At 35.6% G+C, this 144,179-nt stretch overlaps 1 protein-coding gene across 1 annotated transcript; it reads left to right on the forward strand.

Annotated features, from left to right (window-relative positions):
• Nucleotides 1–27,256: 27,256 nt before the first annotated feature.
• LOC131166216 (lysine-specific demethylase JMJ27) lies at nt 27,257–98,847 on the forward strand. Its single transcript, XM_058124562.1, has 13 exons — nt 27,257–27,955; nt 29,207–29,337; nt 50,843–50,942; nt 51,169–51,301; nt 51,387–51,450; nt 52,699–53,470; nt 55,498–55,827; nt 89,838–90,701; nt 90,787–90,859; nt 90,944–91,029; nt 91,390–91,509; nt 97,739–97,809; nt 98,458–98,847. Exons 1-13 carry the CDS (start codon nt 27,515–27,517, stop codon nt 98,462–98,464), a joined length of 3,192 nt encoding a protein of 1,063 aa, XP_057980545.1. The 5' UTR covers nt 27,257–27,514; the 3' UTR covers nt 98,465–98,847.
• Nucleotides 98,848–144,179: the final 45,332 nt, after the last annotated feature.

A 144,179-nucleotide genomic window follows, 5' to 3' on the forward strand; every position in this document is an offset into this window, starting at 1 on the left:
TGTAATTGTAATTCATACGTCATAATGCTGAGAACTATATAATCATAACACTGATAACTACATAATCATAGTACTGAAATTCGTATAATCATGGTACTGAAATTCATAAAATCATGATACTGAAATTCATAAAACATATCTCCATACTATAATTATATTCTCAAGTCACACCATACTTTAATACATAATTTTCATAATTTAATAAACTGTATAATATTTCAAAATTTCCTAATATAGCATATTTCCCTTACTTGACTACTGGAAAGCCCCTATGGTTTACTGGCCTAACACCCGCAGGGCTTCCTATACATCACCCTGAAAACAACATTTTCCAGAACAAAATATAAATATTTCTTTACCTACATCATTTCTTATAATTGTCATAAGGCCAAAAATGGGCTAAAAGACCTTGCCCTGAATTAGGGATGAAATTCAACTTCGTTTCACCAACGACCCGCTCCGGTAGACTTGCAGAGAACTTCGCCAGGAGCGTCGTGGTGGCTTCAGATCATTGATCCGACCACTGGAGGGGCTGAAATCGAAGAGAGAAGGGAGAGAGTTCGTAGGAGAGAGAGAGGAGCGCTGAAAGTGAATAAAAATCTGATTTTTCACTACTTATAGGGTCAGATTCGTCAACGAGACACCTCACCTCGTCGACGAGTCCTTCAGTAAATTCGTTGACGAACCCCTGTATTCATCGATGAAATTCAGAGCAGCCCAAAACCTTTGCTCGGTACTTTCTCGTCGACGAATTTCCTTATGCGCTCATCGACGAACCCTTGTATTCGTCGACAAGTTTCTTTATGTGCTCGTCGATGAACCTTTGTATTCGTCGATGAGTCCTGGCATTTCCTTGAAATTATTATTATTATCTCCAAAATGCGATGTCATTGACGAAGTCTACTACCTCCTTCTATTCCTATTTCCATTTTCCGCCCTCTTTATTATTATAATACTATTATTCTTCGGGTCACTACATATCAGTTATAGCAGATGATTTTATAATAACTAAAATTCAGTCTGATTTAACATGATCATGATTATGTATGTTTTATCTAGTAATATATCACCAGATTTTATCCAGACATGTGTTATGTATTGTTTATCTATTATAGTACGAATATACTCATACCGCCACACAACTGATATTAGTTAATTTCCCTTAATGAGAGGTGTCTCACCCCATCTTACAAAACATTTCAGGGAATCCAGATAGATAGGTGGACTGAACTTCACATTGGTAGAGGCAATTCATACTACCCCGATAGGAGGGTAAGTTAGTGAGCTAGGGTCAGATGGTGTTTGTATTATGATCCTAATTTTTCCCTTTTGGTCTTTTGGAGGATTGTGTATTTATATTTATAGAAATGTTATGGATTGTAGTGAAACTCTAGTACTATTTGTTATGAATGTAATCTATGTTTTTCGCTACTTAGGTGTCCGCTGTGTATATTAGGTACATCCCTGGCACCCACGGGTTCGAGTTGATTTTGCTATATTGGTATCAGGGTCATTATTAAGAATGATATTTATGTATGTGAGGAAAAAATATATAATTTTGGTAAAATAGGTAGGTCATTACAGTTTGATATCAGAGCCTAGGTTGTTAGGTTCTGTAAACTCTAAAATGCAATGGAAACAATACCAGAGTATAGGACAAAGGAATTTGAGGTTTTTTTTGAGTCTGGATGCAGGATTTTCGTGATGGTTTAGATGTCTTTCTTGGGGTGACGATTTTAGGAAAGTCATAGCAAACTATTGTCGGGTTGGGAGTCTAAGCTGCAGAATTGAACCTTGAATTAAGAATAGAGATGATAAATTAATTAAGGATATGATATACTAGTTAGATGAAATGTGTTGGACATGTTATGGTAATACGGTCCTGAAATTAGGAATAGCTTCCCAAGAGGGGGGGTAAATTGGCTTTTTAAAACTTTCTTCTTAATTCCTTTTAAAGTCCTTAACTTCTTTTAATATTTAACCAATTCTTGACTTGTTTGTTTAATTCTTTAATCAATCAAGAACTTAGTTCTTTTGTCCAATCAATAACACAATTAAACAACAAATCAATTAAACACAATCTTCAAGCCAAACAATCAATTTATTTTCCAAGTACAAGTTAAACAGAAAACAACCAAACTAAGATATAAAGTATTTAGCACTTTAGTAATATAAGATCTTGAGATAGTTTGTTTGTTTATATAAGCCCTGTGGTTATGAATTTGAAAACCTTGTAAAGAATGTAATCTAATATTCAACAATCTTTTCACAAACACAATAAAGTTTTTTGTTGTCAGCCCTAGATATAAATTTGAATCAAGCCCTCTATATATGGATTTGCTTAATATAATGTTCAATACAACATTCAATCACTCTTTCCAAATATTCAAAACTCAAATAAACTTTCAATTAATTAATCTTTGAGTGTTTAACCAAGAAACATACTCCTATATAGTTTCCGTAAGATATAGTTTAACCAACGTACTTCCTTTCAGTTTCTGCAACCCAAATCAAAATTAAACTTTAAGTTTACTGGATTTCCAAATATGCGTAGTATATTTGATTTTCAATTTAAACCATCCACGCAATTTAAATATGTACTGAAAATAAAGAATAGGAAAAGATAGTGTGAGACGGAGATTTTTACAAGGTTTGGCTTATACCCAACCTACGTTCTCGCCTTTGGCAAACCACCAAATGATTCACTAAACATGTTCCTTTAACAGGCGGAACAAACCTTTACAACACTCCTTGGTTAAGGTTAGAGCCCACCTTCTCCAAACGATATCCTCTCGTCCGGTCACTCCTTAACTAGGCTAGAGCTTGCCTCTCTAAACAATATCCCCTTACTTAGCCAGCGATCCAAACAAACCTTGGAATCGTCAATCTACAAGAGAAAGATCAAATAGATGTGTAAAAAGAACTTGCTCCTCAAAGAGCTGGTTAGTACAACAATTACAACACAACTAATATACTTCAAAGTAAATCACAATATGGAATATAACTTGAAGCTCAAGGAAGTATATCACCGATTAATTCTTTCAATGATTGAAAGATTTATAATTTGTAGTACAATTCCGGTGGAAGAAGATCAGCAACAACTCAGTTGCATTCGTGCACAATATGTGAGCTTGAGAGCAAGATAGAGCCTTGAGAATTTGAGAGCAATTTGAGAGAGACTTCAAATTTTTTTCAGAATTTGAATTCTTGGTGCCTTGATTCAATGATATTTGAGGCTTATTTATAGACTTTAAAAAGTGTATAACTTGATCCCCAAGTGACTTGAAGTATTCCCCAAGTTTCCATAAGTTTTGAGCCCTAAGCAACCTCTTTTAAAAATTTGACCGTTATGAAAAAAAATCAAAACAGCCGTGTGGTAGATGACTGTCCATTTTGGGCAGTTGTTTGTCCAGTTAAAACAAAGGGGCAGTAGGGTGTCAGTCTTCTGGTCAAACATGCATAGACGCCTCAAAGTGCACTGGGAGTCGACTGTCCAGTTCTTGACAGTCGTCTGTCATGTTGTCAGATTCGAGCACCTTTTAGTATTTTGGTCATAACTTTTTCTGTATAACTCCAAATTTGATGATCTTGGTGTCACATGAAAGCTAGGATAAAATCCTAAAACTCTTATGTTGAACATATTTTAAAATAAGGATTTGGTGATGGAGAAAATGTATATCAATGCAGATGTAGAAAATTGATAGCATTTGAGAAATCCTCTTTTTGGTTCTTTTCATTCCAAAAATGATTCTAACCTTTTTAAAACAATTTTTAACCTTATAAAAATATTTTCCAAGTATGTTCAAAGGTATCTAGCTCCAATAAATTTACCTAAGAGCTTTATGCATTCATATTGAAATTCTTTGAAGTACTTACATGAAATTTCGTGGACTCTTTCAAATTTCCAATCCTTGAATTCCTTGAGGCCTTTATACTTATTTCATCTTTCTTTGAGCTTTCCATGTTGATCACTTAGGCTTTCATTCTTTGAAGCTATTTCTTTAATATCAATGCTCTTATGATTTTCGGGCTTTAAAACTCTAAATCCATGCTTCAAACTTGATATAATCATCCTTATCTGAGGTACAAGCTCTCATGAACTCTTTAACCTTGCATTCTTCATTTAGTCCCGAAAATACATCACTTAACATAGCATGTTAAGATCCACTTGTTTGTTAGCATCAAAATAAGATATTAAGCCTTGTAAGGCCAACAATCTCCCCCTTTTTTATGACGACAAACAAGAAGCAAAAATTGGAGTGAACCTCAAAAAGACACCTCCTTTCAATAAGCATCATCTTAACAATATTTGCAAGATCAATATTAATCTCAAAAACTCTTTTATAATCATGCTCATCACTTCATTTTACAATCATGCTCATCACTTTATTCAAGTTCAAGTTTATCAATCAATAACAAATACTTCTCCTCCTTTTGATATATATATATATATATATATATATATATATATATATATTATGTTAATGCTCAATTTTTGCAATCCTATGCTCAATTTTTACTTAAACTTCTCCCCCTTTTGACATCAATCAAAAAGAGCAAAAAAATGATTAAGTTCAAGTAATATCACGTTTTGAGCATATGATTAAACATGCATATCAAACATATGCACACACTCAATTTATTTTTCAATATAGCATGTGCAGTGTGTTTTAATAGTCATATCTTTACTAACATCTTTTTCTTTCTTTGACATTATTGTTGATTTTATGATACCAATTTAAAATTGAATTCATGATATCTATTTAAAATTCATGATACCAATTGAAAATTCTCTAAATTGATTAATAGGGAAACAATCATAATATATGACATAACACTCCCCCCTGAATTCAATACATTCAATTTTGTTATCAATTTTGCTTTCATCATCCCATGTTTCAAAACATTGATTCACATCATGTATCAAATATCAATATCATGCTAATATCACCAATGTCATACTATGCTTATAAATATAATCATTCTTGTCATGCTTAAAAAACCAATTGATCTTTTAGATTGTGATACCAAATGAGCTTTTTTTTTAAAAGAAAAATTGTGATACCAATTAAAAATTTTTTAAATGTGATACTAAAAATATTCATGGATACCAAATACTTTATAGATACCAAAGTCATTATCATACTATACACAGCTCATGGATACCAATATAACCATTATATCTCTCATAGCTCATGGATATCAATATTAAAAAGCAATAAGTCTATCCATGTAATTCATTAATAACATGCATGGTCTCATATCAAAATTCATGATTTTGCTCAATAATCTCATGCTCAAATTTTCAACATAGTGAACCATAAATTTTCAATATAAGTCAAGTATATCATGTAGCATAGGCATGTAAGCATGTAGCATATAGCATATCATATAGGCAAGTAAGCATGTAGCATATAGCATTTCATTCTCAAATATCTTTAAAAAAAAATATGCAGTCGTCTATCAACAGGGGGCAGTCGTCTGTCACTAAACAATCAGGTTTTTAAAAATGAACAAAAGGGTGACAGTCATCTGTCCATATGGTGACAATCGTCTGTCCATTAACAAATCAGTTTTTCAATATACATAGAAGGTTGACAGTCGTATGGCAGAACACTCACAGACGGCTCACTGGTCACTGGCAGTCACCTGTCCATTACTTGATAGTCGTCTATCAGTCTTCTGACTTGTGTTAAAAACACTTCAAAAACATGCCAATCATCTGTCACTAGACAGACAGTCGTCTGTCAACTGGATTTTACTCATTCCAACATATTTTTGAGTTCTCTCTTCTTTGCTCAATTAATCTTAGAAAATGAACTTGTTTAACTTTGAAAAACTTGTTCCAAGTTTTATATTAAGGTCTCTAAGTCTCTAATGAGCTTAAAAAAATTCATTCTTGAATAAACTTGAAGTACTTATGTAATAAGCTCAATTTGATATTTTCTTAATATTTTCTTAAGTTAAGCTTTGTAAAAATCATCTTATGATTTGACCAACAATGTCATTTTGAATTTGTTATAATAAGCTTTTAACTCATTTGTTAAGTTTTTCTATTTCAACTAGTTTGTTTGTTGATCATGAATTAAGTTACTTTCTCAATTTTTAAAGGGGAATGACTTAATCCATGGAGTTTTCAATTTATAAACTAGTCTTTCACCTTGGTACCTATACTTTCTTGGGTCCGGTTGGCTTAACAAAGGATGTTTCTTTAACTCTCCATATTTGTTTAGTTTTCACACCTTTCCTCTTAAATGGACATTCAAACTTTATATGTCCCTTTTTCTTACATTGATAGCATATGGTGTTAGTGTAAGCATTGAAGGAAGTGCTTGCATTATCTTTGGAGGCTTTTGAGAAATATCCCATGTAAAGATTTTTTTTTCTTTGTATTTTCAACCCCGTTAAACCCAATGCCTTCTTTATTTAAAGTCATCCTTTGTGAGCCTATCATTTTGTCAAAGTTTGTTTTTCCTTTTGTAAAATTATAGATGATCTTTTCTTTATCTTCAATTTTACTTTTGAGATCATTTAACTCTATCTCTTTATTGTTATCAACCTTCTTTTGAGATATCTCTAACTCTAGAGATAATTTTCTTATTTTATTCTCTAATTCAGAAACATATATATCTTTCTTATATTCTATAGAGGATAGGGATTGAAGGTCTTCTATCATATTTTCATTCTTGCTTTCTAATTCTTTAATTTTCAAGTCTTTTTCATTTTCAGCAAGATTTTTAGATTCTATCTCCTTTGTTATAACTTCATTGTTACTTTCTATTTTCTTGATTCTTGAATCCTTTTCTCTTTCAAATTTTCTAAGTGATTCTAACTCTTTCATCATTCCTTCATTCTTATTTTTCAATGATGAGTTTTGTTTGGTTACTTTAATTAACATCTTATGCACCTTGAATAAGTCATTTTGAAGTTCTTCATAAGATGACATGCTTTCATCATTGGATTCATCACTACAAGACTTATTTGAAGATTTAGATAAGGAGCTTTCCTTATCATCTCAAGCCATAAAGCACGTATAAGCAACCTCTTGGTCACTTGATTCATTTTCCGAACTACTTGTACTTATCATGTCCCAAGTAGTGGCTTTCATGACCTTTTTCTTTTTCTTCTTAGACTCTTTCTTAAGTAGAGGACATTCTGGTTTTAAATGTCCAGCTTTGTTGCAATTATAGCATGTAGGAGTTTTACTTTTAGATTTCTTTTTGCTGATTTCTTCTCCTTCTTCATCTGATTCGGAGTCTTGGTTTCTTCTTTTAAATTTGTTTCTCCTTCTTAGTATCCTTGCTAGCTTTTTAGATATGAAGGCTTCTTCATCTTCATCCATTTCACTACTTGAGTTTTCTTTTAAGACTTTAGAGGCTATTGATTCTTGGACTTTGGTTTTTCCACTCTTTTCATTCATTGCCATTTCATATGTAAGGAGAGAACCTATAAGTTCATCTAAGGAAGTGTTTTTCAAATTTCTTCCTTCGGTTATGGCAGTGGCTTTTGGTTCCCATATGGTTGGTAGCCCTCTAAGAATTTTCCTTATCATTTCATAAGTAGTGTAGGTTTTTCCTAGTGCATTTAGGGAATTTATTATGTGAGTGAACCTTGTAAACATATTAGTTATGAATTCATCTGGGTCCATCCTAAAAGCTTCATATTCACTTGTAAGCATATCAATCATATTATCCCTAACATCTATAGTGCCTTCGTAGGTGACTTCTAGCTTGTCCCAAATTTCCTTAGCTGATTTGCAAGTCATTACTCTATTAAATTCATTGGCATTAAAAGCACAATATAGAGCATTCATAGCACTAGATTTTATTTGCAGCATCTTATAGTCTAAGTCTTTCATATCAATTTTCTCCTTAGGGACTTATTTTCCATCAACTATATTAGTGGGAATTTGGTCACCTTCCATGACAACCTCCCAAGTTTTCCAATTCATAGTTTGAAGATATATTTGCATTCTCTTTTTCCAGAAGATATAGTTCAAACCACAAAAGATTGGTGGCCTAGTTGAAGATTGTCCCTCTTCAAAGGGAGCCACGCCTAAGTTAGTCATTTGGATCTTTTTATAGCTACTAATTAAGATTTGCTATTAATTCTTTAATCAATCAAGAACTTAGTTCTTTTATCCAATCAATAATACAATTAAACAACCAATCAATTAAACACAATTTTCAAGCCAAACAATCAATTTATTTGCCAAGTACAAGTTAGACAACAAACAACCAAACCAAGATATAAAGTATTCAGCACTTTGGTAATATAAGATCTTGAGATAGTTTGTTTGTTAATATAAGTCTTGTGGTTATGAATTTGAAAACCTTGTAAAGAATATAATCTAATATTCAATAATCCTTTCACAAACACAATAAAGCTTTTTGTTGTCGGCCCAAGATATAAATTTGAATCAAGCCCTCTATATATGGATTTTCTTAATATGATGTTCAATACAACATTCAATCACTCTTTCCAAATATTCAAAACTCAAATAAACTTTCAGTTAATTTATCTTTGAGTGTTTAACCAAGAAACGTACTCTCGTATGGTTTCCACAAGATATGGTTTAACCAACGTACTCCCTTTCGATTTTCGCAACCCAAATCAAAATTAAACTTTAAGTTTACTTGATTTCCAAATATGCGTAGTATATTTGATTTTCAATTTAAATCATCTACGCAATTTAAATATGTCATGAAAATAAAGAATAGGGAAAGAGAGAGTGAGACAGAGATTTTTATGAGGTTCGGCTTATACCCAGCCTACGTCCTCGCCTTTGGCAAACCACCAAAGGATTCACTAAACATGTTCCTTTGACGGGCGGAACAAACCCTTACAACACACCTTGGTTAAGGTTAGAGCCTACCTTCTCCAAACGATATCCCCTCGTTCGGTCACCCCTTAACTAGGCTAGAGCCTGCCTCTCTAAACAATATCCCCTTACTTAGCCAAAGATCCAAAAAACCTTTGGAATCGTCAATCTACAAGATAAATATCAAATAGATGTATACAAAGAACTTGCTCCTCAAAGAGCTGGTTAGTACAACAATCACAGCACAACTAATATACTTCAAAGTAAATCACAATATGGAATATAACTTGAAGCTCAAGGAAGTATATCACCGATTAATTTTTTCAATGATTGAAATATTTAGAATTTGTAGCACAATTTCGGTGGAAGAAGATCAGCAACAACTTAGTTGAATTCATGCACAATATGTGAGCTTGAGAGCAAGAGAAAGCCTTGATAATTTGAGAGCAATTTGAGAGAGACTTCGAATTTTTTCAGAATTTGAATTCTTGGTGCCTTGATTTAATGATATTTGAGGCTTATTTATAGACTTTAAAAGTGTATAACTTGATCGCCAAGTGGCTTGAAGTATTCCCTAAGTTTCCATAAGTTTTGAGCCCCAAGCAACCTCTTTTAAAAATTTGACTGTTATGAAAAAATCTCAAAACAGCCGCGTGGCAGATGACTGTCCATTTTGGGCAGTCATCTTTCCAATTAAAACAAAGGGGTAGTAGGGTGTCAGTCGTCTGTCCAAACATGCATAGATGCCTCAAAGTGCACTGGCAGTCGACTTTCTAGTTCTTAACAGTCGTCTGTCATGTTGTCAGATTCGAGCACCTTTTAGTATTTTGGTCATAACTTTTTTCTGTATAACTTCAAATTTGATGATCTTGATGTCAAATTAATTCTAAGAAAAATCCTAAAACTCTTATGTTGAACACATTTTAAAATAAGGATTTGGTGATGGAGAAAAATGTATATCAATGTAGATGTAGAAAAGTTGACAGCATTTGAGAAATCCTCTTTTTGGTACTTTTCATTCCAAAAAGATTGTACAGTGTTTTATAGAGTTGATTATACAGTGTTTTCATTACCATGATTATATGGAAATATACAAAACCATGATTATACAGAATTTTATAGAACCACGATATACAGAATATAGAACCGTGATATACAGAAATACAGATTATGTAGAATATAGAGTCATGACATACATAATACAGAATTACTATTATAAAGATACAAAATATACAGATATTACAGCATCATGGCTATACAGTTGATACAGAATCATGGTTATTACAGAAATACAAAATCATGGTAAAACAGTTAGATTTATATAGAAATATTATTATATAGTATTAGACCCCGATGGAATACATCAATTTACAAAGCAAAGTACCGTTGCGATACAGTACATACAGTGCAACCATATGTCTCAAACAGAGTATGGTACAACCGATTGTGCCCTCAGGTAGAGTTGTGAGCTCCCTGGCGTCTAGACCAGGTGGAGCGGGTCTTTCATGCTATAGTTATCTAGATATGCATATAGTTAGGCCAACACTGGTGGGCCAACCAGTGTTTAGCCCTGCCTACAGGCCGCACAACCCAGTCATGAGGGGGTAAGTCATAACCTATAGCCATCCAGGGGGAAGTTTACAGATATATGGTTATGTATATTAAACACAAAAAGCAAAGATTATGTATTATAGATAGAAGTACTTTTGAATAGATAACTTAAAAATTTTCATCTATATGATATAAGCATGTGTTACTATACAGATATTTTTATTGATGTATATCGTATACAGTATTAATTAAATGATATGTTGTCAATTAACTTATATGCCACACACTGGTAATAACATGTTTCTCCTTACTGAGAGGTGTCTCACCCCAGCATTATTAAACATTTTAGGTAATCTATAGAGGCGAGTAAGGCCGGCTTAGAGGTAGAGGTGGTGTTGAGTTGGCGTAGTTTTGGGGTGAGTTTTGGGCTGGTCTGTGGAGCCCACAGTATTTTGGGACTTTTGGGAAATGTTATGTATATATGTGTATGGATACAACTTGGTTTATAGTATTATGGTATTGTATTTTGGAATATGATGTATATTTATGTACTTCTGCTGCTTAGATGTTATATGAAATGCATAGGATACCACGGTCCCACTCTGGGTTGTGATGATGATAGCTATGCTCATGCAAGGTATTAGGGATTATATTAATATAGAGAGAGAAAAAAAATAGATGAAAATTTCAGGTCGTTACAGTATATCTACAAACCGTTGATAGTTTGACTCAGGAATCTAGCGTAGATTTTTAAATTTTGAATAGAGATGTTAAGTTGGTTGGGGTTTGGAGGCAAAGCCTTGACGAACTTTATTTATGTATTTGTATGGTTGTTCGTGTCTTTGACAAAAGATAGTAAGAAAAATTGTTGATTGTTCTGTGGATATAGGCATTGCCAAACCATGTAATTCGTTATGTCTTTACTATTGCTTTCATACAGTTATTGTGAATTTTAGTTTTTTATATTTTACCATTGACTGTTTGCATTTGGTTGATCCTATATTCCATTGTGCAATTCAATTTCTACAACACATCTTAAGATATCAGTTATGTGCTTCATCTTAATTTTTTATTTTTTTTTTGGATTTTAGTCTAGGGTTGCACATCTTTTACTTGATTATTACTTTTTTTAAATTAGAGAGATGGCTTAATCCATACCCCTTTTTATATTTTAAATTTTAAAATTTTAATTATTCATTTTTTAGTTTAAAAATGCTTTAAAATAAAAAAAATACCAAAAAATAGTAAATAAACAAAATTTATCTATAATTATAATTATTTCCTATTTTCTTTGTTTTTTATTTCATTGAATATACTATAAATGTTTTAGAAACTCCAAAAAGAAAATGCAATAGAAATCCCAAAAACCTAAAGAAAAATCTTTTTTTTGGGGGGGGGGGGGGGAATAACTCTATAGATGAACAAAAAATGCCTAAAAAATAAAAAATAAAAATCCTTTTAGGAGCTTGTTAGATTTTTTTTTTTTTCATAACAGCCAATAATAATACCCTTAGTTCTTTTCCAAAAGCTCTACCATCTTTCAAATTCACATTTTTATATATGTCAGTTTGATATTTTCAAAAGTTTCATCTTTTTAGGCATTGAACTTCAAGTTCAATTTCTTTCCAAATCCATCATTTCTTTTTAAAAAAAAAAAAATCAATAAATGACTTTCCTACTCCGTCATTTCAAAATTTGAAAATAGGGATTCTAAGCCCCTTTTTTTTCCTTCTTTTATTTTTTAAAAATTATTTTATTTTAAAATCTATATGACTTAGCAATAAAGGTCTGATGGGCTATCCATTCCGTCTTGAAACCACACCATTATTGGTATTTCATTTGGGCATGCGAGGAAAAAACCACACCATTATTGGTGTTTCATTTGGGCTTACAAGGGAAATATTTCCTCTCTCTCTCTCTCTCTCTCTCTCTCTTCCTTTATATTTCTTTCTTTTAATAGCCACAAGGCTTTACAATAATGGTTCCTAGGCCATCCTTTCTGTCCCAAAATCATACCATCATTAGTGTTTGATTTGGGCGCATAAGGGAAACATTCATTCTTTCCCTTCCCTTTGTTTTTTTTTTTTTTAAATACAAAACATCCAACCAATGATGGCAACTCGGGTATACAAGGTCCAAATCGAGTGAGGTCAATTCCGACTCATCAAACTTAGTTATTTAAAATTGTATCATTTTTTGTTGAACTATGTTCATTCATTTTTCTATCAAATCATTTTTACATATAGTGCGTACATATATATATATATATATATATATTCAAAAATCGTATACTAATTTTTTGAATAATTATTACTTTGTAGGGTTTGCGGATTGTCACAACAACATCGGGATGATGTCAAACACTACAGTTGGATGCATCTTTTTACTTTTTCTGTATTTTTTGTTATTTGAACAGAATAGAGTTTAGTATTTGAATTTGTATTTGTATTTGAATTTTGAATGATTTATGAATTTTGAACAATTTGTATTTGAAATTTGAACAATTTATAAATTTTTTAGTAATTCTGGTTCAATATTATGTATGCTGAAATGTAATTACAGGTTTTTATAGAAATTAATAAATGATTTAAAAAAATATATATTATTTTAAAGTATTAGTGACGGTTTTTAAATGATCACTAATAGTACTACTAGTAAATATTAGTGACAGTTTTCATAATTAGACTTTTAGTGACGATTTTTAGCCGAGAAAATATAGAATTTATAGTGACGTTCTTAGGCTTTTAGTGATAGAATAAAATCGTCACTAATACTCTATTATTAGTGACGATTTTAAAATTCGTCACTAATAAGTAGTTGTCAATGCCATTTTAGTGACGAATTTGAAATCGTCACTAATAACCTTATTTTTTGTAGTGTATTCACATAATGGATGACAATAGGTGTCTAAAAAACCCACCTCTCTTTCGTAGATCATCATTAAGGTTTCTTGTTTTTCTCCTTCCTCCCAAAGGATCAAGTGATGACTCCCCTTTATCTTATTCTCAATCCCCATCCTTAATTGCGACATTGCACTTGCATGACAATCAATGTTGAGAGAGCAAGTTGAGCTGAACAAAGTTAAGCATACTAGGATGAGTAGATCAATAGAAAAATACTAGGCCAAATCGAACATACCTCAATCTTAAATCCTGAGCAGAGCTAAACAATTGGATCTAAGTAGAGTCTAACTATCAAACTTGAGCAAAACTTAACAGTTTATTTTGAGCAAAGCTTAGTTATCGATTTTGAGTAGTGCTTAACAATTTATTTAAAGTTAACCTTAGTTGTTTATTCTTAACATAGGTCAATTGTTTATTTTCTGTAAAGCTCACTATTGAATTAAAGTAGAGCTTAGTTGTTGAATCTAATCAAAGCTCAGTTGTTGATTCTAAATATAGCTCAAGTGTTGATCCTATGTAGAGCTTAACTATTTATCCAAAGTAGAGCTCAAATATTGAACTTGAGAAAAGCTTGGCTGCTGAATCTAAGCAGAACTTAAATATTTATTTTGGGTAGAGCTTAGTTGTTTATTTTGAGAAAAGCTCATCTATTGAATTTGAGCATAGTTGAGCTATTTAATCTAAGTAAATATTAGTTGAATAAAATTAAAGCTCAGCTATTGAATTTGTGTAAATATTAGTTGTTTATACTAAGTAGAGCTTAGTTATCAAACAGGGCTAGAGTTTAATCCTTCTTGCCTTTAGATGTTGGCCTTTTATATAGACCCAAGTTGGCCCTTTTATGCAGACTTGGAGCTCAATTCTTTTTGTGCCCACCCATAGGTCAATTGACTTTTTTGTGCCTACCTAAAGGCCAATTTTTTTGCAAATCATAACTTTTGTGGAAGGCATAAATAAACTTCAATTGTTCATCCATTTCTTAGAGAATATTTCAAATACAATCATTATAACAACTAAAGTTTCCCGCATATAACGATTTTTTTGTTGCCACGTTTTTATATCTTATCTTTATCTTTCATCACTCCCTTTAGTGTTTTTTTTTTTTCTCTGGTGTATTTCATGGTTTCGGGCCCCCCCCCCCCCCCCGGCACCAAAATGACAAGAATTTCTCTTGTAATTGTTTCCTTCTCATGTGCGACTGTCAAAGTCTTCTTTCTGAGATATTTCCCTTTCTTCCTTAAGAATTCGAAGAGATGGACTTGTTAGTATCATGTCCTTAATCTCATTTGTAGGTATCACATTTATTTATGATGACTCTCTTCTCAATCAGGTGACATTGTTCTTCCCTTTATATCAACATTAAAATGCGAGTATGAGTAGTATTTTAAGGGTGTAATGTTGATGCCTAGGTTGAGGTACTACTTCATAAGTTGTGCTAGGATGCTTTGAGATGTTCCTCCTCTTTTCATAAATTCGTGAAAGTTTAATAGGATATGTTCTTTTTAGTTTAATCATGAGTATTCATATATCATTTCATCCATATTAATCTAATTTTTTGTGCTTGAGCCATTACCTCCCCCATATCCATTGATGGCTTTTTCCTAAGGACATAAGGAACTCCTTTTGGCACAAGATTGTTGTCAAAGTTGTTAGGGCCACTAGGTGATCCAAATTCTTGACAGCTACAGTGACATAAGTAAATCACTGTATGAACTTTTTTTTATGATTCCTTCTCTTGTTGAACTAAGATCATTAGATGGGCATAAGTTTTTACTATTTTGTAGCTACTAACAAAATGCCATTCCAACTGCTTTTCTAGCTCCTATAGGAACCAATGGATCATGGCTTCGATGCTCAATACCAACATTATGCTAGTCCTCTAAAATTTGCTACAAAGGCTCTGCAAATAATCATATCAATTGTCTCTTTGAAGCTACATCAAGGTCTTAAACGAATCTAGATGATCTATAATGTCGAAGGTACCATTATATTTGTCAAAGATCAGTATTTGGAAAATTTTCCAATAAAGAAACCTGAGGGGAATGGTGTATTCCCAAGTGGGGGGTGAACTGGGTTTTAAAAACTTTTGCAGATTAATTTAACTGATTCACCGAAACATATCCCAATCAAAATATAATATATGTAAAATGATTATAACCATAAATGCAAAAATACACTTGCGAAAAATATAAACAAGTTAAGAGAGAGAGAGAGAGAGAGAGAGAGAGAGAGAGAGAGAGAGAGAGAGAGAGAGAGAGAATAAAACCATGATTTTTAACGAGGTTCAGCCAATTCTGCCTATGTCCTCACCTTGGGCAAACCCCTCAAGGATTTCACTAAACCTACTCACTTAACTGGGTGGAGTAGAAACCGTTTACACTCCTTACAGGGTCGATTCCCCTACATACACTCCTTACAGGATGAAGCCCTTCTCTTTAGACAATACCCCACGTCTAGCACACTCCTTCAAATGGGGTGGAGCCCCCCTTTTCTGAATGATGTACCCTCACTTAGTCCACTCCTTCAATAAGGTAGAGCCACCCTCTCCAAGTGATATACCCTCACTTGGCCCACAGTTCACAACATAAACCGAGAAGGGGTGTTTTGAAAAATAATTTTGTACAATTTAAAGTGCTTCTCATAATAACCAAATTTGTACACTATGAAAATCTAAATGCACTCTCTTATGATTTATAAATTGAAGCTCAATAGAGTATATAAAATCCTCTCAAATATTTTTCAAGTAAAACAATGAGAGTTTGGAAAATAATTTTTTCTTTGAAAATAACCTTTTAAAATTCAAATTAAATAAGGCTTTCAAGCAAAGTATATGAGTGTAAATCAATGCTCTACCCTTTCTCAAGAAACTTTTCAAGCCAATATATATTTATGAATATATGCTCAAAGCTAACTTGTAAAACTCAAAATATTTTCTCCAAAGGATTTTTCGAAATAAAGAATAGGAAAAAAATATTCTTTCAAGATTGACCTTTGGAATAAGAATGAGAAGCCTCTCAAGCAAGTATATATCGATGAATATATGCTCAAGGCCCTCTTAACCAACTTACAAAATTTCTCCAAAAAAAATTTTCAAAATGAAAGAAAAGAAATTTTGATTTTTGAAATCTCACAAGGATAAGGAAGCTTTCAAACAATATATATATATATATATATATGAATTAAATATATGCTCAAGCCTTCCAAGAAACCCTTAAAAAGTTTTTTTCCCAAAAATATTTTTCCAAATAAAGAAGTATGGGAGAAATTCGATCTTTGAGAAACATGAGAATAAAAAGAACAAGGTCTTCAAGCAATATGTATATGAATTAAATATAAGCTTGAACCTTTTCAAATAAAACCCAAAAAATTTTTTCTCCAAAGTGATTTTCAAGAGGAGTAGAAGAAAATAAACATTTAATGCTCAAAATGGGTATTTAAAATAGGGGAGAATCACAAAGATATTAAAATAAGCTTGCAAGATGATTCTTTAACCTTCTCTAAGTGTAATAGGTTCATATTTATAGGCAAAAATAATTTTTGACCGTTATGTGACCGTTGGGCAATATAATATTATTTTATTTTGAATTTTCTAGCCATTATATGCCTAGAAATTTGAAATCTCAAGAGGTCCAGTCGACTAGTTGTCAAGAGATTTCCAATTTCGGCAGAAACGGTCTACCAGGCTGAAGATCTGGTCGACTGGGCCATGAAGGGCGGTTGACTGGGCTTCATACATTTTTAAAAGTGTCGGTCGGCTGGGCTTTTAAAATCTGGCCATTATGTACCCTCCAGTCGACTACCCAATATTGCTTATGGGAGGTCGGTCGATTGGGCCTTTTGTAAATTGCCCATGTGCACACGCTGGTCGACAGGGTCGGTGAGGCCAGTCAACTGGGCCCTTATGAAAAATGTGTTTTGCCTTCTTTTTAAGTTCAAAAATCCTTTGAAAACCTTTTGTAAGTTAGACATTTTAAATAAAAAGGTTTTTTATGAAAACTTGGAGTGCCCTAAGGTCAATCTAGGTCATTGTTTGAGCTTCAGTTAAACCATATGAAATGCATGCACATTCAACCCTAATTACAATTGCCATTGAAAAAAATAAATAAAATCTTCTTGTTTTGCTCTTTTGCAATCCCATGGAATAAGCTGAGGTGTGATCGATTAGGCGCTTTCATGGCTTCCGTATTGCATCATCATATGTGCCTTCTACATCATGAATCTGTTCAAAGACTAAACGCACAAATGAGATGTTGTGGTTTGTCATATTCAAAACATATATCGGACTCAAAAAGTCAACAATCTCCCCCTTTTGATGATGATAAATACAAGAGCAAAATTAGGTTAGCCTAACAAGGCTCCCCATACAATATGCATAAATTAAAGGATATTCAACACAGTTCATATTCAAACATGAAGACTTCAGATTTTTCAAGTTGAGAAATTAAGTACAGTTTGGTTTAATGTGCTTTTTATGTTGAAGCTTACTTTAAAAAAATATATATTCAATTAAAAACACAATCACATGATACACATAGACAATTCAAATTTTACAAACAGTATCATGTTTATCACTTTCCATTTGTGAATAACAAAAGATCAAGAGAACACAAGTTATGTGAAAAATGTTGCTCTCAGATACTTCTCCCCCTTTTGTCATCAGAAAAATGGCAAAAAAAAAAAATCTCTCCTTTGTCAAGAAGATCATGTAAACATCAAAGCCCTTAAGATTTTATGCACTTCATGACAAAAAATGAATTATAGATACTAAAGAGTGCATGTCATGGATACTTTTACACTTACAAGCAATAAACAAGATATGTCTTATATAAGTTCACATTTTGCCATCAATTTTCATTAAAAGAAAATCCCCCTTTGATATTATAATTAATTGCAAAGGACTGATGCCAAAGCTTGCTGAAAAAAAAAAATACTTTAACATAAAGGATCAAGCAAGCCTTAAAAATTTTCTAGTGAAACATTTAAGAACATTCCAAAGATTAACCAGAAAAAGTAACCATATAGATCTAAAAATGTGAAGATTAAAATAAGATCATTTGGCAAAATTTTGGAGCAATGGTTCCACCTAATAGTACTATGGGAAAAATATTTTTAAACATATGTATAAATAGAAAGAGTAAAAATCTTGGTGGGAACTTGCAGGAAGGATGGGCTTAAAGAAGTGAGGATTGGTAGAAAGGATTCTTGAACATGCCACTTCTGAAAGCTTTTAAAAGAAGTCTAAGCTAAAGGATGGGTGAGCGTAAAAATATAATTTTAAGTTCAAAATCTCTCCTAATGAATTTGAATACAAGCTTAGATGCTATGAATTTAAGATTTAATGTGGGCAGAAATAAATTCATTATACTAAACATATGGGCCACAGTAACATTCTAACCTAAGCCTAGAGTACAGCAGTATGCGGCGAGGTACATTGAATTATCTCGCTTCTCCCCGTACATCATATCAGATGAAGCAAAGAAGGTATGACAATTTGAGAAATATCTAAGGAGAGAAATATATAAGCAGGTGTCGATACTGAAGTTGCAAGATTTTGTTGAGGTAGTTGATAGGGCCACTATAGCAGAGGTTGGGGAGCGATTGGAGGTTGATGAGCAGAGGCAGAAGAAAAGATCCACACCTTCTGGTTCCTAGTAGGGAGTTGGCCATGGTTCATCGAAAAGAGGTGGCTACTACAGAGATTGGAGGCAAGAGACCGGGAATCGCATTTTTCAGGATATGCAGTCATCTCCAGCTTGCCCGTCTTGCGGGAAAAGACACCTAGGGGAGTGTCGTGCCAGGTGAGGTGTCTGCTACCGATGTGGGGAGTCAAGGCATGTGATGAGGGATTGTCAAGCTCAGATTGGTGCTGCTCCTGCTCCTAGACCTACTCAAGGAGGCTATCAGGCACCATGTGGAGGCCAGCAGCGGACTATGGCCCCAGCTAGTGTTTTTGCTCTGACGTCGGGTGATGTTAAGATAGTCGGCAACGTGGTGACAAGTACGGTTAATATGTTTTCATTTAAAGGTATTGCACTTTTTGCGTGGAGGCCAGTAGCGGAATATGGCCCCAGCCAGGGTTTTTGTTCTGATGCCGGGTGATGCTGAGACAGTCGGTGACGTGGTGACAGGTACGGTTAATATGTTTTCATTTAAAGTTATTGCACTTTTTGACTCAGGGGCCACACACTTGTTTGTATCTTTAGGGTTCGTTAAATTATGTGGGGCTGAAACATAGACATTAGATGTTGAATTCTTAGTGGCTACACTAACTGGATCAGTAATGAGGTATAGTAGGATGCTTCGTGGTTGTCCAGTTGATGTTCAAGGTAGAATTTTATTTGCTGATTTGGTAGTGCTAGACATGCATGAGTTTGATATTATTTTCGGTATGGATTGGCTAGTAACTAATTTTGCCAGTATAGACTGCCATGCGAGAGAAGTAATTTTTAGACCGCCAGGAAGATCAGAATTCAAATTTACAGGGTCACAAGTACAATCTTTACCTCAGATGATTTCAGCTATTCGGGCAAAGAGATTGCTTCAGAGTGGCTATTAGGGATTCATGGCTTTTGTGAAAGAAATGTCAGAGAATAAAAGGAAGCTTGTTAACATGCCAGTAGTGAAAGAATTTACAGATGTGTTTCCAAATGAATTACCAGGTCTGCCACTTAATCGTGAGGTAGATTTTTCCATTGATCTACTTCCAGGTATAGCACCGATCTCTAAAGCACCATATCAAATGGTGCTAGCAGAGTTAGCAGAACTGAAAGATCAGATTCAGGATTTACTTGATAAGGGTTTCATATGACCTAGTGTATCCCCATGAGGAACTCCAGTATTATTTGTGAAGAAGAAGGACAAGTCTATGAGGATGTGCTTAGATTATAGGGAGATTAATAAAGTGACCATCAAGAACAAGTATCCTCTACCCCGTATCGATGACTTGTTCGATCAGCTCCAAGGTACACGGGTATATTCTAAGATCGATCTTAGGTCAGACTACCATCAGGTAAAGGTAAGGGTAGAAGATGTATCGAAGACGGATTTTAGGACTAGATATGGGCATTATGATTTCCTTGTTATGTCATTCAGTCTGACGAATGCTCCTGCAATATTTATGGATTTGATGAATAGGATCTTTCATCCATATTTAGATCAATTTTTTGTTATTTTTATTGATGACGTACTGATCTATTTGAGCAACTATGAGGAGCATGAGATACATTTAAGGAAGGTTTTGCAAATGTTCGGGGAAAAAAAGTTGCATGCTAAATTCAGTAAATGTGATTTCTAGCTCGAGAAAGTTGTGTTTATGGGGCATGTTATCTCAGGAGATGGAATTTTTGTGGATCCCCCAGTAAAATTGAGGCGGTAGTGAATTGGGCTAGGCCGAGGAACGTCTAGGAGATTAGGAGTTTCTTGGGGTTAGCTGATTATTACCGTCATTTCCTTTAGGGATTCTCAACTTTATCAAGGCCTCTGACACGACTGACTAGGAAGAATGCCAGATTTGAATGGGATGATAGCCGTGAGCAGAGTTTTCAGGAGCTGAAGTAGAGTCTAGTCATAACACTTATACTGATCATTTCGTCAGGGGGTGAGGGTTATGCTATCTACAGTGATGCATCCTCGAAGGGACTTGGCTGTGTATTGATGCAGCATGACAAGGTAGTGGCATATGTGTTCAGACAGTTGAAAGAATACAAAAAGAACTATCCTGCCCACGATTTTGAATTGGCTGCAGTGGTACACGCATTGAAAATTTGGAGGCATTACTTGTATGGCGAGCAGTGTGAGATTTTCTCCGACAACAAGAGTTTAAAGTATTTGTTCACCCAGAAGGAATTGAATATGAGGCAGAGAAGGTGGTTAGAGTTAATTAAAGATTTTGATTGTACTATCAGTTACCACCCAGGGAAAGCAAATGTGGTAGCTGATGCACTGAGTAGGAAGTCTAGAGAATCAGTGTTGGTGGTTATGGAGATCCAGCGTCCGATTATGATGGATCTGGAGAGACTCGACATAGAGTTGGTAGGAAGTGATCCTCCTCCATGTATCGCCAGTTTAATAGTGCAGCCTATTCTGCAGGAAAGAATTAAAGTCACTTAGAAAGAAGACCCAGAATTAGCAGAGGTGATAGATAGAGTGTAGACTAGTCAGGGTGAGGAATTCTGCATTTCCGATGACGGAGCTTTATGGTTCTGTTTCAGACTGTGTGTTCTTACTGATGCTGACATTAGGAAGACTATTTTGGAGGAGGCTCACAGATCTTTGTATACAGTTCATCCCGAAAGTACGAAGATGTATAGGGATTTGTGAGAGTCGTATTGGTGGAGTGGTGTGAAGTGAGAGATTGCCAAGTATGTAGCCTAGTGCTTGACGTTCCAGTAGGTAAAAGCTGAGCACTAGAGGCTGGCGGGTCAGTCGCAGCCGCTATTTATCCCAGAGTGGAAGTGGGATCATATATCCATGGATTTTGTTTTAGGGCTGCCGTTGACATCGCATGGCCAAAATGTGATTTGGGTGATTGTAGATCGGTTGACTAAGACCACCCATTTTCTCCCTATCAAGATCAGCTATTCCCTCAGCCGTTTGGCAGAAATTTACATTCAGGAGATAGTTCGTTCTCACGGAGTGCCTGTACCTATAATGTCAGATCGGGACCCGCATTTCACGTCATGTTTCTCGAGAAGCTTACATGAAGCTTTAGGGTCTTAGTTATCTTTTAGCACAGCATTCCATCCTCAATCAAATGGGCAGATTGAGAGCATGATACAGATATTAGAAGATATGCTCCGAGTATGTGTATTAGATTTTGTGGGTAGCTGGACTCAATTCAAGCCACTAGTAGGGTTTGCGTATAATAACAGTTATCATTCCAGCATTGGTATGACATTGTTTGAGGCTTTATATGGTAAGAGATGACGATCTCCTTTGTATTGGGACGAGATGGGTGAGCAGCGAGTTGTGGGGCCAAAGTTGGTATAGCAGGCATATGATAAGGTTCGGCTCATCAGGGATAGAATCAATGCAGCTCAAAGCCGACAGAAGAGTTATGCCAATAATCGCTGCAGGAATTTGGAGTTCGATGTGGGTGATCATGTATTTTTTAAAATAGCTAATTTTACCACCTACACTATCCAGGATGCACGATGTATTCCATGTATCTATGTTGAGGAAATACATCACAGATCCTTCTCATATTATCAGTTATGGTGAGTTAGAGCTCAGTGATTCACTAGTCTATGATGAGGTACTAGTGCAAATTCCGGACAGAAAGGAATAGGAATTACGTAATAAGAAGATTCCTCTGGTAAAAGTTCTATGGAGGAATCATGCAATAGAAGAGGCTTCTTGGGAGCTTGAGGAGCAAATTAGACAGAAGTACCCGCAATTATTCCAAGAAGTTCAGATGTAATAAGGAAATATAAGTAAATTATTCCAACTTCGTTCCACTGACGATCTGCTCCGGTAGATTTGAAGAGAACTCCGCCAGGAGCGTCGTGGTGGCCTCAGATCGTCAATCCGGCGAATGACAGGACCGAAATTGAAGATAGATAGAAGAGGGGCCGTAGGAGAGAAAGAGGATAGAGAGCGGCGCTGTATTTTTGAATTAATCTGAAGTTTTGCACTATTTATATTGCGGGATTCGTCGACGAGCCATGTCACCTTGTTGATGAGTCCTGTAGAAAGTTCATCTACAAATCTGCACCCTTGTTGACGAATTTCAGGCTTTCCAAAATTCCTCTCTCGGTATCTTCTCGTCGACTAGACGGAACCTCATCGACAAGGTCCTAAAGAACCCTCATCAATGAAACCCCTGTGTTCGTCGACGAGGTCTGGGAAAATTTCTTGGAATTATCACCTCCAAAATGCAATGTCGTCGATGAACGCTTCACATTTGTCGACGAAATCAGTTGTCTCCTTCTGTTACTAATTCCATTTTCCTTATTCTTTATTATTTAAATACCATTATTACTCAGGTCGTTACATCACGTCTCTATGGATTTTGTTACTGGGCTACCACTAGTGCAACAAGGGTTGAATGTTATTTGGGTGATCGTTTGACAAAGATTGCTCACTTCATCCCTATTAAAGTCAGCTATTCCATGGATAGATTGATAGAAATATGTGTTCAGGAAATAGTTCGCGTTCATGGTGTACTAGTATCTATAGTCTTAGACTGAGATCCCCGATTTACCTTATGATTTTTAAAAAATTTTCAGGAGGCTGTGGGCCGTTTTGTAAATTGCCCATGTGCACACGCCGGTTATCTGGGCCGGTGAGGCCGATCGACTGGGCCATTATGAAAAATGTGTTTTGCCTTCTTTTTAAGTTCAAAAACCCTTTCAAAACCTTTTGTAAGTTATACATTTTAAATGAAAAAGTTTTGATGAAAACTTGAAGTGCCCTAAGGTTAATCTAGGTCATTGTTTGAGCTTTAGTTAAATTATGTGAAATGCATGCACATTCAATTCTTAATTACTATTACAATTGAAAAAAATAAATAGAATCTTCATGCTTTACTCCTTTAAAATACCATGGAATACGTTGAGGTGTGATTGATTAGATGCCTTTAAGGCTTCCATATTGCATAAGCACCTGTGCCTTTTGCATCATGAATCTGTTCAAAAACTAAATGCACAAATGAGATGTTATAGTTTGTCATAATCAAAACAGGGATCAGACTCAAAAAGTTAACAAAACCTCTATCACTCCCGAACAAAAGAAGGTTATGAAATTTTGAAGGATTGTTCGCCCAACAGTACTAATTATTCAAGAACTACCTTCAACATTTGTTTAAACTGGTCAACTATCTTCTTAAACTCTTTCTTTGTATGTAAGAGAGCTACATTCATTAGCGTTCAATCTATCAATGTAGTGACCCGAAGAATAATAGTTTTTTAATAATAAGAGGGAGAGAAAATAGATTCAAAAATAGAAGGAGGTCGTAGACTTCGTCGACGAACACAGAGTTTCGTCAACGAAGGTCTTCAGAATTTCGTCGACGAACACAGGGTTTCGTAGATGAGAAAATACCGAGAGAGGGTCTGGGGTAGTCTGAATTTCGTCCACGAATACAGGGCTTTGTCGACGAATTTTGTGAAGGACTCGTCGACGAGGCGACGTGTCTCGTCGACAAATTCGGTAGTATATAAGGAGGAAAAATCGGGATAATTTCATTTCTCTCGCCGCTTTCTCTCTCTCTCCTACAACTCCCTCTCCCTTCTCTCTTCATTTTCGGCCCCACCGGTCGCCGGATCGACGATCCGAAGCTACCACGACGCTTCTGGCAGAGTTCTCTACGCATCTACTGGAGCGGATCGTGGGGAAATCAGAGTTGGAAATCATCTCAAATTCGGGGTAAGGCCTTTTAGTCTCCTTTTGGCCTTGTGGCAGTTAGAGAAAATGTTATAGACGGAAAAATACTGATGTTTAGTTCTAGCAAATATTGGTTTCAGGGTGTTTTGTAGGAAGCCCTGCGGGTATCGGGCTAGAGTACAGTAGGGGCTTTTCAGAGTTAAGGTAAGTGATAAATGCTATGCTAGGAAATTTCTAAATATTATGTAGTGTATTTATTTACGAAAATTATGTATTACAATATGGTGTGGCTTGAGTATATGTATGTAATATGGGAGTATGTTTTATGAACCGTAGATTCATGATTTTATGTATTTCAGTGCTATGATTATGTGAATTACAGTACCATGATTTTACGGATTTTATTACCATGATTATATGAATTACGGATATAGTATTATGATTATGTAATTCCAGTACTATGATTTATAGAGTTTAAAGCATACCATGTTTTCTATTACCATAACATATAGAATATACAAACAGAGCATTTACAGAGTATATATATAGACAGTTATACAGAGGTAGCATCGAGATGCTATAGTTATAGTATTTACAAAACAGAAAGAAAGCGTTATGGTAATTTTGAAAACATGATGAAAACAGTGAAAGAGTATATGTGAATATGTATATAGTATTAGACCCTGTTGGACCATACAGTTTACAGAGCACGGTACCGTAGCTATATGCAGCAAACAGTTTACAGAGTGCAACCGCCTATTCAGATAATAGGCTGTAGGTCGATCGTATAGTACCCTTGACGTGGACAGGCTCCCCATCAGATATGGGTAGAGGTGGGCAGATTGACCGAGGGAGTATATTGATTTACCTAGTCGGCCAGCCGGTGTAAATCCCGCCTACGGGCCGCACAACCCTGTCATGAGGGGTTAAATCATGACATACAAATATCCACATGGGAAGTTTTACAGTTCTTATTATGTATATTATGATTTACAGAGACAAGGAAATTACTTATGTATGTTAGAAGTATTTCAAATATTAACTTAAATACAGATGTGTTAAATGACATGAAATTGGTAATGAATATCATGATTTATACTGTACTTATAGATCCAGATGTACATGATTATATGGAAACAGATTTTTATGATATGATGACTCATTTGCCACACACTAGTAATAGCATATATCGCCTTACTGAGCATTGGCTCATCTCAGTTGATTTAACATTTTTCAGGTGATCCAGGTAGAAGAGCAGATCAGGCTCGCAAGTAGAGGGGCGTCTGTAGTGCCCTGACAGTAAAGTGAGTACAGTGGAAGATTTTTGTTTACTCCAGCTAGTTGAGGGTATTTTTTGGAAAACAATGTTATGTGTATATTCTGGGGGAAAATGGTAGTACTCTGGTATTGGTTTTTGTATTGTGTATATACTTTCATATGGTTATGTCTATGAGATATGCTTCTTGCTGCTTAGGTTATTAATGTGGTATTAGAGTATGTTAATTATTACAATGAAAAAAAAATTATGTTAATTAAGCAGGTCGTTACAATCAATGTTTTCTATGTTTTACTAATATTTTAATTAGCTTAGAAGGTGTTTTTAGACTTTGCCCTTGATGTATAGAGGGGCCTCAACTTCCTTGCCTTTTATTGTCTGAATTGGGGTTGATGGCGTCGATTGATTTTGCACTAATAGAGTACATCTCTTTTGCTATAAAGTTTTTCTAGGCATCACGTTTATTTCCATTTTGGTAGCTAACAATTGCTTTATTGGGACTATTTCCTCTTGGGTAGGGACACCTATCAGTGATGACTGAGTCTATATGAGGGAATAGATCCCCTCCTAGCTAGAGTCACAATTGTTATGTGAAGTTGAAATGATCTTATGGCAACAAAATTACTTTTTTTTTTTCCTTCATTGGTGCACCAAATTATTGCCATTAGAATACGAAATATCAATTTGTAGTCTCGATTGCTTGAAAGAATAGGGAACCTTAGAGGATCCGATATGCACTTTGGAGGATCACTTTGTTGGCTAAGTTATGGATGAAAGAGGTAACTAGAAGACAACTGTGAGAATAAGTTTTCGTATTTCTTACCTCTCCCAAGAGCCTTCCTTTTATAGTTGAGCTATCTTTATGTTTAATAGCTCATTTAAGTTGAAGGAAGTTATAAGACTTTAATTCAGGGATTATATCTCTTCATTTCTCTTCAAAATTTCCCTTCAAAGTTAGACCTTATATCGTTTCATTCTCCTCAATAATTATCGTTAAGGATAACCTTCACTTTCTTGATAAAGTTTTTATTTACAGGTCATTTTTATCCCTCCATATTTAAAATTTAGAATTTAGAATTTAGAATTTAGAATTTAGAATTTATATGAATATAGATAGAATTCAAGATATACAAATTTACAAAAATCATAATTCAAAGTATGATATTGAGTTTTAATTTATATTGAATATTGAATATTTAAAATTTAAAATTTAAAATTTTCTTCTTCACCTTGAGGACATGATTTTGCAAAATAAGAAAATTTGGTGTTGAAAGGAGGTTATCCCCATTTTAGGTGCCACTAAAATATTTAACATTATTGTAATAATAAATTAGTTATTATTCTATTTTTTGTTGTTATTCCTTCCCGTCACCGTTTGGCGCGGGTGAACCGCCGGCTACGGTTAGGTGGGTTCTGCGCTGAATTTTAAGCAAACGCCTATTTGAGTTTTGGGTTGCGTGGCTCTCCAGCTGATCTTAGCGTTTAAATGATCTCTGCAGTCGATTGAGGATCATTCTCGAGCACGCAGATTACTATGATCCTACGTCCTAACCAGCGCGCAGGGGCTGAAATTATCCGATTGCTTCAATCGACCATGGCTGTTGAATTCTGAGACTTCGAGGGGAAGGTTGGTCATCGTCCATGGAGGCCGCCTTTGGAGGCAGGAGAGAACCAAGGTCAGGCTCGAGCATGCGAAGCAGAGGAAGAAAAGAGGACAGGAAGGAAGGAGAACTGATGATCGAGTCCGGAGAAGTCGCTTCTGGTGATGGTGTGGGAGGGAGGATTCCCGGTGGGGGACACTCCAGTGGCTGCGGATCTTGTGGCGAGAGCAGAAGTCGGAATTGCGAGAGGAAGGAGAGGAGAGGTGGATCTGGTGAGGAGGCGAGTGAGGATGACGCTAGCCTAGATCGAGCCCCTGATAAGGATAGAATGGTCGTGAATAGGAATTTGAGCGATTCAGGGAACACGGCGTTAAATTCCAGCGGCGAAGGACATATTAGTTCCGGTACGGTTATGAATTGTCGCCTGAAAAACAGTAAAACGCCAATGGAGAAAGATAAAACGATGGCTGCGCAGGAGCTGGTGCGTTTTTTTTTTACTAATTTTTTCAAATTGTTTTGGCTTTTTGTTTGTTATGTGTTGATAAGTTGGGTTTGTAATTGATTTTAAATGTTAAATCTTGCTGTAGCGATTGCTTAATAGAAGTTAAAAAGCTGGGAAAAGCAAAATAAAGGTTTAAGAGGGTATTGGCAGAGTATGAGGGCATGGGATGCAATGTTAGCCATTGAAACTAAACTGAACTAGTTGCTTATCAGAATGGCCACCATCCCTTACTAGTCCTTTTTAGGAGGTGAAAAAATTGATACTTGGGAAGGGGGTGGGAAATGGATAAAGTTATGTTTTTTTCTTTTTGTATGGGTTATTGTTTTTAAATTCCAATTGATGCGTTCATGCACTTCTTTAGGTTGATGGCTTTCTGTATGACAACTAAAAAATATTGAAATAGGGCTGTTATTTAAGATACTGATTAAAAAGAATGCCATTTGAGATTTGCGAACCTCCAAACAAAGTTGTTTAGCCATAGAGAACTATTTTATAGGAAAAAATCAGTTATTTCTGATAATAAGTTGGAAAGTGGCAGTTGTGGCGAGGTTGTGGAAGATGTATATGGTAAAGGTGGGATTCCTGCATACATACAGATTGGCATCTGGGGAAATGGTGTCCAGATATGAGACTAACCACAAGTATTATGAGATTGCCTTATTTGGTTACTACTTTGTATCATTTATATAAAAAGATGCTCAAAACATAATAAAAATTTTACAAATGATGAATTTGATGTCCTTTACATGATGGGAGAAAATTAAAAAAAGCAAAATGCTTGTTAATATTAGCACAAGTGAAATGGAAACTCCAAGAGCATTTAGCTTAGATTACCTCCATATGTGGTCAATAATTTATTGAAGTCTTGTCAACAATGCATTTTCTGTGTATGAAATCTCATGTAATTGTGCCTGGTCATGGGACTGGACTTGAGATCTAACATGCATGCCTATATGTATGGGCAATTGTGTCGTCAATTGGTGAATAATTTTATCAACAGAAGCAAAGATTGTCATAGAAAAATTTCCCATCTTCTTGCTTAGATATGTTAGCAACTTCTTTTTCCAATCTGGAGGGTAAGAAAAATTCAGTGTTTCTGTTTTCTGATGATGAACTGACGGGCTGCAATATGAATTTTTAGGCCCTGAATTTTTTAATGAAATGATTACTTTGACGCTTTAAAATGGATTTTCTGATGCTTTGATGTTTTAAAACGGTTCTTGTTTTCAGGACAAACCAAGAAAAAACAAGGAGCATGGGAGTTTAATGTGCCATCAGTGTCAGCGGAATGATAAGAGTGGTGTAGTCTTCTGTTCCAATTGTCAAAGGAAGCGCTACTGTTATGAATGCATTGCAAAGTGGTAAGGAAAATGACTGATAATTATGGAACACTGATACCTATGCTTAAAATTGTCCTATTGATCATAGCTGGTCCGTATATTCACTTGACACAGTCATGAAATTTTTTTATTTATTCTAGCAATTGGGGCTTGACATTTGTGATTGTACATTTTGCATAATATTTGATTCAGAAAAGTTTGATAACAAGTTCTACTAGTGCAGTATTTTGCTTTGATAGTATGGTATGTTCATATCAACAATTATTTTATGACTATCTGTAATATCTCCTGGATAGCTTTTATCTTATGTTTAATATTATGTAGCAGATTTATGCTCAGCTGGTGCATGTAGCTGAAAAGTTCGGTTGATGGAGCTTCTTCTTTGTTTTGATCCATTTTATTCCATTAAGCCCCCTGTTTGGCATCACTTATGGATATATGTTTACACTAATCACTTATGAAAAGTACTTATAGTACTCATCACTTATAACAAGCACTTACATGCAAATTAGTGTTGCTTGGGTGAACACTTAAAAAAGTACTTTCCAGAAAGCACTTGCAAAAAATTTTCATTTTAAGGACTTTCAGAGGTGATCTGAGAAAGCCTTTTTCTTTTTTACATACAAAGGGCACTTAAGTGGTTGCAGTTACTGTGTGGCTAAGTGAACTCTGCCAATTAGTAAATGTTGGAGGAGACTCTTGGGTATAGCAATTCCTCCCTACTCTTCTCCAATTACCCCGAGTTACTGAAATATCAGAGCAGGAAGCACTCCCCACAGGTCTGATCCTTCTTTGCCTGATAACCCTGATCCATAAGATCTGTCAAGATGTTTACCAGGAAAAGTCAGACTGTCAAGGATGCTGAGATGAAAGAATTTGAGGAGTTAATTGCCAGTCATTATTTGATTCGGAGAATACTAACCATCAGCTCAGAAGTCATTATGAGGATCTGTACATGAATTCAGCTGTTTAAATTGATGTTTCTAGGAACCGGAAGGCCTTTGTTGACCATGTTCCCTATAGATTGCAAGAGGCTTTTCGCAGGATTCATGTTAGGCTTGTGAGACAGCTTGAGAAGTTCAATGGGAAGCATGTGATCCTTTGCCAGTTCAAGAACACCAAGGCTCCTGAAGAAAGGTTCTGCTGTTCAACTGACAGAACCTTTGGGTTGATTATTTCCATGGTTTTAGCTTTTCTCCCTTTCCTGATAGTCTGGTTAATGTTCCTCATCTGTTATGTTTTCCTTCCCTTTTAGTTTATTGCTTTTTTCCTTTTTTTTTTTTCTTGCAAATAATTCTTTTATTTTCTTGGGAAATAGTTTATGTGCTTCAACTGCTTTGATTTTTTTTTTTAATTTTCTTGTAAACCATTTTCCTCGTGTTAGATTCTTGTCCTTTATATTTTGTATTTTCCTTTGTCTATATTTTTTTTTGTAAAGTTTGAGAGAAGAAGAGAAGAAAAGAAGAAGAAAGCAAGAGAAAGCAGGAGGCGGCAGCTTCCTGGAGACTTACGTCCAGCTCCAGGTCTGCGCTTTGGCCTCTTATGTAATAAAATTCTTTAAGGACAAAAAATATCCCCACTCACACAACTGAATTGCTGAAATAACTTGTTCTTTTCTACCCCCCCCCCCCCCCCGGGCGGTCCCTCCTTCCAGCTGTAGGTGTATAAATATCACCCAACCCCAGCTTGTTATGACTTACGACCATTAGACAAGGCAGGATTAAATAAAGTCTTTGTTAAAACATAGCCTAACTGATCCGCAGGTTTTTCAAAAAGGGAGTCCTCATAACCTTCTTCAATACAACATCCCTCACAAATGACAATCAACTTCAATGTGCTTTATCCTCTCATGGAATACTTGATTGCTATGGCAGTTTGATTATGACAAACATATCTATTGGTTTTGTTACTGAAAATTCCATCTCTGACATGAGGGATTTTAGCCACATAAGCTCCCTCACAGTATGAGCCATAGCATGGTATTGCTTCAGCAGTAGGTTTTGCCACAGCAGTTTGTTTCTTGCTATGCTAGGTAACAAGATTTCCTCCCACGAATTTACAGTATCCAGTAGTATTCGATCATCAATCGAACCAGCCCAATCTGCATCATAGTATCCCATGATCTCACTATTTTTATTACATTTATATATCAAACCTTTCCTGGGAGAGCCTTTGAGATACTGCAAAATCCTAAAGACAACATCCCAATGTGGTTGTTTGGGGTTTTCCATAAACTGATTCACCACCCCTACTTCAAAAGATATGTTAGGTCTAGCGATAGTCAACTTGCCAACCAACTGCCTATATTGACGCTTCTCTTCAAGTTCCTTCCAACTTCCCTAGACAACTTAATGTTAGGATCTGTATTTGTTGGTTTAGCTCCTCACACGCCAGCCTCACTTAGCAAGTCCAAGGTTATTCTCGCTGAGATAGGCTCAACCCTTTCCTACACCATACAATCTCAATACCAAGAAAGTAACACAGAGTACCCAAGTCCTTGATTTGAAATTTAGCTTGAAGCCATCGCTTAACATCTGCAATCCCACTATGGTTATTGCCAGTGATGATGATATCATTAACATAAACTACTAGAAGTAGTATACATATCTTTGTTTTGTGGTCAAAGACCAAATGATTAGACTAGCCAAATGTAGAGACCATGATTGTGAAACCAAGCTCAATGCAACCTACATACTTTACCATCCTTCCCTTAAGCAACATACCCAGGAAGTTGCTCCATGTATACCTCTACCCACAGATCTCCATATAAAAAGACATTCTTTACATCCCACTGGTGTGAGGGCCAATCGAAATTAATTGCCAACGAGATCAACACACTAAGAGAATTTAGTCGAGCAACAAAAGAGAATGTCTCAAAATAATCAATACCATATGTTTGGGCGTGCTCCTTCGCAACCAATTGAGCCATAAGGCATTCAATAGAGCCGTTAGGAAGAATGTCTCAAAATAATCAATAACATATGTTTGGGCGTGCCCCTTGGCAACCAATCGAGCTGTAAGGCATTCAATAGAGCCATTAGGAAGATATTTAATAGTGTAGATCCAATGACACCTAAGGACCTCCTTACCAGGATGAAGATCCACCAAGACCCATGTCTCTTGAGTGGTCAAAGCATCCGCTTCTACATCCATTTTATGCTTCCATCTAGGGTTAGCAAGTGTTTCAACATGTGAGGAGGAACAAAAACAGAGGAAATAGGCAAGGTAAAAGAATACATAGGGAGGTGATATGAAACATGATGAGCAATAGGATAAGTAACTAAGGACTGTGTACATGTTTGAGTACCTTTCCGGTGAGCAATGGGAAAATCCAAGTCAACATTGGGAGGGACCTCCAGAACCAGAAGTCGAAAGAGTGATGGGCGGAAGAGGCAGCTGCATGGTGGTAGTAATGTCTGTGCTTGCTTTTTGTTGTTCATAAACTCTCAATTGTTTATCTTTTCCTCATCTGGTGTATTTGGAAGAGGAGCAAAACTTTTTTGGAGAGGGATAACAAGAGGAATCAGAGAATCAAAAATTGTTGATGGAGTGAAAGCATATTTATCCAATCTTCATAATCCTTGGGTATGGAGTGGAGGAGATACTTCCCTTTCACATTAACATACACGTGCACTGCCTGAGATTACAACAGGCAGTTGGAGGATCCAACATTCCAATGAATTTGATGGCTGTGATCTGAATGTTAACAGTATCAGGCAAAGTGCTCTCTGTAGTGGCCATCAAGATGATCCCTATACACTACAATTAGCACACACTAGTATCAGAATGAATGTTGCAGCACTATGGAGAATCAGGCAGCACCCACAAGCGCAATGGGCACTTAATAAATTACATGGTAGCACAGCAGCTGCAGGAATTGTTGCTGGCAGCGACTAGAAGAAAGTGCAAAGTCATTGAACACCAATTTAAACCACCAGCAGCAACTGAAACAAGATCGCAAGCAAGAAAGCAATCATGAACATATAAAATTAAAACGGCTTCATCATGCCAACACCAGTCAGAACAGCAGAACAGCACGTGCAGTATACCTGAAGCAGAGCATACTAAACCATGATGAAAAAGGGTCCCTAAGTGACTCTCAAACCAACCAGATAATCAGATTTGAGAATTAATTAGGGGAAGAGAAGAGAAAACAATGAAAGACAGAGTATAGAGATGATTTAGAGGTGTTTAATGCTCTGATACCATGTTGTAAGTTAGAGATGAAGGAGAGAAGAAGAAAAGAAGAGAAGAGAAGAAAAGAAAAAGAAAGCAAGAGAAAGAAGGAGGCAGCAGTTTCCTGGAGACTTACTTACAGCTCCAGGTCTGCCCTATTATATATATTCATAATACTAATAAAAGTCTTAAGTACAAAAATAGCCCCACTCACACAACCTAGTTTCTGAAATCACAAGAAAAGAAGAAAAAAGCAAGAGAAAGGAGGCAGCAGTTTCCTGGTGACTTACTTACAGCTCCAGGTCTGCCCTATTATATATTCATAATACTAATAAAATTCTTGAGTACAAAAATACCCCCACTCACACAACCTAATTTCTGAAATCACCTATTCTCTTCTAACATCTTTCTATACATTTTGAACTTTGCATATTTTTTTGGCTTTGTGTCCTAAACTTGCAAGTGAATGTAAATTCTACGATTGACAGTGTAGGAACACCATTTTCTAGTGTTATGGTTCATTGTTGCTACTGAAAAGATGTGATTAATTGAACCATTTTTGAATGAAATTAGTAAAGTGGAATGAAAGCGGGGCAAATTAGAATAGCTGCACTTCTTTTTGTAATGCCTCAATATTATACTTTTTTTTAAATGTATGTGTTGAATAATTGGGTAAAATAGAAGACCTAACTTCAATATAAATCTCTCCCTCTGTTTATACTATATGTCAAGTACAGTACCAATGATCATAATACCCTTACTAACTCACACTTCTTACTAACAACTGTAACACATAATAATAATTCTAAATGACTAAATAACCATTAAGGGTATATATGGAGCGACAAACCTAGGTGGTTGCTCCATATATACCTCCTCATGAGGTCATCATGTAGGAAAGAATTTTTCGCATCTAACTGTTGTAAAGGCCACTGACAAGTGGTGGTTAAAGAGGCAAACAAACTTACTGATACCAGGTGTCACGGGCTGAATATTTCACACCTTTGTGAAGGACTGTGCGGCGCTAGTTAAAGTACTCTTGTTTAACTGGCCAGCCTAGCGTTTACCACGATTCACCAACAAGACACTTTCATTTTCATTCAAAGAAGTATAAGCAGAAGCATTGAGCAATTCATGAAAGCAATGACATGCAAGTGGTAAACATTGGAGCAACATAATTCACATAGAAATTAAACAAGCTCTGATACCAAGCAAGTTTAGCAACTAGAGAGAATGTGTCTGAATAATCCAAACCGTACACCTAAGTATATCCCTTAGCAACATTGGCGGGCCTTCAAACACGCCATAGAACCATTAGGATTGACTTTAACATTGTACACCTAGTGACAACCAACCATAGACTTATCAAGAGGAAAAGGTACCAAATCCCAAGTATCATTATCACGTAGTGCACACATCTCTTCAACCATTGCATTCCTCCACCCAAAATGGGATAGGACTTTAGAAATAGATTGTGGAAGAGTTCTAATAAAACAATAATACGTGAGCAACAAGAAATCATAACAAACAAAATTAGAGATTGGATGTTGGGTACAAGTGCGTTTACCTTTCCAAACAGCTATAGGAAGATCAACATCATGGGAAATAAGATCATCTGACAAGATAACTAGAGGCGTAGTAGTAGAAGTTGGACGAGGCTCTTCTCCCTCGAGTTGCTGTGTGTATACCTGCAAATTGGGATGATCCAAGCGATGAGAAGGATTCAAACTAGATGAAGATGTGGGAGGGAGCACAAATAATAGATTTGAACTGGAAGGCAAGGAAGAGGTAGAGACTCATCAAGGTCAACAACTCAAGGAATCATAATAGTATGGTGTAGACTCAAAAAAGGTGATGTCAGCAAAGACAAAGAATCAATGTAAAGTAGGATTTTAAAATCAATATCCCTTTTGAGTATAGGAATAACCTAGAAAAATACATTTGATAGCACAAGGATCTAACTTATTCGTTCTTGGAGATAGCTGATGGACAAAGGACACACAACCAAATATACGAGGAGGAAGGGAGAACAAAGGAGCCTTAGGGAAGATAACTGAATATGGGATTTTACCACCAAGGACATAGGATGTCATTTAATTGATGAGAGAGCAAGTTGCTTAACATCACTCCAAAAAACTTTAGGGACTTCCATTTGATACAATAGGGTACGAGTGACTCAAAGAATATGTCTATTTTTTCGCTCTGCAACTCCATTTTCTGTGGAGTGTGGGCACAAGAGGACTGATGGATCATACCACAAGTACTCATATAGGTATTGAATTGGGTATTAAAGTACTCTTTAGCATTATCACTATGAAGTATCCTTAATGGCATATCATATTGAGTCTTTAGTTTTGGGAATAGAAGGCACAAAAGATATTAAACAACTCAGAATGGTCTTTCATTAAATATTACCAAGTTATCCTAGAGTAGTCATCAACAAATGTAACAAAGTACTAAAACCCCAACTTCGATGTGTCACGACTACGGTTACAAATATCGGAATGGACTAGCATGAAAGGACTTACCACCTATTTGTTGACTAGAGAAGCAAAGGGAACACGATGATGTTTTCTTGATTGATTAGACTCACACTCAAGATTAGATTCAACTCAATGTAGGAACTAGCTGTTTCAACTTGTCCAATGACGGATGACCAAGGCAACAATGGATTTGAAGTTGTGTAGTTGCAGCCGTGCAGGCAATGGGAGGAGAAGGCGACTCAAAGTAGTAAAGTCCATGAGCCTCATGTCTTGTGCCAATTGTCTTCCTTGTCTTTAGATCTTGGATAACTACAATATCGAGAAAGAAAGTGATAAAACAATTTAGTGACTTTGTAAGTTTAGTTTCTGACATGAGATTGAAAGGGGTTTTAGGAATCTATGAAGTTGAAGAAAGAGAAATGGAAGGAGTAGGATTTACTATTCCTATCCCCTTAACAACAATAGTGGAACTTAAGGTACATTTTTAGAATATTGTAGGTCAGAAAAGAAGTTGGTTGCACCTGTTATATGGTCAATGGTAGCAGAATCGATAAACCAAGGACTAGTGGGAAAGATACCAGATGACGTAAAGACTGTAGGATTACCTTTCTAGGCAAAAGTTGCAATGTGATAAGATGCTTGTTTAGATGATTGATACTAGAGAAACCTTGAATACGCCTCCTCTGATATAGTCATAGTATGCAGTCCACTCAAACAGGTGTCTAACAAGGGAACCATACTTTTGGGATTTGCAAACTCCATCCCAACACTCGTTAACTCAGACTAATGATAACAAGATTAATTGATGGAGCAATCGGAACAACCATGAACAACTGATAAATAAATCCGTACTAGGCTGCCACAGCACCAAGAAACTCAGATGCAGCCCCCAAGACACCAGCACACAGCATTGGAACAATTGGAGAAGTGAACCACTGAAACTACCATGGACAAATCACTAACAAACTTATATGACACTGTCGCAGCCTCACAAAAAACAGCTTAAGAACACTAACACAACTCTAAGAGTCACCAATGACTTTTACTAATACCGAACTGCAACCAATGAATTACCACGAGTGCATGGTCAAAACTAAAATTGGATCTTTGAGAAAAACACATGCCCAACAGCTTGATATTTTGGTATATGGAAGTAATTAGAACATTAAATAAAAAACATAGAAAATTCCGCTGTTTCAGACCCAATAAACTCAATAACCTTTGATAAGCAGCTTCATGAAGCATCAAACAATCATTTCTCAGGTGCCGCACATGAGCAATTAAAAAAGGTGAAATCTTTGGACAGAAAACATCATGAAAAATCCCATCAACATGTTAATAGAGGGATTTGATCACTAATGGATGATTTCAGGTCAAAAACATGCCTGAAAGTAGTTTCACGTGCTGGCATGCATGGTTGGCCCTGGCAGCCTTTGACTGGCGTGTGGAACACTTCCTGGAGATGGGATTTCAGTGGATAGCAGATTGGCAGTGTCTGTGGGTGACTATAGTAGATTTCGTGTTCTTGAACTGGCAGTGTCACCCAGGAAATTTCCAGCGACTGGTCTGACTTCCGGCAGCTTCTGGCTGTTTTCTAGTCCTATTGTGTTGCTGGAAATTCTTCTATGATGGTAGACATGCAGCGGATTTTGGGTTTTAGGCTTTGGTTTTGATGGTGGTGGTAACAATTAGGGTTTAGGTTTCAAAATCATGCTGTGATACCATGTTGAATAATTGGGTAAAATGGAAGACCTAACTTCAATGATAGGTCTCTCCCTCTATTTGTAATATATGTTAAGTACAACATGAATGACCATAATACCCTTAATAACTAACACTAAAACTAACAGAACTCTTAACATATAATAATAATGCTAAATGATTAAATAACCATCAGCAGTATGGAACTGTTTAATTAGAAAACTTGTATTAATTTTTGTAAGAAGGTAAATATTATTTAGAAATTTAGGCTGTGTATGGGATATATGTGTCCTTCGTATCTTTTTCTTATTAATATAAAAAGGCTGCCTTGGAGTAATGCTTGGGACTGCTGAGTGTCGACTGCTGTTTCTCCCTTTCCTTTTTGTTTCTCTTCTTCTTCTATAATCCTATGTGCTGTATTTTCATTAATGTTCAATTTATATCATAAGCAATTGAGGGTTTATGTACGTAAAAAACTGCTGCAGACACCATTGCCACCATGCAGCTGCCTCTTCCCCCCTCCAATATCTCAACTTCTAGCTTTGGAAATATGTCAATACCTAACTTGGATTTGCCAATTGCTTGCTGAAAGGTACTAGAACTTGTACTCAACAGGTTGTTAATTGCTTATTCTATTTGCTCATTATGTTCTAGTTCTTCACCTTCTTTCCACTAGTGTTCTTTTGATTTGTCCTATTTCCTCTTATTTTTATCCCTTCTTCATATGTTGAAGCTCTTGCCAACTTTTCGAGGAATCATGCCATGGATGTAGAAAAGGATGCCTTTGACTGCTCAAGGGACATAGGATTTGGTGGATCTTCTTCTTGGTAAGGAGTTGGTGGTTAAGTGTTGTTGTGTCTATATCATCAAATATCCTCCTGAAAATACTACTAAATTTCTTAAGGCTTGACTAGTTATCAAGGGATGCACCCATAATATGGTATTGATTTTTTTGAAGACTTCTCTCCCCTTGCCCAACTAAATTCCATTCATATATTTATTTTGTTGGTCTTTAATTTTGATTGGCCCTTACATGAGTTGGATGTGAACATTCCCTTGTCATATGGGATGTGTGGGAAGAGGTATACCTTTGTGATATGTTGCTCATGGCACGTGTGTAGGTTGCATAAGACCATTTATGGCCTTAAGGAGTCTCTTCGCATATGGTTTGGAAAATTTGGTGGGTTAGTTTATGCAAATGGATTTTTCTAATGCTACTCTAACCATTCAGTATCCGCAAAAGGGAGACAAGTGCGGTACTTCTATATCACTAGCAGTGACCATTTAAAGCTTTCTCTCCTGTTGTCCAACTAAATTATATTCATATTGTTAAAGGTTATTTTGGTCATTTAGCATTATTAGTATGTGCTAGAGTTATGTTAGTAAGGGTATTATGGTCATTGGAATGTACTTGACATATATTGTAAATAGAGGGAGAAACCTATCATTGAGGTTGGATCTATTCAACATGGCATTAGTGCAAGATCTGATGTAAACCCTATAGCCAAACGAAACCCTAAACTTGATTGCCCTATGCAAATATGCTGTTATAGGAGGATTATCCATACTTTTAGAGGTTAGAAACAAGTCCAGAAGTCACCAAGTGGTTGGAAACTTCCTGGACGACACTACCTTTTTTAGAATCTCAATAAGCCTTCCATATTTCACAAACCAACACCATATCCATTCACAGAACCCTCCGATCTTTAGGTGGGTGAAACTTGTTGCTAGAGTACCCCACGTGCCCCCACATAGGTCAATCACAGTAGGTCCATTTCCATATGCGGCGTGTGAGGGCTTTTTTCTGCCAGTTTTGCCTTTGATTTCTTCTGGAATGCTTTAAGTCCTTCCATAGACCGTAATATCAAGTTGTTGATTGTGTTTTTTGTTTAAAGATTCAACCTTTTCAATCATTCACTCATGGCAATTTAGCATTTGTTCCTTGGTATTATTAAGGTGATTGGTTGGTGTCATGTGGTAGTGGCAGTGTTTGTAGGCCAACTTTTTTGGGGGTGTGGTGCTGCTATGTTCGATTATTGGTGACTTATTCGTGGTTGAATAAGTGGTGGACTCTCATTTTTGGTTGTTTTGATTAGTCCGAAAGTTCACTTTTGGAATTCCAAGAGTATCTTGTTTGCTGTGTATTTCTGATTTGCTGTTGTATCAAGGTTGTGTGTGTGTCAGAATGGTGACACCAAATCCCATTTTAGATTACTACTTTACCCAAAAGCTTAATCTATTAGGTTGTGGGCAAACAATATATATCAAGCTTTAACGCTGCCTCGCACATGCAGCCCAACAGCACATGTAGAGAAAACACATGATAATAATACCTATTAGAGGGAATGAAAAGGAAGGTGTATTCCCAAGAGGGGGGCGGGGTGAATTGGGTTTTTAAAAATTTCTTTATGCCTTCTTTAATTGATTCTTTCTCAACTTGTTTTAAGTTCAACAACCACACATACAAAATTGATTTTCAATCACAAGTTCAGCGGAAATTTATTTAGTTATAAACTTTTATGAATGAATATACCAATTTGAATATCCCTTTCAGCAATTTAATTCAATCCAACCAAGATAACCAAAACACAATTCACAATATAGAATGAATTCAGCAATGCTTCAAAGATTCAACACTTGAGTAACTCAAAGTAGAGTTTAAGTATGTAGCTGATAAAATCTCTGTATTAGTGAACTTGATTTCTCAATATGAAACACAATGTAAATTTCCAACACACTTCCAAAAACTCAGAATTTAAATAAACTTTCAATTAATAAGTCTTGGGTATTAACCAATCAACGTGCTCCCTTATGGTTTCCGTAATTTGTATGGATCAACCAACCTACTCCCTTTTTGGTTTCCGCAATCCCAAAGTCAAATTAATCTTTGGTTTATTTAATATCCAATCCACGTAGTTATTATGAATAGAAAATTAAAATCCAACCACGCAGTTTATATGAACTGAAAATTAAATGAGAGCAGGGAAGAGAGTGAGACGTGAGTTTTACGAGGTTCGGCTATACCCACCTACATCCTCCCCTTGGGCAAACACACCCAAGGATTCCACTATACCACTCCTTTACGGGTAGAAGAAACCTTACACACTCCTTTGAGAGGCAGGAGCAGCTTTTACAATCTCTCCTTCAATAGGCTAGAGTTCGCCTCTCCAAACGATACCCCATGCTTGGTCCAACAATGATTCAAAGACCTGAACCATCTACAAAACAAAAAACAAATTTGGTGTACAAAGACACTCTCAACAAGAGCTGATTAGTACAATTGAAAACAATATACTTCAATTAAATAACAATATAGAAAGATGAAGCTCAAGATAAATATCACCGGATTCTTTCTTAGATTGAAAGATTCAGAATTTGTGTGCAAAGATCGGTGAGAAAATATTAACAAGACTCAATAGAAACTTCAACGAGTATGTGAGCAAGAGGGCTTTGAGAGTATTGAGAGCAAGAGAGCTTTGATTGCTGTGTATTGCTTGGTGTATTGAATCCTTTGTCTTGGGGGGGGGGGGGTATTTATAGATGTTTAGAAAAGAGTATTTCGTGTTCCCCAAGCGACTTGGAGTGTTTTCCAAGTTTTTATGACGTTTATAATTCAAAAACTCAATTTTGGAAACTTCCCGTTAAGTTTAAAATTTGAATTTTCGAAAAGTCAGTTGACTGGGTACGAAGAGTCAGTCGCTTGGGTGATTAAAAACACTGAAAATTCAAAGGCAGCAAGGTGTCAGTCGCCTGGGTTGACAAGAGTCAGTCACCTAGAACCTTTTGTCTGTTGTTCAGTCGTCTAAACAGGTATAGTCAGTCGCCTGAGAACTTCGACCACCCTTCAGTATTTTGGTCATAACTTTTTCTATACAACTCCAAATTAGATGTTCTTGGTATCAACAGAAAGCTAAGAAAAAATCCTACAACTTTCATGTTGATCATTTTTGAAGATAAAAGTCCGTTGATAGAGAAAATTGCACATCAATGCACATTTAGAAAAAAGAACAGAATTTGGAAAATCCTGTTTTGGTGCTTTTCATTCCAAAAATGATTTTAACCTTTTTGAAATAACTTTTAACCTTATAAAAATATTTTTCAAGTGTTTTAAACAGTATCTAGGTCCAAGAAATTAACCTAAGAGTTTCATGCATTCTTATTGAAATTGTTTGAAGTACTTACATAAAGACTTCTTAAGACTTTGACATTTTAAGCATTTATGGCTTCATGTTTGTCTTTCTTTGACTCCATCTTGTCTTCAAGCTTCAATATACTTTAAGCTTCATTAGATTTTTCTATCTTTGAATCCAAGTTTTTCTTTCTTTCATGGGCCAAGCATAAGCTTCATGTGAGCTTCTTTACAAACACTTAAGCTTGATCTTTCTTCTTATGAAAGCTTTTGAGCTCTAAAACGTATCTTAGCAAAACATGTTAAGATCCTTTGCTTTGTTATCATTAAAGCAAGATTCGTAAGCCTTGTTAGGCCAACAGGGAATACAACAATTTTTTAAACATCATACAATAAACACGGGCAACGAGACTAGAATTTAGGATCTTCAGGTAACCAACTCTAATACCATGTTAGATTACCACTTTTCCTAAAAGCTTAAGCTATTAGCTTGTTGGCTAACAATGAATACCAAGCTTGAACATCCCAAAAGTGTGTTTCCCTCATCATGCACTTGTGTAGGTGAACAACGCATTATAAACATTTTAGAGAAATAGTATTCAAGGTTTTTACAATATTAGGCACCCCCAACAAGCATCTCATAACATTGCATATTTTGCTCAAAAAGATAATCCTATAGTCTATTTGTCATCTGGTATCTCTACCAATAGTCTTTGAGTTATATTAACTTTGCTATATAGTGACCATATGATAGGTGTAACCAACTTCTTTCCTATCCTCCAGCATCCTAAAACTTTACATCAAGTTACCCTTGTTGATGGAACCACTACTACTATTAAGGGTTTAGGAACAATAAATCCTACTCCCTCCATCTCTCTTTCTTTTGTTTCGTACATTCCTATGTCCCTTTTCAATCTTATGCCAGTTAGTAGGCTTACAAAGTCAATAACTTGTTTTGTAACCTTCTTTCTTGATTATGTGGCTATTTAGGATTTGAAGACAAGGAAGATAGTTGGCACAAGATGTGAGGCTCGTGTACTTTAGTACTTTGGGTCACTCTCTCCTTCCATTGCTTGGACAACCACTACTACACCACTTCAAATCCATTGCCCCCTTGGTCATCCATCCTTGGACAAGTAGAAACAACTAGTTCCTACCTTGAGTTATGTGTCTTTAGTGTGAGTCTTGTCAAGTGGGAAAACATCATCGTGTTCCCTTTGCTTTCTTGGTCAACAAACAAGTAGTCAATACTTTCATCGTGCTGAAATTGGGTTTCGGTACTTTTTACATTTGTTGATGACTACTCTAGCATGACTTGGTTGTATTTTATGAAAGATCGTTATGAGTTGTTTAATATTTTTTGTGCCTTCTGTTCTCAAATAAAGACTCAATTTGATATGCTAAGAAGTACTTCAATATACTTCATAGTAATAATGCTAAGGGGTACTTTGGTATCCAATTCACTACTTATATGCCTAATTTTGGTATGATCCATCAATCTTGCGCCCACACTCCATAACAAAATGGAATTGCAATTAGAAAACATGCATAATCCCGAATTCACTCGTACCTTAATACATCAAATGAATGTCTCCAAAGTTAATTGGAGTGATGCTGTGCTCACTGTTTGCTTTGTCATCAATAAAATGCCATCCCTTGTCCTTGGTGGTAAAAATCCCATATTTAGTTATCTTCCATAATGCTCCGTTGGTCTCCCCTCTGCCTCGTATATTCATCTGTGTGTCCTTTGTCCATTAGTTAACTCCAAGAACGGATAAATTGGATCCTCGTGCTTTTATGGGGTATCCTTGTACTCAAAAGGGATATCAATGTTATAGCCTACTTTACATCGATTCTTTGTCTTTGTTGATGTCTTTTTTGAATCTACACCATGCTACTCTGATTCCTTGACTTTTGTTGACCTTGATGAGTCTTTTCCTTTGTCTTGCCTTTTAATCCTAACCTATTATCTGTATCCAATCATTCTACATCATCATCTAGTTTGAGTCCTTCTCATCGCTTGGATCATCCCAATTTGTAGCTATACACATGACGACCTAAGGGAGGAGAGCTTCCTCTGGTTTCACTTTTATTCTAGTTCCCTCGTCAGATGATCCTGTTTTCAATGACATTGATCCTCCTATAGTTGTTCAGAAAGGTAAATGCCCTTGTACCCAACATCCAATCTTTAATTTTGTTTGTTACAATTTCTTGTTAGCCTCATATTACTATTTTGTTAGTACTCTATCTTTTGTTGCTCTTTTAAAATTTATTTCTTAAGCCCTATCCCATTTTGGGTGGAGGATTGCAATGGTTGAAGAGGTGTGTGGTACATGATAATGATACTTCAGATTTGGTACCACTTCCTCTTGATAAGTCTTCTATTGGTTGTTGCTGGATGCATAATATAAAAGTCAATCTTGATGTATCTGTGGCTCATTTAAAGGCTCCCCTTGTTGCTAAGGGATATACTTAGATGTATGGTTTGGATTATTTAGACACGTTCTCTCGAATCGCTAAACTTGCCTTAGTACGTTTATTCATCTCCTTAGCCCCCACTTGTCATTGGCATCAATTAGATGTGAATAATATTTTCCTACCTGATGATCTTCAGAAGTAGGTCTATATGGAGCAGCCACCTTGGTTTGTTGCTTAGGGGGAGTTAGGCTTAGTCTGTTGGCTTAAGAAATCATTATATGATTTAAAACAGTCTCCTAGAGCATGATTTGGTCAATTCAAAGCTATACTAGAGCTTGGCCTCTGATGTTGTGTGTAGTAGATCACTCTGTGTTTTATCATCAAACTCCATCTAGTAGGATTTTATTATTATGTATGTAATATTGTGATTACTAGAGATGATGATCAAGACATCCTGGTTCTAAAGCTTTTCCTACAGACTAAATTTCATACCAAGGATTTGGGACCATTGAAGTACTTCTTGGGTTTAGAAGTATTGAGATCTTATATTGGAATTGCCTTCTCACAGAGGAAGAATGTTCTTGATTTTTAGATGAGACTGGATTGTTGGGATCCAAACCTATTGATACACCCATAGATCCCAATAGTTAGTTAATTCCTGATATGACTTATTTGCCGTTAACTTGTTCAGACTCAGTGTGTTAGCTCAAGAAATTATTATATGGTTTAAAACAGTCTCCCATAGCATGTTTTAGTCTATTTAGTGTTATTTTACTTGAATTTGGCCTTCAACGATGTGGAATGGATCACTTTATATTTTATCATCATACTCCATTTCGATAGGATTTTGTTGTGTGTGGATGATATTTTAATTATCTGAGATGATGATCAAGATATCCATAGTCTAAAGCTTTTCCTACAAACTAAATTTTAGACCAAGGACTAGAGACCATAATCCATTGAAGTACTTCTTGGTTATAAAAGTATCAAAATCTTGTAAGTTAGTGCCGAATATGGGTGATTTGTTGCCTAACTCGGACCAATAACGGAGTTTTGTTTGAAAGTTGAATTATCCAGACGATCACTCAACTGAACATATCTTTTGCTACAAGTGTTTTGAGTCAGTTTCTTGATTCTCCAAGAACAAGTCACTTGGATGCAGTTATTCACATCTTGAGATATCTTATTTGTGCACTTGGGAGAGATCTCTTACATCAGGGTCGGGGTCACACTCATATTTAGGCATATACAAATGCAGATTGGGTTGGATCTCCTTCGGATAGAAGATCCAAAATTGGGTACTGTATCTTTGTTGGTGGTTTCTTGGAGGAGTAAGAAACAAATTGTAGTGGTCAAGTCAAGTGCTGAATTAGAGTATAGAGCTTTGGGTCACACTATATGTGAACTTGTTTGGTCGAAGAACATATTGGAAGAACAGGATTTTCCACATTTTCAGCCTATGGAGTTGATGTGTTATAATAGAGATGATATTTCATATTGCCTTTAACCCAATCTTCTGTGAGCGAGCAAAGCACATTGAAGTTGATTGCCACTTTGTTCAGGGAGAAACTTTTGCAAAAGCTCATAACAACCACTCATGTGAAATTTCATTTGGAGCTTGCTGATTATTCTCTAAAGCCTTGGGAGGTGCTCGTGTTAAATTAATTTATGACAAGTTAAGGAGCAGTTGATATATATGCTCCAACTTGAGAGGCAGTTCATTCAACATTATTAGTAGTTATGTTAGGAAGGGTATATGGTCATTGGTGTGTACTTGACATATATTGTAAATAGAGGGAGATATCTATCATTGAGGTTAGGTTGTCCATTTTACCCAATCATTCAACACATATATTGATTTCATTGGTATTTAATTTTGATTGGCCCTTGAACGCTTTGTATGTGAAAAATATGTTATCATATGGGATGTGCAGGAAGAGGTATACCTTTGAGATATGTTGCTTATGGCACATATATAGGTTGCATAAGGCCATTTGTGGTCTTAAGGAGTCTTCTGAGTATGGTTTGGCAAATTTAGTAGGGTGGTTTATGCATTTGGATTTATCCAATGCTACTCTAATAATTTGGTAAGGCTGTGTACTATAGACCCATTGTGGTCCACCCCTTCTCTGGACCCCGCATAGATGGGAGCTTTGTCCATTGAGCTGCCCCTTTTTTTTTTTTACTCTAATCATTTTGTGTCCACAAAAAGGAGACAAGGGTGGTACTTCTAGATAGCACTGATCATAGTGGGCTTGCAATTGTCAAATGTTAGCTTTACAAAAAGTTAATGTTAGATTACCACTTTATCTAAAAGCGTAAGTTATTAGGTTGTGTGCCAACAATGCATATCAAGCTTTAACACTCTCCCGCATGTGCAGCCCGACAGCATGTGGAGAGATAAACATGATATATAACACCAATTACAAGGACTTCAATAACTTTTAATTTAAACATGGGCAACGAGACTAGAACCCAGGACCTCTTGGAACCAGCTCTGATACCATGTTAGATTACCACTTTACCAAAAGGCTTAAGCTATTTTATTGTGGGCCACCAATGCATATCAAGCTTTTAACTGTTTTAATCAAGGATTTGGGTACTCCGCATTACTTTCTTGGCATTGAGATTGTACGGTGTTAGAAGGGTTAAATTTTTCTCAATGAAAATATACATGGACCTCCTAAATGTGATTAGTATAGTGGGAGCTATAATAGATATCCTAATGTGAAATTGCGTGGTCTAGGGTTGTTGGACTGATTTTGAAGACAAACATGGTATAGGCAGTTGGTTGGAAAGTTGATTTCCTGGATTATCATTAGACCTTGAATGTCATTTGCTGTGAGGGTGGTGGGTCATTTTATGGAGAAATCGAAGTAGCCACATTGGGATGCTGTTTTTAGGATTCTTTGGTATCTAAAGAGTTCTCATGGAAAAGGTTTGATATATAAATGTAATAGAAACTGTGACACTCTGGATTACTTTGACGCAGAAGATTGAAAGTCTACCATTGGATAAACACTATACATTTGCGAGTGATAATCTTATTACCTGGCATAGCAAGAAACAAACAACCATGCTGTGCTCAAAGCTTTATGCCAAGCTATGGCTGGCTGTCACTAAGCTTGTGTTATTGAAGCCTCTTATGTTTGATATGGGTTTCTTGGTAAGGAACTAAAGATATGTTTGTTATAATCAAGCTACCATTTGTATTTCTAACAAAGAAGTGTTCTATAGAGGACAAAGCACATTGAAGTTGACCTTCATTGTGTGGGGAATGTTTTGATGAAGAAGATTGTAAGGACTTCATTTGTGATAAATCTTCGTGAGGGCTTCATTTAAGCCTACCTTGTCCTTTGTATCTCTTATTTATTCTGGTTAGGATGGCTGACCTTGGGCTGCAAGTAACTCCCCAACTACTATTTCTCCCTCCCCCCTCTTTGTTTCTCATCTATTCTATTTTGCCTCCTTCTCTAACCCTAAGTGTTGTATTTGCTTAGATATTCAATTTATTTCAGATTTGTAGCAATTTATTTAAATTCTATACTTATATTACAATTGCAAGAAACCAAGAGCTACATATTCCACAGCATTTAAAACCAGTTCTTGTGTTACGTAACTTACATTTGGTTTTCAGAAGGGAACAAGGTGCAAATGAAAGAAAAATCATATAACAACATAATAATTTTTACAAAAAAATTTACTCATGCTAAAGTTTATGTTATTTTGTTCAACATGGAATAGGATATATTGACACTCCCATAGTAAGATTGGGAACAGTTATAACTTGTTTATTCCATGTTATGGGTTAGCAAAAAATTTTGCATGGTCATTTGCTTTATAATGACAGCAATTTTTTCTTGTGTAAGTTATTATATCTCTATCCTATGACCATTCTAACCTATTCCATTCCACAATCCAAACATAATCTCATTTTCTGACTCTTCCAAACGTTTTTTCCCCCTTTAGTACCTTTAACAAACAATTCTTCAATTCAATGCTCATTAAAATTTAGTACTTAGCATTAAGTGGCACCAAATGAGTCATAACAGAGAGTGTGGTTTTCATGTATTGTTGGCTAGGGTTTCAGCATGAGAGAAATACCTTGTAATCTCTAGATGATTACTGAAATTCCTCAATCTCATTGACTGTGGGCGTAAGCTTTAATTCTAAACAAATAAAGCTTTGTCTGCTATGCGATTGATTTTGCTCTCTACCGGTCTCTCCACTGTTTTCAGATTTAGTTTAACATCAAATTACCCTCCTTATTTTGATGAAATTATTGAAATGGGTTGTTGATCTGATCTGGGTATGACACCTGCGAGGAGAAGTGGATTGGGTGTTTTAAAAAATATTTATACAATTAGAATTTAAAACAAGAGTTCGCTGTGGAAGCAAAACTAATCACCCAAACACAAATGAAAACACAAACACGAGCACACCAAATTTTATACTGTCGTTCCACTTGACTTATGTCCACCTTCCAAGTAATCTTCTCATTTGTTTCACTATTTCAAATAGCTTACAACAACATGCCCATAGCACATGGACAGCCGTGTCCTATCACAACAGTTGTACAACCCAATTACGACCACAAAGCCATAACTACTTTGGCAAACCAACCCAATCACAAAGGATATACGCTCTGCTTACAGCCACAAAGCCTACAATCCCTTCATGTGAACCTGCCCAATTCACCTATCAAAGCCACTCACAAGTCACAACCAAACCAAGCCACTTATAGAGCTGTCCACGGATCACTTGATCGAGTTTCACAACAAGACAAAAAAAATAAAAAATAATTACAGTGATAATCACATATATCTCATGCTTGTTTACTAAGTTTTCTATTGACTAATATAAATGTAAAACTTTCAAGTGAAAAGCATGAATAAAATGAAAAATTAAATATTATTAAAAAAAAATGAAGTAGCCTTCACAGGAACCACACAATTAAACTTGAGAGGCCTGCACACATTAGGTCACATAGAATGATATTGCAATACTAGGAAACACTCATTTTTTCTTTTGAAATGTGTGTCTCACTTCTTGTCTTCTGATTGTGCTATGATCCTGTGTTCTCTCTTGCTCTTGTTACTCTTATTTCAAGAAGTTTCCCTCACATTTAAATATGTAGGGTTTGCTTCAACAACTACCTTGCTAATAAATTACCTATGAAGTCAAAGATTGCAGGCCAGTTAACTATTTAAGATCAATCAAACATTGATTTCACTAATTTAGAGAAGGTTTCCATTTTAGCAAGTCAACTTATCAAAGAGAGATGAAGCACAAAGTGTGTGAACCATGTGTAGGAGAAGAGAGGGATCAGAAAATTCCCAGTCGTAATTTAAAGGTCAACAAGATTTAGAGGAGCATACCTTGTTAAGAGAATATTGAATCTTTCCTAATTCTCAAAACTCAACCATGAGTCTTCAAATCATTTCCCAATGAGGATATAAGACAAATCTCAAAGTTAAACTTGTAATAAATATATTGTAGAATTAATTTAAAGAAAATCACCAATCAATAGATAACTAGGAGATACTTTCCATTTTCCAATTAACTCATAAGTCAATTCAAATTGTATCCAATGTATTTAAGTTTTGAAAGATTAAGAATCTTCTTAATTTTTTTAACAACAGAATATGTGAGTTTAATTTAAATTAAGTGGGATCAACTCATAAAATAATGAGAATAATTATTCCACGTTAGTGTGAAAATCCTCCAATTAGAAATCATATAACCATCATGTTGAAGAATGTCAGGTAGGTAAACGATATACGGTTGCATCAGCATGACCAGGCTACTGGGCTAGTCATCTCATGAAATTTTGAATTTTATTTGTTCTACAAGGTAAACTGAGTTTGTGAAAAATGATAATATAGAGATGCAGATTCTGATTTGGAAATAGTCAAAACTTTAAAGACATGAACTATGCTGAAATTCAAATAAAAAAACACACTTTATTTGTATATCAACATATTTCAATATTGGAAACACATTTACAGATTCTAATATCGTATTTTACTTTTTTTTTTGGTAGGCAGAAAATTGTGCAATATAAAGTATCAGATTTTATGTTTTGCTAATGCACCTGCTTAAGATAAAGGGGTTCATGTCAATACTTTTGGGGTGTCTAGGTAATAGGAAAGCTGGCATCCAAGTTTGGTTTCATTCTTGGCTAGCCTCAGCTCATTTCCTAGAATATTCCCAGGTCTGTTTGTTTAGGGTGCTAAGGAAACACTAAGGCCTGGCTTGATACTCAGATGACCTGCTGCAAGGTACTTCCCAAATGGCCATTTAATCTAAATTTGATTCAATCATAACTAGTTTGGTTTTGGTTGCTATACCAAAACCAAATCTATTTAGCTAGTAACTATTTGATAGATTTAATTTCTTTTGACATTATTATTTTGTATATCTAAGAAATTATTAAAATTTTGTAATGGGTTGATTGGTTGTTTTTACCTCAATGAATACAATTAAGGAGGGTGTAATTGTGTAGTTTTGTCCAACCCTAAGCCCTTTGTCAGCTCTATGGAGACCTGTTTCTGATGTGTTATGTTTTTTTTTTTTTTTTCCTCCACCATATTTAGAAATATTGAACCAACTGAAACAGGTATCCTCAGAAAACAAGAAAGGAATTTGCGGATGCATGTCCATTCTGCTGTGGCAATTGCAATTGCAAAGCTTGCCTGCGGGAAGATTTCTTTCAGAAGGTATAGGTCTTCTCTGTCACTGTCTCTCTCTCTACTCTCTTATACACATGTGCATGCATGTTTACATACAACCCCTACCACACAGACAGTGGTGCTGCTTGCAGGCGTGTATGAATTTCTAGTTTCCTATTATATTGCAGTTCAATCTGCAGAAACTTTCTATGGTGAAAAATATCATGCATCTGTTTACATTTATGTCTTGTTATTATCTTTATACCTTGGACAGGATTCCCACAAGGAAGAAGATGACAGTGTTAAATTGCAGTGGCTGCAACGCTTGCTATATAATGCTCTGCCTGTTCTGAGACATATTAATGAGGAACAGAACTCTGAAATAGAGTTTGAATCCAAAATACGAGGTAATCTAGCATGTTGCCTGATTATATAAAGATTTCATGTTTATTTAGGATTGTCATTTATGCTGTTTATTTTCTGACCTTTCAGGTGTTCCATTGACAGAAATGGATATAACAAGAATTAAGCTTGACAAAGATGAGCGTTTATACTGGTACATCTTTAACTCTATAATCAAAACTTAAGCATGAGACTTGAATTATAATTTAAGTGAAAAAATCACTTATGATTTATTTTTCATCTTCATTACCAGAGTATTCTATTTTAAATTGAAAATTCTAGCTATGTAGGCATTTAATGAGCCTGAGTAATGTATGTGTGTGTGTTTTTTTTTTTCGAATGTCTAATATTTTTCCTTTACATGTCCATATTGACAAGGACTTCAACTCACGTGCAAGTGTGCCTGTTTTTTGGTTACACCCTTTGTTTATCATTTAGATTTTGAAAATAATACATCAGTGAGATAATTTATTGCACTGCAATGTTATATATATACTTATGGCTCTGTATTTGTGTGCATGGAAAGGTGAAAGCATTAAAATATTTAGTTCTCCTTTATGTCTAGCATGGCATCAAAATTTAATGCACTGAAGCGTAGAGAATATGTATCTGGTCAACAATGTCCTTACAAAGTAATGATTAACAGAAAAAAATATTTATCTGCCTTTTCTTGTTGATTATGCATTTATTTTATAGGCCTTACAATGCATTATGATAACCTGAGCAACACCAAAGCATGTTCTCGGGCGCTTTTCTTATATTGCCCTTGTACATTAGATGACGATTTCTACCAATTGAATGATGACAGTGAATTGGTGAAATGAGTTTGCTTTCATATTTCTCTTTCTCCATCATCTTTGTTTACTGATTTATTTTTTCCTACAATTTTGTTGTTGATATCAAATTGGAAGACTTTTTTATTTTTATTTTTTTTGTGAGAAAAAATCTGGCATCCTTAAAACTAATTTCCTGACAAGGTGCATACAAATTTCCTCATATAGTAACGGAGCATCCATGTATGTGAATACCTTTTGAAATATTTCGAGTTATGGAGATTGGGATTAGGGAGTAGGAAGTATAAAGCTTGAGATGAGAATTTGCCATTTGATGAATTAGCTTTACTTTCTGTTTTGCATGCAAAAATGCAATTGCTTCGTTCATTAATTTTTAAAATGATTAAATATGCCCCTTTTGAGTTTGATTGAAATGAATTTGCATTGTTATCCTGTATGGTTGTTTTGTATTTATTTCTCCTTTTCATCTCTTGTTTCTGCTTGTCCTGAAAACTGAAACTGTATCGTGTCCTGAGACATGTCCGTTGCTTTCCACCATTTGTAAATTTTAACAGAGATTTACCCCTTATTTCTTCTTTTATTTAACATGCTTGTTTCTAATTTAACAGTGATAATTGCGATACATCCATTGTTGGTTTTCATAGAAGCTGCCCCAATCCTGCTTGCACTTATGACCTTTGTCTGACTTGTTGTCATGAACTGAGAGATGGCTGCAAACCTGTTGGCAATGAAGCGGAAACTTCTCATCTATATTCCATAGAAAAATCCCATAATCAAATTATTGATGGAAAGTGCATAACTACTGCTCAAAGGAATAGATGTTGGCTAGATGGTCAACTGGAGTCTCCTGCTACTTATGATTCAAAAGCTATGTCCTGTTACCTTCCTGATTGGAGAGCTAATGCTGATGGCAGCATTCCATGCCCTCCAAAAGTGAGTGGTGGTTGTGGCACTACACTTCTAGAGTTGAGACGCAATTTTAAAGCTAATTGGGTAATAAAGCTGATTCAACATGCAGAGGATCTTATTAGTCATTATCAGGCGCCAATTGATTTGTCTCATGGATGTCGCTTATGTCTACCACATGGGAACGAAAAATTAAACTCTCAAGTGAGGAAAGCAGCTTCCAGGAAGCATAGTTATGATAACTTTTTATACTGCCCAAATGCTATTGACATGACAGGGGAAAAAATTGAGCATTTCCATAAACACTGGATAAGAGGGGAACCTGTTATTGTCCGAAATGTTCTTGACAACACATCTGGTCTTAGTTGGGAACCTATGGTCATGTGGAGGGCTTTTAGAGAGACAGGTGCCCAAAGAAAATTCAAAGAGGAGACACGAACTGTAAAGGCCATTGATTGTCTGGATCTTTGCGAGGTCAGCCGGTGTCTTACTGTTATTACTATGCTTTTGCTTAATTCATTTTTCTCATTGGCTGATAAGAAAATCTTCTGATCTACCAGAACACTTGTTACCTTTTCATGTTAAAAGAATCTGAACTGAAAAGGTCATTTAGTTTCTTGGCTCAGTTAGCAACCTAAAGTGTTGGGGCAGGGGGTGGTTTGAATTGGATTTGTACAATTTGAAATTCAATTAAGTCTAATTCAAATAATTAAGCTTGATAAATAATTCAATCAAGCAAACACAGCACGCAGGTTCAAACAACATACAGAAAGATGGGGAAGAGGGATTGTGAAACAAGTTTATGAAGGTTCGACCTTAGGTGGTGCTTATGTCCAACTCTTCAATGTTCTTCTTCCATCTACATATCTACTTGCATATATTTTTCCTTCTTCAGGCACCAGCCATTGGAGAAATTAAATTTGAAAGACTAGCCATTATGTGCTTTTCAAACCAAGTTGCAGTCTTTCCAAACCTCAAATCTTGAGCAAGTTTAACCTCAAATCTACATACAATCAAATTTATGAATTCCGAGTAGTCAAGTATCTTAAAATATTCACTTGTAGCAGCAGATCTCTTTGAAAACCAAATATTTAGTCAGATTTGTTTCCTCTGAAAGCCTAGATCTTAGATGAGATAATTAATATCTTGAAAATATTTGTGATATTCTAGCTGTTTCATCCAAGCTTTGGTGGTGCTTGAATTTAAATTTGAGTATGTGTTTGGGTTCAATGGATCTCTAGCAACTCTTTCGAGTCTTTAACAAATAAATCCAATACAAGCTTGGAAGCTTATAAATAAGAGATCATTGCAAAGCTCAATGAAATATTCATTAAGCCCATGTTTGGAACGACTTTAAAAAATAAGTACTTATTATGAAAAGTACTTAAATTAAGTACTTTTGTCAATAAGCAGTGTTTGGTTTATACTTAAATAAGTACTTATTTCAAAAAGTACTTTCCCAAACCATTTTTTTAAGGAAAATAGATGTTTTCTGAAAAAATATTTTTGTGGAAAAATATTTATCTGAAAAAGTACTAATAATAAGTAATCACGGACTACTTTTGAATAAGTACTTTTTCCATAAAAAGTACTTTTCTATAAGTGGTTCCAATATATGTCATTGGGATATGGTCAATCTTGAAGGAAAAGGATCAAAACTGGACCAAATTTTCAAAGATTTTTCTTTGTTGCAACTTGTAAGAAAGAGGTGCATCATTTCTAAATGAGATTGCTTAATTTGACTGTTCCAGGAAATTAGTTCAAAATGAGATGGTTCCCTTCAAAATAAGATTGCTTCACTGATCCCAACTTCAAGCTCAGAGTCTAAGAGGGCATCGCAAGTCCATAGGACCTTTCTTAAATTGGTTTTCCTTCAGACTGTTCAAATGTGGCATCTCAAATGAGGAAAGGAATGTTTCATTTGAGTTTTATTCGAATACTACTACATGTGTTCAAGAGCAAAGTCTAATTATAATCAAGGGATGTCTCATCCAAATACTTCAATGTTTTTCATTTGCATCTAAGCCAAAGGGGGCAGTCTCAATTGTAGCTAGCTTTCAGATTTTTTGTGGAACTCTTAAAAATTATGCTTTTGAAGCTTTTAAAAGCTACAAAATATATTTTTTTTCCCCAACAAATGATTCTATTCCATAGATGTCCTTAATTTTTTTGAATATTGCAAAATAATCCAAACATTAATTAAATTTCCTAAAAAGATGTATCCATTTTGGTTGTCTTAAATATTATTAGGTACTGTACAATTTTTTTTTTTTTTTTTGTTGGACTGAACCCTCAGTATCAGCTTTTTCTCTCCAACAATTCCTTTCTCACCCTGAGGATGGCTTAGCCTTGATGTATTAGGATTTAACTGGATATTTCTTTTTTTTGTGCTTCAATATTTATGGTAGTCCCATCCTTGATCACAGCACCTCTGGTGGGATTTTATGTGGAGCTGCTGAAATTTAAGAGCTCTAAGATTTTTGTTTTTTGTGACTGCATAGGTTGAGATTAACATTCACCAATTTTTCAAGGGCTATTTAGAGGGTCGTATGCATAAAACTGGGTGGCCAGAGATGTTGAAACTGAAGGATTGGCCCTCATCAACATTATTTGAAGAGCGTTTGCCCAGGCATGGTGCTGAATTTATTGCGGCACTTCCATTCAGTGTTTATACTAATCCCAAATCAGGAATTCTCAACCTTGCTGCAAAACTTCCTGATCAATTGCTGAAACCTGACTTGGGACCCAAGACATATATTGCATATGGATTTTCTGAAGAGCTTGGTAGAGGTGATTCAGTGACCAAGCTGCACTGTGACATGTCTGATGCAGTATGTTTTCACACTGGGAAATCTTCTGTTGCACCTTTATTAGTCTGTTTATTCTTGCTTATATTTGAGAGATTTGTCTCTTTGCAAATTTGTTGCAATTATTTTAATCCTCTTTAGCCTTGTTCATCTGCTCTTTGGCTTGATATACAGTCAGTCTACTTGCTGATTCAAGTGCAGTAGGTAAAACATTGAATAGTGATTAACTAAGGTTATTCAAAATCCAATGCACAAGAAAAATAGCCATCTTTGGATTAAGGAATGCCGTCTGGAAATTATTAAATATTTTCCTTATTGAAATTATTAAATTATTCGCTGCTGGACAGGAACACGCATAGCTTGTGAACAAAATGCATTAAGTTTCTCACAATCAAAGTATTAGAAATAGCTTACCAATGCACCAGGGCGATTATTTCCACATTCAAAGTTAGAGAAAACCTGCCATGGGTGACTTATTCTTTGTATGGAATGTAGGTAGTAGCTATTTATTAGCCACAAATTATAGTTTTTATACATATATGTAATTACCCATTTATTATGTTAGAAGCAAACTAAATAAGCAAGTTTAAGTTGGGTATGCAGCATTATGACAGCTTAACCCATAATAATATAATGATGATCATCATCATATTGGATATCTTATTATGTGCTTGTCTTATATACTGCTAGAGGTCAGAGATAGGTAAACGATGTATGCATAGAATGATAATGTGGGAAATAGATACATATCATGCATGAAGGTGATCAGAATTGTTGCCATTATGGTTTCCTAATGATATATTTGTTCTTCTACTCACAATAGGAATTATTTTCATTGTAATGTTCCAATCATATATTTCCACCCTGCTTAGACTTTATTTAAATTTTACTCTGTAGTCAGTAATACCATGTCCACTGAGAAGTTTAGCTCATGCATTAGTGTTTCTTTATTTCTCAAAAAAATTGATAAATATCAGAGACAAAACCTGAGTTAATTAATAACTACGAAAGGTAAGTTTACTTTTTCTTTTTGTAAGAAAAGTTTGAAACATGATTAATGGAATTCAGACACTTCTAAAAAAATATGATGATCTTGCATCTGCATGGGACACAAAATATGTCGGGGAAAAAAATGGAAAAAATTTGGAAAAGTTACGTGACAATAAATCTTTACTCTAATTTAAAAAATACTATAAAAGGGAAAAACAATTCACTAACAGGACCCTTGCCAAAACAATAAATGTGTCAATAAACAGAGAGTAGCAGAAAATTTTCTAAGCCCACTTCTTCTCACTAGTGGGGGAACAAAGCTAGCAGTATGAAATAAGAGGCAACGGGCAATAACAAAATGGCATGGTATCATAAATTTAATAATCTCTTCCTGCAACCTATCCTTTTTTTCGTTTAACATAATTTATTTATTTGTCTTGATCAACCAGTGGTGATCAATCCACCTGTAAAGTTTTAGGGCAGGGTATTCAATTGTAGAAAAAATTTTGTCTTTCTATTTTTATTTTCCAAGTATTTAATTTTTTCTTTATAATTTTCCAATATTTGTATGGGAAATTTAGAAAATATAAAGAAATGAACAAACCTTTAATGTTTACACATGAACTTGCATTATAAGAAGTTTAAAAACCAGAGGGACTAATGTCTGATAAAACAGTAAATTGTTGAGCATCTCATGTGCAATGTCGGCTATTTGTAAACCATAAGAAAGTGCCTGTCACTTATCAGGGTTACATTGCAGGTTAAAACGTTCTCCATTTGGAAAACAAGATCTATTCCCTTTGCTAATTATATTCGTCACTCTAATAGTCTGATAAGTATATTGATGTAGTTCAAACATATCCAAATTCGTTGAGAGGATTTAGGAGGCTCAATGATATTCATTCTCTCTCTCTCTCGCTTTAGCTGCATTCTGTTTTGCTCACTTCTCTCTTATGGTATCTCTTTATCTCTCTCAATGGGTTTGATCGAAATTGATTATGGAGGAAAATCTCCTTTGGCCCTTACAGATTGAAAGCATGGAAGAAGAGTGCGGAAGGGGGATTCATTTGTTGTGTGCAGAAGGCCTGCAGTAATAATTGGTGGATTTGGGTTACTTTATTGGCTGCTACATGTGTCTGATATTGTTTGTTGTCATCCTTGTTGTTCTGTGCGTTTAACTGTTTATTCTTTATTATTTTGTTTCTATTTTGTTTGTTTTTAAATTTGAGTTTTTTTTTGTTTATTCATTTATTTATTTTTTAGATTCGAACTTAGAGCATCTCAATCACTATGGGACATTTGGTGGGATTCTTTATTGAGGGGCACCATAATATAATCAAAGAGGTAATTTTCATGAGCTGGCCCTGTGACCAAATGGAAAGGGTTTTCCATCTTCATAAGTGGGAGAGTTGGTGAAGTTGTGTTGAACTTATACAGATGGTGGTGGATAGGATGAAGATGAGCAGATCACAACACTCGTTCTTTGGAGTTGGAAAGATGTGATGAATGGGGCACCCAAGCCTGATTCTGATAATTGGTTTGTTTGTGTGACAGTGCCTGCAGCTTCAGATGGGCTAGGGTTTGATAAGATTTATGAGAAGAGGGTGGGTGACGCTCATGGCCCCAAGTGGGAGGGTGTAGGCTTGAGATGGGTTGGGCTGGGTGTTACCATAATATTAATATTACTTTGCATTCGTGGGGCCAAGTCCAGTTAAGATAGCTGGAGAATTCGAGGCCAAGACTGTTGTTTCTGCTATTGGATGGGCCCACTGTCCAGTGCACATCAACTTAAGCTTTAGTTCAAGTACATGAGTCCAAATTAAGTGCTGCCTCAAAATGAGGGAAGATCCAAACTGTAGGTTTGAGTATTTCGTGCGTCACAGTCTTGATATGCCCAATCCAAGTAATAGTCAGTGACAGCAGCTCTGTGACACCTACAGTAAGGAGCAACAATGTAATAGGTCTCCTCTTTTGGTTAGGGCCAAATCCAAATATAATTGGGCTGCTAAGTCATCTGGTGAGTGTGAAGAAGACAGATTGAACGCTGGAACAGGTTCTTCATCCTTAGATGGAGTTCAAATGCCCATTGGATCTTCAGTGAAGGTTCAGGAAACTGAGACAACAGGCTTGTCTAGATTAAGGCAAAAGATTTTGGATGTCTATTCGATGCAGGACTGATTGGCACAAGAGATGGATGCAATAAAAAAAGAAACAGCCTGAAAATAAGTAGGAAATTAAGAAATGATCTCTAGGAAATAACACCAAATCCCTGAATAAGAAAAACAAAATTTGGGAAATAATAGAAAATCTCTAATGCTGAAAATTGTGAAACTAAATCCAAATGTACTAAATTAAGCCTACACATGGTAAACATGAACGTGTCCCAAATGTCTTAAACTTGCTCATACATGACCTCTTGACGTTGTTGATCACTGTGGGTTTCATGCTTTGAAAAATTTGGGATCGGCATGTTGATGGAGGGACTTTGAATAGCTGTAGTGGTGGCTTGAAATTCATAGTGCAAAGATGAGTTCCTTGGCTGGGTCTGGTAAGAATCTTGCTCATACATGACCTCTTGACGTTGCTGATCACTATGGGTTTCATGCTTGCAAAAATTTGGGATCAGCATGTTGATGGAGGGACTTTGAATAGCTGTAGTGGTGGCTAGAAATTCATAGTGCAAAGATGGAGTTCCTTGGCTGGGTCTGGTAAGGCTGAAGCTTGGCTTAGGGCAATGGAAGCAGGGTTTGAAATGCATGATGCCTTTCATGAGCAATGCCTTCACCAAGAATTGCTAACACAAAAAGCTTTGTAAAAGGAAAGATGATGGAAGTTTCTCCCTGGTAGAGAGCCCAATTGAAACAAGAAAAAGTCTTGGGATGAAAGCTTATGAAGGAAGACCTTTAATGGAGAAAAGGAAATTGGGTGATGAATCAGAGGAGAGTGAGTTCAAAAGTGTTACTGGTTTATTATTTGTCTGAATTCTGCAAATATGGTTGTGAATTGGTCCAATTGGACTCTTCAGATTTGTGGATCGCATCTCCAATATGTTAAGAGGTACCTATTGTAGGTTTGGTAGGAGTTCCTATATTTAAGGTTGAAGGTATTAATAAGAACCATATAGTAGTCTGGTTGGCCCAAAACAGTATCTTGCACCAGATTTTCTACATTAGAAGGTTTATAAAAAAAGATATTAAAGCTCTTGAATTCATGGATAATTTAGGCATTGGTGTCGACATCTGGAGGGAAAGAAATTGGGTTGGATTTTGGCAAGAGCAACGATTGGAAAAAAGGTCGAAGATAGTTGGCGAATTTGAGGTGCTTTATAAACTTTTCATTTTAGATAGATTTTCTGCTTTTTTCCCCCCCTTTCTTCTCCATTTTTTTAAAGCTTTGAGGACTTCTTGTGCTTCTTTAGGTTGTACCTCTTTCCTCTCATCTCTTATTAAGTTTTTCTGTGTATCACACTCAACGAGTCTGTTAATGGTCATTTAGTCATTTAGCATTATTATTAATTGTTAGAGATTGGTTTGTAATAAGTCTAAGTAAGGGTATTATGGTTGTTCCTATTGTATTTGACATATATTATAAATAGAAGGAGAGACCTATCATTGAGTTTAGGTCTCCCATTTTACGCAATTATTCAACATGGTATCAGAGCATGATTCTGAAGGCTGCCAGGGCGGTGCCTGAAGCCACTTTCAGGCATGGTTTTGACCTGAAATGATCTAAGCTTTTAAGTAAAGTATCAGAGCAGGTTACTAGGAAGTTCTGGGTTCTAGTCTTGTTGCCTGCGTTTATTGTGCGCATTTCAAAAAATATTATTGTGTTCCCTATCATGGGTGTTATTTATTGTCTGTTTCTCTCTCCACGTGCTGTCTAGATGCACATGCCCCCGGGGGGGGGGGGGTGTTAAAGCTTGATATACACTGTTGACCCACAATCTAATAGCTTAAGCTTTTAGGTAAAATGGTAATCTAACATAGAGTGGATGATGGTTGCGTATATTACATGATTGGGTCCAAGACCCAATAGGCTTAAGCTTTTGGGTCAAGTTGATTCTCACCCATGTGTTTCAAGCCTACTCATAGACTCCTCCGATGCTAATAAGTGATATCAGAGTAGGTTACCATCGAATGTATCTTTTTGGGCTATTTCTATACTCAAAAAGGATATCGATGTTATTGTCCTACTTTACATCCATTTTTCGTATCTATTGATATCACCTTCTTTGAGTCTACACCATACTACTCTGATTCCTTGAGTTCTATTGACCTTAATGAGTCTCTTCCATTGCCTTGCCTTCCATATCCAAACCTAGTATCTATGCTCAATCCTCCTACATCTTCATCCAGTTTGAGTCCTTCTTGTTGCTTGAATCATCCCAATTTGCAGGTATACACGTGGTGACTCAAGGGGGAAGTGCCTCCTTCAGCTTCTACTACTATGCCTCTAGTTCCCTCATTGGATGATCTTATTTCCTATGATGTTGATCCTCCTATAGTTGTTTGAAACGGTAAACGCACTTGTATGCAACATCCGATCTCTAATTTTGTTTGTTATGATTTCTTGTCACCCTTTTATTACTGTTTTGTTTGTACTTTATCTTCTGTTGCTATTTTTGAAGCCCTATCTCATTCTTGGTGGAGGACAACAATTGTTGAAGAGATGCATGCCTTACATGATGATGATATTTGGGATTTGGTACCTCTTCCTCTTGATAAGTCTATTGTTGGTTGTCACTGGTGTACATAGTGAAAGTCAATCCTTATGGTTTTGTGGCTCGTTTGAAGGCCCGCCTCATTGCTAAGGGGTATACTCAGGTGTATGATTTGGACTATTCAGACACATTCTCTCTGGTCGCAAAACTTGCCTCAGCACGTTTGTTCATTTCTCTAGCCACCGCTTGTTATTGGCCTCTACATGAGTTAAATGTGAAGAATGCTTTCCTACGTGGTGATCTTCATGAGGAGGTATATATGGAGCAACCACCTGGGTTTGTTGCTCAGGGGGAGTTGGGCTCAGTATGTTGACTTAAGAAATCATTGTATGGATTAAAACAATCTCTAAAGGCATGGCTTGGCTGTTTTAGTGTTGTAGCACTTGAGTTTGACCTTCATTGGTGTGCAATAGATCGCTATATTTTTTATCGTTAGACTCCATTTGGTAAGATTTTGCTTATTGTGTGTGTGGATGACATTATGATCACTAGTGATGATGATCGAGGCATCCAAGACCTAAAGCTCTTACTACAAAGTAAGTTTCAGACCAAGGACTTGGAACCATTGAAGTACTTCTTGGGTATAGAAGTATCAAGATTTCGTGCAGGAACTGTATTGTCACAGAGAAAGTATGTTCTTGATTTTTTAGTTGAGACGAGGCTGTTGGGATCCAAACCTGTTGATACACCCATGGATCCCAATAGTAAGTGTCAGATATGGGTGATTTGTTGCCTAACCCAAGTCGCTATAGGAGATTTGTTGGAAAATTGAATTATCTCACTGTGACCCGACCAAATATATCCTTTGCAACAAGTGTTGTGAGTTAGTTTCTTAAATCCCCGAGAACAAGTCACTAGGATGCAGTAATTCACATTTTGAGATATTTCAAAGGCACACCGGGGAGAGGTCTTTTATATCATGATTAGGGTCACACTTATATTCAGGGATATACATATGCAGATTGCGTTGGGTCACCTTTCGGCCGAAGATCCACAATTGGGTATTATATCTTTGTTGGTAGCAATTTGGTGTCTTGGAAAAGTAAGAAACTAATTGTGGTGGCCAAGTTGAGTGCCAAGTCAGAGTACAGGGCTATGGCGCACACTACATGTGAACTTGTTTGGATGAAAAACATGTTGAAAGAACTAGGTTTTACACATTCTTGGCCTATGGAGTTGATGTGTGATAATTGAGTTTCTATTCATATTGCCTCCAACCTTGTCTTCCATAAGCGGACAAAGCACATTGAAGTTGATTGCCATTTTATTTGAGAGAAACTTGTATAGAAGTTCATTGCAACCACTCATGTGAAATCCGAGTTTCATCGGCATTATGGTCATTCCTATTGTACATTTGTACTTGACATATATTTTAAATAGAGGGAGAAACCTATCGTTTGAGTTTAGGTCTTCCATTTTTCCCAATTATTCAACAGATTCAAATAATGTTAGATCTAATTGTCTAAAAGGTATGGCACACCAATGTGCAAGGCTTTGTCAAAACAAGTTTTGTCAGATGTATACAGCCTTATCCTCGTGTGTAGAAGTTTTATTTCCATGACTTAAGCCTATGACACCCATGTCACAGCCAACTCACTATAAAGATAGACCTTAGAGCTTTACTCTTCAAAATAGGGAAAATTTTGCCTAGTGGGCGGAAAAGCTACCTTACTAATGTGCTAAGGCCTAAAATTTATTTGGTTTATTTTTATGGAATTTTGCAAGGATGCATAACCTCATCTAGTATAGTCAAGGTGGATGTGTGTGTGTGTGTGTCAGAGAGAGAGAGAGAGAGAGAGAGAGGGAGGGAGTATAATCCTTTTAAACAAATAAGTCATCCATCATCAAGACAAAGAATTAGATTTAGTTAGATTTAGTCAGTGCTATGTTTGGAGATTGTTAAGGGAGAGTGGGAGACTGCTCGAAGGTGATGAGATGGTGGAGGGAGGGACAGAATATAAAATAAATTCATTTTAAAATCTCTAAAATGAATAGAAAGTAATTCCTAACATCCATCATGAAGACAAAGAACTATATTTAGCTAGATTTAGTCAGTGTTATATGTTTGCAGATTGTTAAGGGAGACTGTCCAAAGGAGCTGAAGCAGTGGCAGCATGCACAGATCTTAAAAAAGAGATAAAACTCCAGAGCTAGATGGAATGACTACTGTTACAAGAGAATATGCGATTTTAGTATGTGTGACAACTGACCAAGAATTCACATAATTATTGGTTGTTTTTTTACATCTTTTGGTTTTCTTATTTTGTTTTCCTTGGGGTTCCCTAGACTTTTTAAGGAGTTGTCTCTTTTCTCCTGATTGTACTTTCTTATTCTATCTAATGAATTTGTTTTTCTATAAAAAAATAAATAAATAAACAAGGGGTAGACAAACTTCATGGCAGTTTTGGAAATAGCTGACTGACTTATATATATATATATATATATATTAATCTGGGGAAAGGGAGGGGGTGATTTTTATTGTAGTTTCAAATTACTAAGAACATAGGTGGTAACTTTAGCTTCTTGGTTCTGAAAATAGGAGGGGTGGTCGATTAACTTTGTGCTAATTAATTTAATGAGTATTCTATATTAAATCATGTTTGACAATTAAAGGTGATGGTCAGGTGTTGCCCCACAATGAGAATGTATTGAAGGAGGGCGGTTATAGTTTTGGCAAGTTTTGAGCAATCTTGTGGTATTTTCATCATTGGAATTTGGAGCTGAAACCTAAGCAGGCTTTTCACACTTCCAATATGAAGGTGTTTGGTTATGTTATCTAAGTTCTTATTTTATTTAGTGCTCAACGCATTGCCTTCAAGAATTTATAGTAGTTTAGGATGTTAGCTTTGGTGTATTCCCAAGAGGGGGGGTGAATTGAAATTTAAAAATTTATTGCCTAGGTTAAAAAAATCTAGCAGTAGTACATTCACAACCTAGGGTCTGTCTATGCGGTTCCAAATGCGCAGATAGATACAACGTGTAGAAATTAAAATCATGTGCAACATTCCCCATTCATAACATACATGTGCAGTAAATACAAAGAGCAGAAATATAAACAAGGCACATGATATGTTATCGGGGTTCGTCCAACTGTGCCTATGTCCCCGCCTCTAGTTCGCAAGCCCGAGGATTCCACTAATGGCTCACTTAAGGGTGGAGCGACACCGATTACAACCAGGTCAATTAGCACAAGGCTAACCTCAACCTTACCCAGGTCAATTAGCGGGGCTGACCTCAATTTACACCCCTTAACAGGATGGCGCACCTAACTTTCCTAACCGGGTCTAAGCCAATCCGGGACTTTTCGAGGGCTAGTCTCCCTCTTCAGACTCGTGCCTGGAAATACAACAAATGTGTATTACAATCAAATGGTACAGTGATTGTACCATTTGATTGTGCTTTCATGTAAAGCAGATATGTACCCAAATACGTGCAATAACATACACCACAATATGAAATAATATGTAAGCTCAGTGTGGTCTAGATAGTTCAACTCTCAAAGGTATTTTCTATCAGTGTAATGCGTACGTGAGAGTGTCAAACAAGCAATCTTTGTATCACAAGATATTTAGCAAATAAGTTCACACAAAGATGTCAAGTCTCAAGTATTTCAATCAGCAGGATGTCTTAAGCATGTAAGTGTCAGATGATGTATATGCTTGGTTTGCAAAAGATGTGTAATCTTTGTATTCAGCAAATAATATATGAATGAGTAAATATTGCAACAAAGATCACTATCACACAAACAAATATCTCTTCAAATATTTTTCAAGATAAAAGCACAAAAGATATTTGAAAATGATTATGAAAGGATTTTGCAACCAAAATACTATACGATCTTCTCAAGATATTGCAATGAATTTGCAACCTCAAAAGATCAAATAAAAGTCTTCTTAGGAGAGACTTATTTACGAAGTCTCCTAAGAATACTTAGGTTTAGCTCTCAATAAAATCGTATCAACCAAGCAAGACAAGGAGAGCAAACCTATGGGAACAAACACTCAATCCACTTACAAATTATGTAGGGATTAATAGAAGGTAAGCATGAGTGAATGAGGCTAAAAAATGAGTAATATAAGCTTTTGGATTTTCAGAGAATTCTTCCCTAATCAAAGTAGCTAATCTCCACTCAATTTTCACAAATGATCTCATATATATATAGACATGGGAAGAAATATGATCGTTAGGGACCTATTGGGTATTATTAACAAAGTTTAATGGCATTTCAAATATTTTAACCCTATTTAAAATGTGTTTAACTACGGTAAAAATTAGGGCAACCCGAGAGGTCCGATCGATCAGAAAGGTTTCGGTCGACCATTTCTCATATGGTTCGGTCAACCAGGGCATTTTTGAACTGAGTGATTGGTCGACCGAAAGTGCCTTTTTCAAAGGCGATTTTCCATTTCTCCAAGGTTCGGTCGACCAGGCCATTTTGAACTGGCTGGTTCGGTCGACCAGACCGCTGGGATTTTTCCTGAGGACCCTCGGTCGACCAGGTAGTTGGAGAACAAATTTGGCTCGGTCGACCAGATGGTCAATTTGTTGACCAGAGAGGGTTTCGGTCGACCGGGGGGTTTTGAACTGCATAGGTTCGGTCGACCAAGACCTTGGTCAACAGTTGACCCAGGTCTGGTTCGGTTGACCAAGCCAAGATGAACTGTGTTAGCCGATCGACCGAAAGTGCACCAAGTGTGCAATTCGGTCCCGTTTTGAAATATACAAACCCTATTCAAGTGCCTAATACATGCAAGTGCAAAGGTGAATGTCTTAAGGTCACTTAGGGTCCAATTTTGAAGACACCGAAAAAGTTCGGTGTCGGTTGACCGAAGGGAAAACCCTAAGGTCTTTCTAAGGTCATTTCTTATTTATAGTTTGTTTGAGCTTACGTATTATCATACATGTGATGTGTGTGAGTTTATTACAAACCAGAGCCCTAGTTACTATTACAGACCAATTAAATGAAATATATTACAACACTGAATAGAAATTGGTCTTCAGGCTTTTCTTGCTTTGTGCACATCTTGCTCTTAATAATCTTAGTTCCTGCACAAAACCTCAAACACCCATTAGATACAATGAGTATTTGTCATAATCAAAACTGGACGTGACCTATAAGATCAACATAGGACAAGTGAATCCCCATTTGCCTTCTGTTTGTCTGGGTTGGAAGGTTTAAAGGAATTTAAGCAGATTGGTTTCTGAGGTGACTGAAGGGTGGCTAGATGTTTTGCATGTATATTATACTGTACATTGGCAACACTAATTCTTTGTGGACCTACAAGTGATTGTTCAGAAGCTATAAATGTTTTTTTTTTTTTTTGAAGTGGTGTCAGGTTGATGAGGGACTGCCAATGAATAATTCTAGGTGATCCTATTCTACTTGCAAGCTTTAGAATTAGAGATTTTTCTTTGTTTGGCAATTTAGCTATCTTAGGAATTTTGGTTTTATTTAGGGTGGTTGTGGATTTTTCAGTTGTTTTGGGTTTTCTTTATTTTAATGACTTTGTGCTTATTGAGATAATTTTTTATTATTTTGAGGTTATTTTGTAATTTTTATTGACCTTCCCCCTACCCTCACAAAGCGGGGAGCCTTGTGGCCTGGGGACCCCCCTTATTATTTATTTATTTTATTTTATTTTGAGGTTGTTTTGGTTGCCTACAAATGTAGGTTTGTGATGCAAGGGATTATTGGATTTGGATGATTTATTAAGCTTTTGGGTAAACTTTTTCTTTCATGCCTGAGTCTCCCTCTCTCTATCCCCTTCTCTCCCCTTCCTCCTTCCCTTCTCTCCCTCCCTCCCTTTCTTCCTCTATTACCCTATGTACGTTATCTGTCTTTTGCACTGTCTCTATCTACATCAATTGGTATCAGAGCAAGTCAGTTTTCTACCATTCACCTTCCGCTTCTTAGCTGTCCATCTAAGCCTTTGTCTCCACAGCAAAGCCCTTTGAATCCAAGTTCAAGCCACAGGGGAAAAAATCATTGAATTCTCATTGTTGCTGTTAAGTGGAAGGCAATAGCTGAAAAACATAGAGAAAGAGAGAGAGTTATTGACACAAATAGAGTCCCCCTTTGCATCACAAGAGTACCCCACCATTGCAACCCTTCCACCATCCCAGCTTCATCTACCATTGCCTGAAGCCTGTCCATTGCTGCATCTTTCAGTTGTGTGAGCTATCGTAAAACACTAAGCCTCTTTAGTTTTCCAGGGTTGTTAGTTCAATGTTACTTCAACTTATTTTATTTCCCTTGTAATTTGACCAAGTTAAAAGTCTATACCTGTCCGACCCATATAATGCCTACCCAAAGCCCACTCTAGACAGTTGACCAGATAGAAGTAGTTTTGCCCACCCTTAAGATATTGGTTTCAGCTATGAGAAGTTGAGCTTGGCTCGCAACATTTTGAACCAGAGCCATGTTATTTAATCTGAGAAATATTTGGACTGGTACTGAAAGATTTTCACTTATCAAGGAAAAATTGAAATTTCATGTGAGATACTGAAAAATACTGAAGAAAACATGAACTTGCGCATAACAATCTTAGCAAGTGAATGGACCTAGATACCCCTTGGTTTTGATGGTTGTGTTGACTCTCACTATTTCTTAGATTCATTAGTCATCTTAGAGAGCTATGTTGATTGGTATAAATTTTTGGACTATGGCTGCATCCACTTCGCTGCATCAAGACTTATTGTAAAAATTAGAAGGGAGATAAGTATTTTGAGGAATGGCCTTTTACCACTTGGTCTGAAATGGGATACATTTTGAAGGAGAAATATGCCCATCCTCCTGGTGGGAGATATTTAGTTGACCAATTGTATAACATTGAACAATTGTAGTGTGAGCATATTTTTCTGAATTTAATGATCTTATGCTTAGGTGTAATGTGGATGAGAGCACAAATATTGTTGTCGAGTTCTTGGAAGGGTAATACAAAAAATTAAGAGTCAAATTTCTTGGTAAAACCTAAAGGCCTTCATCTTTTGTCTGAGGTTTATCTCGTGGCTTTAGAAGCTGTGAGAGTTCTCCAATCATAAGACATTAAATGTCTCGTTAAGGAGTTTCATCATACTAGTGCAATTTCTAAGCAGATAAGAGATAGCCATAATCTTCAAAATGTTTAGGAGAGGATTTAACCTATTGAAGGTAAGTACCCTACTATTTCAGGTCTTTTTGTAAATTGTTGTGGAATCGAATATCTTGATTACATCAATGATTTGCATATTACACAATTTCCAAACCCTTTAATGAGCATGAATTGTGAGTCATCCTTTCAGGAAGTGAGCCATGGTTCCTTCCAATAGAAGACTCTGGACTTGCCTTTAGTGACTCCAGACATAGTTGGTGTTACCTTGTAGACCATGAGTTGCCAGATATAGGGGCTGCTTGATAGTAACTCTATCCTGAAGCACAATTTCTCTCTTTTTATCCACAGAAAGATCCGCAGTTGCTTGATTTTGATTCTTTTGAATATTCCTCAATCACTGAACCAATTGTTGAGAATGTCCTCAAAATGATTTCTTATACATGCATTACACGTGCCTTCATCACCATTTTCTGCCACCTCCTCCCCCCCTCCCCTTCCCACCCCCAAACCCAAAACTGCCACATATTCATTAAACGAAATCTAATGAAACATTTCCTGTAAATCTTGAATATGTAATGGGTGCATATTTGCTGGATTTTCCATTAGATTTTTGTATTACATTGATTTCTCGGTTGAAGTATTTTGGAGCCTTATATGCTTGCCAGGTAATTTCACTAGATCAGCCAGTGTCTCTCGAGTTCAAGCTCATACATTATTGCCCATTTTGTTATGACATGAACCATGATATGAATGAATTGGAGCTTTCAAGTCACAAGTCTTTAATTGGTGGACCTTTTGTTTGGATATTTTAGTTATTTTGGGTTCTATTTTGAAATTTAACGAGTTCTGAGGCTGCGACATGTCAGCACACGGTGCCATTGGGTTGGTTCAAAAATAATATAGGTGTAGATTACTTTGAGATTATTTTATAATTTTTATTAGTTTAGGGTTATTTTGTAAGTTTGATCATTGAATCTTAAGTGTTTCTTGCTTGTCTATAAATATAGGCTTATAAGATAAGGAATTATCTGATTTGGATGATTAATTAAACTTTTTCTGTAAGATTGATCTCTTTAAATCTGAATCTTTCTCTATTTCTCCTCTGTTTCTTCTCCTTTCTCTACTCTCTTCTCTCTTCTCTCGTCTATTCATCCTTAATTTCCCCTCTCCTTTTCCTTTGTTTTCTTTCCTGTTTGTCAACTTGGAATATAAGGACACTTACTGTAAAAGCATGGAGATAGTTGACATTGTGATTAGAAGAAAAATTAACATAATCTGCCTTCAAGAGATGAAGTGGGTAGGGGAGAAAGCTAGAGAAATTGAAAAATTAGGATCTAAGCTTTGTTACATTGTAAAATAAAAAAACATAATAATAGAGTGGGAATCATTGTAGACAAAGACCTAAAAAATAGTGTAATAGATGTTAAAATAGTTGGGATAGAATCATTAAAATGAAGATAGCTTTAGGCCAAGAGATAATAGATGTCATTAGTGCTTAGGCTCCCCAACTAGGTTTAGTAGAAACCTTAAAAGAAAAATTTTGGGAAGATATTGGATAGTATTATACAAAGGATACTAGGAGCTGATTTGAATAGACACATTGAAAAGGACAATAAAGGTTATGAGAGGACACATAAAGGTGACGGATACGGAGATAAAAATGAGTCCGATGGTATGATCTTAAATCTCGCCATGTCATACGGTCTTGTTATGATGAATACCTGCTTTAAGAAAAGAGAAGAACACTTAATAACCTTCAAGAATGGACAAATTGACAAATAGATTTTTTCTTATCTTGGAGAGGAAACCGTTTATCATACAAGGATTGTAAGTTATTCCAAGTGAAAGTTTGACTATAGAACAAAGTTTGTGTTAGATATATGTTCTTAAAAATGGAAAATAGAGTAATATAAATTCAATAAAAGAGAACTAGGTGGTTGAATCTAAAGGGACAAAATATAGTGAAATTTAAAAATAAAATGATCAAAGAGGGTGATTGGACAACAAGGGATAAGATATACAACAAACACTTTGTGGAATAGGATGCTAGCTCTACTAAAAAGGTAGCAAAAGATATTTTAATTGAATCTAGAGGAAGATTTTCAGCCAATAAAGAAAGTTGATGGTGGGACAAGATGTCCAAAAATCTGTAAAGACAAAAAGAATTTGGTATAGAATATAGAAAATTTGTAGAAACGTAGAAAAATTTGAGAAGTGTAAAGAGGCAGAATGTAAGAAAGGCCATTAGTGAAGCTAAACATACAACTTATGATAATTCATATGATAAAATAGAAACAAAATAACGGTAAAGAGGCTTATATAAATTTGCTAGAGATAGAGAAAAGAAAGTGCAAGGATTTAGGTAATGAAGAATGTATAAAGAATGAGGATGATAATGTCTTGGTTAAAGAAGAAGACATAAAAGAGTGGTGGCAAAGCTACTTTAATAAGGTTTTTAATGAAAACCAAATTGAAAGCTTAAATTAAGAACGAATATTTATTCGCAAAATTAGAGTCATTGAAGTTAAGATAACTTTAAGAAAGATGAAAAGTGAGAAATCTACAGGGCGGGATTACATCTCAATTGAAGTTTAGAAATGTCTAGGGGATAATAGAAGTCTATGATTAATTAATTTATTCATCACTATTATAAAAACCAAGAAAATGCTAGACGAATGGAGTAAAAGCACCCACATTAATACCTATACACAAAAACAAAGGTGATACTCAAAATTCTAATAACTATTGTGGAAAATTAAACTTATGAGTCATATGATGAAACTGTCGGAGAGGGTAATTGAAGAAAGAATAAGGTTAGACATAAGGGTGGGTTTCAAAGAAACAATTTGGTTTTATGCCTAGGAGATCGACTATAGAAGCTATCTATCTTTTAAGAATATTAATGGAAAAGTTTAGGGAAAAGAAGAGGAACTTGTATAAGGTTTTTATTGAGTTAGAAAAAACCTATGATAGGGTGGTACTTGGGGAAATTTTTCGGTGGGTTTTAGAAAATAAGGGAGTATGCAATAGGTATAATGATGTCATTGAGGATATGTATGATAAAGTAACAACTAGCATTTGACTATTTGAGGAAAATGTCCTCAATTGTGTGAATTGGCAGAAAGGATTCATGTAGCCAACCCCACCTAGTGGGACTTAAGGCTTGGTTTGCTGCTATTGTTAACATGGTCTGTCATTACTGTACTATTCAAAGTCACTATTTTAGTTAAAGCTAACCTCCCACCTTTTGACAAGTTTTTCTTACTCATCCTGCAATCTTGCTCTCAAAATTCTTCATGACATGCATCTAAATGAAGATCCTAAAGATTCATCTGGACATGCATCTAATTGAGTATCTTAATCTAGCCAAAGCTGTAGTCACCAATTGGCAGTGTTTCTCTCTTTGTCATATTATTCTTCAAACATGTGATATACTTAATCAAACCATAGTTTCTTGTACTAACTTCTCAACCCTCTCCCATCTAGAATCTCTGCTTGTGATGCACTTAATGTCCTAATTTTTTCACACACAGCCGGTCCCAGGCCTGGGTAAAGGAGGAGGGTTGTGTTAGGTAGCTGACAGCCAACGTAAAATTTGTCAGATCACTATGATATGAATCCTTACCGAATATTTGTTGGGGGCGTCCCCTATGAGCGATGCATTGCACTTGAACAACTCAGGTGTAGCGAAAAGTGGGCGAGGGTGGGCTAGGTCGTCGCCCCGAAGTGACGCACCATGTCGGCACCCTGGTACGGTGTCAAATATGCGAGGGTTTTTGCATCATTTTGGACGTGGGTAGGTAAAGACGTTAGTTCAAGAAACTAGGATTAGATTAGCAACTTGGAATAATAGGGACACTTACGTGTAAAAGCATGGAAATTGTGGATACAATGATCAGAAGAAGAATTAATATAATTTGCCTTCAAGAAACTAAGTGGGTGGGGGAGAAAGTTAGAGAAATTGATAAATCGGGATTTAAACTTCGGTACGCTGGAAAAGAAAAACATAAGAATGGAGTAGGCATGATTATAGACAAAAACTTAAAAGATAGCGTTGTGGATGTAACTAGAGTAGGGGATAGAATTATAAAAATCAAGATGGTATTAGGACAAGAGATACTAAATATCATTAGTGCTTATGCTCCTCAAGTTGGCTTAGTAGAAAATCTTGAGAGACAATTTTAGGTAAATATGGATAGTATTATGCAAAGCATACCAGGGACTGAGAAAATATTTATAGAAGGAGATCTGAATGGACACGTTGGACTGAAGAGAAAAAAAATTATGAGAGGATACTCAGAGGATATGGATATGGAGGACAAAAATGAGTCTGGGGAGATGATCTTAGACTTCGCTATGTCATATGATTTTAGTATAATGAATACTTGCTTTAAGAAGAGAGTGGAACACTTAATAACCCTTTAAAAGTGGACAAAATAAAAGTCAAATTGATTTTTTTTTTTTAACTAGGAGGGTAGATCGTTTATCATGCAAGGATTGTAAAGTTATTCCAAATGAAAGCCTAACCACACAGCATAGTGTCTTAGTGTTAGATATATGTATTAAAAAATGGAAGAAAAAAGGCTAAAATAAACCAGTGTAAGAGAACTAGATGGTGGAACCTAAAAGGAGAAAATATAATAAAATTTAAAGATAAAATGATCAAAGATGGGGATTGGACCATAGAGGATGGGATAAATACAACTACTCTTTGGAATAGATTAGCTAGCTCTATTAAAAAGATAGCAAAAGATCAAGGGGAAGATTCTCAAATAGCAAAGAGAGTTAGTGGGATAAAGATGTACAAAAAATCATAAGATAAAAAGAATTTGGTATAAAATGTGGCAAAAATGTAGAAACAGAGATAACTTTGAAAAATATAAGGAGGCAAGAAAAGATGCAAAAAATGCCGTTAGTGAGCTAAATATAGATCATTTAATAGTTTGTATGATAGATTAGGTACAAAAGAAGGGGAAAGAGATATATTTAAACTTGTTAAAGTTAGAGAAAGGAAGAGTAAGGACTTAGGAATGTAAAATGTATAAAAAGTGAGGATGATGTTGTTTTGGTTAAGGACAAAGACATTAAAGAAAGATGGCTAAGTTACTTTAGTAAGTTGTTTAATGAAAACCAAATAGAAGGCTTAAACTTAGAATTGTCAAATGAGGAAAAGACTAAAAATATAAGATATATTCGCAAAATTAGAGTTAACAAAGTTAAGTTTGCACTAAAAAAGATGAAAAATGGGAAAGCTATGGGACCAAATAACATCCCAATTGAAGTTTGGAAATGCTTAGGTGATAACGAAATTATTTGGTTAACAAGTTTATTTAATACAATTGTAAAAACTAAGAAAGTGTCAGATGAATGGAGGAAAAACAATTTAATACCTATATACAAAAATAAAGGAGATATTCAAAATTGTAATTACTATCGTGGAATTAAGCTTACGAGTCATTCAATGAAACTATGTGAAAGGGTAGTTGAACAAAGATTAAGGTTAGAAACGAAGATCTCAGAAAATCAATTTGGTTTTATGCATGGGAGATCTACCACAGAAGCTATTTATCTTTTAAGAAGATTAATGGAAAAGTTTAGAGAAAAGAAGAGGGACTTGCATATGATATTTATTGACCTTGAGAAAGCATATGATAGGATACCTAGGAAAGTTTTATGATAGATTTTAGAAAAAAAGAGTGTATGTAGTAGATATACCGATGTCATTAAGGATATGTATGATGGAGTAATGACTAGTGTAAGAACTATAGATGGAGAAATTAGAGAATTTCTAATCACTATAGGTGTACATCAAGGATTTGCTTTGAGTCCTTATTTTTTGCTTTAGTGATGAACCAATTGACTAAGAGTATTCAAAAGGAGGTTCCATGGTGTATGTTAGCCGTACAAGGCTTAAAATCTTATTTTGATGATAATAAATAAAAGGAACTTAACATATTTGGTTAAGTGATGATATTTCAGGACTCAAGTATGTGAATACAAGGATTATTGAAAGCTTATACTCTAAAGAAAGATGATCAAATGAAGCTTAAAGATTATTAAAGCATGGATTCAATGATGATCTAATAAAGCTTGAAGTATATTGAAGCATGAAGTTATAGATGAAACTTAAAGCCAAATTCAAAATGAAGAATGGAAGCTACACATGAAGACTTACTACTTAGAGTGCTTAAGTTTAAGAAGTCTAATGTAAGTACTTCATTCGATTTCAATATGGATACATGAAGCTCTTAGGTTAATTACTTAGATCTACATACCTTTCAAAATACTTGGAAAATATTTTTACAATGTCAAAAGTTATTTCAAAAAGGTTTAAATTATTTTTTGAATGAAAAGCACCAAAATAGGGTTCTTCAAATTACCTTCTTTTTTCTACATCTGTATTGATGAGAATTTTTCTCTATCAAAAACTCCTTATTTTAAAAAGTGTTCAACATGAAAGTTGTGGGATTTTCTCTTAGCTTTCTGTTGATACCAAGAACGTTAAAATCGGAGTTGTATAGTGAAAGTTATATCCAAAATACTGAAGGCTGGTCAAAGCTGTTATCATCCTTGGTGACTGACTTAATCTGTCCAGGCGACTGAACAGCAACCCGAGAGGACCCAGGCGATTGACTCAGTGTTTCCAGTCGACTGACTCCTTGCTAACGTTGAATTCTCTGTGTTTTTAACTATTCAGGTGACTGACTCTTTGTTTCTAGTCAACTGACTCTTCGAGATTTCAAATTTTAAAAATAACAAGAAGTTTCCAAATTTGATTTTTTGAATACTAAACGTTATGAAAACTTGGGAAACACTCCAAGTCATTTGGGAAACACGAAATACACTTTATAAACTCTATAAATGCCCCTTAAACCCAAGGATTTCTAAACACCAAGCAATACACAGCAATCAAAGCTCTTTTGCTCACATACTTGCTGAAGTTTCTACTGAGTTCGCTGATATTTTCTCACCGATCTTTGCGCACAAATTCTGAATCTTTCAATCTAAGAAAGAACTTGGTGATATTTATCTTGAGCTTCATATTTCTATATTGTTATTTGATTGAAGTATATTGTTTTCAATTGTACTAACCTGCTCTTGAAGAGAGTGTCTTTGTACACCAGGTTGTTTCTTGTTTTTCTTGATGGTTCAAGATTGTTGAATCGTTGTATCGAGCGTGGGGTATCGCTTGGAGAGAGGGCTCTACCCTAGTTGAAGGAGGGATTGTAAAGGTTGCTCCTGCCCGCAAAGGAGTGTGTAAGGTTACTCCTACCTGTAAAGGAGTGGTATAGTGGAATCATTGGGTGTGTTTGCCTAAGGCGAGGACGTAGGCGGGTATAGCCGAACCTCGTAAAATTCGCGTCTCACTCTCTTCCCTACTCTTTAATTTTCTGCATATATAAATTGCGTTGATGTTTATTTAAGTGTTGGAAATTAATTTGTTATTGAGATTGCGGAAACTTTAATTAAAGGGAGTACGTTGATTGATCTTTTGCAGAAAACTTAAAGGGAGTACGTTGATTAATTGTTTGCAGAAACCTTGATTAAAGGAGGAAGTGCATTGATTAATCAATACCAAAGCTCATTAACAAATTAATTGGTTGCATATTTCATGTTACATATTTAACATCAATATTTGAGTTTTGGAAGCTTGGTTGAATTTTCTTTTGTGTTTCATATTGAAGAAATCAAGCCTTCCTTGTTTGTAAAGGTTATTCATCAGTTATATATTTAAGCTCAAATTTAAATATGAATATTGGAAGCATTGCTGAAATTGTTGTATGGTTTCATATTGTGAAAGCTTATATTGATTAATTAGATTGAGTTGTTGGATGTACTAAGGAACTTTGCAAAGTATTCAAATTAGTATTCTCATTCATAAATATTCAATCTTGAATTAATTATCCGTTGTATTTGTGATTGTGTAATTGCTGAATCCAAAAAGGGTTAAGAAAGAATTAATTAAAGAGGGTATAAAGAAAATTTTAATCCCAATTTACCCCCCCTCTTGGGAGTACACCTTCCCTTTTCAGTGTATGTTGTTTGCAGATGATATTGTATTAATTGAAGAAACTAGGGACTGAGTAGAAGTTGAGTTAGAATTGTGGAGAGAAGCTTTGGAATCTAGAAGTTTTATGATAAGTAGAATTAAGACAGAATATATGAAATGTAATTTTAGTAATGATAGGAGGAATATTGGAGACAAAGTTAAACTTGATGATGAAGAAATAAATAGCACCTGTAGATTTCGATACCTTGGATCTATTATGCAAGCTGAAGGAGAAATTGAAGATAATGTAATGCATAGAGTTAAAGTAGGTTGGGTAAAATAGATAAGTGCTTCAAGTGTGCTCTGTGATTGTAGAATACCCTTAAAATTAAAAGAGAAATTTTATAGGACAGCTATAAGACCAGCTATGCTATATGGATCGGAATGTTGGGCGATGAAGAAACATAATATCTAGAAAGTAAAAGTTGTCGAGATGAGAATGCTTAGATGGATGAGTGGTATAACATTGAAAGATAAATTAAGGAATGAACATATTTGTGGTAAGTTAGGTGTAGCTCTTATAGAAGATAAGATAAGGGAGGGATGACTCAGATGGTATGGACACTTGCAACGTAGGCCGCATAGTGCACTTGTAAGGAAGAGTGACTTAGTTACTGTGGAGGGCAGTAAAAGAGGTTGGGATAGACCTAAAATAACTTGAGAGGAGATAGTGAGTAAGGATTTAATATCCTTGAATCTATTAAAAGAAATGGTCCATGATCGCATAAATTGGCGGAAAAGGATTCATATAGCCTACCCCACTTAATGCGACTAAGGCTTAGTTTTGATGTTGTTGTTTTTGTTGGGTGGTATAAGTGCAACACATCGCTCGTAGGGGATGCCCTGATGAATATTTGGTAAGGATTCATATTATAAGTATCTAAAAACTTTTACACTGGTTGTTAGCTACCTAACGCAACCCTACTCCTTTACCTAGGCTTGGAACCATGTGTAAAGAGATTTAGGACATATAGTGCTACACAGGCAAAGTGCATGCATCCATGGTCTTAAATTTACACGAAATTGTCAAACTTTCCATTGAAATTTCAATGAATTATCCTAAATTTATTGAAATCTCAAAACTATAGCGAAATTTGTCGAAATTTTAACTCTAGAACGAAATTTCCTTAAAATTCAAATGTGAGATTTAGATGCAAAGTGAAATTTCTATCTTAATTTATCTTCTTTTTTTTTCAATTGAAACGAAAGATTTTTACAAGGGCTTTTGAAATTGTATGAAAAATTAAACTTACAACAACATTTTATTTAACCATTCATGTCTAAATTATCTTAATTTTTGAAATAAATAATATTTAATTGATTTATGAATTTCATTTATATTAGCTGTGTATGTAAAATGCACATATTATATCATAAGTATGTTTAATACACATATTATATTACAACTATTGCATCTTATACACAATATAGATGCATTTAATTTGTAATATATTTTCCCTAAAACTTAACATTTTTTTATGTCTATTAATCATTTCGAAAGTTCCATAAAAGAATTCCATGTTTTACTACTAATTTCCATTGTTTTTTCAAATTGAAATCAAAATTGGCATTGAAATTATAATTTCCATCAAAATTTCCGTACTTTTGGAGCTTCAAAATTTTAATCAAAATCAAAATTTAAGACCTTGTATACCAAGTGCTGATTGTTAAGTTTAGTAAATAGTTTTCATTACTCCATATTGAAATTAGAAAAGGATCTTATGTATACAGTTCCGTTTTGAAATCTAAGGTGGAAAAATGACTAGTGCATAAGTTGAAATGGATTAGTAATGAGACTATGATTCATACAGTAGCTGTGGTGGTGTTTGGAAATTCGGATGCATCTGATGCATGAGTTGCTTTAAAAAATGGAACAGTGATTTCTGTTAGAGGTTATTTATGTCTTTTAGTATTATTATTATTGTGTTAGTATGTTAATTGGTGAGAGTTACTAAGGGTATTATTGTCATTTAAAGGTATTTAATTTGTATTATAAATAGAGGGAGAAACCTATCTTCAAGCTAGGTCATTCATTTTAATCAAAATCTTAACATGGTATTAGAGCATGATCCAACCTAAGCCCCATTATACTTAGCCATTGCCAAAAAACGCATTCCCGTCACTGCCCTTCTCAGATCCACCTCCACCCTTCATTATTTCATAAAACCAACCATATAACCAAAAACAAAACCCTCTGAAGCCTACACCCACAAAACCCCATCGCTAGAAAAGGCCTCACGTGTCACGAGCTGAATATTTCACACCTTTGTGAAAGGACCGTGCGGCTAGCTGAAGCACTCTTGTTTAACTAGCCAGCCTAGCGTTTATCACAATTCACCAAAAAAAAGCTCATTGTTATTCAAGAAAATATAAGTAGAAGCAATGAGCAACTTATAAAAGCAACAACACTTAAGCAGTAAACATTGAAGCAACATAATTCATTATTAACACCTTCGTTAACAATGTGTGTCTAGTGAGGGAGGCAAGTAGGCTAAACACGTTGACAACATCTAGTGAGTTTTACAAGTTGATGAACACTCACTGTAACACCCCAACCTGGGTCTGTCAATGAGCACTGTGTCTCTCCTCCTTCACTTGGACTAGACAATAGGGGGGCGGGCCTTATCAGACTAATGACTGGCCCTACAGATCAACACATGTCTTTTTCAGCGTGTTTTGTCCTCATTCACACACTTCTTGAGAAAACTTCCCAGGAGGTCACCCATCCCAATATTGCTCCAAGCCAAGCACGCTTAACCGTGGAGTTCTAATGGGAAAGCTCCCGAAAAGAAAGTTGCAACTTGTTGATATGGGTAGTAACATCTAATCTTTTTAAGTCTTTCATCCATGGGGTATTACATTCTCCCCCACTTATAGAACGCAACGTCCTCGTTGCGAACCCACATTTCCAAACTCAGGCAATGTGAATCTCATCACACTTCCGGTTGGGTGTTGGCTCTGATACCATTTTTAATGCCCCAACCTGGGTTTGCCAGGGAGCACTGCATCTCTCCTCCTCTACCTGGACCAGACAACAGGGGGGCCGGACCTTATCGGACTAATGACTGGCTCTACAAATCAACACATGTCTTTTTCAGTGTGTTTTTGTCCTCACTCACACACTTCCTGAGAAAACTTCCCAGCAGGTGGTCACACATCCCAAGATTGCTACAAAGCCAAGCACGCTTAACTATGAAGTTCTTATGAGAAGGTTCCCGAAAAGAAAGGTGCACCTTGTTGATATGGGTAGTAACATCTAATCTTTTTTAAGTCTTTTCATCCATGGGGTATCACACTCACCCTCCCCTACAGAGCTTTTTATGCTATTCTCACTTTGGCACTAGGAAACATCAATATGACCGAGGAGTCATACTCCTCTTTTTAGCCTAGGGAAAAATGATCTATGAAAAATAACCCTACACTAGTATTTACATGATGGAAACCCATCCCAAATGCACGAGACAAGCGGTCACAGGCAAGCATAATGCCTTGAACAAGCTCGGGTTGTGACGCTCCCCCACTTATGCGGTCGACATCCTCGTAGACTTTAATGCTAGACACACGTCAACTTTTTCCACGAATTGTTGCATATTTTCCGTAGAAGCCTTTCCACTTCACTAAGAACTCCTGCCGCTTCTTCCTTGAGGATGTGAACTCTTTGTCTGCAAGGATGTCTTAACCTTCTCGTATGTTGGGTTGCACTGTCTTCAATTTTGCTCTGGTTGACTGATTTTTTCTTGGATCATTGGTGTTGGTGTTGAACGGCTTGAGGCAATTGATGTGAAACATAGGATGCACTTTCATCCAAGCCGGGGGGTCAATTTTGTAAGAGGCCTTCCTGACTTTGGCCAATGTGGGGATTGTTCCTTCATATTTACAAAGTAGTCTCATATCTCGTCCCCGTAGTGACCTAATCTATTCCGGATTAAGCTTAACAAGCACCAAGTTACCTACATTGAAGTGATGCTGTCTTCTCTCCTGATCTGTCCACTTCTTCATCCGCTTAGAAAATTTCTCTAGGTAGGCTCGGGCAATCTTTGCTTTCCGTCTCCATTCTTTGGTGAAGATGTATTCTTTGGGACTCTTTCCTCTGTACGAATCATCCATTGTGTGGGATAACAGTGGTTGTTGGCTTGTAACAAGCTGAAAAGGACTCTTGTTGGTTGTTGAGCTCTTTTGGGCATTGAAACAAAATTGAGCCACATCAAGTAATTGCACTCAATTCTTCTGGTTTGCATTAACGAAATGGCGCAAGTACTCTTCTAGTAGCCCATTTAATCTCTCCATCTGTGTGTGGATGATAGCTCGAAGAGATGTCAAAATGTGAATCAAGGATTCTGAAAAGTTATGTCCAGAAGTTGCCGGTGAATCTTGAGTCTTGATCACTAACAATATCTCAAGGAACACCCCAATACTTCACTATATTCTTAAAGAATAATTGTGTTGTCTCCTCTGCCGAACAATACTTCAGTGTGGGTATAAACGTACCGTACTTCGAAAACCTGTCTATAACCACAAGTATAGACCCTGCATCTCCCACTCTGGGCAGGTTGGTGATGAAGTCTAGTGAGACACTTTCCCACAGTCTGGTACTAGTAGGGGCTCCAATAGCCTTGAAATCTTCTTTTACTCCACCTTGTCTTGTTGGTAGGTGAGACAAGCCTGAGTATAATTAATCACATCATCACGCATGTGCGGCCAATAATACCTCTGATTCAATAATGTGAAAAAGTGCCTTGTCATCCTCAATGTACAGCCCACATGGTATCATGACACTCTCAGCAGTGTCTTCCTTAGATCTCCAACTCGTAGCACAAAGAGCCGGCTACCATGGGTCATCAGCAATCATCTTCCATCCAGAACTGACGTGCTTTCCCCTCTTCTGCCAGCTTCATGAGGTTCTACGTAACTAGATCTTTGGCTAAATTCTCCTTGATGTGCTCCCACATTGTCATGGTAACGATACTCATTGACAAATGTGTTTCAATTTGTAAGGATGCCAGCTTGGCCTTCCTACTCTATGCATCAACAACTTGGTTCAGGTGCCCTGCCTTGTGCTCAAATGAGAAATCAAATTCTACTAAGAATTCTTGCCACTGGCCTTGCTTAGGTGTCAATTTCGGTTGTGTGAAGAAGTGGCTAGCACCCGAGTTATTTGTTTTGACCACAAACCTTGACCGAAGTAAGTAATATTGTCATACATGGAGACAATATATCACTGCTAGCATCTCCTTCTCTCGAGTTGTGTACTTCCGTTTCGCTTTACTAAGCTTATAGCTCTCGTACACAATAGGATGCCCCTCCTGTAACAAGACTCCTTGAAGGGCATAGTCCAATGCAATTGTTTGTACCTTGAAGGGTTTCATGATGTTCGGAAGTGCAAGTACTGGATCTCTCATCATAGCATCCTTCAACTCATCAAAGGCTCCCTGACACTTCTTTGTCCAGTTCCACCTTTGACCCTTCTTCAGTAGTTCTGTCAAAGGAGTAGTTTTCCTCTAGTAATCCTCTACGAACTTCCTGTAATAGTTGGCAAGACCAAGAAATGAACGCAGCTACTTCATTGTCGTTGGGATCTTCCATTCTTGAATAGCTCTCACCTTCTTAATATCCATCTTGATATGACCTTGTTCAACCACATTACCAAGGAATTTGTTGCTTCGCTGAGTGAAAGAAAACTTCTCTTTTCTACCCATTCAACACAACTTGGATGGTTGTAGGCACCAGCTCTTGGCCTACTTCTTCCTCTACCACCACTGTGGTGAGATACGTCTGTTCATCCTTTCTTAATCCCTTCTTGAGTTGCATGGCTGAAAGGAACTTCTCATCATCTCCTTTCCTTGCAACATCTTGCACCATGCAAGGGTTATCTCCCATCAAACACAAGGAACTAGCAAAAGGCATCGACACTGCCTGAGTCTCCCTTAGGAATTCCATTCCCAAAATGACTTGGAAGTCATCTAACAACACCGCTCTGAAATTTGCATGACCTGCCCACTGCCCAAACATCACAGTCACTTGCTTGGCTACTCCCATAGTAGGTTGGGCTACAAAATTCACCGCTTTCATGTGTCTTGAATAGTTAAGTTTCCCTACTTTTGTTTGTGAAACAAAATTATGGGTAGCCCTGGTATCCACCATAGCACAAGTACTCTTCTTAATAATTCTCGAGTCCAAAAACATCAATCCTTTCGCTTGTGTAACTTTCAATGCTTTCACTTGCTTTTCCAATGCGTTCACTAGCTGCATTGCACCCATCCTTGGGGTATCCTCCTCTTCCTCATCACTCTCCAATGCCCCCTCTACGATGGAAGCTTGTAAGACGTTGAGTGATGACTTATAAGGGCACTCAACAACTTTATGAGGGCCTCAAGATAAGTAGCATGGAATTTTACCCTTTCCAATGGATGTGTTTAACCCTCGAGACAATGAAGCTTCTTTTGAAGTTGATGTCATATAATCGACTCCCCCACTTGTGGGTTTGCCCTTCTTGAAAGACGTTCCGCTGTTTCCACTTACGCCACTCTCTTTGGACGAAGCGGTATTATCACCAATATAGTCAGTGAAGCATTCCTTAGTAGCTTGTGCGATTGACAAGTCTTGAACTCTTTGCCTATGAAGTTTTGTCCTTGCCCAGGGTTTCAACCCCTCAAGAAAATAAAACAACTTGTCCTTTTCCAACATGTTCCTGAGATCCAACATCAAAGAAGAAAATTGTTTCATGTATTTTCCTGATTGACCCAGTATGCTTGAGGTCTCTTAGCTTCCTCCTAACATTGTAATCAACATTATCAGGAAAGAATTGGGCCTTAAGCTCTCTCATCAAGTCTTCCCAACAACTACACAACGCTCATTCTCAATTTCACTGTACTTGGTATGCCACCACAGTTTGGCATCACAAAAAAAATACATAGTCGCAGTATCCATTTTCACTTGTTTTGAGTCCGTCCTCAAAGCACGAAAGTACTGCTTCATATCAAACAAGAAGTTCTCCAACTCCTTGGCATCATAGGTACCCTAATATGTTCTAGGAGAGTACATTGATCTTGCTAAACCCCGGAGTGTTAGAGTTTCCCATAGCAAGAATCATTACATTTATCTTTGTAGTCAGATCAGCTATGAGTTTTCTGAGTTTGCAAGGTCTCCATGGTGTGGTGGAAGTCCTCTGACATTTCCACCATCAAACTTTGTTGATGCTTTTGTGATTCCTCTAATTCATCAACACGTTCCGTCAGTCGGGCCATCTCTATGGCCACATTGTTGGCTGCCATCTCATCCTGTGCTTCTAGCACATTAATTCTCTGGGCATTGGTCGGCATGGTTATTTACCAAAGCTTTACCAAACCCACAACGAAGGCAATTGAATTAAAGTAGCAAATAACCGAGCTCTGATGCGAGGGTGTCATGGGCTGAATATTTCACACCTTTGTAAAAGGACCATGCAGCGCTAGCTAAAACACTCTTGTTTAACTAGCCAGCCTAGCATTTACCACAATTCACCAACAAAACACTTTAATTGTCATTCAAGCAAATATAAGCGAAAGCAATAAGAAACTTATGAAAGCAATGAAACTTAAGCAGTAAACATTGAAGCAACATAATTTATTATTAACACCTCCATTAACAATGTGTGTCTAGCGAGGGAGGCAAGTAGGCTAAACATGTTGACAACAGCTAGTGAGTTTTACAAGTTGATGAACACTCGCTCTCCCCTAAAAGGCTTTCTATGCTATTCCCACTCTGGCACTAGAAAACATCAATATAATGAGGAGTCATACTCCCCTTTTTAGCCTAGGGAAAAAACATCTTTAAAAGGTAACCCTACACTTGTTTTTACATGATAGAAACTCATCCCAAACACACGAGATAAGCGGTCACAAGCAAGCATATTGCCCTGAACAAGCTCGACTCGTGACGGGTGCTGGCCAATTGTCGATAGTGCTAACCCCACATGCCCGCGCATGAGAGAGGTTCTGGCCACTTTTTCTTTTTTTATCCTCTACCATGTTCTGATTACTTCTTTAGACAATATTATCAAGCTGTTGGGCATGTTTTTTGCTAAAAAATTCAACTTTTTTCAACCATGCACTTGCGGTAATCTGTTAATTTCTGTTTGGTGTTTATGAAGGCTTCTTTATGAATTTCTTGGAGCCGTGGTAGTGTTCGTAAGTCTAGTTGTGAGGCTATGGCAATGCTATACCAATAGATGAGTCATTTACCTTGTATGCGGTTGTGTCGGTGCTTCATAGAGTTTGTGATTGTCCCAATTTATTTTGATTGTTCTTCTTGTTTGACACTTGTGTGGCTGCAAGTTTGTCAGTGTTGGGATGGAGTCTATGAATCCCAAAAATATGTTTCCTACATCGCTGCCACAAATAACGACTCAAAAGTTGGATGAAAAGCATTATGTTTAATGGTCTGAAGCTATTCTAGTTTATTTAGTAGGATTAGGAAAATCTGACCACTTGTTCCATTTTGATCTTTCTGATGGGAAAAGAAAAGAAGTGTGGATTCAAGAAGATGCCTTAATTGTTTCCCTCTTGTGGAATTTGATGGAGCCAGAGATTGCATGGGTGTGTATGCATCTAGATACATGCAAGGAGGTTTGGGATTAATGCAAGATTCTATGCTCTAGTAACATTACACACATGTATGATTTATCCTAGGAGTACTTTTAGTTACAACAAGGAGATAGGAGCATTGCAGATTATTTTGGATAGATGAAGCGTATTCATGAGGAGCTTAACGTCGTGCAAACTATAACGGCCAAAGTTCTTGAAATGCAAAAGCAGAGGGAGCATATGACAGTCCTTCGGGTTCTAGCAGACTTGAAACCTGAATTTGAGGCAATCTGGTCCTAGATATATAGTAGTGCCGAGTTTCCATCATTTGCTAATGTTTATTCTCGAGTCCTTCATGCTTCCTTTAGCACACATTTGCATATGGCTCGAAGAGGATAGCCTTTGCTACACAGGGTGATTCTAGTTCTCTATCAAACAACCGAAAAAGTTATCGAGGTGGTTTGAGTGGCCGTGGTGATACAAACGGATACGGTAGAGGCACTCCTTGCAAGTGCACTCATTGTGGGCGGAGTAATCATACTATTGAACAGTGTTGGGATCTCCATTGAAAGTAACGGTATAATCCCAAGAGAGGGGGTGAATTGGGTATTTTAAAAATTATTATGCGGAAGCTCGGTTTATTTTAAACCTTTTCAAATATACCAATCACAATGTCAATCACAATCAACTAATCAACGAAAAATACTATACCAATAGACAATCCTAAATATATATATGAAATTGAGAAACAGAATTTGAATTTTGCTTTCAGCAAGTTCAACAATCAACCTTGAATTCAATCAATGATCAAGTATGTATTTAAGACAAAATTCAATAATATAACTCAGGAAAGTTAACTTCTTATACTTAAATAAACAACCAACCACAATAGCTTTACCTGAGCCAACTAAAATTGAATTCAAAGTTTCAGCACTTGTCTGAATTTCAACTGAAAACTTAAACCATGCAAATCATTAACAACCAAATAGACTTATTCAAAGTAATCCAAATCCGAACTCAGCGTTCAACAAAATTTCCCAATAAATTCAGAACATACACAACAGTTTATAATTGCAGTATTTAAAAGAATAGGGAAAGAAGATTGAACACCGGATTTTTTTCAAGGTTCAGCTTACTGCCTACGTCCTTGTCCCAAGCAACTTGCTGTGAGGATTTCCTTTACACACTCCGTTCAATAGGTGCAGTACACCTCTCTCCATTGGAAGGTGAAGACCCCTCTCTAACGAAAACACCCTCTTGCTAGGCAAAGATTCTAACCTCGAATCGTCCAATTGCAAAACCAGAAAATCAATTGTTCGTACAATATGAATACTCTCACAACAGAGCAGAATTTGTACAATAATAATCTCTATATACTCAAGACAACAATATGTAATTGAAACTCACAGAGATTTCAAAGGGATTCTGATTGTGGTATGAGAATTTCAGAGCATTGAAATCAGAAATCAATTAGGGGTTTGAGCAAAAACGCATTGCAGCTTTTCGGAATTTGAAATAAGAGTATAACAATGAATTTCAATGTGTATGCGTGAGTATTGGTTACCCTAATGCGTAAATAATTATGTTTATATAGAGTTGGAAAAATTCTTACCGTTTTTCCCAAGTTTGGAAACCATATCTTTCGATTTTGGAAAGAAATCAGCATTGTTAGAAAGTTTGAAACATAGACTTCAGTCGCCTGAACCATGCGTTCAGTTACCTGAACTAATTAAAATAGCGCTCCAGAACAGGCAGTAGCAATTCAGTCGGCTGACCCCAATAGTCAATCACCTAACCCTATTCTAATTTCTTATTTACACTGACAGTAGTATATCAGTCGCCTGAGCACTAAGTCCCAGTCACCTGAACACTATGCAACTTAGTGTTTTTCATATTTTGATTCCAAAAATTGTTTATATTAACTTTGAAAAGTATTTTGGACTTTATAAAAGTATTTTCCAGATTCTAAATCAAGTCTCCAAGTCCAGTATAACTTCCTAAGAGCTTCAGTCACAAAATTGAAATCGAAGAGTACTTACATGAGACTCTAAGAAACACTAAATACATTTAAATCCTAAGTCTTCATGTCGTATAGCTTTAACATCTTGCAAGCTTGATCAATGCTTTAGAAAACTTGTATTCTTCATGACTTGTGACTTTAAGTTGATCTTTAGTCAATCTTCATTGAGTTCAACCATTGTGCTTGTGAAAACCTTAATACATGAAATTTAATCTTAAAAGCACAATTAGTATCCTTAATTTATTTTCGTCAAAACGAGATTAAGCCTTGTTAGGCCAACATCCATGGTAGATCTTCACGTGTTGCCAATGCAGCCACCACAGACTTCACACCCTTTGGGGCAGCCAATGCAGCAACCATTGACTCTACACCTTTGGGGTCGAGTGGGGGGCAACGTACTATATCCATGTCATAGGAAGAGTATTCCAAGTTTCAGCAGTATCAAGCATCACAACTAGCTTCTTTTTCCCTTACATCTCTTGCCCAAGAAGGTAATCCCGCAGTATGCTTGTCATCCAGTACTTCTCATCCTAGTCCTTGGGTCATAGACTCCATTGCCACTAATCATATCACAGGTTTACCTAGCTTCTTTTCCACTTGTCAATATCTTGCAAATTTACCTTGTGTTACTCTTGCTGATGGATCCACTATTGCAATCAAGGGAATTGGGACTATAAATCTCACTTCTTCTTTCTCTTCCTTCGGTTTTGTATATTCTAAAATTTCTTTTCAATCTTATGTTTGTTAGCAAGATTACTACATCCATGAATCGATCAGTGACATTCTTCTTTGATTCTTTGGTTATTTAGGATTTAAAGATGAGGAAGATGATTGCGGAGGGCGTGAAGCTGGTGGACTTTATCACTTTTAGCCGCTATCTCCTTCTATTGCTTGCACTGCTACTGCCACACCGCTCCATGGATATCCATATGCGGATTGGGCTCGACCACCTTTCAACCAAAGATCCACAACCAGGTACTATATCTTGGTTGGTGGTAATTTGGTTTCTTGGAAGATTTAGAAACAAACTGTGGTGGCTAAGTCAAGTACTGAATCAGAATATAGAGCTATGACTCACGCTAACTTGTCTGGTTGGAAAACATGTTGGAAGAATTGGGCTTTTAACATTCTCAACCTATGAAGGTGTGATAATCAAGTTTCTTTTCATATTGCCTCCAACCTGATCTTTCATGAGCGGATGAAGCACATTGAAGTTGATTGCCACTTTGTTTGGAGAAACTTGTGCAAAATTCATTACTACTACTTACGTGAAGTCTGATATGCAGCTTGTTGATTTGTTTACCAAAGCTCTAGGGTGGAGGGGGGGGGGGGGGGTTGCTCGTGTTAAATTTGTTTGTAACAAGCTAGGAGCATATGACATTTATGCTCTAGCTTGAGGGGGAGTGTTAGAGGTTATTTATGTCTTTTAGTGTTATTATTAAGTATGTTACTATGTTAATTATAAAACGAGGAAGAGACCTATCTTCAAGTTAGGTCATTCATTTTAATCAAAATCTCAACAATTTCAAAGCCAATGTGAGGGCATATTTGATGCATGCTTTTCTTGAACTCCAAATGAATGCAAGTTTTTCTTGAAGATAGAATGTTGTTAAATGCATATGTATAATCGGAGAGTCAATGCGGTTGCTGAGGATTTATGAAATTCTTTGGACCCTCTCCTGAGTTTCTTGTGTTATTTCAGTTTCTATTCTAGAGCTGTTTAATGGATGGTTCTTAGAAGCCAGGAGTAATTGAAATGACCTCATTTGGATAGCAGCTATCTTTTTCTCCTAGTGTGTGTGTGTTGTACATTTTTTGCATCTGTGCATGCATGCCTGGGTGTTTTGTGTAAAAGAAAAATGCATAAAAATTCTTTTTATGAGGTTCTCAAGTTATATTGTATTATGCACTTATGTTTAAAATGTTGTCAATTTGACTTGTGGGGGTGCTTCACTTTGTTTTTTCCTTGAACCTATTTCTTTATTATTGGAGAAGTGTATTCTTTTATGGCAGAGGCTTCTCTTTTTCAGCCTCTTGGCTTTGTGGATCATTTTTCTTGTCGAGTGATATTTATTTATCATAATACAAAAAAGAGGCCTATGTATTCTATTAAAAGAAAACCTTCTTTTATTGCAACTTTATATATCCACTTTTTCTTGGCTTCAAAAGTACTCTTTACTCCCTTTTAGGGCACTTGCACATGATTGCCACGGGTGATGTGAGGAATAGAAGCCAATTGTGTCAGGTTATGTGCTAGATTTTGTGTAGTTGGTGCTTGGTTACATTTCCTTCCTGCATATATACATAATAGTTTGGTTTTTATTCAAGTTGTGGGATCCCTGGAAAATGATTTTTTTTTTTTTTTAGTTGCTGGTGCTTTTATCCCATGTTTACATCTTATAGCTGCACTGTACCGTACACCTAAGCATGTGCCTTCTGATCCAAATATTGGCCCGTATTAGTAAATGAAACTTCCAAATGTATTATATTGTTCTAATTGAATGAGTATGTGGCAATTTAAAATTGTTGCTCTGACTTCATATCTTCTTGTCTGCCAAATTTTTTATATCTGAGTTTGAAATTGTCATTTTATTTGGCATAGGTAAATGTACTGACACACACAACTAAGGTGAAGATTGCTCCTTGGCAGCTCAAAAGAATAGAAACTATGCAGAACATTTATGCAGCTGAAGACTTGCATGAGCTTTATGGTGGAAAGGATGAGACTGTGGATGCATCTAGAAGACAGTCAATGAAAAGACCTCATGATTTTTTGGATGTTGAGTGTGCAGGAGGTAGACATTCTGTTCAGAATGACTCTTTATTATTGGAACAGCAAGATGTCCAATCCTTTGGTCTAGGAACTGTGGAATTGGATAGAGCACAATATGTAGCAACTGCTGCTGCTTCTGAATGTAAGGTGAATGTTGGCAGTGGCATGCAGTTTTTTGAAATACCAAATACAAAAGTTCAGGTTCTTGACCACCAAGAGCATATGGTAAAACGATCCAACTTCTCAAGATGCAGTGACATCCTTGAGACAAATTCTTTGCTAGACAATAATGATGTCATGATGCATGAAACAACTAAGCAACAGATCAGATTGAAGGAAAACCCTTTAATATGCAATGAACTTGAAGCTGAGAATGAAATTTTAGCTGGAAAAGATACATCCAAAGAAGAATATATCCATTCTTCTGGTGACATGATGTCAAGGAAGGTTATCAATGGAAAAGATACGCCAAAGTTATCCTTTTTAGGCAATACTGGTGCAAGTAATTTCGGACCAGGAAAGTCAAGCCCAAATCCAGAGGATGATTCTTTTAGAAGTAATGAAAGAGCAAATGTTACCCATGGAGGTGCTGTCTGGGATATCTTCCGTAGGCAGGACGTTCCTAAGTTAATTGAATATTTGCGGAGGCATGAAAAAGAATTTCGGCATGTAAATAATCTTCCTGTAAAATCTGTGAGTATTGTTGAGTTGCCCTAGTTGTTGTTCTACATTCAAACTGGGCTAGGGATCTAAATTTTTTATATCAATCTTGTTTTAGGTTATTCATCCAATTCACGATCAGATTTTTTTCTTGAATGAAAGGCATAAGAAACAACTGAAGGGAGAGTTCAGTAAGAAATTTTATTTTATTTGTGTAGGCCACAGTCTTGTCATGTTGCAATGCTCTGTTGCTTTAATGTCTAATTTCTTTGCAGATGTTGAACCTTGGACATTTGAACAATACCTTGGTGAGGCTGTTTTCATCCCAGCAGGGTGTCCGCATCAAGTCAGAAACAGACAGGTAATTTTTCCAGCCAATGAGAGGCCTTCTTTTTCTTATCAAGTTAGGCCTGAAGTACTTGTACGTGGCCTCTGCAAAGACTTCTTACTATGCTTATTTTCCTGCTTGATTATATTTGTTTTTACATATTACATACCTGTTAGTTATTTAGGCGGTGAAGAATCGCATATATTTTTTTTTTCTAAAAAGAATTAGTGAGGAAAATTTATAAGATCCTGGGCCCAAAGTGCACTTTTGCCACTTGGAACACGCCATCATTTGCGATTTAACCTGTCGCTGGTTCCTCAATTTATTTTTGCTTGGCAGCTGTTTTTCCTATTATTAGTTTAGTTATTAATTGTATTACTGTTGTTTTTCCAGTCTTGTATTAAGGTGGCCCTTGACTTTGTATCTCCTGAAAGCATTGAAGAGTGTATTCAGTTAACTGAAGAGTTTCGTTTGCTCCCAAAAAAACATAGAGCTAAGGAGGACAAATTGGAGGTATCTCACTCTTTAGTCTGTTCTTTCTCCTACAGTACATCAAAACCTTCTTTGTTTTTATTACATTTATTTTTGGCAGGCTAAGGAATATAGTTTTTAGCTTTCCACAGTGCATAAAGAGTAGCTAGGAATTGTAAAATCTGAACAATAGTACTTAGGGATTCAAATCTCTCAGCTTTTTCTCTGCATCAATGGTTATAGGAATATTGAAAATTCTATTGACCATTCTCTACATTCAAATTGAAAAAAATGAAAGTAACAAGTACTATTTAATAATAAAAAAAATCAAATACGGTATATACAATTAGACTCATAGGAATAGAATTAATAAATTACAAATAATTAGAAGAAAGCCAACATCAAAGCTTGGAAGCCCATAGAGATTGAGTTGGAGACATTTAGCGAGTTGAAAAAAGGAGAGCAGAGCTAGGGATGTTAAAAGATGAGAGCACTTGAGAGCTAGTAACTTTTAAAAACAAGAGCAATTGAGATCAAGAGATTGATCGAGAATATGAGCAGAAAGAAATTGACTGTTGGATGGAGTTTGAGAAGAAAACAATGAATTTGGGCTTCATTGACAGTTTTTTTTTTTTGGGATTAGTATTTTCTTACATAATTTGAACCTTTTTTTTTTTATCATTATAGTTACTTAACAATGTTTTCTTTTTTCTTTTTTGGGTAGATCACATTGATCTCCCTTGAGGTTTGAAAAGTTACATCTCTCTAAGATTAGTCTGCTATAGTTAAGAGTTAGTGGCTGGCCCTAGGAGCTGTCCAATTGTTTTCTCATCCTCACCTTCTCTCTCTTCATTCTTCCAGGACTTGAATATGGTATTGGAGGAACAAAAATCCATTCTCTTCTCGAGTTTTTCTTTATTCCTTTTCTTTTTTCTGTTCATCATCTTCCCTCCTCATTTTTCTTCTTTCTTCTTGGTTTGTTCAAATCATCCAAAGAAACAATGTTAGGATCCATTAAATCACATCCACAGGACCTAGTCTGGGCACTGATGGTGCTGCTACTAGCAATTTTCTGTACTGACATCAGAAAGGTGGGTAAGAGAAGACATGGCTTGAGGTATCCCTACCTGCTTAGTATCTGCATACAACTTACTTTGAGAAGGTTTGAAGTATTTTCCCCGTCAAAGGCTAATCTTTCTGAGATTGGTTTTGTTTCATCTGGCACTGTTCCTCTTCAATCTGATATCTGTGCTCTGAAACTTCTCAGATTCCTTGGTGGCTTGAAAGCTGAGTTAGGATGTGGAGTAATTCTTCCAAATTTGATTTCATTTGTTTTTCAGTTGTGGTTTCTTGCATCGCAGAGGTGTGAAAGTGAGTCACGAAGACTTGATGATGGTTCTTTCAGTTTTGGGGTGTTAATTCCTGTTCTCTTTGCTGGTTTTTTTATAGTAATGTTTCTGTCTTTCTTGTTTCTGATTTTTGTGCACTTTTTATTGCCAACTATTTGAGGCAATATGCCAGAGTCAAGATGTGAAATTGAATCCTATTTCCTCTAGATGTAAATCACTAATCTTGAGATTGAATGGAGCAGATTATTGTTGTGGGTTTTTCTATGGGATTTTTTGGGTGCTCGAGCTAAGTTGAGATTTATTTTGTTTCTCCTTCTAAATCTTACCAGGAATATTGTGACTGGGAGCTTAATAACTATGGATCCATGACTTAGTTGGGAAATAGCATGGAGCCTTTTGGCAGTGCAATGTATATGTTCTTGGGTACAATGGAGGTGCAATGGAAGTTGTCCAGAAGTCCTTTTTGGCTTTTTCTATGGAGAAAAATGTGTCTTAAGGCGTATGAGTTGTATAAGAAATGTTGTTTTAGTCTACTGAACATTATTATAAGATTTTATCGGAAAAGTACTGTTGAAACCTAAATAAAATCAAATATTATTTTCCTAATATTGAATATTCTAAATGAAAAGAATACAAGAAAGATTACTAAACAATAATTATCTCTGCATGCCTGTAGTGTCGTTTGATTCTTGATCCAAGAGTAATGGTGTACTCAAATCAGTGAGCAGTTGAACCAGTTTGTGAAGGGATTCCAGGAGAATTGCAGTGGTTTTCTTGCTTGAAAGTGAACCTCATGGTGTTAATGATGGTTGTTGAGCGGAGAAACACTGATCTGGAGTCACAGATTTAGGGTTTCAAGCAACATGAGGATGTCTTTAGCACAATGTTGGGCCTCCTGTGATGGTGACCAGAGGAAAGCAGCAGTAAATTTTTTTTTTTTTTTAATAAATGTAAATTTCTGCACATGTGAATAAAGGAAGATTGGAGTGGGATGAAAGGGACAGTGGTGGTTGGCCAAAACACTGGTGGTCTGGGGCAGAAGCACATGAGGATTTAGGTTGAAATTGCAAAGCTTGTTAGTTTTAGTTGAAATTTTTAAACAATCATGTCAAACACTGATTCTTTGGAATTTAGGTTGAAATCACAAATGCTATCAGAGCATTGACACCAATTAGAGTGCACTGATAAGAACTTGATGTGTGACTAATGTCCAACATAAAATCAAACTAAAATTAATATATGAAGGCCATTTACATGCTTTCTATGCTTGGTGATTGAGAAAAATACCTCTACAACCATAACAAATTCAGATACTACTTTTGTAACTAATACAATAACAACGTCAACCAGAAAAGCAAAGGCTTATGCCCCATTAGGCGAGGTTGGATTCATAATTTTTTTTCCCACCAATTTACACAATCTTATGCAATTACTAAGAGTAACTAACTCACTCCTCGTTGATGTGTTATTAGGCCTACGTTGCAGCCTGCAGGTGCTCAAACCATCTTAGTCGTCCCTCCCTTTTCTCTTTTTGCCTAACTTGTTGCAAATATGTTCATTCCTTAATTTATCTTTTGACTTTATACCACTCATCCACCTTAGTATTCTGATTTTGGTCACTTCAACTTTTTGGATATATTGGTGCTTAGTTGCCTAACATTTTGATCCATATAGCATAGACTTACAAAACTGATTTTCTGAAACCTTTGTTTATAATCTTAGTTTTTTTTCGGTTATCCAACTTTCATAAATAATAATGTCCTAAAATATGAAAGACATCATAAACAAATATTATAATACTTTTCAAATGTAGACCAGTGATGTTGCCACCTTTGCACAGCCAGGTGAGCATAACTACATCACATTCCGTTCCATGGTAGAGATTCTCTATTTTCTCCTTTAACTAAATCTCCATAAGTTTTTGTCTGCTCCCTCTGATATTCTTGCTGATGGGAGTTCTTGTGCAGTGGCTTGTAGAGGCATTGTTATCCTTAGATCTTGTTTGCATTTATCTTCTATTCGTTATGTTCCTTAGTTGTGTTATGTGAAGGGATGCAATTTACTGCATCTTTGAGATATTTGAAGTCTGTCTGAGGCAAAGGACTTGTTTCTAAGGAATCTAGAGGATTAGATTTTTCGGCTTCAGAGATGCAAATTGGGCAAGTGACCACATGGACGCAAATTTGAGGTGGTGGCATGAAAAAGAAGTGGGTGCTGTAGCTTGTCATTGTAAACTACTTTAACCACTGAAGTCCATACCATTGGAAGCCACCTCATGCATCCACCATTATTTCCAGAGATCTATCTTCCACCATATCCTCCACCGTTTCCTGCAAGCACAAACCCAAATATGACCTGCCATCCATGTCCATGGCTTGAAAACCATCATTGGATGCTCCACTACTGTACCTCATGCTCTGCACTTATAGCCATAATCTACAATTATCATTCAGTGAAACCGATAGCACCAAATCATCTTGAATTATAACCAGCCCACCTACTGCAGGCCAAACTCACCCATTGAGGAAACTAATCAATTAATTCCACATGCCAGTTTTTGGAATCATAAGCTTCCATCTTGCCACTCTCACCTGTACCTGCCCCTGGCAGCCTTTGATCATCTGTCGTTATCTGCAAGGAAAGGTGGACGCATTTGGGAAATTTTTTTTTTGCCAAGTTGACATTGAGAATCAAGGGATTAGAGTGCCTTGCAGAGATTTCTGAAACTGTAACATCCTCGCTGTTGCGTAAGACTCAATACCCAGTCAACTGAATACACACCAACCACAAAGAATTCCAAATATGACAATTGATGGGGCAGTGATTTTGGACAAGTGGTGGAAAGATGGGTTGCTATGGCTGGGGGCTTGTAGTGATTGGTGGGTTGAGAGATCAAGAATATTGAAGAGAAGAAAACAAAGAATTGTTGAGGGTCAAAATGTCCAATTGCTTATGTATTTGAGGCCATTTAGCTGCTGTTTTAACATGGGAGGTCTTGTACTTTTTCAAACCTTAGAGGCATGGTTTTAAATCGCGGTAGCGGGTAGCGTAACGTAACGGTAACAGGTGTAACGGGAAGCAGGAGTAGCGGATGTTACATAACGGGAAGCGGGTGTAACAGCCGTGAATTTTTTTGAAGCACGCACAACCTTGTGCATATTACCGTACTTGCATGTTTTAAGCTTTTGGCCATTCTTAGAAAGGGTTTTAGTGTATTTTGGACCCTTTAGTTCGAGTAACTAAGTTATTTGGTAAGGGCAACGAGTTTACATTTGTTTTAAACCATCATTGATAGAAAATTATGTGTGTGCACGTATTTATACTTCTCATTGTTCTTATCTGTGATAAATTCTTATGTGTGCTAAATGAATTAATAAAATAAAATACATTATACACTCCATTAATCTATTAGACACATAAGACATATGAATAATATAAATATAAAATAGCTAGAAAAGAAAGAAGGTTGAAGTTGAAAAATAAAGAACATAAATATCACATTACTAATATTATTAAAAAAAAAAAATTCCTAACAAGTTAGTATTTCGAAATTGTTAATTAATGCATCTATTGTGAATATTTAAAGAAAAAGTAAATTTTGTATCATTGTCATCCTCATTATAATCTTTTCCCCCTCTTGCCACTTGGAATATTGAGAATGATATGTGAAAGAGAGAGAAAAAGTGAGAAGAAAAAGTAAAAAATAAAATATTTTTTTGGTGTAACAGTCCTAGAGCGGTTACGTAACGGCCGTAGCGGCCTTTACGTAACGGTCGCGGTCCGTAACGGCCGCTACGGTCGTGATTTTTCTTCCCACCGATTTCGCGGTATGTAACGGTATCGGTAACCCAAAAAACCTTTACGTAACGGCGTTACGTAACGGTCGCGGCCTTTATTTAAAACCATGCTTAGAGGTCCTATAACATCACAAAGCTTGGAATGGTCACTGTAATTTCCTCATTTTTTTTTTTTCTAAAGTATTTTACTGCTTGAAAATGATCAGTTGAGGTGGAAATTCAAGCTTGAACTTGGCCAGGCTACAACTAAGGTTGGGTGGTATCTAAATCCACCCCACCCCCCCCCAAGAAAAAAATCCTACCCAAATTACTGGCTTGTGCTAGATTCTGATCCTCAGTTACATCAGTGAAAAGCTAAATCAACACCACAAAAGTTTTGGGAAGCGGCTTTGACTTATGTTATAGAATATCTTTTTCGTAAGTAAGATTCCCCAAGTGTTTTGGTTAGACTTCTCTTTAGTTTTAGAACAAGAAGTGTAGATACAGTCACCTGCATATATGAGGCTTGTGATTTAAAGCTTTAATCATTCATTGTCAAAATAGTTGTGCTTAATTTGAGATGGCTCTTAATTCTACACGCAAGCATTTCTCTGTATTTTAGACTCTCATGCATGAACATTGAATGGTAACATCAAACTTTCCTTGAAATATTGAGTATACTTTTTTTTTGACTTGAACTGAATTGCTGCGTACCATAGACCGATTGTGGTCCGCCCCTTCCCCGGATGCCGCATACGTGGGAGCTTTGTGCACCGGGCTGCCCTTTTTCTTTTTTTTAATGACATTTAATTGATTACAGAGGTAGCATGCTTGTTAATAAATACTTTGTGTCAGAAGTTTTGTGTGGTTATTCATAAATATTATTTGTATAGTACATACACCTTGATTAATAGCTACTAGATGTCCTGGTTTGTCTGAATACGAAATAGAAAGGGAATATTTTAAAGAGCATCTTATGGCATTTGGGTGCACGTAGAGTGTAGGCATATGCTTCATGCATAATGAGAAATGAGATATTAGGTTGACAGACATGGTAGTGAGGACTGCTGTCACTTAGGCTGTAGAATTCTGGACAGTCAAGCTGTCAATAATTTTCAGGTTTACCTGTTTCTCTTCCTTGTACAGGTTAAAAAGATGACTCTTTATGCTGTAAGTTCTGCTGTCAGAGAAGCCAAAAGTCTGATTTCAAGTGTTGAGTAAGATTTATTCTCTTCTTGACTTTTACTTGTACGGTCACCTAAAATATCTGCTGATTGAACAGCATTAAGGCTATGAGCATGCTGTGTAAGGCCAGATGGCTGCAAGGTGATAGCATTGCTTTTCTCATCAACTGCGTTATTGATTGTTAAATGATTCTGCATACTTATGCAGGAGTGTAGTAGGATATGGGTTGTGTAATTTGTTTAGTTACAGCTCCTTCTGTTAGACTCCTTCAACCTATTTTTGCACAGCAGCAGTTGTCTGCTTAGTTCCCATCTCCCTTTAGCAAATATTGTGATTTTACATTTTTTTTTTTTTTGGGGGATAAAATCTGTTCCAATTTCAAAATTCATCTTCATCCATTCATTGGTCATTTAGTGTAATTTACTATTTAGTTGCCATAATTTTGATTTAAAGGAGTGGATGATTAGGTACAATCTTTCTGAGCTACTAGTACTATGCACAAGACAATCAATTTTTGTACATTGTTTAAATTATTTAATATCCCCAAACTTCCATTAAGTCCATTTTTGAAGTGATTGCAGTTTAAACTGTGGATGAAGTGAAAGACCTTTTATGCCTCTTGTTCTTCAATTTCCACATCTAAAAATTCCAAATTAATTTTTAATTTCTTCATCTTGTAGTGGCTGAAGTTGTGAGTTGCTACTAATAAGATCACTGACATTGGCGCTGGTGTTCAACATGGCAAATTTCAAGCAACAGTAAAGTTGTGAAAGGTGTTCTGGCACCGGGATCAGTGCTAGCTAGAGATGAGTAGAATCAAACATTGTAATTTTAAAATGGATACATGGAGAGTATGCATCTATCAGGGGAAATCTTAAGCTTTTTCTCCTTTGGTTTCAATTTTTCATGTACATAGATACACGAGAACATTGAACTTTTTGAGTATTGAAGAAGTTGGTGGCTTTATAGGGTCTAATTTAAATTTATACCTAGTGAAGCATCTGATCTAAGTGTAGCTGAAATTGATATTCATATCTTGAATATAACATTTATGAACTGTGTCAAGAAAATTTGCTGTATTTTTAAAATCATGTCGATATATTTGTAACAAAAAATTGGGGGAGAAAAAGCTTTGCTGTTTTATTATTGCATTTAAACTTACAAGACTGCTTGAGGTTTTGCAGTCACAGTTTTTTCGTCGTTAGAACCATGTTCTCTGTATTAAACCATTTTGTTCATTTTTCAGTTTTTTTACTTCAAATTTGTGTCTGTTTTGTTGCCCATCCCACTCGCAGTCTCTTTTTGCTGAGAAAACCTTTTTTTTTTTTTTCCTTTTAAAAAGTGCTCTGGTATTACCAAAAAGGAAAAGCACAGTTTGCTCTTTTGCTGCAGATAGCATTGTTTTGATATTTTTTGATATATTTTTTTGGAAAAATGGATGAACGCACATTAGCTTCATATTTTTTTTCTCTTTCAGAGGAGCATGATATGGGTCAAATTTTGAGCAGGTTGCTTTCAGTCTTTTAAGGTTTTGAATCCAGCATACAGGGATTCCAACTCGGAGAGACCAATACAAGATTGTGGTACATGGCAGTCTAGTAGAGCATGTGAAATGCAGGGAGTCAGAATAGTTACCTATCATCACAATCCTTCAAATTCCGAAAATAAGGACGCTCTGTTAAAAAAATATATCTGGAAATAGAATTGATCTGAAAAGTCGACCCAAATATAATCGATAATTTGGTAAATTGATTTGTTAGGTTTGGTTTTGGATTCTGAAGTCTGTAAACGGGTGATAATCTGAATTGAACCAATATATATATATTTCAAAATAATATTATTTTAATAAAAAAGTATGTAAGAATAATGCAGTTGGCACTTTATTTCCATAGATGATGTATTTTCAAATCTTGCATGATCATCAACCTATGTTTTTTTAGCAGGATGATATCGTAAAACTCGCGGGGGGCATGAGCACTACCTACTTATGATTGATCTAGCATGGTCGGCCAGCCAATGCTAGGTCTTGCTTCAGGCTGCACAATTTAGTCATATAGGGGTAAGATATGACATCAGCAAGCTATCCATCCTGAGTGTTATTTTAGTATTATATAGCTATACAAAATGATTTTCATATATAGAAATCTAGTATGCTTTATTAGGATATGACAAATCATGTTTTACTCAGTTTTTCGATAGATAGATTTTACCAAATATGCTTATTATATTGTTTATATGTACAACACGAAAATGCTCATAACGTCACACACTGATGTTAGTTTATTTCCCTTACTGAGAGGTGTCTCACCCCTACTATCTAAACATTTCAGGAGTCCCAGATAGAAGAGCGAATAGAGCTCCGCAGCGTTAGACATTAACTAACCTACCCTGTCAAAAGGGTAAGTCGTTATGTTAGGGTCTGATGGTTTTATGGGTTATGACCCTAGGGCACATTTTTTGTTTTTGGGATGTGTATATGTATTTTATAGGCTTGGTAAAACTTTGGTATTGTATTGGTTGGATGACTTGATATGTATATGATTTTATGGTTTCCACTGCTTAGGTATCAGAGTTGTATTTCAGGTACATCTCTGGTACCCATGGGTCCAGGTTGATTATGTTTTACCAGCTGAACAAGATATCAAGATTATTATACTATTTGATATTTGAAAAAAAATTTGGTAAAATATGCAGGTCATTACAGTTTGGTATCAAAGCCTAGGTTGCTAGGTTCTGTAGACTCTAAAATGTAGTGAAAACAATACCAGAGTATAGGAAAAGGATTTAAGGTTTTGTTTTGCAGTTTTAGAGGCAAGACTTCTATGGTGGTTTATGTGTCTTTCTTGGGGTGATGATTTCAGAAAAGTCATAGTAAACTATTGTCGGGTTGTGTTTCTAAAGTGTTGGACTGAATCTTAAAATAAGATAAGGATGTCAAGATAGGGAATTTTGGTTAGATGCATAAGTTATAAGGATAGAGTCCCTAAGTCATGTTTATTGTCTTTTAAGGATGGACCCTAGAGGAGGTAGTGCTCATGCAAGCAGAAATAAAAATTTACAATTTACTCTTTGCTTTGGGATTACGATTGAATTCAATAAGTACATTTGGTTTTCTATTTGCTTTATCACTTGGCTTTTGATTGGTTTGAATCTAAAAAAAATTACTCTTAGGAATGCTCTATTCACCTTTTCCAATGAAAAATTATCCTTATGTTACAATCCAAAAAAAAAAATTATAAGTTGTTGCGTCATTATTAGTAATGATTTTATTATTATAGCTCAATCCTTTGGAAGCATTAAGGGTCCATTTAGTTGTGAAAAATAAATTTTATCTTTTATTTTTAGTTTTTCAAAGAATTGAAAAAAATTTTGCATGATTTTTAGTATTTTAAGAGTTGTTCAAAAAAGGTAAAAAATAACAAGTTTGTTTAAATGTGCAAAACAAATTTTCAATTTGTACTTTTATATTTAAAAAATTATACAAGGTAATATTCTTTAATTTTCAAAAATCATACAATTTAATGTTTGGGATCATGAATTTGAGTGCTTGAATTTGGATATGTATGACTCTATACATAATCCGCACAAATTAAAGTCAAAGATTTGAATTCCATGCTATCGTAGGCAAAGTAATAATTTGAAACTTAAAAATATAATTGAAAAACTATTTTCTAACTTTTCTATATAAATTTGAAAATTGAAAAGCAAGTGAAGTTTTTGTAATTATTTGAAAAACTGGAAATGGAAAATTGAATTATTTTAACAAGCAAATAAGGACAAAACTTAGGGGACTATTTTTTTTATTTTTGTGAAGAGCAGACGAGTGTTTTTCCATTTTTGATTTTATTATTTAATAAAATATTAAATAATAGTTTGATTGGAATTTTTTTTTTCCCAATTTGATGCGTCTTAAACGAGTTTTAAACAACGAGGGCACTCCAATAGTTGACGCGTGGCACTTAAAACTCGCTGGACCGATCGTCTAGTGACTTGTGCTTAAATCTTGCTGGACCATCCAGCAAGTTTTAAACGATGAGGGCACTCCAATGGTTGACGTGTAGCTCTTAAAACTTGCTGGATGATTTAGCGAGTTTTGCTTAAATCTCACTGGACCATCCAGTAAGTTTTGCTTAAATCTCGTTAGACCATCCAATGAGTTTTCTTTAAATCTCGCTAGACCATCCAGCGAGATTTACACTGTCTGGTTAAAAAATGTCATTTTTTATAAAAAAAAAAAAAGTTCATTATTTTATGTTGTCTTGATTATGCATGTGAAGAACATGTACATAAATGCTAATGAAGGATGACATATAACAAATTCAATGTATACATTTATACAAGTTCAAGTACCATACTTCAACGTGACATGTTTATCATGCAAGTATGCAACACCATGCATGCCTACCCAATATCATGACTAACCTTCCATACTTTAGGTAATGGAGTGATTTGTTTATTGAAAATTAGAAGATTAAATTGAGGTTTTTAGGTAATTAAACATTAAAGTAATCAAAAACTAGGAGTGTAGTTTTCAAGGTTTCATTAGTTTCATCTCGTTCATCATTATCTTCTTCTTCTTCTTGTGTGTGTATGTGACTTCTCGAAGACCGAAATGGTTATTTTACATGTCGTTTGTCAATGGAAGAGCATGCATAGGGAAATTATGCTGAATATGAAGGGATACATTCCAATATTTTGAAATTTTCTCTAACTAATTTGTAGAATCACTCAAATTTTATTTCTCTATACCCTTGTATTATCCTATCCATAATGTATTTCCATGTATTCCTTGTACCCTTGTATTTTATTATTTGTAGAAAAGGTTAAATGAATAGAAATGTGATTGAATAAAAAGGGCCCGATTGTATTGCAAGTCTATGTACAAAAAAATTGGATAAAATAAGAAAAAGAGATGTTATATAAATTTTTTTTTAAAAAAAAGGAACTCGGTTCAATGAAATAAAAAATGTTATGAAAAAGGGACCCAGTTAAATTCAAGAAAATAAAAAGAATGTTAAAAAAAAAGAATTCGGTTGAATTCACACACATTCACAGTACACCGAATTACTGTAAAAATTTTGGTAGACTCCTTTTAAAATCGAGCATATCCATCCTACCTATTTAAAGAAAAAAAATTTCATTGGGAATGCCAGTATAGTCACAACGTTTATTCACAACTTTCATTCACAATTGTCATACACAACTTTCATTCACATATATATTTTCTAAAAAATAAATAAACATTTCCAATTATACATAAATAATGCAACGAGGTTATACAAATAAAATAAAAATAATCAATGCTATACAAATGAAATAAAAATAATCGATGCAATACAAATGAAATCAAAAGAATGAGACTACTCAAGTGCCGCAGGGAGGTCATCTCCAGTCTCAGGGTGGCTACCGTCTGTGTCTGTCCTCTCCTTCCTGGTCATCTGCATTTAGTGTCAAGTCCCATCGTGCTCCTATATGTCTATCATCTCCAGCAAGAGGTACTACATAATTAGCATCCATGTGAAGCGGATGGAGAGATGACTCATATAATGAATCTGGATGAGAACGAGGTGGCATGACATCCACATCTTCCGCATCTACAATGTCATCCAATAAGTATGACATGGATGGTGTTGGAATTGATATATTCTCAAGAGAGGGGGGGTGAATTGAAATTTTAAACTTTTTCCTAAGTTTAACCAAATATTAGCAGTATTTCATAACCTGGGGTCTTTCTAAATGGATTCCAATACTCACAATATTCAAAGCATGTATGTTATGACAATCAAGACAATAAATAATTAAACATACATGAACTGAATTCAAAGTGCGGAAAATAAAGTGTGCAAGGAAGAGATCAACACACGATATGATATCGGGGTTCGGCCAATATTGCCTACGTCCTCGCTTCAACTCGTAAGCTCGAGAATTCCACTACGGCTCACTTAACGGGTGAAGCGGCACTGAAATACAATCAAGTCAAATTAAAATAGGGCTGACCTCAACCTTTACAACCAATCCTTTCGGACTGGATTAACTCCCCCTCAGGCCTCGCCTAGAATACAATCAATTCAGAATACAAAGTGTGTACAAAATGAGTGCTTCTCCAACAAGCATATTTGTGCCAATATCAATCAATGCACATCAACAAGATAGAAACTATAAGCTTAGTGCAATATGTGTTGTGACACTCAATCTAATGTCAATAAGCAATAAAATTCAAGAGTGTATAATCAATCTATCTTTGAAACTATGTATCAATATTAATCAACCACAACTAGGGTTTCAAAGAGTTCCAATTGGAGTGTTCAAAATATCTTAAAAATGATTATCTCAAAAATATTTGCTCAAGAGATATTTGAAGTAACGACTTGTCAAAAGAAATAATTTTAGTACAATCAAAATACAAGCCTCAGAGTCTTGCAATACAAATGCCAAGACTCACAAGCTTCAAAGTTTTCCCCACACAATGAAGTTATCAAATAAATTAGGGGGAAAAACTTAGGCTAAAACTCTCAATAAAAAAATCAATGTATCTACAAAACCAATGAGAGTTTGAGCAGGTAGAATCAATGTAAAATCACTCAATGCACTCTCACCAAACTAGATTTAGCAAATGAATAACAAGGGTGAGTGTATAGGCTTTGTTTTTGGAAGAATAAGCTTTGAAACATTTTCATAGAATTTTCTCTTAATCAAAAATGCTAATCACCACTTAATCTGACCAAATGAGGCCATATATACAGACATGCCACAAATTATGACTGTTGGGGACACTAGGGGAATTATTAAATTTGTTTTAAATGTGTTTAATATAATTAACCCTATTTTACCCCAATTAACTGTGATAAAATTTGGCCAACCCGAGAGTTTCGATCGACTGTGTAATGGCTCGGAAAATTTTAATGGTTAAATAATTAGGAAAATGATAAATGCAATGGATAAATAAGGAATAAAGGAAAAAGGGAAAATTTTTTAAAGAAGGGAGCAGCAGACCTCGTCGATGAGTTTCAAGTCCTCCTCGACGAGTATTCTACTAAAGATTGTCAATGAAGTTTAGTTCCTTGTCGACAAGAAGATCCCGAATGAGCGAATTTTAGATTTTAAGACTTGTCAACGAATGAATCTCCTCTTCGATGAAGTTCCTTGTGGACTCATCGACGAATCCTATCTACTCGTCGCCAAGGCCATGTGGCAAAATTGAGTATAAAAAGAACCAAGGAAGCTTCCTCACGAAGAAAACATTTTCCTCCATTTTCTCTCTCTAGAAATTGCCTCCTCTGCCTTCTCTCTAACTTTTCGGCCCAGATTCAGCCCAAATCGAAAAATGGAGACCGCTACGATGTTCTAGGGAAGATTCTCTACACATCTAGCGGAGCAAAATTCTAAACTGGACTTTTAGGAAAATGCTCCAAAGTTGAGGTAAGGGTTAAGATTCTTGATTTTGGAGTTTTAAATGTTTATTTGAGATTTATAGGTTGAGAAAATGCAGAAATAGTAAGTTATTTGGGGTTTATCTGATTAAAGTAGAGATTTTGAACCAGGATCCGAGTGAGCGTCACATGCATAATCTTGGGGATTCTTGTTGACGTAGTTCAAGAAAGCAGGTAAGGGGGAATATTTATTAAACCATTTTTTTATGAATTAATTGGGAAATGAAATATGTTATGAATATACGTGTATATGTTTTTGTATGTGTTTAAAATGCCAACCGTTTAAATTACATTTTCTGACCCTAGGGTTTTTTATCTAGATACGTATATATGAAAATGATCTGATGTAAGTGAATGATATTTTCAGGATAACTATGTAAAAAGGAAAGGTATATTTTCAATATATAAATGTTGAATGTAGTTTGGCTTCTTTTACAGGAAATATATATATATATATATATATATATACTGCTAAATAGAGTGGCATGAATAAAATAGAATTCAGTGTGGAATTATGTTATATGTATGAGATGCAACATATACAGGAAATGAACTAAGTATAAAAACGATATATGAAATATGCTGCATGTGAGTGTTAAAGCAACCATGGAAATAAAAACAGCTGAAAGATGTTGGGACTAACACAAAAATAGCTGAAAGATGCTGGGTAGCAGACTAGCGCATTTCTATGTGGACTGACACAAAAACAGCTAAAAGATACTGGGACTAGCACAAAAATAGTTAAAAATGCTGGGTATATTATGAAATGAAATTAAAATGAGAATGAAATGGAAAGGAAATGTGAAATGTGAACAATGTGAAATGGAAAAGAGCAACGTAAAGTGAAATGTTATGATATGTCAAAGCTGAGAATATGAACAAATAAGAATTACAAAATGATAGACAAAAATAATGTATTATAGTAGTATCATTAATTATGCTTGTAGAACATGTTATGTTTGGGTGCGGCAAACTCTTCGTCTGAGGGCTTGCTAAGAAATGCGAGTTCCCTGGTTTTATCAGGTGTGGCAGTAGGTTGCATAACGTATTAGGGCAAAGGAAAACTACTTGTATGGGCAGGTAGATTTTCCTTTTCTCGGGAGCCTTCGCTGGTAAACCTTTGGATGAATTGTGTGCGTACGAGAATACTTCTTCACATGAGGGCTTATTGAGTAAGGTGAGTGCCCTGGTATGCTTCAGTTTTGACCTTTAGTTGCCTAAAGTATCAAAGCAGAGGGGTGCTACTTGTATGGGCAAGTAATCATCCCTATCCTAGGGTTTTTCTCGTTGGGAAAATATCTTGCATGTGATTGGTTAGGTTTAGAAAATGATTTCAAAAATTATGTTAAATATTTGAAAATGTTGATTATAATCTTATGTTGGTCACACGCTGATTTAATATATTGTTTCTTCCCTTACTGAGATGTATCTCACCCGCATACAAATTTATCTTTTCAGGACCTCCACGAGATTAAGCTTAAAGAGCTCAGGATTATTCTAGCATTTTTGGTTATAGAAAGGAAAAGGGGTATAAACTTGATGATACTTTTGGGTTGTATAAATTTATGTTTTATGTTTTATGTTTTAAGTCTTCTGAGAAAGGGATGATTGTGAATATTGGAAGTTATGGATTATGTTTTTGGAGTTATGTATACAGGTGGATGTATGATTTATGTTGGAATGTAGATAGATGTAGAAAACTCTGATATGATATTTTTGGAAGATTATATTTATGTTTTTCGTTGCATAAATGATATTAGAATGTCGGGTATCAGGTAAATGAATGGATTAGTAGCACTCCGAGCCCACTTTGAGGGTCGGGGCGTTACATTTTTGGTATCAGAGCTTAGGTTTTGGGATTCTGTAGACTTAGAGATGATTTATACCTGAGTATAGGAATCAGTTAGGATAAGGACATTAGATGGATATGTTAGGTGTTGAGAGGTATATGATTTTGTTTTGTAGTTAAAGACGAAAATACGTCGAGGATTTTCTCTAATTTTTCTAAAGCACAGAAAAGCCACGGTAAACCTTAGATGATTTCATTTCTAAATTGTGAGACTGGTCCTGAATTGAGAAGTTGGGTGTATACTAGAATTTAGATTAATAGTTGTGTTGAGTAGAATATGATAATGGAATTCTTATCCCTTTTATGTTCTATTTTTAGGATTGATCTTAGGGATCAGGACATAGAAGTTGAAGGAAGGGATGATTCGAAGACTTCCAGTGAAAAGGACAATGATACCTCTACATTGCTACAGGGTATAGCCCGGTAGGTCAGAGCCGGAATGAGGAAGGATTTGACAGAGCAGAACTGTCCACCTGCTGGTCAGGGCTGCAACATCAAGGAGTTAATGAGAATGAACCCTCCGACCTTTGTAGGAGGACCTGATCCAGTGGCTACAAATATTGGGTATAGGAGATAGAGGAGATCATGGTTGTACTCGACTGCACGAATGAGCAGAAAGTCCGTCATGCTGCATTTAAGATGATCGGAGACGCAAAACGCTAGTGGCTTTCTATGAAGCTACTAAAGGAGTAGAGGCTAATAAAGATAGCTCTAACGTGGGAGAGATTCAAGGAGCTGTCCTTTGATAGGTATTTTCCCTTATCTTTCAAAGAGGAAAATATTGAAGAGTTCACTAACTTGACCCAGGAAAATATGACAGTCGGAGAACATGTGGCCACGTTTGTTGAATTGTCACGTTTTGCTCCGTTCCTAATTTCGAACGAGGTAAGGAACGACAGAAAATTTGAAAAAGGCCTAAGACGTAGAATTTACGAGTTGATGGTGGGATTCTAGGTTTAGAATTTCTCAAACTTGGTTGATAAGGCTTCAGTGCTAGAGAAAAGCATTTAGGGCAGTACAGAGCCTACAGAGCAAAAGAAGAGGCCTGCACCATCCAGTTTTCAGGCTGAGGTCAGACAGGGTTTAGGGAAGAAAGGGTAAGATGTTATGGGTTTAAGGCAAGAGACAGGAGATTGGGGTTATACCGGTTATCAAGATAGTCAGTCTTGCCCCGTATGCCTAACATGTAATAAAAGGCATAGGGGTGAATGCTGGTTTAGAACTCCTAGTTGTTTCAGGTGCGGTAAACCGAGGCATATTAAGAAGAATTGTTGGGAACAGTTACCTGTTGTACTTGCACAGAATTAGGATCGAGGAAAGCAGCTAATACCACTTGACAGAGGTGGTCCAGCATGAGTTTATGCGTTGATCCAACTTGAGCCAGAGAATGCGAGGGGTGCAGATATGGGTTTATGATTAAGAAAATTATAATTTAATTCAGTTTTGGATGATTGAGAAGTTTATATAATGATTATATTATTGATGATGCAAAAGCATTTGGTGATGTATACTGAACTGTATAAAATATATACTAAGTTAACAATTGTGGAAATGTGAAAATGAATGATTAGCGACATTTCGAGGATGCAATTTTCTAAAGGAGGGGGGAATATAATGACCCAAAAAATTTTAATGGTTAAAAATATTAGGAAAATGACACATGGAATGAATAAATATATTAAGGAAAAAAGGAAAAATTTTGAAAGAAGGGAGTAGCAAACCTTGTCGACAAGTTTCATGTCCTCGTCGATGAGTATTCTCCTAAAGATCATTGACAAAGTTCAGTTCCTCATCAATGAGAAGATCCCGAATGAGCAAATTTCAGATTTTAAGACTTGTCAATGAATGAATCTCCTCGTTGACGAAGTTCCTTCTAGAATCATCGACGAATCCTGTCTACTCGTCGATGAGGCCATGTGGCAAAATCGAGTATAAATGGAACCAAGGAAGCTTTCTCACGAAGAAAACATTTTCCTCCATTTTCTCTCTCTAGAAATCGCCTCCTCTACCTTCTCTCTAACTTTCTGGCCCGAATTCAGCCCGAATCAAAAAATAGTGACTACTACGATATTCTAGGGAAGATTATCTACACATCTAGCGGAGCATCTAAATTGGGCTTTTTGGGAAACGCTACAAAGTTAAGGTAAGGGTTCAGATTCTTGATTTTGGGGTTTTAAATGTTTATTTGAGGTTTATAGGCTGAGAAAACGCAGAAATAGTAAGTTATTTGGGGTTTATCTGATTAAACTAGAATTTTTTAACCAGGATTCGGGTGAGCGTCACAAGCATCATCTTGGGGATTCCTGTTGGTGTAGTTCAAGAAAGCAAGTAATGGGAAATATATATTAAATCATATTTTTATGAATTAGTTGGGAAATGAAATATGTTATGAATATACGTGTATATGTTTTTGTATGGGTTTAAAATGTCAACCGTTTAAATTATGTTTTCTGAGCCTAGGGCTATTTATCTAGATACGTATATGTGAAAATGAACTGACGTAAGTGAATGATATTTTTAGGATAACTATGTAAAAAGGAAAGGTATATTTTCAATATATAAATGTTAAATTTTGGTTGACTTATTTTACAAGAAATATATATACATATATATATATATATATATGAATTTTACTGCTAAATAGTGTGGCATGAATAAAATAGAATTCCGTGTGGAATTATGTTATATGTATGAGATGAGGAAATATAGGAAATGAATTGAGAATGAAAACAATATATGAAATATGTTGCATGTGAGTGTTAATGCAACCATGGAAACAAAAACAGTTGAAAGATGTTGGGACTAATACAAAAATAGCTGAAAAATGCTGGGACTAATATGAAAATAGCTGAAAGATGCTGGGACTAACACAAAAATAACTGAAAGATGTTGGGTAGTAGACTAGCACATTTCAATATGGACTGATACAAAAATAGCTGAAAGATGTTGGGACTAACACAAAAACAACTGAAAATGCTGGGTATATTATGAAATGAAATGAAAATGAAAATGAAATGGAAATGAATGAAATGGAAAGAAAATGTGAAATGTGAACAATGTGAAATGGAAAAGAGCAACATAAAGTGACATGTTATGATATGTCAAAGATGAGAACATGAACACATGAGAATTATAGAATAATGAAAGACAAAAATAATGTATTATGGTAGTATCATTATTTATACTTGTAGAACATGTTATGTTTGGGTGGGGCAAACTCTTCTCCTGAGAGCTTGCTGAGAAAGGCGAGTGTCCTGGTTGTATCAAGTGTGGCAGTGGGCTGCATAACGTAGTGAGGAAGAGGAAAACTACTTGTATGGGCGGGTAGATTTCCCTATTCTCGGGTGCCTTCGCTCGTAAACCTTTGGATGAACTGTGTGAGTACGAGATTATTTCTTCACCAGAGGCCTTACTGAGTAAGGTGAGTGCCCTAGTATGCTCCAGTTTTGACCTTTGGTTGCCTAAAGTATCAGAGTAGAGGGGTGCTACTTGTATGAGCAGGTAATCACCCTTATCCTAGGGTTTTTATCATTGGAAAAATATCTTGCTTGTGATTGATTAGGTTTAGAAAATGATTTCAGAAATTATGTTAAAGATTTGCAAATGTTGAATATTATGTTGATTATAATCTCATGTTGGCCACACGCTGATTCAATATATTGTTTCTTCCCTTACTAAGATGTGTCTCACCCGAATACAAATTTATCTTTTCAGGATCTCCACGAGATCGAACTTAGAGAGCTCGGGATTATTATAGCATTTTTGGTTATAGAAAGGAAAAAGGGTATAAACTTGATGATACTTTTGGGTTGTATAAATTTATGTTTTATGTTTTATGTTTTAAGTCTTCTGAGAAATGGATGATTATGAATACTGGAAGTTGTAGATTATGTTTTTGGAGTTATGTATATATGTGGATGCAGGTGGATGTATGATTTATGTTGGAATGTAGATATATGTAGAAAACTCTAATATGATATTGTTGGAAGATTATATTTATATTTTTCGCTGCATAAATGATATTAGAATGTCGGGTATCAGGTAAATGAAATGGATTGTAGCACTTTGGGCCCACTTTGAGGGTCGGGGCGTTACATTTTTGGTATTAGAGTATAGGTTTTGGGATTCTATAAACTTAGGGATGATTTATACCAGAGTGTAGGAATTAGTTAGGATAAGGATATTAGATGGATAGGTTAGGTGTTCAGAGGTATAAGATTTGTTTTGTAGTTTAAATACGGAAATACGTCAAGGATTTCTTGTGATTTTTCAGAAGTAGTCTACGGCCTCAGAAAAGCCATGGTAAACCTTAGATGATTTCGTTTCTGAGCTGTGAGTCTGGTCCTGAATTAAGAAGTTGGGTGTATACTAGAATTTAGATTAATGGTTGTGTTAAGTAGAATATGATAATGGAATTCTTATCCCTTTCCTGTTCTATTTTCAAGATGGATCCTAGGGATGAGGACGTAGAAGCTGAAGGAAGGGATAATTCGAAGACTTCCAGTGAAGAGGACATTGATACCTCTACAATGTTGCGGGCTACAATGCTGGGACTAACACAAAAATAGCTGAAAATGCTAGGTGTATTATGAAATGAAATGAAAATGAGAATGAAATGGAAATAAATGAAATGGAAAGGAAATGTGAAATGTGAACAATGTGAAATGGAAAAAAGCAACGTAAAGTGAAATATTATGATATGTCAAAGCTGAGAACATAAACAGATGAGAATTATAGAATAATGACAAAAAAAAATAATATATTATGGTATTATCATTATTTATGCTTATAGAACATGTTACGTTTGGGCGGAGCAAACTCTTCGCCCAAGGGTTTGCTAAGAAAGGCAAGTGCCCTGGTTGTATCAAGTGTTGCAGTAGGCTGCATAATGTACTAGGATAGAGGAAAACTACTTGTATGGGCAAGTAGATTTCCCTGTTCTTGGGAGCCTTCGATGGTAAACCTTTGGATAAACTGTGTGAGTACGAGATTACTTCTTCACTTGAGGGCTTGCTAAGTAAGGTGAGTGCCCTGGTATGCTTCAATTTTGACCTTTGGGTGCCTAAAGTATCCGAGCAGAGGGGTGCTTGCTTGTATGGGCGGGTAATCACCCCTATCCTAGGATTTTTATCATTGGTAAAATTTCTTGCATATGATTGATTAGGTTCAGAAAATGATTTTAGAAATTATGTTTAAGATTTTCAAATGTTGAATATTATGTTGATTATAATCTTATGTTGGTCAAACGCTGATTTAATATATTGTTTCTTCCCTTACTGAGATGTGTCTCACCTGAATACCAATTTATCTTTTCAAGACCTCCACGAGATCAAGCTTAAAGAGCTCAGGATTATTATAACATTTTTGGTTATAGAAAGGAAAAATGGTATAAACTTGATGATACTTTTGGGTTGTATAAATTTATGTTTTATGTTTTATGTTTTATGTTTCAAGTCTTCTAAGAAATGGATGATTGTGAATACTAGAAGTTGTGAATTATGTTTTTGGAGTTATGTATATATGTGGATATAGGTGGATGTATGATTTATGTTGGAATGTAGATAGATGTAGAAAACTCTAATATGATATTTTTTGAAGATTATATTTATGTTTTTTGTTGCATAAATGATATTAGAATGTCGGGTATTAGGTAAATGAATGGATTAGTAGCACTCCGAGCCCACTTTAAGGGCTGGGGCATTACATTTTTGGTATCAGAGCATGGGTTTTGGGATTCTGTAGAATGGATTAGTAGCACTCCGAGCCCACTTTAAGGGCTGGGGCATTACATTTTTGGTATTAGAGCATGGGTTTTGGGATTCTGTAGACTTAGGGATGATTTATACTAGAGTGTAGGAATCAATTAGGATAAGGATATTAGATGGATAGGTTAGGTGTTGAGAGGTATATGATTTTGTTTTGTAGTTTAAAGATAGAAATACATTGTGGATTTCCTATGATTTTTCTAAAGTAGTCGACAGCCTCAAAAAAGCTATAATAAACCTTAGATGATTTCGTTTCTGAGCTGTGAGACTGGTCCTGAATTAAGAAGTTAGGTGTATACTGGAATTTAGATTAATGGTTGTGTTGAGTAGAATATGATAATGGAATTCTTATCCCTTTCCTATTCTATTTTCAAGATGGATCCTCGGGATGAGGACGTAGAAGCTGAACGAAGGGATGATTCGAAGACTTTCAGTGAAGAGGACATTGATACCTCTGCAATGTTGTGGGCTGCAATGCTGGGACTAACACAAAAATAGCTAAAAATACTGGGTATATTATGAAAATGAGAATGAAATGGAAATGAATGAAATGGAAAGGAATTGTGAAATGTGAACAATGTTAAATGGAAAAGAGAAACGTAAAGTGAAATGTTATGATATGTCAAAGTTGAGAACATGAACAGATGAGAATTACAAAATAATGACAGACAAAAATAATGTATTATGGTAGTATCATTATTTATGCTTGTAGAACATGTTACGTTTGGGTGGAGCAAACTCTTCACCCGAGGGCTTGCTGAGAAGGCGAGTGCCCCGGTTGTATCAGGTGCACAAAGGTAGAGGAAAACTAGTTGTATGGGCAGGTAAATTTCCCTATTCTCGGGAGCCTTCGCTAGTAAACTTTTGGATTAATTGTGGGAGTATGAGCTTAATTCTTCACCTATGGGCTTACTGAGTAAGGTGAGTGCCCTGGTATGCTTTAATTTTGACCTTCAGTTGCCTAAAGTTTCAGAGCAGAGGGGTGCTACTTGTATGGGCTAGTAATCACCCCTATCCTAGGGTTTTTCTCATTGGAAAAAATATCTTGCTTGGGATTGATTAGGTTAAGAAAATGATTCCAAAAATTATATTAAAGATTTGCAAATGTTGAATATTATGTTGATTATAATCTCATGTTGGCCACACGCTGATTTAATATATTATTTCTTCCCTTACTGAGATGTGTCTCACCCAAATACAAATTTATCTTTTCAAGACCTCCACGAGATCGAGCATAGAGAGCTCAAGATTATTATAGCATTTTTGGTTATAGAAAGGAAAAAGGGTACAAACTTGATGATACTTTTGGGTTGTATAAATTTATGTTTCATGTTTTATGTTTTATGTTTTACGTTTTAAGTCTTCTAAGAAATGGATGATTGTGAATACTAAAAGTTGTGGATTATGTTTTTGGAGTTATGTATATATGTGGATATAGGTGGATGTATGATTTATGTTGGAATGTAGATAGATGTAGAAAACTCTAACATGATATTGTTGGAAGATTATATTTATTTTTTCTGCTGCATAAATGATATTAGAATGTTGGGGACTAGGTAAATGAATGGATTAGTAGCACTCCGGACCCACTTTGAGGGTCAAGGCGTTACATTTTTGGTATCAGAGCATGGGTTTTGGGATTCTGTAGACTTAGTGATGATTTATACCAGAGTGTAGGAATTAGTTAAGATAAGGATATTAGATGGATAGGTTAGGTGTTAAGAGGTATAGGATTTTATTTTGTAGTTTAAAGATGGAAATACATCAAGGATTTCTTGTGATTTTTATGAAGTAGTCGACGAACTCAGAAAAGCCATGGTAAACCTTAGATGATTTCATTTCTGAGCTATGAGACTGGTCGTGAATTGAGAAGTTGGGTGTATACTGGAATTTAGATTAATGGTTGTGTTGAGTAGAATATTATAATGGAATTCTTATCCCTTTCCTGTTTTATTTTCAGGATGGATCCTAGGGATGAGGACGTAGAAGCTAAAGGAAGGGATAATTCAAAGATTTCCAGTGAAGAGGATATTGATACCTCTACAATGCTGCAGGGTATAGCCTAGTAGGTCAGAGCCAAAATGAGGAAGGATCTGACAATGCAGAACTGTCCACCTACAGGTCAAGGCTGCAACATCAAGGAATTACTGAGAATGAACCCTCCGGCCTTTGTTGAAGGACCTGATCCAGTGGCTATAGAGAATTGGGTATAGAAGATAAAGGAGATGCAAAATGCTGGTGGCTTTCTATGAAGCTACTAAAGGAGCAGAGGCTGGTAAAGATAGCTCTAACGTGGGAGAGATTCAATGAGTTGTTCTTTGATAGGTATTTCCCCTTATCTTTCAGGGAGGAAAAGATTGAAGAGTTCACTAATCTGACCCGCAGAAATATGACAGTCGGAGAATATGCGGCCAAGTTTGTTGAATTGTCGCATTTTGCTCCGTTCCTGATTTCGAATGAAGTAAGGAAGGCCAGGAAATTTGAAAAAAAGCCTAAGATGCAGAATTTATGAGTTGGTGGTGGGATTCCAAGTCTAGAATTTCTCAGACTTGGTTGATAAGGCTTCGGCGCTAGAAAAGAGCATTCAAAGCCGTATAGAGCCTACAGAGCAAAAGAAGAGGCCTGTACCATCCATTTTTCAGGCTAAGATCAGTCAGGGTTCAGGGAAGAAAGGGAAAGATGTTATGGGTTTGAGGCAGGAGATAGGAGATTGAGGTTATCCCGATTATTAGGATAGTTAATCTTGCCCCATATGCCAGACATGTAATAAGAGGCATAGGGGTGAATGCTGGTTTAGGACTCCTAACTATTTCAGGTGCGGTAAATTGGGGCATATTAAGAAGAATTATCAGGAACCGTTACCTATTGTACCTGCACAGAATCAGGATCGAGGAAAGTAGCCAATACCACTTGGTAGAGGTGGTCCAGCACGAGCTTACTTGTTGATCCAACTTGAGCCAGAGAATGCCAGAGGCGCAGGTATAAGTTTATGATTAAGAATGCTATAATTTAATTAAGTTACGGATGATTGAGAAGTTTATATAATGATTATATTATTGATGATGCAAAAGTATTTGGTGATGTATACAAAACTGTATGGAATATATACTAAGTTAACAATTGTGGAAATGTGAAAATGAATGATTAGCGAAATTTTGAGGACGAAATTTTCTAAAGCAGGGGAGAATGTAACAACCCAAAAAATTTTAATGTTTAAATAATTAGGAAAATGATAAATGGAATGGATAAATAAGGAATAAAGGAAAAAGGGAAAAATTTTGAAAGAAGGGAGCAGCAGACCTCGTCAACGAGTTTCATGTCATTGTCGATGAGTATTCTGCTAAAGATCGTTGACGAAGTTCAGTTCCTCGTCAACGAGAAGATCCCGAATGAGTAAATTTCATATTTTAAGACTCGTCAACGAATGAATCTCCTCATCGACGAAGCTCCTTCTGGACTCATCGACGAATCCTATCTACTTGTCAACAAGGCCATATGGCAAAATCGAGTATAAAAGGAACCAGGGAAGCTTCCACGCAACGAAAACATCTTCCTCCATTTTATCTCTCTAAAAATCGCCTCCTCTGCCTTCTCTCTTACTTTTTCAGCCTAGATTCAGCCCAAATCGAAAATGGAGACCGCTACGGTGTTTTAGGGAAGATTCTCTACATATTTAACAGAGCAGTATTCTAAAATAGGCTTTTCGGGAAAAACTCCAAAGTTGAGGTAAGGGTTAAGATTCTTGATTTTGGGGTTTTAAATGTTTATTTGAGGTTTATAGGTTGAGAAAATGTAGGAATAGTAAGTTATTTGGGATTTATCTGATTAAACTAGGGATTTTGAACCAGGATCCAAGTGAGCGTCACAGGCATCATCTTGGAGATTCCTCTTGGCGTAGTTCAAGATAGCAGGTAAGGGGGAATATATATTAAACCAGATTTTTATGAATTAATTAGAAAATGAAATATGTTATGAATATACGTGTATATGTTTTTGTATGGGTTTAAAATGCCAACCTATTGATATTTTGTTTTTTGAGCTTAGGGTTATTTATCTAAATACATATATGTGAAAATGAACTGATGTAAGTGAATGATATTTTTAGGATAACTATGTAAAAAGGAAAGGTATATTTTCAATATATAAATGTTAAATGTTGGTTGGCTTATTTTACAGGAAATATATATATATATATATATATATATATATATATATATATATGAATTTTACTTCTAAATAGTGTGGCATTAATAAAATAGAATTCTGTGTGGAATAATGTTATATGTATGAGATGCAGGATATACAAGAAATGAATTGAGAATTAAAATGATATATGAAATATGCTGCATGTGAGTGTTAATGCAACTATGGAAACAAAAACAACTGAAAGATGTTGGGACTAATACAAAAAATGCTGGGACTTATTTAAAAACAATTGAAAAATGCTGGGACTAACACAAAAATAGCTGAAAATGCTAGGTACATTATGAAATGAAATAAAAATGAGAATGAAATAGAAATGAATGAAATGGAAAGGAATTGTGAAATGTGGACAATGTGAAATGGAAAAAGAGCAACATAAAGTGAAATGTTATGATATGTCAAAGCTGAGAACATGAACAGATGAAAATTAGAGAATAATGAAAGACAAAAATAATGTATTATGGTAGCATCATTATTTATGCTTGTAGAACATGTTACGTTTGGGCGTGGCAAACTCTTCGCCCAAGGGCTTGCTGAGAAAGACGAGTGCCCTGGTTGTATCAGGTGTGGTAGTGGGCTGCATAACGTAGTAAGGCAGAGGGATACTACTTGTGTGGGCGGGTAGATTTCCCTATTCTCGGGAGCCTTCGCTGGTAAACCTTTGGATGAACTATGTGAGTTCGAGATTGCTTCTTCACCTGAGGGCTTACTGAGTAAGGTGAGTGCCATGGTATACTTTAGTTGTGACCTTTGGTTGCCTAAAGTATCAGAGCAGAGAGGTGCTACTTGTATGGGCGGGTAATCACCCTATCCTAGGGTTTTTCTCATTGGTAAAATATCTTGCATGTGATTGATTAGGTTCAAAAAATGATTTCAAAAATTATGTTAAAGATTTGCAAATGTTAAATATTATGTTGATTATAATCTCATGTTGGCCACACGCTGATTTAATATATTGTTTCTTCCCTTACTGAGATGTTTCTTACCTGAATACAAATTTATCTTTTCAGGACCTCCCCGAGATCGAGCTTAGAGAGCTCGAGATTATTATAGCATTTTTGGTTATAGAAAGGAAACAGGTTATAAAGTTGATGATACTTTTGGGTTGTATAAATTTATGTTTTATGTTTCATGTTTTAAGTCTTCTAAGAAATGGATGATTGTGAATACTAGATGTGGATTATGTTTTTGGAGTTATGTATATATGTGGATACAGGTGGATATATGATTTATGTTGGAATGTAGATAGATGTAGAAAACTTTGGTATGATATTGTTGGAAGATTGTATTTATTTTTTTCACTTCATAAATGATATTAGAATGTCGGGTATCAGGTAAATGAATGGATTAGTAGCACTTTGGGCCCACTTTGAGGGTTGGGGCATTACAGACCGAGCCATAGGTTTGGTCGCCCGAACAGACACATGAGAAAAAGTAAGTTTTCCATGTTCGGGTGCTCAAGGAAAGGTTCGGGTGGCTGAACTAGGCGATTTTCCAATTTGCTCGAGGTTCAGTCACCTAACCTCAAGTTCAGTTTGCTGAACTTGCACTTTCAATCACCCTAGGGTATTTTGAACGTAAATGTTCATGCATCCGAGTTGTTGGAAAAGGCCTTTATAGGAGTTCGGTCGACCGTGAACATTAAGTTCATTTAGATTTGGTCGCCCAAAGTCAGGTCAACGTTCTAACTTTTCCTATGCTCAGTCGACCAAGATGTTTTCAATGCCAAGGTTTGGTCGCTCGTATCCTAAGTATTTTAACATCTAAGTCATGTTCTTGAAAAATGATTTCCCTTAAAAGCATATATGAAAATGGGAACTTTACTAAGTGCTAGTGCAAGGACCTAGGGTCTTTTCTAAGGCCTTTTTGAGCTTATGGTTCCTATATGCATGATATACATCAATTGTTATAGACCTTTGCATAATTAGATATTACAGACCCAAATTGAATGAAATCTAAAAGTACAAAGAAAAAACATAATTTAGAACTTCTTCTTCTTCAACGAAGCCATATGATTTTGCCAAAACATGCAAGACTGATCCTGCACACAAATTCGGCAAACATTAAATACCAATGTTGACCTTATAGGTCGTATCCCATTTTGATTATGAAAAATACTCTGGTATTTAATGGTTGATGAGTTTGTGTGCAGGATCAATTGGAAGTTTTATATGGTGCACATGGACTTGAAAGAAATTGAAGACCCAGAATATTTATTTGTTGTATTTGACATAAGTTTTATTTGGGTATGCAATATTTGAATTCTAACGGTCTATAATAATTAAAGCATTGCATGCATGATAGGACAAATAAGCTCAAAGACCTTAGACTGATCATAGGACCCAAAATATTGCTTAAAAAGTCCCCCATAATCTTAGAATTAATTATCATGTGAATATGGGTGACTTCATAAGAAGAATAAGACTGAATTGCACAAAGTTGGTGTGTTTGGTCGATCGAACCCCAACACACAGAGCGCTTCAGTCGACTGAATCTCCCCATCTTCAATTGTTTGACTAGTTGGTCGACTGTCCTTAAAATGGGCATCAATGCCCTCGTCAACCGAACTGGCACGTGGAAAATCCCAATGCCCTAGTCGACCGAACTCCTAGTTGTAAAATGGCCCTGTCGACCGAATGTTCAACTTTGGTTAACCGAACTTAGCCTGGTCATCCAAACCTTGGAGGTTTTGAAATCACCTCAAGTCTGGTTGACCATCTCCCCAGGGTCAATGGTTAGACCAGTTGGTCGACTGTCCTTAAAATGAGTGTCAACACCCTGGTCGATCGAATTGGTACTTGGGAAATCCCAATGCCCTAGTCGACCGAACTCCCAGTTGCAAAATGGTTTGGTCGACCGAACATTCAATTTTGATCAACCGAACTTAACCCATTTGACTGAACCTCAGAGGTTCTGAAATCGCCACAAGTCTGGTCGACCATCTTCTCAATTCAAATACACCTTAGTTGACCGAATTGAGTAACCTGGTCGACCGAACCTCAAAAGTGGTCGACCAACCCTCTTGGGTTGTCCAATATTTATCGATGTTAATTGGGTTATTTTTAATTAAACTCACTTAATCTTTTTCCAAAATACCTAGTATGTCCCCAACGGCTATAATTTCTCTCAACTCTATAAATTCCTCCTCATTTGCAAAATTAAAGAGCAGATTAGTGTTTTTAGATTAGCCAAATTTTTTTGAAAATCATTTTAGCCAAAATCATTCATACTCCCATATTTCTTCAAATATATTGTCAAAATCCACTTCCTATATTCAACTAGCCATTTATTTTGAGTGAGATTGGTTTGTCATACTCATCCTACAAGCTCAAACTCTCTCACTTGTATTTGGTTGTGCTTTGATTTTTGGAGAGTAGCTTAAGGTTTTTCCCATAATATTTCATTCATAAATATTGTATTGGGAAAAACTCTTACTTGGCTTAAGATCTTGCATCCTCATTGCAAGATTCATAAGCTTGCTTTGTGCTTTGACAAAGAAAATCATTATTGTGATATTTGCTTAAGGGTTATAAAGACCTTTTGATTTTGCACATTACAAGCATATTATCTTGAAATCAAAAGTCTTACTCTCATATACACACATTGACCTACATATTGTTGAGAGTCAACACATCGATTAACAAAATCTCACTTGAGCTTAATATCCTATCATATGTGAGTGCATAAAATGAGAGAGCATAGTGGCACGTATTTGCTTAGTGTAAGAAGCATATTTTTTTGTACACAAATTTAATTATCTATTGTATTTCAGGCGTGGGCCTGAAGAGGGAGACTTGCCCTGTGAAAAGTCCCGGATTGGCTTTGACCCGGTTAGGAAAGTTAGGTGGACCATCCTTTTAAGGTGTTGTATTAGGTGCCGCTACACCCGTTAAGTGAGCCTTAGTGAAATCCTCTTACTTGTGAGCTTGAGGCGGGGACATAGGCAGTATTGCCCAAACCTCGATAACATTTCTTGTGCATCCTTTTAATTTCTGCAATTTAAATTTCAGTACTTTATTGTTTGCGTTTAATTCTTAATTAAGTTTATGATTGTATAGAAAGACCCTAGGCTTGTGTAATACTGCTGCTAGAATTTGAATTGACCTAGGAGATAAATTTTTAAATACCCAATTCACCCCCCCCCCTCTTGGGAATACACCAATTCCAACAACCAAGGTATTTTTCATAATCAAAACGATATATGACTCATAAAGTCAATAGATGGGGTGGCAGCAGAGTCGGACGGGGCATCTGGCTGTCAGCTGGACGGTCCTACATATTCAGCTCCTGGTGAAGATGCGTACGATGCTAACGAGCCAAACATGTACTCACTCTATACAACAAGCGGCTCACTAGAGTGGCTTAATGAACGACTGGATGCATTCAGAATATGTCCTCCTCGTACTAGAGCTTCTCGACCTCCTCGTGCAGTCGGGTCAGGTCGAGGTATATGGGTCTATTGTCAGTCCTCGTGGACAAGCTCCAATCCAGCTCTCACTAAACTCTATACTATAGGATCTGGAGAGATCAAGTCTACCTTATGCAGTATGTCAACTTGCAGTATAGGAAAAAAAATTGTTAATACATTCACATCGCAACTTACACATAAAAAATGTGTGTGTGGGTTAATGTCTTCTTATAAGAATAATATAAATAGCAGTGGTCTTGTCCTTGAAGCCTCGTGTGATGGACTTATACCAGCTAAAGTATGGATCATCCGAAAGCAAAGGACAGTCCTCTGACTCGACCAAGATGATATGCTCTCCCCGATGTTCCTATGCGGTCACATACATCTCATGCAAAGTCATCTAGTTCGTCACCCCTCAACTGCACCTATAAATTGTATGTAGGTCATGCCTATGTACATGTACCTCAACGTCAAGAAGGGATCAGGAATGCCCTGGCGATAGCCAAACCTCTGTAGAACTTGGTCAAGGAGATACCGCTTGATAATATGAAAGCATATGAGTGGCACTCGGGCTACCCAAAAATCACTCCCGATCGCATAATCGGTGGGTAAGTTGGCTATAACATCATCAGTGTAGGACCTCCATATGAATTGCACTTAAACAGAAGTAAAATTTAAGCAAACTATATATATCCGGTATAAAAAAAAAACTATGATTTGCTAGACTTTAAGTGGACTATACCTCATGCTCTTGGTGCATGTCCAATTCGAACTTCTACCTAGGGGTGTACAAAAATTACCGAAAAACCAAAAATCGGACCGAAACACATTTCGATTCGATTTTTCGATTTGCGGTTTTGGTTTTGGTTTCGGCTTTGGACCAAAATCGGTTTTGGACCAAAATCGAACCGAAAAAACTGAAAATCAAATTAATAAATAATAATTGTATAATTTTATATAATACTGATCATGCTACCTGTTGGATCACCCTTTGCCGGCGAGAAACCACCTCCGAATCCACCATGGCTACCGCCTACCAAAGTCGAAATAGTTCAAGTGCTTATGGTAGTTCTTCTAGGTTTAATCGTCAATCTCCATCTTCGATCTGGAATGGACTCTAACCAATCCCGAAACTGTTTGCATCCTCGAATCTGGGTAATCAACATTCAACACTAGATTTTTCTTTCCAAGCTTGATGCCATTTAGGCCTTCAAATCTACCGCTGACATGTTTGATGACTCCAACTCCATGAACTCCGGTGAGATAGCCTCGCCGAACAATCTAGCTTGCAGCCTTTCCCGGTGCGCAGCGACCTTCTCATGTAGAAAACCAGAGAGAAGAAAGATGTAGGAGCAGGAACCACAAGAAAGGGAAGAAAATAGAGACAGGCAGAGGTAGAGAGGGAGGTACAAACAGAGGAAGAAAGCAGAGACAGGCAGAGGTAGAGAGGGAGAGGGTGCTTTCTTCCTGCGTCCCACATCGATTGGAAATGGGAAGAAAACAAGTATCCCCACCTTATATATTTTATTTGGATACTACTTTTGGCATTTCTTATGTTTTTGGCTTTGCAATTAAAGCCTTGGCCCAAGAGTTATATAATGGGTTGTGGCCTGTTGACGTAGCCCAACTTGGATTCAAGTTGTTTGATAGTTCAAAATTTAGTAAAATCGAAAATAACCAAATTGAACCACAAAGTTCACGGTTTGGTTTGTTCATAAACCGATGGCATACGGTTTGATTTCGGTTCAGTCATTTTGAAAATCGAGGAGTTTGGTTCGGTTGGCGGTTTTGGAAAAAACTGAATCGAACCGAACCGTGTACACCTTTACCTGTACCAGGGCAATGTATGTTGCGCAACTGACGGTGCCCTCATCTTGTCCCTCCATTTGTAAAAAATGAAAATGTAAGTATTTGAATGTAATGAGTAGTAAGTACTACGAAGTAGTATTCGTAGTATTTAGAGCACCATTGCATTGTAACTGATGTGGTTACTAATTGGTCTGCGAGTGGGACTAGGTCAACTGGACGACCGTCTTTGTCCCTCTTAATCGGCAGCACACCGAGGTGCGAAGGAGCTAAGGAGGGGCATCTCTCCTAGACCCAAATCTATAGTAAGTGTAGTGGGTCAGATATCTCCCGCCTCAATAGGTGTGTGGCACGACACATCTCCCTTTATAGTCATGCCAAAGTCGTAAAGCCCCAACTATACAAGCGAGTCTGTGTGAGGTCCTCTAGGAGTGGAAGGAACATCAAATGCGCGTAATTCCCCGATAGGTCAAAAAATAGCATACCATATATTAAACGCAAAATGTGGGCTCGTGCGTAGCGTGCTATAATCTCTGCATCTGCATCTGCCTGTAGATGACAAAATTGCTCCTCTAGATACCATATACGGATGTGGGCACGCTACATATCGGTGTCAGGTAGCATGACCTCTAACAACCACTTGCATATACAGCGCAGTGCGAGTCATCCCTGACGGTCTGTAGGACCGTCTACTGGTTCGGCGGTATGACTAGTAACGGGCCTTCCATTAATGGGCAGTCCGAACAAAATCGCAACGTCCTCAAGTGTGATAGTTGTCTCACCGTGTGGTAGATGGAACGTATTCGTCTCCGGTCTCCATCACTCCACGAATGTTGTCACCAAATGCCAATCCAACTGGATATGGCCAATATGATAAATCCCATAAAGTCCTGCGTCGCGAATCCATTTAACGATGCAACCATCTGTATTGAACAGGTGCTTTAGCTATTGCATGCCCTCTTAGCAATACAATGGCTCGACGTGACCCTTAACCCATGCTCGGCTAGACCGGTGCTACTCCCCAAGCATCAACACAGAGCGATCGGTCGGCCCTGGATCGATCTTGCAAATTCCGCAAAGTGAACTACAATAAATATATAAATAAAATGATATAAATTAGTAAAATCTGTATATGTGCATAATATGTCAATGCGATGGGCCATCTACATCCCCAGGTTGCGTCCTTCTTGAACACCTTGTGCGGTTATGTAAAGACCCAAAAATTTAAAAGGATTAAAATAATTAGAAAAAATAAATAAATAAAATAACGGATAAATAAATAAAAGGAATGGTGTGGGAAAAAATTAAAAATAAAGAAATTAAATTAAGTTAAGATAAATTAAATAATTAAATAATTAGTAATTAAATTAAACATTATTACATTGAAAAAAAAAACTAAAAAGTAAATGAAATAAGATATATATATATATATATGTATAAGATATATATATATATATATATATAATATATATATCTATAAAGTTAAAAAGTTAAAAGAAGATAAGAAGGAAGAAAGAAAGAAGAAAGAAGAAGAAGAAGAAGTCAGAGGAGTCAGGACGCCCCCCCCCCTTTTTTCTGCAAATCTCCTGCATGTCTCCACGTCCGTCTCCGCCTCTCTCTCTCTTCTTCTCTCAATTTCTCTGCGAATTTGTGACAGATTGGGAAACGGAAGGTGTCGTTGGAATCCTGGTTCCGCTATCGACATTTTTGTTGGAGCAGATTTTTCATGGGAACGGCTTAGGCACTGCTCTTGGGGAAAGGTAGTTTTTTCCTATTTTCTCAATTTCGCCGTTAATATGTGGTTAAATCGATGAACGGACACCACCACGGGGTCCTAGTCGTCGTCATCGTCATTTTGACGTATGTAATTTTTCAATTGAGGTTTTCTAGGCCCTACTCCAAAGCGAGAGTGGGATTTAGGAAATTTGGCAATTTGGCTAAATTTAAGGGTATATTTATTTATTTAGGAATTATGACCCTAAAAATATTAAAATAATATTTTATTCAAGAATAATTTATTGGAATTAGGAATTTAATTTCAGGGTCCGTGTGGGCGCCGCAAGTATTTTTCGGAGTCCCTATTGGCGTAGTTCAAGAAATCAGGTAAGGGGAGAAATATATATTAAATCAAAATTTTTATGAATTTAAAGAAAAAAAATAAATTGTGTTATATGTACGTGTATATGTTTCTGTGTGGGTAAAATGCCAACTGTTTAAATTATATTTCTTTCGAATTTAGGGTTGTTTATTCGATATGTATATGCGAAAATGAACTGATGAAAGTAGAAAAAATATTTTCAAGATAATTAAGTAAGAAATGAAAGGTATTTTCAGTATATAAATACTAAATGTTGGTTGGCTTATTTTACAGGCAGTGTATGAATTTTATTACTAAATTGTGTGGCATAAGAATTTGTGCAAATTATATGTTAAATGTATGAGATGCAGGTTAAGTAAGTAAAACAATGAGAATAAAATATGATATGAACAATGTTGCCTGTGTGTGTTAATGCAATCATGTAAACAGCTAAAAAATGCTGGGTAAATAGCTGAAAGTGGCTGGGTAAATGTATAACAGTTGAAAGATGCTGGGTAAAACAACTAAAAGTGGCTGGGTAAATGTGTCACAGCTGAAAGTGGCTAGGTAAATGTGTCACAGCTGAAAGTGACTGGGTAAATGTGTCGCAGCTGAAAGTGGCTGGGTAAATGTGTCACAGCTGAAAGTAGCTGGGTAAAAATGAAATAGCTGAAAGTAGCTGGGTAAATGTATAACAGCTGAAAGATGCTGGGTAAAACAGCTGAAAGATGCTGGATAAAACAGCTGAAAGGTGTTGGAAATGAAATGAAATGAAATGAAAAGGGAAATGAATGAAATGGAAATGAAATGCAAAATGTGAACAATGTAAAATGGGAAAAAGTCACTTAAAGTGAAATACAATGCAATGTTAAGCCATGAATATGAATAGATGTGTATTATTATATAATGATAGAAAGAATGATGTATTATGATATTAGAAGTATGTATGTACATAGAATATGTTACGATTGGGCAAGACGTACCTTTCTCCTGAGGGCTTGCTAAGTAAGGCGAGTGCACTAGTAGCTACAGATGTGGCAATAGCTACATAACGTACCTTTCTCCTGAGGGCTGGGTAAATGTGTCACAGCTGAAAGTAGCTGGGTAAATATGAAATAACTGAAAGTGGCTGGGTAAATGTATAACAGCTAAAAGATGTTGGATAAAGCAGCTGAAAGATGCTGGATATGAAATGAAATGAAATGAAAAGGGAAATGAATGAAATGGAAATGAAATGCAAAATGTGAACAATGTAAAATGGAAAAAAGTCACTTAAAGTGAAATACAATGCAATGTTAAGCCATAAATATGAATAAATGTGTATGATTAAATAATGATAGAAAGAATGATGTATTATGATATTAAAAGTATGTATGTACATAGAACATGTTACGATTGGGCAAGACGTACCTTTCTCCTGAGGACTTGTTGAGTAAGGCGAGTGCACTAGTAGCTACAGATGTGGCAATAGCTACATAACGTACTAGGGCAGAGGGAACCTACTTGTATGGCGGGTAGATTTTCCTATCCTTAGGACCTTTGCCGATAAATTATTGTTGAATGCATGAGTACAAGATCAATCTACCACTTGAGGGCTTACTGAGTAAGGTGAGTGCTCTGATATGTTTTAATTGTGACCTTAGGGTTACCTAAGTATTAGAGCAGAGGAGTGCTACTTGTATGGGCGGGTCATCACCCCTATCCTTGGGAAATCTCATGGGTTAAACATTTGCATGTGTTTGATTAGGATCAAGGAATGATTTCGGAATTTATGTTAAGGATTTTCAAATGTTAAATATTATGTTATATATAAACTCATGTTGACCACACACTGTTTTAATATATGGTTTCTTCCTTTACTAAGATGTGTCTCACTCGAATATGAATGTATTTTTTTTCAGGATTTCCTCGAGATTGAGCTTTGAGAGCTTGAGGTTTTTATAGCGTTATTGGGGAATATAAAAAGTAAAGGGTATATTTCTATGTTAATTTTGAGATGTACAAAATTTATGTTTTACGTCCTTATATTTTAAGTCTGTGGAGAAAAGAAAGTTTGTGAACATACTAAATTATTTTGGGAGTTATGTAGATTTATGGAAATACAAGTGTTGGATGATTTAATATGAATTATAGTTAGAATTAGTAAACTCTGGTATTGTGTTATATGGAGATTATGATCATGTTTTTCCGTTGCGTATGTTTTGGAATATGATTTATGAGGATATGATCAGGTATAACGCATCGGACCCGGGTTTAAGGGTTCGGGGCGTTTCAGGTTATGTCCTTTTTCATAACATATGTTACACGTGTTCTTCTTCCTACCTTGCCTTGCGTCCATCTCATTATGTAGACGTGAGCTCCTAGGCCAGCCTTTATGCTAAGCATACACAAGATTTGCATGCAAAGTCGGCAACACGTCTTGTGCCTAATCAAGTTAAAATCAGCTATGTATGTCGCATAGTGCTCGACAGTGCTCCAGCATGACTCAACATACCTAATAGCGTTCAGACATGTCTCAGCACAAGCAGCGAGAAGGTGGGAGGTAAACTTGTATTGAGCCAAATCTTCCAGCATGTTAGGTAAACTTGTATCAGGTGCATAACCCCTATAGAATTTAAAAAATAAATAATAGTGATGTGTTCATATTTACGAATTCACTAACTAAAACTTAAATGAGTCTTATTGTATAGCATTTAAATCTTATTTGCATTTATGCATTTATTCAAACCCAATTTTAAGTCAACAATACTACCCAAAATCTTGTCAACTTTTAATATAAGGAGTCGTTCATTTTTCCTCAATACACTACAAATAATAATAATAATAATAATAATAATAATAATAATAATAATAATAATAATAATAATAGTACTTTGACTCTATCCATCATTAACATTTTATTTTAAATTTTTAAAATTATATTAAAACAAGCTTTTATTTTTTAAATATTATTTAATATAAAGAGAAAATACAATAAAATTTGAATTTACTTCTTAACTTCCCTTCTTTTTCCTAAACAAAATTCTTGATTCAAACAATTATTTTTATTGAATATTATTATTCTTTATTTAGCTAAGCAATAAGAAGAAAAATAATAAAGCACTTTCCTTTTTTGTCATTCAAAATTCAAATATTTATTTACTTATTTATTTTGTTATCATTTTCTTTCCTCTACTGAATGTAACATTAAGCTAAGTAAATGCATTATCAATGTACTAAAGGAAAGATTTTTTTGCAAGACATGAGCTGTATATATTAAATAAATAAATAAAAAGTAAAATTTTTAAACGATATCTAACAAACATAACAAATATAAATAAGTGAAACCGGCTTGTATAAGTACATAATCACAATAGGAGCTGATAAATAACCAATGGTGATGTGTTCGTATTCGTATCGAAAAAAAATATTCACTATCTAAAACATGAGAAGTTTGATTGTATAGCATTTAAAGCTTATTTGCGCTTATGCATTTAAAACTTAAGTCAATATCCACTACCGAATATATTTTGCCAACTTTAATGTAAGGAGACGAGTGACATTTATTTTTCATTAATACAATGTTAAAAAAAATAAAAATTTGATTTTATATATTATTAATATTTAATTTTAAAAAAATAATTATATTAAAATAATTTTTATTTTTTAATAAAATAATACTTACTTCTTTAGGAAATAGGGTAAGAAACTTGGGAAAACAGTAATATGCTTTATTACTTTATAAATACTTGTTATTTTCACAAATTACACACAACAATCAAGCATATACGAATTACAAATTCCGAGTTATCCCGCTAAAATCTTTTCAAAAGTATTGTTGTCCTCTTGCTGAACCAATCCACGAATTTTTGATCTATTCTACTGAGATTTTCAATTCTAATCAGAACCTTGGTGATATTTATCTGAACTTCATCTTCTATATTGTTTATTGATTGAAGTATATTGATTTCAATTGTACAAATCTACTCTAACTGAGAATACTTTTTGTACAAACAAAATTGTTTCTTAGTTTCTTGTTTGTTTGACGATTCAGGATTACTGATCGTGGGTGTTAATTTTGGCCAATTTGGCCAAACATAAACACTCAACTGCAATTTCTGTGTGCAATCCGTTCTTTCTCCTTTCTCATGAATTCACTAGGCCAAATCATGATTTCTACTTCAAACTCATTACTAATTCTATATGGATCCAATTCAATCTCACAATCATTATCCCATTGTATAGCAAAAAAGATGATTAGGACACTGAGCAACATATTAACTGATAAACCACTTGGAATGGGATATGGAACAATAAGGATGGCGATGGTTGTAGATTTATTTTGTTTGTCTACATAGAAAGTCCCAAACGAGCCCAATCAATATTATATTAGTTTGTTTTTTTAGGCTTGAGTTCGTTTCAAGTCCCAAATTTATTTATTTTAACTTTCAAGCTGCTTTGCATAGTTTATTATTGTGTCTAGAAATATACATTTTAAACTTTAAATATATATATATATATATATATATATATATATATATATATTGTATATGGCGTAAGCATACACGAATTCAAATTTAAAATCCAAACTTAGAAGTCCCAAATCTGGAGGGTGTGAGTGATTTTCATTTCTTATTTTATTATGTCCGAGATTTGTTGATATTTTATGAATTAGGATTTCGTATGAGAAAAGAAAACCAAAGAAAAATTAAAAGGAAGTCTATCTTCTATTGTTCTTTTTTTTTTTTATCAAATATTATTAAAGAATAGCTCATATATTTAAATAAAAAATAAACTATTAATTATGTATAAAATTTAATTTTAATTAATTAATTAATTATATATTTTATTTTCTTTTTCATTTTATTTAATAACTGAACATGAAATAGTATATTTCTTTATATTTTCCTTTATAATCAATTGTTGCGATGTTAGTACTTGATTAGTCTTCATTTGTAATTATATCATAAGTGAGAACATAATAATATTATTGAGAGTTAGGAAAAAATAATCAATGACTCTAATATTGACAACTCCACCTTATCCTCTTAAAAGAAATAAATAAATAATTTTTTTAATTAATAGTTGGAAGAGATATGTTTGGGGATTGGGGTAAACCAAGGTCCAATCATTCCAACACATGACCTTCAATTATATTCATGTTGAACTCTAAAACCTCAATTGACATAGAGAACATTAGACTAGGGCTCTCTCTCTCTCTCTCTCTCTCTCTCTCTCTCTCTAATTGTAAGTGATCATCTCAAAGTTATCATCAAGATGACTAAAATTTACATCAAAAGGTACAAACAAGGCCCCCACTCTCTCTCCAACTAAGAATCCACAAATAATAATTGAGAAATGTAGACAAAGTCTAATACATTGAGCCATCATAAGCACAAAACAGAAAGTTAGCATTCAATATGTACAAAATATAGACAATAAGTCCCAAAATAACATGTAACACTACAAAGAAATTGGCTTTTAATGACGAACTTATTAGTGACAGATTCAATTTCGTTACTAAAGGGGGGGTATTAGTGACGAATTTGAAAACCGTCACTAATACGGACTTTTAGTGATGAACATTAATCCGTCACTAATAAGTTCATCACTAAAAACTTAAAAAAATTGTGGGAAATAGTTTTTCGAGCATAAATTATCCCGGAAAAACATTTGCGACGATTTGTACAGTATTAGTGACGACTAATATCCGTCACTAAAAGATTCCTATTAGTGACGAATAAATAACCGTCACTACTATTAATTTAAAAATAAATAAAAATTTTTGTTTCGAGTACTAGTGACGAATTGGTATATTCATCACTATTGCCCTAGTATTAGTGACGCATTTGAGGTCGTGACTAATAACTGTCGTATTAAAAAATAAATTAGAATTTTTTTTTCAGAGTATTAGAGACGAATTTCTTTATTCGTCACTGTGTGCCTATTATTAGTGACAAATCTGGGACCCGTCACTAATACTTCACGTATTGAAAAATAAATAATATTTTTTTTTGTTTTAGAGTATTAGTGATGAATTTGTTCATTTGTCACTATTTGCCTATTATTAGTAACAGATTTGGGAACCATCACTAATACTTCACGTATTGAAAAATATATAAGATTTTTTTTGCTTCAGAGTATTAGTGACGAATTTGTTGTTTCGTCACTATTGCACCATTAGTGACGGATTTGGTAACCGTTATTAATACTTCTCGTATTTAAAAATGATCTCATTACTTTTGTTTTAGAGTATTAGTCACGAATTAATATATTCGTCACTATTGCCCTAGTATTAATGACGGATTGTAGAACCGTCACTAATGCTTCCCATATTCTAAAATAATTTTAATTTTTTATTTCAAAGTATTAGTAATGAATTTCGAAATTCTTCACTATTTCACTTGTATTAGTGACAAATTTGGACTATCACTGATACTTTACGTACTTAAAAAAAGAGGTAGAGCATTAGTGACGAATTAATAAATTCGTCACTATTGCTCTATTAGTAGTGACGGTTATGGATTCGTCACTACTAGTCCTTTAGTAAATTTTGCCCTAATCTTCCTTATCTTCCCTCTTTTTCCTTTCCTTTCCCACTCTACCTCTCGACGCTCACCCGATCCCGACCCCTCCTTTCCCTCTTCCTTCTTTCCCCTCCTTTCCCTCCTCCCTTCTTTCCCCTCTTTTCCTTACTCCTCCGGCTACCCTCGTAGCCGCCCCCTCCTCTCTCTCTTCCCTTCTTTCCCCTCTTTTCCTTCCTCCTCCGGCTGCCCTTGCAGCCGCCGCCACCGCCGCCGCTACCCACCACTCGCCATCGAATCTCTCTCTCAGTCGTCTCCGCAGCTCCCACTTGTATTCTCCGCTCTCTCTCTCTCTCTCTCTCTCTCTCTCTCTCTCTCTCTCTCTCTCTCTCACACACACACACACACACACACACACACACATAGATCTCTCAATCTCTCTGTAGGTCTCTCTCTCTTAGTATCGCCCTCTCTTCGTCACCACTGCTGAGCCGGGTCTGTTCCCATCACCTTCGCCACGGAGATCAACTTGGAAGCCTTCTAGCTTTCAAGCAGGTATATATGTTTCTTTGAACTTGAAGAATTTGGTTTTTTTATTTTTTATTTTTAGTTTTAATTTGATGTATATTTGTAGTTGAAAGGATATTTGCCATTGTTTAGTTGATTTATTTTGTTGCTACTAGACTGAATCATTGGATCTTATTAAAACTTTACATGTATTTTTTAAACAAAATTTGGAACTGGTATAATAGATTAACTGAGGGCTTTGCCCCTTATTTAATAAATTTACATGTATTTTGTTAATCTAAGTTTGGTGGACAAATTTGGATCAGTGTGGCATGTTCTCCTATTTGAATAAATGTCATTTATTCTATTTTTATTTAAATTGGCTCATCAAACTTTTCTAATGTAAAATCGGGATCCATACTCCAAATTTGCATGTGAAATAGTAATCTTAATAAAATCCTGGGTTTAAACTCTCTTTTGGATGAACTCTCTTAAGAAATGAAAGATAAGAAGCATTTGATGAATAGAGTGTTAGCTTTTGAAAAAAAGTTTTTTTTTTTTTTGGAAAATTTTGAAAAGTATTAGATTTGGAACCTTAAAATCAAAAAGTTAGTTTCTTATTTTTTTTTTTTCTCTCATATTTTATTAGGATCATTAATTTCTTTGAATACTATTGAATCAATAATGCCTTTATTATATTTTTTGAAAAAGATAGTTGGTTTCATTAATTTAAGTGATTTTAAGCACCTTTAACCTTATTTTAACCAGAGATTCATGATTAGTTTTCTTTTTTTGAAATAGTCCTCTTACAAAGGACAAATTTATGATTTCCATAATCAATCTTTTTTTTAATCACTTCTCCTTAAAAAATTATTTTCCATAACTCAACTTAAATTTGGCACATGGTAAAGGGCAACCTGCCATTGGAGTTGTAGAGGGTTTATGGATGCCACCTGGATTTAAAACTAAATTAGGACTTTTATAACAATATTTTGTTAAAATAATGCGTCTTCTAAAAATTAAAACATTTCACAAAAAGTTGAATTTTGCGACCATTTTAGTTCAGGTGGAAAAAATATGTCCTCAACTTATACTTTCCTTCCTTTTTTGATATACCATTAAATGAAATAAATGGCAAATATTTTTCAAATAGAAATACTTCAAGTGAAATCTCATGAAAAGAAAAGAAAGAAAGATCTATTTTAACTTTGCGAGAGATTTATAAAAGGAACAAGCTCTTTTAATGTTTGATAGAAAAACAAGAAAACAACCTCAAACAAGGATACAAGTGTAATAAAATGTTTAAGAAGCCTAAAATATTAGAAATTCACGTTCAAACATTAAAAAAAGTAAATAAAACATTAGAAAAAGGTTCTTTATCCTTTTATAGATTTCTTGAGAGATTAGTATCATTTGTCATAACCTACCAAATAAGAGTATAGGGCAGATGAAGTTAGGAGTCTAGGGTTGGAACGCTTATTCGTATATAATAAACATGGGTATATGGAATTCAATCGTATTTAATTTGAATAAATGGATTTTTATTTGTTTTCCTAGGTCAAAATTTGCAGTATAGACACATGGGCCGAGGTTTGCAAAAGGTTGGTTGAATATTTGAGTGAGCCCAATTAGGAGAGAGTGGGCCTGAATAGCAGCATGAATAATACATGGACTTCAAACTTGGGTTTTTGAAAGGAGACAAATTTACCTTTAGACAGTGGCATGATACATGTAAGTTGAATTCTTTTCTTCTTTATTTTTTTGTTTATTTTATACATTATCATTAACTATACAAACTAAGCTATATTGCTTCCAATAATCTAAGGACAAAATAAAGATTTTGCAAAAAAAAATAATTTATTCTTTGAAAATATGAACTACAACTTCATTCTCATACTAAAATAAACACCATTTAAAGAAAGGAAAAACAAACATAAATTTAAGATCAAACACTTGTGTGAATAAATTACAAATTACACAAATATGCATTTAGATTGTTGGAAAATAGTGTGGATTATTTTATATAATAAATAATGCATAAAATAGTCAAAAAAAAGGAGGAAAAAAAGGACAAAAATTGTTTAACTATTTCCAAATTTTACCATGGGAATACCTCATCTAGTTGGAATGATAAAGAATAAACAAGTAACTATTAACTTTATTTCTAAATTTTTCACTGAATTCAATCTCATTTTTAAGAATTAACTAGTTTACAAACCCAAAAATAACCTTAAAAGTCAGTCCTAGCCAAAAGACCAATGAGCCATCCATAAGTTTCGAAGGCAGAGATTTGCTAGCTCAACTCCACCTATCTAGAATGTCATGTGAATATTTTCTCGTAATTTTTTTGTTAAGTATGCCCCTCTGAAAAAAATTTTGTTTTGAACTTAAACCATAGGATTTCCTCTTTTCTAGTTAATGCCTCCGTGAAGGGAGCCTCGGGCATCCTCAAAGCGGTAAAGGGTTCAAGACCTACCAAGGGGAGAGTCTTCTTCCAAGGGCCGAGCTGTACTAAGTGAGCACGAAAGGATTTCAGATGAGACAAGAGCACCAAGGGTGACTCTTGAAGATGTGTAGTTGCCCCCGGCACATTTTGCTACGCCACCCATTAGAGAGCAATTCTCAAATGTTACCTCAGGGCTTACAGAGTACATGCCCACTCATCCGGTTCTATTTCGTACGATTAGGCCGACCATGCCGTATGATTACGATAACCCACCTTCGGAGGACTTTGCTGACCATTTGCTGCCTCAGGTTCTCAGGCCACGCCCATACAGGGAACCACCACCCTCCCTCTTACCCCTAAAATGCATCGTCTTTTGGAGGAAATGGCATGGGACCGAGATGCCGCTAGAGCAGTAGCCTCATCTTGTTGCTCGTGTAGTTGTGATTTTGATTCAGACTCTGATTAGGATAGACTAGATGCTTGTGATATTTTTATGCGCTTTCTTTTTTGCTTATGTACTGTGCTCATGCACCCTTGTGCTATTATTTTATTTCTTTTTGTGTTATTTGTTTTTTATTGCATTCTATTTTACCATGCTTTTGAATGGCTATACGCGTGCTTTGATGTGTCTATCTACATTGTATTGCCTCTAAAAGTAATGAAAATATATGGAGCTTTTGATTTCTACCTGTATTTTGGGAGATACTAGAACTGTATTGTTTCTGTTGTTAGGACTTGAACAGTCAAAAACTACAAGAAGAAGATCAAATATGTGTGTACAAATAATGCTCTCAGATAAAGCTGGTTAGTACAATATGAAATCACTAATGTACTTCAATTAAAATATAAAAAAGAATGAAGTATGAAGCTCAAGAATTATTTCACCGGTATTCTTCTCTTGATAAGATTCAAGAACTCGGAACTTTTGCTCAAAGAAGAAATCAGCAACTCAAAATAATCTCAGTTGATTAGCAGCAATTTAGTAGGTAAGAAAGCTTTGAGAGCAAGTAAGCTTTGAGAGATGTTTTTCAATTCTTGGTATTAATTTAATTTCTATGTATTTATAGGCTTAGAAAGAGTCAAATTCATGTTGCACAAGATTACTTGGAGTGTCCCCCAAGTTTTAAGAAAGTTTGGGGTGCAAGAAATTTAAATTTGAAATCAAAACATTTTAAAAAATATAACCGCTGTCGAGGTTCAGTCACTTGAACTATAGGTTTAGTCGCCTGAGCCTTTAGCCCACTATTTTATTTTTCTGTTGAAAATAGGGTCAGGTACCTAAGGTCCTTCTTCAGTCGCCTGAGGCTACACTGCCTCTTCAAAATTCTTTAAAGAAAATCTTTAGTAGTCTGAACTTAATCTTCAGCCGCTTGCGGAAATTCTTTAAGCGCCCGAGCTTTGACTTCAGTCGCCTGGACAAACAAAATTCCTATTTTTCTATTATGTTTTCAAAATCCTTGACTTTTTTGCTTTCTTACATTTAAAATATATTTTCCTGGGTTTTTAAAATAAGGTCTCTAAGTCCATTTTATCCCCTAAAGAGCTTCATCTCATTCAAAATGATATTTAGAGTTGAATTACTTACATGAAACTTCCTAAAACTTAAAAACTCTTTTGATCTTTGAAGTCTTCATGAATGTCCTTTATTTTTCTCTGAGCTTGATCATTCTTTGAGCTTCATTAGCTTTAAATATCTTGAGTCTCATTGAGCTTCCACTTGATCACTTTGTAAATGTAGTATGACTTTAAGTACTTGGTGATCTTTGGTCATTCTTTCTTGATCCTTTTTGAACTTGTCATTTTAGAGTTCTTGAAATCTCATCACTTGAACATGAATTAGTTAAACCATCCTTTATTTGTTACCATCAAAACAAGATGTGAAAGTCTTGTTAGGCCAACAAGGTTAACATTATTTTTGGAATGAAAAGCACCAAAATAGGATTTTCCAAATTCTGTTATTTTTTATATATCTGCATTGATGTGTATTATTATCTATAAAAACCTCCTTATCTTAAAAAGTATTCAACATGAAAGTTGTGGAATTTTTTCTTAGCTTTATATTGATACCAAGGACGTCTAATTTGGAGTTGTACAAAAAGTTATAATCAAAATACTGAAAGGTGGTTGAAGCTGTCAGGTGATTGACCTTATCTATTCTGGCGACTGAACAGCAGATAGAACTTGTGATACCTAGTGGAAGAAAGATTTAAAAAGGATTTGATACCTATGTCAATAAAGTGCACATTCTTTTTGGGAGTCTTCCCATAAGAACTCTATGGTTAAGTGTGCTTGACTTGGAGTAATCTTGGGATTGGTGACCTTCTTGGAAGTTTTCTCAGGAAGTGTGTGAGTGAGGAAAAAACACACTGAAAAGGACACGTGTTGGTCTGTAGAGTTAGTCATTAGTCTGATAAGGAAGCCCCCTATTGTCTGGTCCAGGTGGAGAAGGAGAGACGTAGTGCTCCCTGACAGACCCAAGTTGGGGGGTTACAAAATGGTATCAGAGCGATTACCCAGTCGAAAGTGTGATGAGATTCACATCGCCTGGGGTTAGAAATGTGGGTTCGCAATGAGAACATTGCATTCTGTAAGTGGGGGAGAATGCGATACTCCATGGAAGAAAGACATAAAAATGATTTAATATTACTACCCATATCAACAAGGTGCACCTTTCTTTTCAGGAGCCTTCCATAAGAACTCCACGATTAAGCTTGTTTGTCTTGGAGGTATCTTAGGATGGGTGACCTTCTGCAAAGTTTTCTTAGGAAGTGTATGAGTGAGGACAAAATACACTAAAAAGGAAACGTGTTGATTTTTGGGGCCAGTCATTAGTCCGATAAGGCCTGCCCCCTATTGTCTGGTCCAGGTGGATAAGGAGAGACGTAGTGCCCCCTGGCAAACCTAGGTTAGGGCGTTACAGTGAAGATTTGATTGTATTTAATATTTGCTCATTTAAGGAGCATTGATTTGTAATTCCAATCTCTTGTAAGGTTCTTTGTGAATCATTTAGTGAAGGCTCTTTGTGAGCAAGGTAGGGATTTGTTCCCAAGGGTAGGGATTTGTTCCCGTGTGTAAGGCTTCTCTGCCGGTGAAGGAGATTGTATAATGGAATCCTTCAGTTGGTCTTAAGGCATAGATGTAGGCTTGGTGCCGAACCACGTAAAAGTAAAGATGTTGATCTTCTCTCCTTATACTCTTTATTATTTGTCTTGTACATGATTTAAATTTCATATATTGTGATTTAATTGCTTGAATCTTGTTAAAAGTTTTATATTGTAGAAAATTTATATATTTGCGAAAAGAGTCCATTCACCCCCCTCTGACTCTATGTACTCCTGGGCGGGACGTATAACATAAACTGTGATGCCCCAATTTTCGTACAATTTTTTTTAATAATAATAAATAAATATTCACTCGTCATCAACAACATCCATAAGTCGGCCACATCAACAACCCTATTACCATTCATATGACCCCATTTGCATTGGGTACCGGGTTAAAAGTTATTTCATTATACAACCTAACAGCGGAAGATAGTATATACATATTAGTCAAAATATAATACCTAGAGTATCAACATACATACATATATACATCACCATCGCATACCCAAAAATAACTCGACTCTAGGGGAATTACACATCCCTAGTCCAAGAACTCACCATGTGTGTCAGGGTCCCAGCTTCCTACGATCACGGAGCTTTATCGCCTGACCTATCCCTATTCCCTGAAAAATTTAGATAATTTGGGCGAGACATATCTCAGTAAGAAGGAATAAATTATTTACAGTGTCTGATCATATGAGTTCAGTTATAATACACTTTACTTTTCGAATCAACATTTCATCTGAAAAAAATACACTGATAAATATATTCTCATAATCATATAGATATACAACATAAGCTTTTATAAGCTTTAAAATCATTTCTCAAATTCAATCATTCCAACACATATTTACCTACGAAGTTAATAAGAATAGGGAAGATTACCCGCTCATACAGGTAACTTCCCTCTGCCCTAACACGTTATGCAGCCAGGTATGGCCACATCTGATACTTATCAGGGCACTCACCTTATTCAGTAAGCCCTCAGGCGGAGAGTTTCACTTTGCCTCAATTATTTATATTATTAACTCACATGGTTCCATTTCTCAATTTTTACCATTCTCTATTTCTCAATTTCCTTTATTTCTTTCATTTCTCATTTTAGCTTATTTTATCATTCTTTCACTTTCCGTTTCCATTTTACTATCCAGCTCATAAGTATCCTTGGTACCTAGTACCAACATCGCTTCTATAACTCATGGCTACCCTGAGGATCTTTCTTTTCATGCCATGCTTCCCCCCATGGTCAAGGTTGTGCGGCCCGAAGACTGGATCTAACCGCGGTTGGCCGAACCGGTTAGATCAAAATATCATATCACATATTGCGTCTATAGTACGACTGGTCGGCCTATAGCCCTGATCTGGACTCAGGGGGCACAACAACTCTACAAATAGCACAATCGACTGTCACGCAACACGCTCCAAGAGTCCGTGTGGTTGCACTACACCATTAGTAACGGTAACGTGCTCAACATCATAACCATCCATCAGGGTTCACTATCACATACCTACAATCATTATGCGGTATTGACATTTCATTAATTATATTTCAATTCCATATTGCAGTATTCATATTTTCATATCAATATATATCATTATTCTCATATCAGTATATCTCAATTCATTTAAATATAAATGTTCTCATCGTTTTCTGTGCACATTTCATCATCTCATAATAGTATACATCGTGTTTCACGTATTTCAACATTTCACAAAATACCCATTTCAGTAATTCGCAAAATCTCATTTTTCATGCAAATCATTTTTACTCACATATAAATACCATATTTCATTATTTTCCACTAATCACTACAATAATTCTCATTTCAATATTTTCTCAGAAATTACTCATCGTTATATTTCACATTTTTCAATACACGCCATATGCCACACAGTTCTCATCTAATATTCTTAACATATTAATTTCACACACCAAAATATCACAATTTAATATTACTCAAATGCCACATAATTTATCTAATATTTATATCATAACAATTTCCAAACAAAATATCATATGCTCATTTTCACATATTAATTTAAACAGTAATTCTAAAAATACTGCTATAATTTATTCCATTTACCTAACTTACTGAGAGTCTTGTTAAAACCCAAATCCTACGCCCTTGGTGCTCGAAACTCAACTCCTGTAATTTGCATTTTTCCTAGATTAATTAACTCATTTCCTCAAAATAATACCCATCTAACCTTTCCTAAGATCCATATACCCCAAATTAACATTTAAACTAACATTTAACACCCTCACTTAATTTTTTGAATTATGCCTATAGGTCTCGAAATTACACCCGCAACGCTCACCCGATTCCTAAATTCTAAAAATCCTACTTCAACCCCAGATGTTCAATATTCTAACATTTCTAAATTAACACCAATTAAATAATAATAAGCCCCTTAATAACCCCTTTATCCCAAATTTGGGGTTATGCCTACGATGACCCCACGAGAATTCCGCTCCGTTAGACTTGTAGAGAATTATTTCTAGATTCTTGTGGTGGTGTCCGATTGTCGATTGGGCTTATAATTTGCAAGAAATTGAGAAAAAAGTGAGAAATTAGCTTACCCTAGGAGATATACTTACACCGCTCCTACCATCAATCCGCTTTGGTAGAAATGATGACAGCGAAAAATGGAGTCCAGCGGTATCTTTAGATTTTCGATCGGACGAGAAGCCGTCATGGAACTGAGGAGAGAGGGAGAGAGAATGAGAGAACTATAGAGAGAGACTGAAGAGGGGGGGTGGGCCTATCCTGCATAGAGATGAAGTTGCCTAAAGCTTCAAAGAAGCTTTAGGTAGTTATGTAATAATAATAATAATAATAATAATAATAATAATATTTAATTAATATTAATAATGATATATTTTATTAATAAAAATAAAAAATAAAATTTAATTATTATTTGTTTTCTTTTTTATAAATTCAATTAATTAATTATTTTTTTTATTTTTTATTTTTTACTTTTTTTGGGAATCACCCCACTAATCTTGTATAGTCATTTTTTGGGTTATTACATAAACAATAACAAATTTAGTTATATCTGATGCCAATTATTTTATGCCCAATTCAAAATCGAATTGACATAGAGTAAGGCAATGAAGAACAAACCATACAAATACAACACCCAGAATTTTACGTTGAAAATTCTCAAATTTGGAGAGAAAAGCCACAGAGCAACTTGAAACAATTCACTAATTCAAATGAGGAGAATACAGTAATACAAAAGAACTCTCAACTTCTCTCTTCACACTCAAATACAAAATTGACTAACAAGCCTTTAAAATACAAGGAATTCTAAGTTTTGAGGGATTATTGAAATGAGATGGGATGAATCTATTTATAATCAAAATACTAGTACTGTGTGGTACTGTAATAGTATTGTGCGGTACTCTAGTAGTACTGTGCGATACTATAGTAATAACAATAGTCACCCCTTTTTGACCAAATTTACTTCATCTACCACCTTCTTCAATCTTCTCTTCTCTTTTTCTTATTATTCTTTATTGTGGGGCCCACAATTTGGTGGTGGACTCTACTTATCTCACACCTAGGGGTAAGGAGAATAAGATAATATACAATAAGGTCTTCCTCTTATCTTATCATAAGTTGAAATTAGATTTCGAGAATCAAGGATACATGGCTGGATGTGCAAGACAACACTAGCATTAAAAACTAAAACAATTCTTTTTTGAAAAAAGGTTTTGCCAAATAAAACTAATTTTGAGATTTTTTTACATTTTTTTATGTTTAATAAATAACTAAAAGATGGAATTAATAACACAATATAACATGAGCATGCATAATAATATATTAAAATTTCTTCTAACACATCTACATACATACTTGCATACGCTAAGTATACTCATGCATATACCATTATATACATACTCTAAATGTATGAGTTTTTTCCCATTTTATTATTATTTTAAAATAATATATTAAATAATATTATGTTCGAGAAAATTATTCCCAAAATGACATTAACGTAATCTCACTACTTGATCCAGTGTGATTTAAACAAATCTCGTTAGACCAAGTAGCGAGATTTGCTTGGAAAACTAATCTAGCGCTAGACACGTGGCAAAAATTTGGTGCTGTCAAGTTTTTTTTAAAAAAATTAAAAATATCAGCATCAACCAGCCGCATTTAAAAGAAAAAAAGAAAAAGAAAAAAGGAAGGGACTGTCAGGTAGCACTGACACTACTCGGGAACCGAGGAGAGGGGAGAGAGGAGAGAGAGGGGGAAGGGCGTGTCAGGGGGAATTAAAAGTGGGGAAAAAAAGAGGGGGGATTATTTAATATTGTATCTTCAAATATTATAACAAAAAATTATAAGTTTATAAAATAATATTTTCATCCCATAATCAAATTCAATAATAATAAAATGGGAAAAATTATTTAAAATAATAATTCTCCCTCATTCACAATTGTTTGAAAAAATAAATTTACTTTTTACTATTTTTTTATATCTAATATTATTTAATATAAAAAATTATTCTAAGATGATTAAAAAATTTTTAAAAAATCAAATATTAAGGATATGTAAAATTAAAATTTTATTTATTTACTTAATATATTTTTAATATTTTTAAATTTAACTTGATCACTAAATTTTAAAAAGTAAAAATTGGGGTGCATGCTTCCCGATACCGGATATGGTTCGATGTGCGATTCACACTTCCCGATGTCAGGTATGATTCAATGTACGATTAACGTTTCCTGATGTTAGGATACAATTCGATGTACGGTTCACTTTTCCCGATGTCGGTTACTGTACATCGAACCGTACACGACATTCATCAACCTATTCATTTAATGTAATTCATTTTTTGTTTGTGCATGAAATAAAAATTTAAAAAATATGATTAAAGATAGTAAAATTTAAATTTTAAAATATTATAATAAAAATAAAAACTATTGCAATTTTACTTAATTATTATTTAATATTGTATCTTCAAATATTATAACAAAAAGTTATAAATTTATAAAATAATATTTTCATCCCATAATCAAATTCAATAGCATATATCTACATGCTTAGAAGATTGCTAATCTCAAAGTTACACCAAGGGCACCGTGCATGTGCACAATACAATTTCATTATAATGCTAATTAGTTGTAATTAATCTAATATTATGATTAGACATTCATCTATATGCATGTTAGCCTAAGCAATTGTGTCACTTAACTAGACTACATGTAATTAAAATTTGGAATTAAACAAAATGTCTAATTCTATACAAGTATAGCTGATGTTCAATGTGCCAAATTGTATGTGCGTAGACCATGCATGCATGTAAAAGCATTCACACCACAAGTTATGAAATTTAGATCAATATTGTACATTGAACCGTACACGACATTGAAAAGTGCGGCCTGTACTTGACATCGGGAAAATGAACCGCACATCGAATCGTACTCGACATCAGGGAGTGTGAACAGCACATCGAACCATATTCGGTATTGGAAAACATGCACCTCAGTTTTTACTTTTTAAAATTTAGTGATCAAGAAAAATAAAAATATATTAAGTGACAGCTTTACCGTGATCCCAATAGAGGGGGTGAATTGGTACTTTTAAAATTCGAGCCCTAGGTAAATCTCCTAACAACAGTATATTTACAACCCTATGGTCAGTCTAGTGCAAGTAATGTAAATCAGTTGTAATATGTACCAGTAATTAAGTAAAGCAATCTAACTAACACCATAAGTACCAGAAAGCAGTAAAGTAAGAATGACACGCAGAAATGTTATCGAGGTTCGGCCAATTGCCTACGTCCCTGCCTTGGCTAAGAAGTACAAGGATTACCACTATAATTGCTCACTTAAACGGGTGGAGCGACACCTATACAAACTAGGTAAATTAACACAAGGCTAACCTCAACCTTTACAACCAATCCTTACCGGGCTAGATTACCGCCCCCTCAGACCACGCCTGGAAATACAACAGTATTCTCTCAAACAAATGGTACAGAAGTAGTGCTTTCACATATTTACATACACATCAATAACATGGATATAGTATAAGCTCAGTGATGCAAGTTTTGTGCAATCAATACTCAACACAATGTAATCCGTATGATGCTCAAGAGTGTTCGACACAAGCAATATCTTGGAATCTAAACAAAGTAGTTCAACAGAAAATAAGAATTCTAAAGATGTGAATCAGATAATCAAACTAGTTCAAAATAGTTTTCCTCAATGAAAGATGCACAACACTAGTTTGAAAATACTTGCTTGTTTGAGAAATTTTTGCACAACAAAAATCAAGCTATTGGACACTTGCAA

Source organism: Malania oleifera, chromosome 10 (assembly GCF_029873635.1).
Source record: "Malania oleifera isolate guangnan ecotype guangnan chromosome 10, ASM2987363v1, whole genome shotgun sequence".
Taxonomy (NCBI): Eukaryota; Viridiplantae; Streptophyta; class Magnoliopsida; order Santalales; family Ximeniaceae; genus Malania; species Malania oleifera.

Bases quoted from the DNA above. Each gene is read 5' to 3' on its own strand.
- LOC131166216 (XM_058124562.1), top strand. From the start codon at position 27,515: ATGGAGGCCGCCTTTGGAGGCAGGAGAGAACCAAGGTCAGGCTCGAGC. The intron at 90,702-90,786 runs GTGAGTATTGTT...ATCTTGTTTTAG, and splicing joins ATAATCTTCCTGTAAAATCT to GTTATTCATCCAATTCACGA. The intron at 91,510-97,738 runs GTATCTCACTCT...TTCCTTGTACAG, and splicing joins CTAAGGAGGACAAATTGGAG to GTTAAAAAGATGACTCTTTA.